At 32.1% G+C, this 144179-nt stretch overlaps 5 protein-coding genes across 6 annotated transcripts; all 5 read right to left on the bottom strand.

Annotated features, from left to right (window-relative positions):
• Positions 1-8973: 8973 nt before the first annotated feature.
• On the bottom strand, positions 8974-16919 carry LOC139497932 (uncharacterized). The gene is made up of 2 exons (XM_071286182.1): positions 16870-16919; positions 8974-11823 (listed from the first exon to the last, which is right to left on the bottom strand). The coding sequence occupies exon 2, from the start codon at positions 11818-11820 to the stop codon at positions 10177-10179; it is 1644 nt and encodes a 547-aa protein (XP_071142283.1). The 5' UTR covers positions 11821-11823; positions 16870-16919; the 3' UTR covers positions 8974-10176.
• A 6700-nt stretch (positions 16920-23619) lies between these two features.
• Positions 23620-25050, bottom strand: LOC139497756 (uncharacterized). Its single transcript, XM_071285993.1, has one exon. It carries the CDS (start codon positions 25048-25050, stop codon positions 23620-23622), a length of 1431 nt encoding a protein of 476 aa, XP_071142094.1.
• Positions 25051-34358: 9308 nt separating this feature from the next.
• Positions 34359-35699, bottom strand: LOC139497755 (uncharacterized). Its single transcript, XM_071285992.1, has one exon. It carries the CDS (start codon positions 35697-35699, stop codon positions 34359-34361), a length of 1341 nt encoding a protein of 446 aa, XP_071142093.1.
• A 7149-nt stretch (positions 35700-42848) lies between these two features.
• LOC139498890 (uncharacterized) lies at positions 42849-47214 on the bottom strand. Its single transcript, XM_071287479.1, has 2 exons — positions 47176-47214; positions 42849-45971 (listed from the first exon to the last, which is right to left on the bottom strand). The coding sequence occupies exon 2, from the start codon at positions 45966-45968 to the stop codon at positions 44325-44327; it is 1644 nt and encodes a 547-aa protein (XP_071143580.1). The 5' UTR covers positions 45969-45971; positions 47176-47214; the 3' UTR covers positions 42849-44324.
• Positions 47215-58275: 11061 nt separating this feature from the next.
• LOC139498924 (exostosin-1b-like) lies at positions 58276-138188 on the bottom strand. Of its 2 annotated transcripts, none has more exons than XM_071287513.1 (10): positions 137128-138188; positions 117290-117364; positions 116404-116530; positions 92870-92989; positions 67040-67291; positions 64691-64789; positions 63337-63426; positions 62593-62753; positions 59324-61638; positions 58276-59221 (listed from the first exon to the last, which is right to left on the bottom strand). In XM_071287513.1, the coding sequence occupies exons 1-9, from the start codon at positions 138027-138029 to the stop codon at positions 61275-61277; spliced, it is 2190 nt and encodes a 729-aa protein (XP_071143614.1). In that variant the 5' UTR covers positions 138030-138188; the 3' UTR covers positions 58276-59221; positions 59324-61274. The 2 variants fall into 2 exon arrangements, with proteins under 2 accessions (XP_071143614.1, XP_071143615.1); XM_071287514.1 differs by having other exon boundaries at positions 58276-59043; positions 59344-61638.
• Positions 138189-144179: the final 5991 nt, after the last annotated feature.

Raw genomic sequence — 144179 nt, 5'->3', positions numbered from 1 at the left:
TATTTAAACTGCGTCTGTTTGATATGTACTATAAAAACAATTACCTTGATATGGTTTATGAGTTGTTATGCCCTATTTTTGGGCATTATGTTTTCTGGTCTGTACTTCCGTTCGTTTGCCCGTTCGTCCGTCTGTCCGTGCGTTCGTTCATCCGTGTGTTCGTCCGTTCGTCTGTTCTTCCGTCCGTCTGTCCCGCTTCAGGTTAATGTTTTTGGTCGAAGTAGTTTTTGATAAAGTTGAAGTCCAATCAACTTGAAACTTAGTACACATGTTCTCTATGATATGATCTTTCTAATTTAAATGCCAAAAAAGAGATTTCTCCCAATTTTCACGGTCCATTGAACATAAAAAATGATAGCGCGGATGGGGCATCCTTGTACTATGGACACATTCTTGATTTTTTTTTATAAATATAGACGTTATCTCTTTTCCGAATGCTCTTAGCTGTTCAAACAGTTTATTTCTATATCGATAGTTAAAACAACGAGATAAGGAGCGAATGTGATAAGATAATAAAGACGGAAGGACCTCTTTATGGGAAGTCGGGTTTGGACCTATATTTTTGCGGTAATTCGGAATTCACTCATATCAGATATATCGGAAATTGATAAATAGTTTTTATAACGATTGTTAAAACGACAAGATAATGAGCGAATGTGATAAGATAATAGAGACGGAAGGACCTCTTTATGGGAAGTCGGGTTTGGACCTATATTTTTGCGGTAATTCGGTATTCACTCATATCAGATATATCGGAAATTGATAAATAGTTTTTTGTGGTATTGAAAAGAGTACTTAATTTATTCTATAATTGAAGAAGAACCCTCCCTTTGATAAAGAATTTAGACATGCATTCCATTACAAAATACACACTTTTTTTATAAATAACTTGGTCATATTTGAATTGTATTTCTAGTCTTGATATAGCGACTACCCTTGTTGTAATTGCATAAAGTAAAATGAAAGCGACTTTGTTCCTGGTACACACAATTCAGCAATTTTCACAGATGAAAAAAACAAAATCTCCAAAAACCATTATAATACATATGTGCTTATATATGTAAAATAAAAACAATTTTTACATAAGACTACTGTGCAGGTTTCCGACAGCTAGAGTTTTGTGTCAAGATTTAAATATCAATGGGATATTTTTATCGAATTTGCGCCATGCAAACATAACTCTGTGTTTCGTTTTTCTTGGTATTATTTACAGATTTGTTTCTGGGTGGGTTTTTTTTTCGATTTTGTTCTATTGACGACTGCAAACAAAAACACAATTTTTGTTTGTAATGTACAATTTTGTACAGTCTTTGTTGAAGCAGATATCGCTACGAGGTCGATGCCAATCTCCTTCCACCACAAAGTCGTTGAATGTTCCATCCGGTCTTAGTCTACACACTCCTTGATTTTGGACAACGACGTACACGTATCCTTGATTATCTATTGCTACTCCATGCAGCCTATTGTTTTTTGGTGGTTTATATGTAAATAGATTTTTACCGTCGATTCTTGTACAACAAACGACTTCACTGTCACTGTGATAAATGTTTCCTCTTTTATCTAATACAATGTACAATGGTGTTAGTTTATCATTATTTATTTTGATAGATCGAATGAATCTTCCTTTGAGATCAAAAACTTTTATGATTCCTTTCGTGCCAATAAAGATGTTTTCATTTGAAACAGCAACACCGCCATTTTTGCATTCCATTGTGGATACTTCATTCACCAGTTCTCTAATGTCAAAGTCTATGAATTGAATGCCACCTCCTAGAGATAAGGTTATTATTCCCTTGTTTTTACATGGAAATAACGCAATTTGTCGTGGTTGTTTGCTGAAATTCATTTCATACTTCAGTTTTTCATTATTGTCATATATTTGTATTTTTTTTATAATAAATATAGAAAACGACGTAATGAAAAGTTCATTTTTTTATCATTTACTGCTATTCCTCCAACAACACTATTTGTCGTTATTTCATTATTCTGAATGAAGGACTGTAAATCTTGCCGATGTACAATTGGCATTTGCGACTGGCGCTTTTTCCTTTTGACAAATTTAGTGGAATTGGGAACATCGTTAGTTTCAATGGTACCAAAATATGTTATGTTTTTCTGCGGATAATTTGAATTCAATCTAATTGACGGATAAGTTGTCTTCTCTGTGATTGTACTATTTTTTTCTTTAAGTTCGTTAAGATCAGTTTTGTGGACACTAACAGCAAGAGATGCTTCTTTTTCAGATCCATGTTTCTCCACTATATCAAACGTGTCCTTTTCGTTTTGTGTCATTCTATTAATATCTTGTATTTCATCGAGGACCGCCTTTGCGTTTGTTACTATATTGTCTTTTTTCAGTTGAAGGTCCTTGATGAGGGATTTTTCTAGAGAATCAATTTCTCTAATTGCTTCATCTTTTAATTTCCTAGCTTCATCCTTGATTACCTGTGCTTCTTTTTCAATGTTTTCTATCAAATTTTTATTTTTGGTCTTTTACTCTTGAAATGACAAGTACTTTTCTGACTAAAAACTATAATTATACATTATATTTACTAGACAGACAGGGGCTTTTCAAGACAATTTGGGATATCATTTGTAGATCCATTAAATGACATGCCTTTCTTTAATAACGGATGAAGGAAACTCATGTTTTTATTTGAAAAGGTGTCATTCTTTTGCACTCGGTTAACATAATCTACAAACAGAAGGTAATTCAAACATTTAACATACCTCAATATTATTCAATCATGTGTACCATGTTACAGACAGGCAATTAATTTTAATGTGTGCATAATATTTGATGTAGACTTTTAAAATTGTCTCTGTGTAATTGCAACAGTTGATAAACAAGAAATCATCGGAAATAAATTATGGTATGATTTTAAGACACAGCAAGCAAAACCTATTAATCAGATGGTAAAACACATACTTCGTTGTTTTGTAAAAGTCAAATAGAATTAAACAATTGCACCGGTATAAACGGTAGATAGATTGACTTGTCAATATATGCATTTCACAACAATATCCACAGAAGGATTTATCTATAGGGAAACCATGTAAGCACACATAGGATATATGAATTGAGTTTTGAAGATTTCCTTATACACTATATATGTTGTTTTTGTGTAATGTTATTTGTCATTTTTCTTTTTTTGCCATGACGTTGTCAGTTTATTTTCGATTTATGTTTGACAGTTTGACTGTCCCTTTGGTATCTTTCGTCACCCTTTTATATATATATATACTCTATTTTAGCAAACATCCCAAATATGGGTAACAATCAGCATACACGGACATAACTTCTATAAGAGGTCGTCTGACATTATTTTCAAAATGCAATTAAAGTTAAGACCTACATATCATCTTTTAAAAATAATTTCAGACGACTTCTTATAGGAGTTTCATCCTTCTGTCATATTTCTCAACATTTCTATAATTTTTGTCTATTATCTTGAAAAATATAAAAGACTGAGTTGATAAACAATTCACCAAAGTTTCATAAGAACTGCTGAAAGCAATTTTTTAGTTTTTGTCCGAAAACTGGAAAATCCCCTTTTTTACGAAAAAAAACCCTGTAAATCGGAAACGTAAAATCTAAAATTTATAAAAATCCATAGTGTGCTCATGTCAATAGATATAAACAATTCACCACAATTTCTTGCAAGTTGGTGAAACCATTCTTAATTTATTGTCCAAAAACTAGAAAATCCCTTTTTTTAAGGAATAAAACCCTATAACTGCGAAACGTAAAATCTAAAATTTATAAAAATACGAAAGGGAGCTCACGTCAATAGATATAAACAATTCACCAAAGTTTTATGGAAATTGGTTATAGCGTTTTTGAGATAATGTCAAAATATACCATAATACGTCCCGTAAACGGGCGTACAAAAACTGCAAAAGATTCTGAAATTTAGCAGTTAAGGGGCAGCAACCCAATAATCAGTTACAAAATTCATCTGAAAATTTCAGGGCTGATAAAACTTTACCTAATGAAAACTTTTACTCCTTGTCAGATTTGCTCTAAAATGCTTTGGTTTGTGAGATATAACCAAAAACTGTATTTTACTCCTATGTTCTTTTTTTAGACATTGCGGCCATGTTTTTTTGACAAAATAGAAAATAAAACACAAACTTTATTCAAGATACCTTAAGGATCATTCAGCTGAAGTTTAGTAGGAGTTGGTTAAGTTAGTAGTTTCACGGGAGAAGATGTTTGAAATAGTTTACACCGGTCGGACGACGACCGACAACGACAGACGACGACAAACGCCAAGTGATGACAAAACTTGCGGGTACGAAAATTTCAGCAAAATGTTATACATGTGTTACACTTAGTCTATTTATTGTTACTTAATGATATTGTACAAAAATCAATCAAAACATCGATTCGTTTTTGCCCCAGGCAGATGATTATAAAATGTTTATATCATGGAAAAATCTCCAAATTATCTCCCTTTGGTGCAAACATGCATTTTTTTCTCATTTAAATTGATATATCTTTTTAAACTCATCGGTGACCTACTAGTATATTTTTTTTCTTCAAAATAGCTGTTTTTAAACTAAATAATTGTAAAATTTAAGCGAGTTCTGTAATTTAGTTTTTTTTAGTTCGATATTACCTATATTTCTCCTATTAGCTCAACAGATAAAAATTACCTGAACTAAAATGCATGCTTTTTCGAATGCAGATTACTAGCATAAATGAACGGTGACCCCATTTTTTAGATTTTATTTTCCTATTAAGTATATGATAAAGTTCATTTATTAAAAAAAATTATAAAAAAAGTAAAATCACAAAATCTCCAGATCCGAGGAAAACCCCGAGCCCCCTTAAATCGAAAATTAATACGAAACCATAGGATTTTTTTTTAATCAATGCAAAACGTTTCATGTGTGTTCATTTTCTTTCATTTTTATTTTGTGGTTATTAGCTATGAGAAACGATCATTTGCGAATTTTAATAACAGGGAAAATTCGACAAGCGATTAAGACTTTTATTGATTTCAATTTTCTATTCCGCGTTCAAAATCGGGCTTAAAAAAATACTGCTGTTCAATAGACATTTATCGATTTAACTGAAACAAAAACACGTCACAAACAAAAAATGAAGGAAACACGTCAACTATACTAGTCAACAAAAGAAACGATACACGACTTTTTTTCAAATCAAAGATGAAGTTTTCCATTGATAGGACTAATATTGAAGGTAGTAATATTTAATGACCATGGAAATATAAATCCGTTAAAAAAATTTGTTTTTTGCTCTCGTGAAGGATACTTTTGTGGTTATTAGCTATGAGAAACGGTCATTTGCGAATTTCAAGAACAGGGAAAATTTGACAAGCGATTAAGACTTTTATTGATTTCAATTTTCTATTCAGCATTCAAAATCGGGTTTAACAAAGGCAGTATTTGTATACTGCTGTTCAATAGACATTTATCGATTTAACTGAAACAAAAACACGTCACAAACAAAAAATGAAGGAAACACGTCAACTATACTATTCAACAACAGAAACGATACACGACTTTTTTTCAAATCAAAGATGAAGTTTTCCGTTTATAGGACCAACATTGAAGGTAGTAATATTTAATGACCATGGAAATATAAATCCGTTAAAAAAAGTGCTCTCATGACGTCATTTTGCGAAATTTCTTTTTTTGGACAAATTTTCCATAAAACGACAATTTTAAACACAGAAGTTCCAAATAATGATGCCAACCTCTCATTTAAAGATAAAGACAATGTTTGCCATCAATTCTTTTTTTAAAAATCGTAGTTTCTTTGTTTATTTGTAAAGCAAATATCGGCCCCACAAAAAAATCGTTAAAATGTAAACATTATCAATTGATTTACCATTGACAGTATGTGAAAAATGAATTAAAAATTTTTTTTAAGAATCTTGAAACTAATCCGAAAGGTTCCAAATTTACAGTGTGTTGTTTTCATATCTAAATCATTGATTTGAGACGAAAACATTTTTTTTCCTTTTTTGCATTTTTTGAGATTTCAAAAAACACTTTCACAAAAAAAAAAAAAATATTTCAGACCATTAGTGACAATATGAACATTGCTTGATTAGCATATTCAATATTTTCAAACAAATTTGAAAATTCACTTAGTACTTAGAAAATTATGTGTAGATTTTGTGTCCAACTTTCCGCAAAAAAGATTTGCACCCTATGATCGTTTACATGGAATTTAGTTACTTTCCGACAGGTTTTCATTATCATTATCATATGTTCATACATTGCAAATGAAAGCTTTTTAAAATAGTGTATCTCATTTTGTTTTAGTTTTAATACTTTTTGATCTATTTTATTCTAAAGTCGTGTATCGTTTCTTTTGTTGACTAGTATATATAAGGAAAACAACGTAACAACAGAAACACTGTACTCCTATAAACATTAACCAATAATTCATATTTTGTGAAGAACCACACTGAATCTACCAGAAAACATACTGAAGATGATATTATTAAAATGCTAGACTTTTTGATTTACAATATATTTGTTGAGTTTGGAGAATTTATATTTCAACAGACAGTCGGTATTCCAATGGGTACTAATTGTGCACCCCTACTGACCGATTTGTTTTTGTACTCGTATGAAGCAGAATTCATACAGAACCTTCTAAAAGACCAAAAAGAAAAAGCACTTTGCGAAATTCTTTAATTTTACTTTCCGATATATTGATGATGTCCTATTATTGAATAGCCTATATTTCAGCCAATACTTACATCTCATATATATCCCAGTGAACTTGAAATTAAGTATACTACTGATACTAGAAGGACTCCTTCATACCTTGATCTTTTCTTCAATATTGACGTAGATGTCGACTTATAACGAATCATAAGACGTTAAGAGGCGGTTATCCGTTTGAATGGAGACTGCGCACAAATTACTAATTCTTTGTCGTATAACGATCAACCATGATGTGAACAATCATCTAAAGATTAATTTTGAAATATCTGACATTGTAAAGTTCGACTACGGTAAAAGTTGTACAAAAAACATTCCATTTTGTTATAAAGTTTTGGTCAGATAAAACTTTTTTTTCATACATTTTTTTGTTCGTTTTAATGCCAATGTTATCATTAACTACGTTTCATTATTATTTTACAATTATTTTATTATATTCCATCCAAAATAAGAGGCTTATTTTTCAAGTTTTAAAAAATCAAGATCATGCAATACTTTTTTCCATGTGTATATTATATAGTAATTTTATAAAATTTAATGTTTTAAAAAGTATTAATTATTTTTAAAAATAATTATATAAGGATGTTCTTATCCCAGGCAGAAAACCCCAGCCGTATTGGTTACTACTTTTTGAAACTTTTGGTCCTCAGTTCTCTTCAACTTATACTTGTTTTGGCTTTCGAACTTTTTTCATCTGGGCATCGCTGGTTGGTCTTGTGTGGACACAGCGCGCGTCTGGCGTATTACATTTTAAACCTGGTACCTTTTGTTAGCTATTATTAGTGTGTTTCTCTGTCCTATATGTTCTCCCATTTATTTCTATTGTAGTCCTGTCATGTAATGTTGTCATTGTAATGTTATATTTAACATTGCCATAAAAGCGGGAGGTTTGGCATGCCACAAAACCAGGTTCAACCCACCATGTTTTTCTGTAAATGTATTGTACCAAGTCAGAAAAATTGCCATTGTTATATTATAGTTCGTTTCTGTGTGTGTTACATTTTAAATGTTGTGTTTCTGTTGTGTCGTAGTTATATTCCAGCAGGTTTTTTTTTTCTCTATCGATTTATGAATTGAATAGCGGTATACTACTGTTGCCTTTCTTTATACATATAAACGGACTACTAGTATTTGATAACAACTGCCATATTACTGACTTGGTTTAGGTCATTTGTATATCATGTTAAGTTATAGTTCTTCAATGTGTTTTTCTAAAAAAAATATTTAACATTATTTTCTGAAATGTTTAATACTTATATCTTAAACTTGTAAACAGCAAACAATTTAGACAAGACAAGATCTATAAATAATTCAACATATAAACGTTTTTACCAATTTGCGTCCTAAACTATATTAGATAAAGAAAAACTGTACACTGAAAAATAATAAATTAACAAGATCTTCAAACAGACAAAAATAATGAAAGGATTTTAATAAATATTTACATTTCTTGTCAAATAACAATAAAATGCTTCGCTAAGCGCAGCTTGACTCGACCACAGAGGTCGAACCATGAACAGTTAGATCTTAAAAATCTTTTGTGCAATACTGTGCAATTAACGATTTCATCTGGAAAAAAAATATGAACCCCTTAAAGAAATTGGGAAAACATTCACTCCATTCCCCAAAGAATTTTTTTTTAACCCATCCCACAATAACCACCAAACGAAACCCGAGCCTCCCCTTGGTAGTATGGAACCTTGTAGCACAATTGTAGAGAGATCCATACACTTAGGCACAAGTTATTGTCTGGAAACTAGAAAAATGCTTGTTTTTAGCCCCTTTTGTGCCACTAATTCTTGTATGTTTGGTGCAACTACCCCCAAGCTCAATTTCAGCCTTCCCTTTGTGATATTGAATCTGGTGATACAATGTCAGAGAGATACATACACTAACACACACACAAGTTATTGTCCGGAAACTACAAAAATGCTTGTTTTTGGTCCTTTGTTTGGCCCCTTATTCCTAAACTGGTGGTACCATAACCCACAAAATAATTCTAAAACCTTCATTTTGTGGTATTGAACCTTCTTTGATAGAGATTCATACGCTTAAACTAAATTTATTGTCCGGAAACCAATTTTGTTTTCGGACGAAGACGACGACATCATAGCAATGTACGAACCCATAAAAAAAATTGGCGGTCGTATAAAAATTATCAGTAAGACTAAATCTAGTGAGTGTCCTTGAAGAACGATTTAAACCAAATTTTATATATTTTTTACAGAAAAACTGTAAACATAAAATGATAAGGAACACAATATATATATTTTTTTTTTAATAATGAACTATTTTCTAGTATTTACTATTAGAGAGTGGTCACTATTACAGTTTCACATTGATCGAATGAGCGACTCAAGCTTTTTATAGTCTCTTCTTCAGCTCACTCTATGCTTTGCTTTAAATCTGTACATGAGCATCAATATATAACGGCGGATATGTGTATAGACTTGAAATTAAAAATATGGCATGTATATGGTTTTACAAGAGTGCACACGCTGAATTGTCTTGCCTGCTTTACTGATCATTTAACTGTACGTTGGAAGTCTTAAGGACAATTGTTAAACTACAAGTATCACATTAACTAAATATACATGACAAAAGGTCAAGGTTAAATAATTGTGTCAGACAGACATGAACACCTTACAATCATTCAATATAACAAACGTAGTTGACGTATTGCTTATCGTAATTGAGAAACAGACTTCAAAACAAAATATCTAAATTTAACCAATGAACCCTAAAATCGAGTTCAACGTCAGATGATACATGGCAGACAGACATGTACGTCTAACCACCATTCCATACACCAAATATAGTTGTTGACCTACTGTATACCATATTTGAAGCAGAGACATAAAGCCATAATCTTAACATTGACCTATAAACCATGAAAATGATGTCAAGATTAAATGACACCAGCCAGATAGACATTTACAGTTAACAATAATTATTTACATCAGATAGATCTAGTTAACCTATTGATTATAGTAACTTAAAGAAACATCCCAAAAATAAAACTTAACATTGAACAATGAACAATGAACCTTGAAAAAAGAAGAAACTTACCAGACTGACATATATTTCTTACAACTAATCCAAACATAAAAGCTATTAAAAAAATTCAAGCAGTCGCTTAATCAAGAAAAAGAGGTCCAAGACAATGGACGTACGACAGACAAAACATTCAAGGTTTTAAGCATCCATGTCTTCTTCCTTCTGAAATATAAAGCTATATATAAATTGTATACATCACAGCCGCCGCCGCGGGTGGATAGTATTTCCATGTTCCAATAAGAGTCAAGATAGTACTAAAAAAGAAATTGATTTACAGAAACAATAGATGTGTTGTGAATATCCAAAGCGATTTTACTTTTTCAGAAGCATATGTAAAATTACCGATTGAGTTATTATAGAAGAAACATTTAAAATTACTTTTGTATTCCATATATAGATTTCCTACTGAAATCAATTGAAACAATTATAAACCCATATGCTTTTCCCGCATCCGGTGTAAAATTTTGTACAGTCTTTGTTAAAACAGATACTATCAAGGGATGGCCATCTTTTTGTCACTACAGTGTCTGCAAATGTTCCATCCGGTCTTAGTCTACACACACCTATATTCTCGACAACGACATACACATAGCCTTGATTATCTAGAACGATTTCATACGGCCTATTTTTGTTTGGTGGTTTATACGTGAAACGATTTTCACCGTCAATTGTAATACAACAAACGGCTTCACTGTCAGTATAACATATGTTTCCATATCTATCCAATGAGATACACCATGGTATTAGATTTGCATTATCAAGTTTGATAATACGAACAAATGACCCTGTAAGATCAAGTACTGATATGTTTCCCTTCGATCCAATAAATATGTTTTCATTTGAGACAGCAACGCCGCCTTGTTGACTGTCCTTAACCGATATTGTATTTAACAGTTTCCTGTTGTTGAAGTCTACAAATTGTGCGATATCTTCTGAATAGAATGTAACTACTCCTTTATATTCACGTTGAAATAGAGCAATTTGAAATGGTCGGTGCATAAAGAACATTGTGAAATTCAATTTTCCCTGGTTGTTATATCCCATTATTCCATACTTCGGGAAACGACTAAAGGTCATGAAAAGCTCGTCTTTGTCATTCATAGTTAACGCGTTCATAGAAATAACCGAATCTGTATCAAAGGTTACCTCTTGATTACGAACAAGGGACGTCAAATGTTTTTGTACAACTGGAATTTGTGACTGGCGTTTTTTCACTTGAACAAATTTAAACGAAGTTGGTACTTCTATGGTTTCAATTGTTCCTAAAGAAGTTATTTTGTTTTTTAGAATATTTGGATTTAATTTGATTTTATATTGAGTTGTATTCTCTGTTATAGCATTAATTCTTTTTTCGAAATCGGTTACAGTTGTTTTGTAAGCATGAACAACAAGAAAAGTTTGTTTTTCGGATCCATGTTTCTCGACTAAAGCAAGTGTGTCTTTTTTTTCTTTCGTCATCTTTTCAATATCTTGTATTTCATTGAGCATCACTTTTGCATTTGTTACTATTTTGTTTTTTTTCAGTTTCAGGTCTTCGAGCAGTGCATTTTCTAGAGATTCTATTTGACTAATTGCTTCCTCTTTTAATTTCCTTGTTTCATCCTTGATCACCTGTGCTTCTTTTTCAATGCTTCCAATTAAGGTGCGTCTATTGTTTGAAATGATGGATATGGTCGTTAAAACATGTTCTATGAGTTCAACAGAATCAATAAATGACTGAGACTTTTTTATGCCTTTTGATGCTATGTCAACTGACATAACTTTTTGACAGGAGCGATGTGTTTCTACTTGACATTCTTTGCAACAAAGAGTATCATGGTCGATACAAAAATATTCAAATGACAAGTTGTCATGTTTTGAGCAACGTTGGTCTGATATATTTATATGTTTAGGCTTTATGTCAATATCAATGAGTTCGTGTCCGCGTGACATTTTCTGAACGCGATGATTTTCTGTGCATTCCAAGCATAACGCTTCTTCACAAATGACACACCAACGAGTCGGAGTGTTGTTCTTGTCACGTGCTTTACATGGCTCACATTGAGAAATTTCCATTTTCTAAAATAAAAGAAACCAGTAAGTGTCATTTCCTATAGAAACAAATCTATGATTGTGCTTAAAGAGTCACAGAACAATTTCCCCCCAATACATGTAGTTTAACTGCCATAAGGCAAGATCTTTCATCTTTTCGTTCATTTCTAATTCATTTTGTATCATAAATCAATATAATGAATAATGAACTAAAGATGCCATCTGCTTGTGATTTCATTAACATTTACGAAACTTTTACTTTTATTTATAAAAACATAGACGAAAGTCTAACAGATAGTTGCTTTGTCTACATCCGTGAACATATATTTTTTTTAATTTCTCAAAGGAACTGTTATCAGTATAATCTAGTATCTGTACCTTCAGTTTTCCAAAGGTGGGTTAATTGAGAAGGTATTTAACCGCAAATTCGGAACATACAAAAAATAATAGTACATATTTCAAACTACATAGTTCATAAGCATAGCTATAACTTAGCCAATAAGTAAAATGTATGGCTAGTTTTGGTGTCAAATGAAAGGTTAATGAGTTGGCATTACTGTAGAGATCTAAATAATATTTCTTTTTAAAATATATGAAATCAAAATAGAAGGGCATATTGCCCCTCCTACTAAGATCAGAAGTACTCGTTTTTATAAAATAAGAAAATATGCTATGATGAGAAATGAGGCAACATCCGCAAGAGACCAATTGACACAAAAATTAAGAACTATAGGTCACCGTACGCAGGGGTGTGGAAATAATTGTTGTGAGCACTTGTCCCCGGGCAAGTGAAACCTAAAATTTTACTTGTCCGGAAATTTTTTTACTTGCCCTGATGATCCCAATAAATATTGAAGTATTTCTTGTTAACTAATATATGATTCTTACTTTAAGCACTGTTGTGCATCACAAACAAATGAAATCTATTTGTTTATATGTGTAAAAAATTAGGAAAGTAGGAAATGGGTTGACATCAATGGGACAGAAACCTAACAGCAAACCAACCAATGAAATGACATGTAACGGATAATTTTGCAGCAGTTTTTGAATAAAAATTGTAGCCAGTAGGTACATTCTAAATTTGAGGACAGTGATTGAAGAAATGTAAACTAAACAATAGATAAACTATTGATTTTGTGGTGTTTCTCTCAACTGACACACTTGCTTTTTCTTGATTATTTATTATTGTCTTTATGGTCAATTAAAGCGTCCCTTTTATTTTCCACTTTGACAACAAATAATGTTGACCTTTCATCTATACATAAGACGTCATCTATAAATAAGACAAAAACTTAATTTATTTTCCGAATTTCCATAGATAGCCAGGGCCAATCTAATATCCATGATGTCTGAAATTCTCGCTCCCTTTTTTTTAAATACTCTGTGTCCTCCATTTGCATTTAAGGTTTTCTACTCGACTCATGACTCTTTTTGTCTTCCTTGCCCACCTTTTTATTAAGTATTTATCAATCTGAATCTCGATACATAATTTAAAGAAATGACACTTCCGGTAAATGATGGACAGAACCTAATCGACGATCCCGGGTCAATGGACAAAGACAATGCAATGTTACGCGACTCGGGTTCGCATACTTATTTTTATTTATTTTGGTAATCGATCTATTTCCGGTATCATGTAATATTTATCGTCATGAACATTGATGTTTTTACTTGCTGAACATTGGTTTATTTTACATAAATTAAACATCTTTATACGTTTTGAAATTAATTTTATGTTTTTGCTGGATTAGAACTTTGTCTTGTATATATTTTTACTTGTCCACGGGCAACCAAGACATAAATTATTACTTGTCCGGTTGTTCAAATGTACGAGTCGGGCGAGTCGGGCATAGCATTTCCACACCCCTGGTACGGCTTTCAACAATTAGTAAAGCCCATACTGCATAATGAGCTATTAAAGGCCACGAAATGACAAATGAAAACAATGCAAACAAGAAAACTAATGGCCTAATTTATGTACAAAATAGTGAACGAATAACACAAATGTTATACAGCAAAAAACGTCAACCACTGAATTACAGGCTCCTGACTTGGTACCGACACATACAGAATGTGACGGAGTTAAACTAGTTTGTTGGCACTCAATCCTCCCCTTACCTGGGACAGTTGTGTAACAGTACAACATAAGAACAAACTATAAAGATCAATTGAAAAGGCTCAACCTTTGTACAATGTACTTCTGAGAACAATTGCGGTAAAATATTCAAAAAGTAAAATAACAAAAAAAATCCAGGGAAAATTTAAAACGGACTCGCTTGATATTCTTGCTGATAAAGTCAATATCAGAAACAAAAAGACCATTATTCTTCTATACTGAGCCACGCCAAAAGGATATAAACAATGAAGGATAAAAATATAAAAAGTCAAATAAAAGAACAGTCAACGCTATAACACGATTATTAACAAAATATGCTATATGGTATCACAAAATAGTATTTACAGCGTATGCTACCATTTTTATATTGAAAATCATTGTGGTTTATTTCTTTTAGACGATTTTTTCAATGTCACGTAGGGAATGGTGGTATAAAGGCGGGGAAAATCAAAAGAATAAATTTCAGAAAAGGGTCGCAATTTTAAAGTTATCTAGAAATTAGTTTGAGGTTTTTTTTTTTATTAACAAATCCACGTATGGTTAAACCACTACGCGAGTATATAGTTTTATAGTATTTTTGAAGTTTTCCGTTCACTGCAGACAGTTTTTTTGTCAATCTATTGGACAATTCCTTTGTAGAACATGCAGATAAGTTGGTAATGTACCGTTTTTCGTAAGGAATTTGTGAACCATAGTTATTCGATACAAACAAGGTAAGACTTTAGATTTGCTGCTAAAAGTAATGTTCATTGAAGCTATGAATAACTTATGATTCGCCATAATCTCATCCTTGTCAAATGATATGTTTTGTATGTGGGATAACATGAGGAGTGCTCATTTAACAAGACACTCGTAGTAGTACGGTTTACACAATAAAACAATGTTAAACAATAAAAGGTAATGTTGTATAATTTTGACATGAAACGATTGCACATTTTTTAACAATACAGACAATAGTAGTGTACCGCTGCTCATTATTTATAATTCGATTAAGCAAAAATGAATCCGAGTTACACACACTTGAACCGGGAAAAACACATCAACTATAAGAGGAATAACAGGAATACTTAACTTGAACAAAAGCAAACGCCAACATAGACAGTAACGAACAGAAGATAACAACTACCATATTCTTGACTTGGTACATTTTTGGAAGAAATTGGGGACTGAATCTGGTTTTATGGCTAGCCAAACATCCCTCTTATACGACAATGTTAATAATGCCGCACAAATAACAACACTATGCGACAAGAAACAAAATACAGCATAAACATAAGTTCATGATTGTTTAAAGTGGAGACGGACGGGAAATAAATTACCAAATCTCATCTTAAGAGGTGGTTTTAGCTCGAGGAGTCTCAAGTTTATTCTGTTCCTTTTAAAATATCGAATTAATCGAGAAATAAAATATAACTGACCAAATGGAATACTACCTATCACACCCAAAAAAAAGAAACAAGAAAAATGTTAACCAAATTTAGAATAAGCGACCATTGTCTTTTAATAGCAACCGGACGATATACAAAAATACAAAAGAAACGAAAAAAAATGTAAAATATGTAATATCTTAGATGATGAATTCCATTTTTTCTTCAATTGTAAAATTAATAAAAATAAAAGAGAAATCTTCCTAAAATATTATATACAACAATATGTCAATTTTAATACACTTAACTTAACTGATAAACTCGTGATTATGCTAAATCTATCAACACCATTTAAAGAGTCATTATAACAGAGGAAAGGAGATCAATAACTGTTTTAAACATATATTATATTATTGTCGAGTTTTCTTATGTTTGTTTTGACTATTATTTGTTATGACCAAAATTGGTTTTTGTTTGTTTTGCAAATAAAGAATAAGTAATAATTATTTTAATTGATGTTTTGATTTTCACATTGCTGAATTAAGTGATTAATTTTACATTTTTTTCGAATATAGGCTGACACTTCAATAGAATTGCATTGCAATGATATTTTATTACCTTTTGTGTCCCACCTTGGCTTCTCTGAATAATAGAAAGGAGTAGGATAAAATAGTTTAAACACGAATAATTGTCAAATCAGGTTTGATCATTGTGTATGTATCATGTGTATTATGTCGTTGGCTTTTTAAAATATAAAAACCAAAAGATTAGATTAGCAATTACAAAATTCTCATACTAAATACAACTAATGATAGCAAGAATAGAATAACAATTAACGATGATGGAGAACTACATGTCCTATGGTAAACTTAAAGCATAATTACAACGATAATATATTAATCTGGTATGCACGCTGTACTAGAGACAAATACCAAACCGAATTTATTACGTTCTAGGTCATAAGGTTACAATCCATTCGATTTCAACATAAGTGTTTGATGACCTTTGTGAGAGTTCTATTTTATTTTCTAAGATGACATTTCTGTGGTTGTGTTTTGTAGTTATCATACATTAGTGCAACATATGTTTTCTCAAATTCGATAACCATTCATGGAAAGATTAAAGCTAAGCACATTTTGGTTAGTGGAAATGTATAAATACATAAAGACAATTATTGAGATTGTATAGGATGAAATGCATTTTTTTATGTATAGAAAATGAACATTTACGATACCGTTCATCTAGTGTTGTTAGTGTTTACAACCAATTCCAACATCAACATACCTCAATTTATTCTTGCTTCAAAAATGGCTACCCGGAAGGTTTATACGTATCTAACAACAATATGATCACCTGATCACCTGATCGAATATTTCAAACCCCAAACAGTAGCTTTCCAAAAGCCTTTGTTTGCCCAATAATCTATATGTAAACAATTTAATGTATGTACGATGATATGGAAAACCTCAAAGGCAATTAATATTTGGAAGCAGAATTGAAATACGATTCAACACCAGTTGAACATATGAGTTTATAAATTATAAAAAAAATGCAAAATAATTGGTTTTGAGGTATGATGTATAAGATTACCCAGCATATCAAGCAGATTGTTGAAATATGTTCCCTATTCCGTTGAATATAAAAAAAAGCAATACATTCAGTTACATGACAGAATATTTTATACAAATACGTATACTTACCAACTTCAACAGTGATCAACCTCAAAACATAATATAGTTTCAGAGTTTATCATATTTTCATTTAGAACCTGTTGACATTTTGTTGATCGTATGATTCCATTCGTGATTTCAATTTTGAAGCCTTTGCAATATTAAGAAGAAACCCCGAACTGTAATTTCATATACCAAATAGTTCAGCTTAAAGTAGCTAAGAAACAGACCTTAAGGTAACACGATACCGAATGGCATATCTCCCGATTTCCAAAATTTTTGGCATACGTGTACTTTGAATCGAGTTACATCGGAATATGTAATAAAAAATGGGGGTCACCATTTTTGTTTTTTTGTAATTTTCATAGGAAAACGTCAATTTTGGCGACAAATTTACTTAGGTATATAGGGGAAATGCCTTTTTTTCGGCTTACCTTTTTAGATTTTCGAATGGATGGCTATTTTCTTATATACGGAGAAAAACAAAAAACTAACATAATATTCAGAATTGCATAGTGAATCCATACACGTATAGAAACTCATATGTCACCATCCTTGTTTTTGAAATAAATGGCTTCAAAGTTGATCGATAGGCCTAGAATTTGACCAAAAACGTGTGACGTTATGGTGTACGGAATATAACGTTATTCCTTCTCAGAGAAATGGAGAAAAAAATATGTGTCAGGATCTGAATGAGTATATTTTATTTTCATTTCCCCTGTCGATTGTCGTAAAGTTCCTAGTAATGCAATATAGAATTCTACTGAATCAGATATAATTTTATTTCGTCCTGCACATGGAATTTCACTCATATGAATTAATATTAATATCGTCTGATTTTCACATCAAACGAGCATATACTTGAAACTTGCGTGAACAGGTTCCATGTGAATTTTATGATAATAGTTCATGCATAAATCACCGGAATTTTGTACACGTTAAATTCACGTAAATATTTGAAATAAAATTATTTAAATTATATCTTTGTTCTAAAATTTGATTAAAACCATAAAGAATACCTTCAGATTTTAGTTAAGTTTACGTGAAAATTAAATGAAACATTTCACATGAGATTCATCCGAATTACTGATTTTTAACGCCATCATAGTAGACAATGGTGGTATCATCACTGCATCCCGTGATGAAGAAATATAGTATTTTAAAAAATTTGATTCATTTAACAGTTTTTTAATTGCTCGGTTTGATGGTTGTTTAACATTCAGTGGCAAATAGTTCATGCATGTTCGGGACGATACAATACAATTTTGAAAACAGTTGTTTATAAAAGACACATTTGATGCACCAGTCAAAAAAGATTAAACATTCTGTTATTTGTGAAAATTATGAGGAAAAATAATGATCCTGATGAAATACACATTACAAAAAATAAAATAACAAAACTCCAAGAAAAATTGAAAACGAAAAAATCCATTATCAAATTACGAAATCAAAAGCTGAAAAACATCAAAAGAATGATAAACAGCTGTCATATTCTTGACTTGGTACATACAATACATGTTGTATAGTGTACTCTGCGTGGTGTAAATGTGTTACTTGTTTGCTCAGCAAGTCGGACAAACCTTGCAAACTGTTAACCCGAATAATTCAGTCGTTATATTCCGCTTACTACATTAAGTAAGTAGGAGAGATCGATTACGGGGAGGGACTGAATTATTCGGGTTAGCAAACTGTATGCAAAATTTCACAAATTTCAACATTCTGTCATTTGTGAAAAATTATTTACATGACAAATCTTGAGATCATATATGCATTCTTTATATAAGTAAAACAACTGCGAAATTTAAAAGTTCCAGCTTGAAATTCAACCTGTATCAGATGTAAGCCGGAGTCTGTACTCTGTGTGCCTTTGTATTTTATCAAAATGCCTAATCCAGCAACCTGTCATGAAACAAAAAAGAAAATCCAGACGATATGCGCACCTATAATATGAGTAGTAACACCAGGTACATAGTTTTAAAGCTGAAGCAAAACGACTGTAGTCCTAAATAATTAGCCGAATTAACCCTATATATACCAAGTGCGGGATTAACGTTCGAACGGACAAATGTTAAACAATATGATGATACGTGCTCTATAAGTAATTTGGTGACAATGCATATGTTTGAATATGCAGTTCATATAATGGAATGGTAATTTGGAGATCTGAAATGTAGTAGCAATGTAAGAAAGCTAGCATTTCCGTCATTTCATCTTTGGTGGAAAGTTGATTAATTGGAAATGTTACCGCATCTCCTTATATTTCATTATGGTTTGAATTTTCTAGAGAAGAGCAAAAGTTTTAAGACATAAACTAATATTTACCAAGAGACTGAAATGTTACTGTGACAATTATACTACACATACTCAAAATTTTCCAACGTTTACTAAAACTACAAATAAGAAGTGTAAAGATACTATTCCAATTAGCATTAGTCACGATTTTCTTGATGTCTTCAAGGTGTTGATGTCGTTTAATTAATGCCCAGCTGTTGCTATCTTATAAATTGCATATCACATATCTCCATTTATCATTCTATCAGCCAACTTTTGTGCAAATAACATGTACATGTACACAATTTTTTTTTTTTATTTGTACTTGTACTTTTACAAATAAAGTCTCATTTTACCCCACGTCCATAATGAGCAAGCGGTAATGTAAATATTTAGTTTTGCGTAACTGTTCAATTTTGGTCTTCCTCGCGGTCTGCGTTTAAACTTTGTCGAATTTTTTGAAAAAATTAGAGGCAATGATTTAGATTTTAACAACTAAAGTTCCAAGTGACGGGTGTAAATTATAGGATTGATTGCTTTGATTATTGGTTGGTTAAAGTCCAGTGGAAAATATTTCATGCATGTTCAGGACGAGAACAAGTTAACAATAAATACAATAGGTAGGTTTTGCAATAGAGGCAGGGCATCCGCGATGATGGTCGGAAAAATTTTAACTGACGCTATACATGTATATGTATATACTTGTTTACTTGTTCTAAAAACTAATTTTAAGAAAGAAACTTTCCGGGCCTTTTCCGACGCCTAGTATGCGAGCAATATGACCCTCAGAGCCCTAAAAGGTAACTTTAATTTTCTTTCAGTCGTTTTGTCTCCCAACTTGTACATGTACATTATTTCCAACTCAAAACTAAAAAAACACCGAATACCCATGCAAGCGTAAATTAACGCGAATATAAAATCTAAATGATTTCAAGATCTAGTTTTTTTTTACAGTCTCTTGCCGTTTGAATAATAAAAAGTCAGTCGTTTGCATGTAAATTTCGAGAAAAAAATTATAACGGAATCAGGGAACACGGAACCGGTCTGACTACAGCCAGCCCCAACTATCAATTTGCGTTTGTAGACGCAAGTGGATACTCGGGGCTGGCTTTATTCAGACTGTAACGGAACCTGAATTTTGTTATTTTATTTCTGCCGAATCAAGTGCCAATGTATTTCTCAGCCTTCGCTAACTTTCTAATGCTTCATTCCGATGTTGCTGTCCGTCCTGAGTAGACCTGGTTTATACGATTACAAAGCTGGCACTGTATTTTAAAATATTTCCAAAACTATATCGAATTTACTCTGTACAGACCAATGAATTTTAGAGACTGTTTACACATGGAACACAGGAAAAGTTATTCGACTAAATAACCACTTTTTTACATTCCATACAAACAAACTATTTTCTGTATGATTTTCAACGTCTGCTTGTATTGTGCTTTTCCCCCTAATTATATCCGTATTCTCATCCAAATAAATTTCAATTTTGTCCGAGCGGTGTTTTAATGACCATTTTAAAACGAATTAATAGTTGTAAAATTACCCGTTTTTTCACACATCATCCTAAGCTTCTATAAATTAGATTTCTACTTTCAAAACAAAATTTCATGGGAATACGGCGTGAATCATGAATAAGTACTTATTGCAAAAATAAACCAAGCTTTACTTTTATAAATTGTTATTTGGATGGAGAGTTGTCTCACTGGCACTCACACCACATCTTCCTATATCTATACCAAGAATAAAAATAAAGTGATAAAACTGTGTCTGTTATGCATAAGAACATATATAGATAAAGCGTGCAGATGCTTAAATATTAAAGAAAAAAAATATTTAAAAAGTAAAGTAATACTTTTTAAAGATTAACAATGAGCAGACTGATTGCCGGAAAACGATAAAACAATCTATGTCAAATAACCGCTACGTATTGCATCAAAACACTCGGCACTCTGCATCTATGGAAAGTTACCGTTAAAAATGTCACACAAAACCCGCTGCATTGGCTGATATGTGTGAACGTTATTCGATAACGTCAGGAACGATAACTCATGGCGTAACGTCATTCGGTATCGTGTTACCTTAACTACGAAATATTTGCCATGAAAAATATGTCAAGATCAAATGAACCCTCTCCAACATTTAGAAAATTCAGTAGAGTTTTGACATAGTTATTGATGTTTAAAAACCTCGAAAAGTGACCAAACAAAATCGACGACTGAAGATATAGTTGGTTTTTTTTTTCTCAAAAACTAGGTTTGAAATTTGGTTATAAATAAATACATTATAAATACCCGGATTGAAATTTGAGTAACACACTTAATATTTCACTACTTGATATTTCAGTTCAAATAATTTTCTAATAATTATCTGATAAAACTGTGTTATGTTTACTGTAATCTTATTATTTATATAACAGCATTCATACTTTACTATCTTAAAACTAATCATAAAATAGTTGATACTGATAAATATGACGATTAAAGGTGAAAAATTTGGCTTAATTGTTAATTGTCTACTTATTAAGTAGAGCAAATTGGCATTATTATATTTATCTTAAATTTGGGACTTTTTTCTAATTCATCATAAGTTCATAAACTATAGTTAAAGTAATGGCACCAATATATAAGACATACTTTTGGTATTGTTTTATTGTTCATACTGTAGAGCAATTGTGTAACAGTTCAACTTAAGAACAATCTATAAAAAAATCAGCTGAAAATGGCTTACCTCATCAAAACGAAGAAAGCAGAAAAAACATCTAACAAAAACAAAGGCAATGTATTTTATCCCCATCACAAAGATGAGATTTCTCGAAGTTACTAACACCTAGATAAAAGTCACTTACAACTAATAAAAATTCATGCATCTACGACTTGTGTATTTCTTTCCTAATAGAAATTCAACACAATTAAATTCGGAAAATAGAATACAACTAGAAAAAGTTGTCTCAAATTATATCTATACAGGTGTCAAAAATAATATCCTGAAGAGGTTACGGTTTTCATTTCGTTCACGACTATATCGGTAAATGTTCAATCTGGTGTCATCCTACATACCCCTTTTTGTTGACAACTACGTATACATAGTCGTGATTGTCTTTTGATATTTCATAAAGCCTATTGTCTTCTAGCAGGGTTTGTATGTGAAAAAAGCAATATCATCAATTCCAATACAGGAGAGATATGTTGTTGGTGTAAAAGATGTTTCAAACTCTTTCCAATGCGAGGAACTTTGTACATGGTTTTGACCCTCTATACCACTCGGTCACCTAGACTTAACTAACAGTTCAACTTTCGGTAGCCTAGTGTTACTTTTTCACGTCAGTAGAATCTAGCGTTGAAAACAGTACATGATATATTAGGCATGCAGATGGAATTCATTACAGATAAACTAAATATATATCGTAAAGGTAAACTAAACAAGTAACATACTACGATTTATCCATCCATTGGATCATCAGTGAAGGTTACATACGGCTGAAAGCATATATTATATTCACGGAAAATATCAACACAACATTGTTAAATCTGCAAATTTGCGGAGGCAAATCATTCTTCCTTTGCCGGTATTCGAGCTCATGCTATTGTGATATCGGGATAATACCGCATGTACTATATCCTGCACTCAAGACCACAAGACTTATAAAAGTAAACATCATGATTTGATATGAAGCTCTCCTTGTTTGCACTAGATTGAAACGCTGGTTTTAGTTCATGGGACAAATAAAGAAAAAAAAACTAAAAATCGAGATGTCACATGTTTGAGAGATAATCAGCAAATATCCGTTTCAATTACCGACTCCACCAGGAAGGTTTAAAAAGAAATCCTACATTCGAGGCAAAAACACAACAACACCCCTGTTCATTCCTTAATGATATATACATATAAAATAGCCCATTACACTGCCCTTTTATAAGAATTTAAAACATATACATCGAAGTATTAACGAAACATTGTGTACCCAAGTTATCTGTTCAAAAGGCGAAGGAAGTTTCCATGCAAGTCTCCATAGGTTGTCAAAATCAAATCATGGTTTTCATTCTGTTTTGAGATCACTTTAAAAAAAGGATCAGAACAAAATTAAATTATAAACAGGCATGTTAGAAAAAACAATAAACAGTACAAAAAACACAAGATAGAAAACTAAAGTCTGAGCAACACGAGCCAACAGAAAACCCGCAGTTATCTCGTGTGCACCGTAAAGGTAATCAGATACTGCTCCACATGTGGCTACCGTCAAGTTGTTCATGTAAGTACAAACCCCGTATATAAGTCTAATTCGGTAGGTCACAATCAGGAAAGGGGACATGATTGTAGTTACGACCAAATTTTTGTACTATTTCTGATAATAAACTAAAACTCTATTTCCACATGAAATGTACAATTGTGTACAGTCTTAGTTAAAACAGATAAACTTAAGAGTTTCCCAGCCTTCACCATTCACTACTATGTCGACAAATTTCCCATCCGGTCCTATTCTCCACACATATTGACTGTCTACAATGATATACACATAGCTGTAGCTATCTATCGCTATTCCATGCAATATATTGTTTTCTGGTGGTTTATATATAAAACGATATTCACCGTCTTTTCTCATGCAATAAACTGCTTCGTTGTCACTGTAATAGATGTGACCAGTTCTATCTAATGCAATATACTTCGGTTTTACTGAACTGCTTATTGTTTTGCCAGAACGAATGACTTTCCCCTGAAGATCAAGTACGTCTATGCTTCCTGACTTTCCAATGAATACGTATTCATTTGAAGCAGCAAATCCTCCAAGCTGACGTCCGTTTACAGACACGTAATTTAACAGTGTCTTATTTTGAAAATCAACAAACTGAATGCTATCACTTGATTCAAATGTTAGCACTCCTTTATTTTCACTCATCGGAATTGTAGCTCTTTGACATGGTTGATCTAGTGTATTTATTTCATTTTTTAATTTTCCATTCTCGTCAACCACCATTATTCCAACTTTCATTTTTTTAAATATATCAATCCAAGTGATTATTATCTCATTAGTATAATTTACAGTTATTCCTTTTACCATAGTGCCTCTTGTTTGTATGTCTTGCTTCTTTACGAATGTCGATGAAATATGATGCACAATTGGAATTTGAGACCGGCGCTTATAACTTTGGACACGTTTAATTGCAGTTGGTAATTCAATAGTTTCAATGGTTGCAAGAGACATTATATTTTTCTTAAGTAAACTTGAATTCAATTTAATAGTAGATCTGGTTTTCTTCTCTGTGATTGTACTAATTCTGTTGTCCAGACCCATCAAAACAGTTTGGCAAGAATGAACAGCAAGGAAAGCTTGTTTTTCAGATCCATGTTTCTCCGCTTTATCAAACATGTCCTTTTTTTCCTTCGTCATCCTTTCAATATCTTGAATTTCTTTGTGAATCTCCTTTGCATTTGTTACTATTTTTTCTTTCTTTTGTTTCAGGTCTTCGATCAGTGATTTTTCTAGAGATTCAATGAGACTAATTGCTTCTTCTTTCAGTTTCATAATTTCATCCTTAACCAAACTTGCTTCCATTTCAATGCTTTCAATCAAGGTATGTCTGTCGATTGAAATTAAGGGTATTGCCATTGAAATATGTCCTATTAGTTCCATTGCATCTATAAATGACTGAGAACTTTTAATGCCTTTAGACGCTATGTCAACTGACATAATTTTCTGACAAGAGCGGTGTGATTCTACTTTACATTCTTTGCAGAAAAGACTATCATGGTCGATACAAAAGTACTCAAATGGCAAGTTTCCATGTTTTGAGCAGCGTTTGTCTGATATATTCATATGTTTAGGTCGCATGCCAATGTCTAGGACTTCGTGAGTGCGGGAAATTTTCTGAACGCGATGGTGTTCTGTGTAGTTGAGGCATAACGCTTCTGCACAATTGACACAATAATGTATCAGTGTGCTGTTCTTGGTAAGTGCTTTACATGGCTCACAGTTGTGCATTATCTGAAACAAAACTGAACAGATAGTTTGATCCCTTATTTTAAAAGCAGTGTTTGTTGTTGAGGGTTCATAGAACCAGTTTTACTCCTATACATGACGACTTGACTCTCATAAGACAAAAAGAGAAGATAGTACCATTGAGGAGTCTTAAGTTCAATTCGCCGTTTCAGAATCTAATGCATTCTGGGTAATATATTTAATAGCGTACACCAAAACGTTGCGATTGGATTACAATGTTCTATAAAAAATAACAATCAATCCAATGGCGTTACGTTATTTTCATTTCGGTGTACGAACAATGAGATTACCCATATCCCTTTAAATTCTGAAAAGGCGAATTAAGCTTACCTTTTCAAACAATCATCTCACTCAAGGAAAATTTCTAAAGAAGCATTATTTATCTTAACAAATTATTTAGTTCATAGTCTTTATTACCGATTTGTCGAGGCGGAAATCGAAATAGAGAGCTGGTTGCACTGGTAAAAACTTCAACAATGTATTAGTTTGTGATCATGTAAGTATTTCCATGACTGATTTCTGAATCCGTGATATTTGTGTCAAGTGACCGTTATAGTTAAATGATTATTCTCTAAATACATATTGTTCAAACTTAGGGGAATGAATTACTCGTGGTTTGTTGGTGTTTTTGTTATGCAGTTGAATTTGCACTAGAACTTTATATTTTCATGAATATTCTTTGGCTGTACAGTTTAAGTCAAATTGTGAATTGTTTACATATTTTAGTATCGCTATTTGCATTTCACATTTGCATTTATGAAAAAAAATACATGAAGTGAAATAGGTCTTATTCGTGCAGATTTTATTTCGTTAATACCGAACGTAGTAAGTTTGAATTACGGACTGTTTTATAATGATGTCCAAAGTATGGGTTCAAGCCATTCACTGAACTTCGTGACTATTTCTTGTGATCTTGCCGTTTTCAAGAAAAAGATAATATATTAGCTTTGCACCGATTTTATTCTTTTAATCTCCATTCCGTGCTCTTACACCCTATTTCTACGTGCCTATTACAGAATTTGAAAACTATTCGTTGATAAAAAAAAAATTAATACCTCTGTCGTATGACCCCAACCCCCACCCACCTAAAACCTAGTTGTAAAAGATCAATGAGTATAAGTTCTTTTTTTTTTAAAACCAACGTTCAGTACGGAGCCGAGCAGCTCCGTGAACGTAAGAAATGAGTGGAATATTAGTAGTTACAGTGGTGACACAGAAAACAACTTACTGTGGATATTTTCCTAATGTCGTAACTACAATCTCGTCCTCTCTTCCCGAATGTCACCTACCAAAATTGATTTATTACAGGGTTGTACTTACATGAGCAACACGACGAGAGGGCGGGATTTGCTTACCCTTCCGGGGCATCTCCCATGGTTTTAGGACTGTTTGTTTTTCTTCTTATTTAGCCATTGCTACAATTTGTATTCGACAACCGCGAAAGTCATCTTTGAACTAACGGTATCGAACGTTATTCAAAAATAACAATAGTAGAGGTTTGTCTAATATAAAGTTATAATTTTCAAGGGAAATGTCATCAGATTAAATGGAAGATGTTGTATGAATGCTAATGAGATAACTCTCCATCCAAGTCACAATTTATAAAAGTAAACCATTATAGGACAAACCCATTTCAAAATGCAAAATTTGTGAAGATTTAAGTATTTTTGCATGAATAAATTATGCTACTTTCTGATAAGTGCCCATCATATTATCTAATACAGCGCATATTTGAATCACAATAGTAATCATATTTCAAATAAATAGCAAAAGGTTAATATATTTAAACCATTTCTAAAAATATTCAGGTGCAAGAAAATGGCCGACTCCTGTAGCATGTTGTCGTACTTCGTCGTTTCTTCGTCCGTTTTGGATATTATTCAGTGCCACAATATATATGTACTGTTACACTGATCCTCCTTTTAATGGGGTTTATAAACCTAAACTATTCACAACTTGTCTTCTTTAAACCAATAGTTTTTAAGTTTTTACATGGTATTTATAAAAAATGACTGCTCATTTATGAATTATAATAACATGTACAAGTAGAGTGACATGTCTCTATTTCCACAAACTACTACATGTATCTTGTGAGAAGCACATTTAAAAGTATACTCAGTGTGCTGATCTTATACAAAGGCCAAAGGAGGTAATGTATGTGTTGTCTCATTTTTAAAAATAACATGTTAATGTGATAGATTTGCAATTAGATATTTGCCACTGGACGACAAACAACTATCAATACTAATAATTACCTATTGCAGCTTTTGTGTTGATGTCAAAAATTGCAGGTCCTTTTGTTCCGTAATGTGTTTTATTTGTTAAAATGTTGTAAAGATTATTACAGTTCAAGCAATGAATTGTGAGATAGCTCCCAAATCCTTGCAGTTTTTCTTTCTCTACGTTGAGTAGATTCAGCTGGGCAGTGCAGTTTTGACAGCTTTTCAGTGCTTTTGCCTGACTGAAAAGCTCCACAATTTTTCTACCATCTTTCCATGTTGTACCGTCGGTACTTTCTTCTGTGTCTATAACCATTTCTTCATTTTCGTCAGGCAAAGTTGTATTTAATTTATATTTGTTCATCTCCAGTATTTCTTTTGATCTCCCAGCTCTTCGGCGGATTTCTCCGTCTTTAAGAAACGGCATGGCCGCTTTTTCAGCAGGTACTTTTTTGAATTTCACGCAACCGGATTTATGACGTCAGTGTATATTCCGCGAAATTATGACTTCATTTAAAGCGACGTCGCTCAGCGACAAGTGCTTGAAATATTAAAGGATCATTAATTAAGTTCTGAACTGTTTGGCTCTAACATATTAAACAAAGGTAGGACGGTCCCCTCCGTAATATATCCAGTATGCCTTGGGAAATCGTATATTGTCAAGAATTTCAATAACGGCCGGGTACCAGTCTATAACATAGGTGACTAAGAAACCAGTTTAGTGCAAGGGAGAGAACAAACCTAGTATATCTAGCACTTAAAGATCTTTTCAACATTGTTTTAATATACAGGAAAAACATACCAAAGGGACATTCAAACATTTAAGTTAAAAATAAACTGACAATGCCATGATTAAAAAAAAGAGAAAAAACAACAGACAAACAGACGTACAACAGTATACAAAACACAGCACACAAAACTAAAGACTGAGCAATACGAACCCCACCAAAATCTGGGGGGTAATCTCATGCAGGTATTCCGGAAGTGTAAGTTTTCACATTTAAGTAAGTAAAAGCGATTATAGCTCTACATCTTTTATATAAGCTTTGGATTTGACATATTTTGGCCACGAGCATCACTGAAGAGACATTATTTGTCGAAATGCGCATCTGGTGCAGAAAAATTGGTACCGTTAATGTTATTACTACCACTGGGTCGATGCCTCTGCTGGTGGACTGTTAGTCCCCGAGGGTATCACCAGCCCAGTAGCCAGTACTCCGGTACTGGCATGAAAATACGGATTTTTTGTGTTATTAAATTTGCTGTTACAAAATGTTAAAAAAATATTATAAATTAAGGAATGTATCTCCCTCATGCAAAGCTCTAATTCCTTTCACGGATTTTGGCTATACTTTTTTGGAACTTTTGGATTATAGCTCTACATCTTTTATATAAGCTTTGGATTTTACATATTTTGGCCACGAGCATCACTGAAGAGACATTATTTGTCGAAATGCGCATCTGGTGCAGAAAAATTGGTACCGTTAATGTTATTACTACCACTGGGTCGATGCCCCTGCTGGTGGACTGTTAGTCCCCGAGGGTATCACCAGCCCAGTAGCCATTACTCCGGTACTGGCATGAAAATACGGATTTTTTGTGTTATTAATTTTCTGTTACAAAATGTTAAAAATATTATAAATTAAGGAATGTATCTCCCTCATGCAAAGCTCTAATTCCTTTCACGGATTTGGCTATACTTTTTTGGAACTTTTGGATTATAGCTCTACATCTTTTATATAAGCTTTGGATTTTACATATTTTGGCCACGAGCATCACTGAAGAGACATTATTTGTCGCCAATGTAGAGAGAAACTCCCGCACCCGTAGGTGTCCTTCAGCTGGCCTTTTCACCTGATTTTTATAGTTCGTTCTTATGTTGTACTGTTATAACACTGTCCCAGGTTAGGGGGATCCCGCTTACATGTTTAAATCCGCAACACTATGTATGTATGTGCCTGTCCTAAGTCAGGAGCTTATAATTCAGTGGTTGTCGTTTGTTTATGTGTTACATATTGTTTTTTTCGTACATTTTTTTTCATATAAATAACACCGTTCGTTTTCTCGTTTGAATTGTTTTACATTGTCATTTCGGCGCCTTTTATAGCTGACCAGGCTCTGCGGTATGGGCTTTGCTCATTATTGAAGGCCGTACGGTGACCTATTGTTTTTTATTTTTGTGTCATTTTGGTCTCTTGTGGAGAGTTGTCTCATTGGCAATCATACCACATCTTCTTCTTTTTTATATTTGACCTATAATGGATTTTCTTTTAAAAGTTGTGTACTGGATGGAAAGTTGTCTCATTGAATATCATACCTAATCTTCTTATATCTATACGATTTTGTAAAAAGCTTCCTAAACAGAGAAACGTAACAATATATTATTGTATTCCTTTCGGAGGAGGAACTTATTAAAAATGTTACAGTTAGTGGTTTATCTTCATATAAAATTTATTATATTTTCTAAGTAAGTAATGGTGATTCCATTAGCATTCACTAATCAACCTTGAAGCCCTCACAAACAGTACAAATACATGTATTGCAAAGCTTACAATTTTGAACATATTATATACATGCAATATTAATGCTAACTATAGGTGTCAGACCACCAATTAAAAGTCCCTATCTGTTCAACCAAATTTTGCAATTTTCATAGCTTTCTAAATTTTTTATCTTAAGTTTAACCTCTTACAAACCAGGTATGTCCTGAATCGTACAGGTATCACCTTTCTTCATGCCAATTTTCAGCATACCTTTAAAGCCATGTTAGAAAGAAGAGACCTTCCGAATGGATGTAGCACTAAAAATAACCCCTGGTTTTCTTGAAATCTTAAATTAGTATACTATGGAGCGCATTAATCCTCAATTTTTAATGTCAACTCATAGACAAGTAAATTTGGGCTCAAAATGGTCTTAATATATTTCTCTTTCACCAAAAGTTTCATTTCTGCAAATTTGTTGGGTAGTTTAAGTAAACAATGACATCAAATGCACTATTTGTTGTCCGAGTAGGCCTACTTTCACATACGTTCTAAATTTGAGGGAGTAATTGGTGGTGTGACACCTATACATTGTCTGTAGAACCAAAAAAAATAATCATAAATATCTATACATAAAATACAAAATCATTATTATATATGAGTGAGTTGTTTTATAGCATTCACAGCCAAGAAATCTATACATTTTCTTTTTAAAGCGCCCGTATTTTCACATTTTATTTCATATGGTAGTTTATTCAAAAGTATATACACTGTGTCTAAACCACACCGGCAAAATTTGCTCGGACTCGATGGTATCTAACATTCGGCACAATGACGGAACACCAATAGACAAAAGAAAGGTAGGTTTCTCCTTATTTTTTTATTTTTTTTATGATATCGAAGAATATATATACATATACAACTATTTTCTATTGTGAGATGCAATATTTTCTACAACCGTTCTATATTAACGGAGAAATAAGTCATAATGCATGTCAAAATGACGAATTGAGTGAACCTTGCCTCGAAATTGTTTAATTTCTCGTTAAATTGTTCACATTGTACGGAAAGAAAGGTACGGGAAGATAGATATTGACACGGAGATTGCAAATTTAGTTATTATGAGCATCTCAATAATTGTATTTCTGTGTATGGAACGAAAGAAATGGGTCATGTCAAATTAAAATAAACCGGTTTCGTCAATGTTGTTACTACACAATCACCCGGTTTCGTCTATATATATCACCCGGTTTTTGTTTTTTTTTAACAAACAATTTATGAAAAGAAACTTTGGCATGGATCTGAACATTGTCTTTCGAGTATTTAAATATATATTTATTGTAAAGTAAACTTGGCGTGTTAAAATCTATTTTAAACGGGCACTTTTGGACATAGTTAATTATGATAATACACATTTTCCTAATGAAAGGCGTATCCCTTATTTCACTTAACTTCAAACTAATTTTAAATGGAATATAAATACTGAATAGCAAACACTGTATCTAATTATTTTGTAACATTATTATATTTTCTTTGTTTATAATAGTAGTATGTAAAGATGAAAAATAAAAGGATGTGTTTTGATTGTGCCATAACTTTAATTTACTATACTATATTATATACACTTAGTTTACAATATTTACTATCAATTATTAATACATTTATGCATTCAATCATTGACGAACAGTCCCAAACCGACTATAGTCTATACTGTTCTGCACAAATTAATCATGCATGCAGTCCTGCCAGATTTTCTGGTACTATATATACTGTCTTACTTGCACACTAAAGCGAGTTTTCACACTTAACAATCAATAACATAGCAGTGAGATTTGTAACTTTCTTCCCGTTTCTGGTAGGCACATTTATTTTCATAGGCATGTTTTTCACATTATTTTTACAGTTCAAATTCATTTTTTGTACAGTTCAAATTCAATTGAAACTTCAAGATATCTTTCGAAAACAATATCTGACAGTTTTGTATTTTCAATGTGAATAAAAGTTGGTTTGCAAAACATGACCGTTATTTATATCTAGGTCTTATTAAGAAGAAATGACGGTAGCCACTTATCCCATAAACATTGACAATGAGACAACTTTCTTTTAGACACAAAAAGTATGTTGAATTAATCAAGCTTAGGTCAGCGTATGCCTTAAACAATGAGAAAAACACACAAACTGCATGAAAGCAAGCTATAACAGGGTCCTAAATTATAAATGTAAAACAATTCAAACAAGAAAACTACCTGCCTATTTTATGTTCAAAACGCATGTGGTATAAAGCAACTAAAGACAACCATGGAATTACAAGCGTGTGATTCAGGAATGGACTGAGTCAAAGTGTTGTCGCTGACACAAACAGTACAACAAAATTCTGATTTCCCGGGTGTCCCTGTTTTCTCATTTCTTACAATATTTTAATTCGGTATACACTTTATAAGATAAGTGGCGAATCTAGATGACGTATATGTTGCACGCCCCGACCCCACCTTTGGTTGCCAAAACTATATTGATTCCTGTATTTAACGATTTTGTAAAGCAAAAAATAATCAAAATATTGTTCGACTCACTACTCTCGGCGGTATGTAAAAGTTGTTCGAATTACGCCCACTTTGAAACAAAATGAATCCGTCTGTCCGTATATATTGTCAAAATATATTGACCAACGTCAGTGTACGATCATCATAACACAACGGCGACAGTACAAACTCGTTTTTAGTAATGTTAACAAAATAATTATTATTGAATTTTGTCGATGACCTGAGACTATTATACTAATTTGTACATAGCAGTATAGTTACAATAAGGGATAAAAAAATTATTTTAATGCATGGTAGTTGTAATCCTACATTCATTTTCTATGTCGATTATGCATGCATATACAGTTGTCTTATTATCAACGTTTATCCTTAAGGAGATTTATTTTTAACGATTGTAGAAAAGATAACATACATAGAATGATTAGATTACTTATAAAGGTGTCCATCCTTTTGTGCGAGAAAATCACATATCAATTATGTGTTTCGATTTTTAAGACCGTAAACTTTAATTTCAAGTTTAAACATGTTCAACATATTTTCCCATAACTCATATAGAAAACGCATATTTAGACAGCTTTAATCTCAATATGCTGTTAAAAAAATTTCGGAATGCAAAGTAAATAAAAATATTTGTGTTCTATAAAGAGTAGGAATTCAAGTTTTTGCTTATAATTTATTTGAATCTGAGACTCATATAAATAATAAGCCGTTGACGGTGAACGAACTTGTTTTCCAACGACCCACAAAACTCCTTTTGAACGCTGAAGTTAAATAATCAATTATAATGTAATGCGATTATGATTTTTTTTATTTGACCAAACCGGGTTATGCATTTTGAAATCTATGACGAAACCGGGTTGTGTACATTGACGAAACCGGCCAGTTCCATTTTGACATGACCCATTTCTTTCGTTCCATACACAGAGATACAATTATGGAGATGCTCATAATAACTTAATTTGCAATCTCCGTGTCAATATCTATCTTCCCGTACCTTTCTTTCCGTACAATATGAACAATTTAACGAGAAATTAAACAATTTCGAGGCAAGGTTCACTCAATTCGTCATTTTGACATGCATTTTGACTTATTTCTCCGTTAATATAGAACGGTTGTAGAAAATATTGCATCTCACAATAGAAAGTAGTTTTTTATGTATATATATTCTTCGATATCATAAAAAAAAAAAAAAATAAGGAGAAACCTACCTTTCTTTTGTCTATTGTTGTTCCGTCATTGTGCCGGATGTTAGATACCATCGAGTCCGAGCAAATTTTGCCGGTGTGGTTTAGACACAGTGATATAGGAGCTATATGCGAAAGATTTCTTCATTAAATTTATGTTCGGTCGCACAGCAGCTAAATTATTATTTATACTATGTAAGTTAACAATTTGACAACAGAGTTCCTTTAATGAACAAGAATACGTTTATGAAACGAAGTTCTGTATACGAAATTTGGCTATTTTAGCTCTTTAAAAAAATATGCACTTGGTGCATCAAGTATAATCTTTGCAGTTTTTTTCTGCATTATAAGAATTTTTTTATCCATCTTCATAACAATACCCGATACTGAGCAACAAAAATCTAATATGGACAGATTATAAGCATTATAAAACAGCTTTCTATCGCTTATATCCAAACATTTCTTAATTCTAGACAGCAGTGCAATACGAGACCTAAAGTTTTTACATACATAGTCAATTTGAAATGTATTTATTGGCAAAACAAATTACACTTAATCTGATATTTTTGCATGAAGAGTATAATAAAAAATAATGGTTGTTTAAAAATAATAAGTGTATGCATGTTCTACATGATATACCTTACTTTATAAAATAATGGCACGCCTTTGTCTTTTTTTTGCTTAGAATCATTTACAGATTTGTTTTTCAGTTTAGTACTATTGTCGATTATAAACCGAAACACCTCTTTCGTATGAAATGTACAATTTTGTACAGTCTTTGTTAAAGCAGATATCAAAAAGGGTTTCATTCATATCTTCCTTCACCGTGGCCACTAAGTCGTTGAAAGTTCCATCCGGTCTTAGTCTACACACACCTTGATTTTGGACAACGACGTACACGTATCCTTGACTATCTATTGCTATTCCATTTGGACTCTTGTTGTCTGGCGGTTTAAAAGTAAAAATGTTTTCACCATCGATTCTTGTACAATACACGACTTCACTGTCACTGTGATAAATGTTTCCAATTTTGTCTAATGTAATATACCTTGGTGTTATTTTATCATTATTCATTTTAATGGATCGAATGAATCTGCCTTTGAGATCAAGAACTGATATGTTTCCTTTCGTGCCAACAAAGATGTTTTTATTTGAAGCAGCAACACCTCCCCCTTTGCATCCATTTATTGATACCTTATTCATTAGTTCTCTATTGGTAAAGTCTACAAATTGAATGAACCCCAACGAACCTGTCATTATTCCTATGTTTTTGTCTGGAATGAAAGCAATTTGCGTTGGGGAAGACACGGGACCGATTTTGTATTTTAACTTTTCATTATTGTCATAAATCACTATTTCATGAAGCCAAAAAAAAACATTAATTATGATTAGTTCGTTTTTCTCATTTACTGTTATTCCTCTAACAACATTCGTTTCTGTTATGACATTCTTATGAATGAACGATGGTAAATCTTGACGATGTACAATTGAAACCTGTGACTGGCGTTTCTTCCTTTTGACAAATTTAGTTGAAGCGGGTACTTCCTTTGTTTCAATGGTTCCAATAGACGTTATGTTTTTCTCTAGTATATTTGATTTCAATTTAATTGACGTATGAATTGTCTTCTCTGTGATTGTACTAATTCTTTCTTCAAGATCGGCGAGAAAGGTTTTGTTAGCATGAACAGCAAGAAATGCTTGTTTTTCAGATCCATGTTTATCCACTATATCAAACGTGTCCTTTTTGTCTTGTGTCATTCTTTCAATAGCTTCTATTTCATTGATCGTCACATTTGCGTTTGTTACTATTTTGTCTTTTTTCAGTTTCAGGTCATCGAGAAGTAATTTCTCTAGATATTCAATGTGACTTATTGCTTCTTCCTTAACTTTCCTAATTTCATCTTTAATCACATTTGCATCTTTTTCAATGCTATCAATTAAAGTCTGTCTGTCCTCAGTAATGATGGGTATTCTCATTAAAACATGTTCTATGAGTTCGACTGCGTCTATAAATGACTGAGATCTTTTGATGCCTTTAGATGCTATATCAACTGACATAATTTTCTGACAGGAGCGGTGGGATTCTACTTGACATTCCTTGCAACATAGACTATCATGGTCAATACAAAAGTACTCAAATGACAAGTTCTTGTGTTTTGAGCAACGTTGATCCGATATATTTATATTTATAGGCTTTATGTTAATATCTAAAAGTTCGTGACTGCGGGACATTTTCTGAACGCGATGGTGTTCTGTGCATTCTAAACATAACGCTTCTTCACAAATGACACACCAATGAGTCGGAGTGTTGTTCTTGTCACGCGCTTTACATGGCTCGCATTGAGAATTTTCCATGATCTGAAATAAAAAAAAAAACACTTTTAGTTGTATTTCTCTATAACGTGTTTACAAATCCCTGTCTTTGAAATGTATATATGTTTTTTCCAGGTAGTTTTGATTAACATTGGCAACTGTATGCTTTTAAAAACCTCATAATAGATGCCAGGCTTATATAATCTTTTTTTTATATTATATTATTGTGTATGCCAGGCGCGTGTTTCGTTTACAAGACTCTATGAAAAGTTACTACTTTAATACCACTTGGTCAAAGTTACATTCATTCAAATCATATGATTTAAATATATTTGTTCTCGATATACATTTCATTAAAATGCGCAATTAGATGACTGGGCCCTTTAAACATTCCTGCAAGTTGTATACTTTCAGAATAGTTGGTCAGAATGTGCATTTTACATTGATGACAATTCTATTTAGGTTGGTGAAAATACCCTACGTTTTTAAGCAAGTCATCATAAGACTGAATGAGTATGGCTTAATTTAGACTGAACTGATGATGGCGTGGACTTAAATTAAAGATTTACGACAGGTAACCGCGCAAAAATAATAACAACAGTTTTATCATCCTATAATTACACTTATATCAATATTTGTATATAGTAATGCAACACATTTGTGCAAATCTGATGATACACTGAATAATAAACCCACTGTCCTTTAGAAATTTTAGAATTATTGGCGTCTTTATCAAAAGGTCATTAGAACTGAAGGCAAAAGTCTTATTGCAACATATATATTGAATAGTGTAATGTTGTAAGTTCATCGCTTATTTTTTGTTCTTTGTTTTAATTAATTTTCGTATACTGTTTTGTTGTTATTTTGTAATATTGTTTATTTAAACTTGTTTTGCCACAAACATTGTAAATGGCTAATGACTATTAATAAAAGTTATTAAATGATCAAATGATTATCACTTTTCGTACAGAAAAAAAATTTAAGTTATACTACATGGTAAACCGACAAGGGATTTTCAAGACAATTAAAGAATAGTATCAATATCTATGAAAAAAGGGTAATTTAAACGTTTAACATACCTCAATTTATGTTTTAATCAAATATGGCTACCCGGAAGGTTTATAAGTACTGATAACATTCAGATCACCTGATCGAATATTCCAACGATCACAATGTAGCTTACTAAAAAGCTTGTAAAGGGTCACAAAAAGGTGTTTTCCAGTTTATATTGTGCACCTGTTGTACAATGTTACAGACTCTGAATTTGAATTTGTGCAGACAATGTTGATGTTATATACACTTTATATGTGAGAGAGCTGGTTACTTTTTCCATTATAGTATTCTTCTATTTATCATTCTTAACTGACGTTCTTCTTTAAATCTAGATACACAGCCATTTACTTATTCCAATAAAATATTGGCTGCACATCTAAAAAATATTCTGTTAAGATATTGACAAATATAATGTCTACCCAATGAGCATAGAACATGGCATGACAAAAATATTTCTTAATTTGGGCTCTTGTGGAGAGTTGTCTCAATCATTTGTGTCAATGGCAATCATACCATATATTATTATATTTACTGTAGAGTTTGTTAATCGTGCTGTGTGGATGCAGTAGAATGTGTCTATTACCTTAAATGTGTGCCCTTATATTTTGAGGTATGGCAATTGTGTGAGAACTGTGTACTTATTTCATTATATTAATTTTCAATTCATCATGTTTTTTCTCTTGTGGAGTGTTTCGTCATTGGCAATCATACAACATCTTCTTAGTTTCATATCTATGCTTTAAAAAATTATACAAATTATGATATGCTTTAAAACAGAGCAGAATATATGAGTTAGGTGTTTTGTGTAAATGTCGAATTGAATAATACAATTGGACAGATGTATTAAACAGTCGGTTAGCAGTCAAAATGTCGTATGATTATTGCTCCTGGAGTCAACTTTCCCTTATAATTAGTTGACCTTTTCCTCCCGTAAAATATTGGACTCCCTGTATTTGCTTGAAACGACTATTAATTGTCAAACTACATTGGTAGGGTGGCATTTATCTATTGCATGTGGGTCTCATTGGAGTCTAAGCGTGACGCGGGATTGCCGATTTCTTGTAAGCGTGACACGTGAAAGTCAAATTACTAGTATTGTGTCGTGAAAACGGGACATGAGGTCTATAGTAGGGTACCCAGAATCGAAAAAGACGTCTAGTTAAATAGTTTAAGTTAACGGATAACACACGGCTATATTTATATGCAAACTATTGGAAAATCATTATATTTTTCAATCATGAATGTCGGTGTAAGCTACCGTTGTCACGTTTTCAAAATTTTAGGGTTTCTTAGGGTACCCAAAGATACCTCATGTTACAGGCCATCTTCAACACGAAAAATAAAATTATTGCTTTCTGTGTTATTTGTTCAAATGATACTCATCATTTAGCTTGAAAATTAAATTTATCATATAACAAAAGCTGAAAAGATTTTTCCGACGTAGTCGGTATAGTTTCGGTTTGTGCCCTTTGATTTTAAGGACGCTTAAATATGGCAACAGAACATAGGCGGATCCAGGGGGGCTGGGGGGCCCGGGCCCCCCTTTCGTGGTAAAAATTTGGTTGATTATATAGGGAATCACTGAAGCATGACTGGAGAGGGCCCCCCTTAGGTCAGTCAGAGGCACCCCCTTAGGAAAAGTTCTGGATCCGCCACTGCAGAATACGCATGCTCGAAAATCCTTTCTGTTATTGGACAAAATGCTGTCATGGTGGGTGATTTGGTTGTGTTTGAAAAAACGTCTCGTTAATTATATCGTGATGGAAAGCAAGTGAAAAACTGTAAATAATTGAACTAGATCTTACAAAGATTTATATTTTTATTAAAATAATTGTTTCTCCAATAGCTCTTTGCATCCGTGACAGCTGTTTATTCGGGACAATTATATAATTTTTAATGTAAACTTTGTTGTACGAACGTACATGACTTTTAGAACGCACCTACGCATGTGAGATTTCCGCAGGGTTTTGGTGAATGTAAACAGAAAGATACGAGGATCGATAATACTGAACACAAACAGAGAAAACGTTATTTAAATGGTATCTTTGTGCTTCTGAAGGTTACTGAAATGATAGTTTTAAACATATACTCAAATTTAAATACGTCGGATATCTTTTTAAAGATAGTTCTTGTTTTAATTTAAGTATAAGTATTTCATAATTTTAGTAAAACTATTTTTTTTTACTCTGATTATATCAATAAGACATGGTTCATATGTGTGCCAAATATCTTTCGTGTAATAATAATCGGTGAGAAGAAAATAGAAATTAAAAACACAAATTTAGTGATAATTTTGCCTTGATTCAAACACGCCTTTTCGTGTGCCGTTAATCGTTTTGTAGCTTACACTATTAGGTCATTAACTAGGACAATTGTCACTAACTGCATTTCTCATTTTTGCTTGTTATATGGTCAATTTGTTTGTTTTGTATAGTCCAGTTTTTTTAAGATCGTTGTTTTGTAACTTGGTTATTATTTTATTGGTTTTTATAACTTTAATTGTTTTTTTTAATTGATAGTTTTGTTATAATTGTAATATACAAAACAAATCCTTCGGTCACGTTTCAGACCCGGAATATGGCACACATTCACAGTCATGTTAAACTATGCTAATCAAACCCTAAGCGAAGTAGGAATGAAATACAATGAGATAAGTGTGTTGTAACTTATATGTCATGGTTCTTCCACTGAATTGCTTATTAATATGCGAGGAATTAACACAAAAGCTTTATCGAGGCTATGAGAGGACGGAATGATCATGTATATTTTAATACTTTGCACGCCTGCTTCAGACCTAGACTATTTTCGTATTGATGATTAAAAAATGTTATACCATCATTCTTGCTATAAATCTTACACTAGCAGACACAACTGCAGTCATTTTAAAGCTGTATCAAGTTCGTGTTCGTCTGGAAAGTGTTTCAAGTCATATATAGAAGGTCGTCAAATTCCTGACCGGATAAAGTTTCTTTGGGTCAATGAGAACCAGCAGGTGTTATTCAGATTTCTTGGTGAATTGATTGTTCGGCATCATGGTATATCAACAGTTACTGAGATACATGAAGAAGTCATATTCTATTTAGCACTTCCAAGGACCCTAAATCAGCTCAGAAGGAGTATTCACGTTTTAAGAATTATTTTGTACGCCCGATGAAGTAGATACTCGCATGATTTTACATGCTATTCATGTAGACAAAGAGTTCGGTGTGAAAGGAATCAAGGATAGGCTAATGATAAATTCAAAAGATACAGATGTTCTGATCTTATGGGTTCATAAGTACAAGTGATAGGTTTAGCGCTATGAAACCAGGTTCAATCCACCATTTTCTACATTTGACAAATGCCTGTACAAATGCCTGTACAAATGTCAGGAATATGACAGTTGTTTTTTCCATTCGTTTTTTATGTGTTTTGTCATTTGATTTTGCCATGTGATTAGGGACTGCCCGATTGAACTTTCCTCGGAGTTCAGTATTTTGTGATTTTACTTCCCCTCCATGCAGCATACGCATGAGCTATGGTTTCAAACAGGCACTATAATTTGCACACAAGATTTGCGCCACTATTTACCTGTCCATTACACATGTAAAAGTATCGAGTTTGCCACCTGTAACATTGTACCAGCCGTACATGATGTTACATAATACGATACAATGTAATCGGTCCTGTTTAAGATCGATAGGCGCACTGTTTTTTAATCTTGAAGGACAACCCAGATAATTTCACCGATTTGTCAAACCTTTCTTATTGTGACATCGATGAATCGATAGATGCAGCTCAAGATCTTGTTGTTAGGTTGAATGATCTCAAGTCAAAACTAAAAGTAGATCATTGTGCTTAAACAAATTGAGCGTAAAATTGGCAACAATTTAAAATTTCTCCCTTGTCAAATTTCCTCCTTGTGAATCTACTTTTAAACAATATGAAAAAAGAGCTTCACTCCAGACGTAAAGATGTCTTCAGAAATAGCAAAACTACCCTAACATTCTCCTCCTCAGTTCGAATGAGAAAAGAAAAAAAACTTCGCTATCTCGAAGGTCAGATGTCATCCGAATTTCTGCAAGATTTAGTTTGTACTTGTAGGGGAAATCTGTGTTTACAAAGGGTTGCATTTGCTTCGACAAAATCTATTATGTACAGATGTATGCCAAAGTCAGGCAAATGACATATGTCAAAATGTAAATACTCGTCGGGTTGCAATTAGAAACATTGATGACGACGAAGATGAACATATAATCAATTTTGATATCGTTGGAAATATAGTAATAATCTTTCTAGTGGGGATTCCGAAAGATATGTAAAAAATATTAAAAAAAAACATGCCATATGTTCTCTGACCTTGGCATGGTTGGTGGGCTTAAACTACAGGAGACCATAGAACGTAGTAGGTAATGCTAGCCTCAATCATAATTTTCTATTTGCATTTGATCTTTTTTTTTTTGTATTTTAGCCATACTGTTGTCTGCTTGTTTTCATTTTATAAGTTTTTAATGTTCCTTTGGTTTCTCACGCCTTTTTGTTTGCATTTGTTTGTAAACACATCGGTGCTGTACGTAACCCTCTCCCTTATTACATTTTTTGGAATATGTATAAACATTATAGGCAATTGTTGCTCATTTAATCATCTGTATATGTAGGAAGGGGTGTTTTACCTGTTCTAATAGATGTTTTGTTTTCATAACTCCCCCCTTTTTCTCTGTTTGCAGTAATTTTTACTTCTTTAAAGCAAAGCTATACACAGAGCTTTAAATTCAACCAAGTTCGACGTAATAATTTCGGAACAAATCATTTATATATACTATGTCGCACCTAATAACAAAAATTTGATATTTACCTAGAAAATGACGAACACCTTACTATCAAAAGACGTGAAAAACACATTTTGTTTTCGACAAATGATTAAACTTAAGATATAAAAAAACATCTTTAAATATTACTTGTAACGAATTGAATACAAAAAAAAACAAATTTAGAAATTGAAATAGGTCAAGGTCACTGTTATTTAACAGCTGTTTGAAAATTTCAAATTTGCACCCTCTATGCAAAAAAAGTCAATCTAAAGTCATTTTTGGCGGAAAAAATATAGAATAAGTTCTAATTGTAGATACAAAAGATATTTTTCTATAAATTAGTTGTTTTATTTTGCTCCAAACGCATAGATCTAGGAAAATCAAGCTATCTAAACGTGACTGTACATTTTTCTTGAATTTTTGCTTTGACCTTTGACCCTGATTTGAAAAAAACGTGACCACGGTAGACAACGACGACAACGCTATTTCGATGAGGCTTATTCTCCTCTTTCCAATGATATTAAATATAGCCATGTGTTATTCCGTGAAGGCAAGTCGATAAAATTGATTGGGCACCCTACTACCAGCGGGACCCAGGAAATGACAAAAAAATGAGAATTGCTTACGTACATAGTGTAAGCGGGATACGGGAATCTGACAAAACAGTAAGCGGGATCTGGGATCGGCACCCCCCAATGAAAGCCACTTGCACGAATCCGTTTTTACGAATGTGACACACCAAATTAGACTATTTACCGGGTTTGTATTAAATAACATGAGCAACATGACGATGGAGCATGATCTGCTCACCTTTCGGAGCACCTGAGATCATCCTGAGTTTTTAGTTGGGTTCGGTTTGCTTAGTCTTAAGTTTTCTATATTGTTTCGTGTGTACTATTGTCTGGGTTTTTTTCTTTCTATTAAGCAATGTCGTTGTCAGTTTATTTTCGATGTATGAGTTTGAATGGCAATCTGGTATCGTTCGCCCCTCATTCAAAATATCATGGCAAAATAAAAACAAAGTTTAAACATATTTTTTAACATGTTTTATTTAAAGCAATTAATTATTTAAGGTAATTACTACATAATTTAAATAGATTTGAAAATTACAAAAATATTAGGGCTATAGACAGAATGAAAGAGGGGGTTGCATTTTTAATTGGAGGAACTGTGCTTATTATTGATATGATGAAGACATAATCTTTCAATCAGTTTAATTGAGGTCTGGAGCTTAGTAACTCCGAGTAGTCCTTTGTTAATTTGTGTATCATTTTCATTTTGTTTAATTTCTTTTGTCACCTATTCTGACATCGGACTCGGACTTCTTTAAACTGTGTTTTACTTTGCATATTGTTGTGGGTTTGTTTTGTCTACATTGGCTAGATGTATAAGGGGAGGGCTGTGGGTTTGTTTTTCTACATAGGCTAGATGTAAAGGGAGAGGGTTGAGATCTAAAAAAAAAAATGTTTAATCCCGCTGCATTTTTGCACCTATCCCAAACTAGAAGCCTCTGTTAGTCTTGTATGATTTTAATTTTAGTTTCTTTTATACATTTAGCAGTTGATACAAAACTAAGTCCTTGTATGATAAGTTTATTAAAACCACTGGGTCGATGCCACTTTTGGTTAATTTTAATTCCACGAGGGTATCACCAGCCCAGTAGTCAGCATTTCTGTGATGTCATGAATTATCATTGATATGGTCATATCTATAAACTAAATGTTTACTTTTGAATTTTTGAAATACTAAGGCTTTTCTACCTCAGGAATAGATTACCTTAGGTGTATTTGGCAAAACTTTTAGGAATTTTGGTCCTCAATGCTCTTCAACTTTATTTGGCCTTTTTAACATTTTTGGATTCGAGCGTCACTGATGAGTCTTTTGTAGACGAAACGCGCGTCTGGCATCAATACAAGATATAATCCTGGTATCTATGATGAGTTTATTGAGTATGACGTCCATATCCACTGAACTAGTATACATTTTTGTTTAGGGGCTTGCTGAAGCACGCCTTCGGACTCGGGATTTTATCGCTGCATTGAAGACCCATTTCAGAGGCTTTCGGCTGTTATCTGCTTTTTGTTGGGGTTGTTGCCTCTTTGACACTTCCCCATTTTCTAAAATTATCAGGTAGATAATTTCATAAAACAATTGGAAATACTCAATTCATCTTACTGTTACATATCTAGGACCAACTATGTGTTAAAATGTTGTAGATGCAAAGGTTCGTATTCACAAAGGGTAAGGTTTGTGGTTCAAACGCGGCCACATCTTCAATACCTTATTATTAGCCTTAAAACAATGATATTGAATTGAAAAGACCAAAGGAATTTCTATATTTGATTCACTTTGATCTGTGTGTGCATATATGTTGTGTGGATCATTGACGATTAACATCACTTATATATAATTAGATTATGTTTGTGAAACTATTCATTTCCTTTTATTCTTGTAATTTAACTAGTTCAAGTATGTGGACACTCTTGAACTTCCAAATTGAAAACCGCCTTCAAATTTCCCACTAAGATCAGTTGAAACGATTATAAACTAAGATGCTTTTACCGCATGCGATGTACAATTTAGTACAGTCTTTGTTGAAGCCAATATCCTGGGTCCGCGTTATTTGTTTATCAACAACTATGTCAGTAAATGTTCCGTCCGGTCTCAATCTACAAACTCCTTTATTATGAGCAAAAACGTACACAAATCCTTCCATGTCTATTGCTACCCCATGCAGTCTTTTGTTGTCTTGCGGTTTGTATGTAAACAGATTTTTGCCGTCGACTGTCAAACAACAAACTAGCTCATTGTCACTGTAATAGATATTTCTATCAAATACGATGTACCACGGTGTTAGTTCTCTGTTAGATATTTCAATAGAACGAATATAACTGCCTTTGTGATCAAGAAGCGATATGTTTCCTTTCGTTCCAACAAACACGTTTAGTTTGGATGCAGCAATCCCGCCTAGTTCACTCTTTTTTAAGTATACTTTATTTAAAAGTTTCTTTTGGTCAAAGTCTATAAATTGTATAAAATCTTGTAAATACGATGTAACTACACCCATGTTTTTATCTGGAATAAGAGCAATTTGCCCTGGTCGGAATTCAATATTAAGTTGGTATTTGAAATTAACCATATTGTCATGGACCATTATTCTTGAATCAGACAAAAATGAATAAACAGTTGTAATGATTTCGTCTTTCTCGTTTATTATTATTCCCTTGATAACATGTCGCATATTCCCTATATCTTTATCTTGATTATGAACGAACGATGATAATCCATGATGTTTTCCAAGAGGAATTTGCGGCTGGTGCTTTTTTGTATGAACACATGTAATGACAGATGGTTCTTCTTTTATTTCAAGTGTTCCAATAGACGTAATGTTTTCTTGAAGCATGTTTTGATTCAGCTTAATTGTAGGTTGAGTTGTTTGCTCTGTCATGGTAATAAGTCTCTTTTCGAAAATATCCAGAAGACTTTTGCAACTATGAACAGCAATGAATGCTTGTTTTTCTGATCCATGTTTCTCAACTTTATCAAAAGTATCCTTTTGTTCTTTTGTTATCATTTCAATATTTTGTATTTCACTAAGCATTTCTTTAGCGTTTGTTACTATTTTATCTTTTTGTAGTTTCAGATCCTCTAGCAATGACTTCCACAGAGATTCGATGTGACGAATCGTTAATTCTTCTCTCAATCTCATTATTTCATTTTTGACTCCAATGGCTTGTTTTTCTATCCTCTCAATTAAGGTGTGTCTGTCGTTTGAAATGATTGATGTAGTAGTTAAAACATGATTAATGAGTTCAATAGTCTCGACGAATGACTCAGACTGTTTAACGCCTTTAGATGCTATGTCAACTGACATAACTTTTTGACAGAAGCAATGTGTTTCTACTTTACATTCTTTGCAATATAGAGTATCATGGTCGATACAAAAATACTCAAAAGGCGATTTGTTGTGTTTTGAACAGCCTTGGTGAGGGATAGTAGGATGATCTGGCTGGTCGTTAATATTAACGAGTTCGTGTTCTTGAGTCAAGGGTAGGGTGTGATGGTTTTCTGTACATTCTGAGCATAATGCACTTTTACACGTGACACACCAATGAGCCGATATGCTGTTCTTACCTAGTGTTTTACACGATTCACATTGAGTGTCTTCCATTGTCTGAAACATATGTATTACAGGTATTCGGTAAATTATATATACTACTTGAGTCAATATCGTTTATACCTTTTTAGAAAAAATGTTAGTCGTCGCCCAGACCTCTAGCATTTTTTGGAGAGAAAATTGGTTTAACCTTAATAGAAAAGATTCTCATGGGTACATCGGATGTATGAAAAATAAAAACGTCTCTAAGCGTAACAGTTGTGCAATAAATCAAGCATCTTGATGATAATGAGAGTGTCAGAGATTTTTGTTGTTTGAATCTCAGTATGATTTATCTCTTCCTAAAAATTATATGTGTCGTCGTAGGCCATTCCTTTTATGAAACCATTTGTCTTTTTAGTTTGGAGATTCTAATGATGAGGATTTAGAAAACAGAATAGAATTTTTTCAGGGTTACACTTAGCTCCTTCCTCGGAAACGACGTGACCCAAAAAGGACACTTCTTCTTCAAAGAGGGCACATTTCTTTGGTTTAAGTTTTAGGTTTGCTGACTGGAATCGATGGAAAACAGTTGTCATGTTTTGTAAAGTTTCATCAAAAGATTTCCAAAAGATACTAAAATCATCAAGATACACAAGGCATCTAAAATTCATCCAGTTTTATCCTGAAATGTAGAATTTCTTTTTGACAGTACCAAGATGTTGATTTTGTGAAGGAATATCTTGCCAAACTGAGCAAACTCACAATAGGTGTATAAGACATAGGATTTAAAAATGTTCTGGATTACTTAGTAACTGACCTTTACGTCGTAGTCACTAAGTGGTACAGTTATCAACGTTACCTAATTCTGTAATTACATATCTTTGAAATTTAAAAACATGTTGTATCATTCAACAAAAGTTTATTCGGAACACAGAGAATTTTGTAAAACTATGAACAAATATCGTGTTCTACTTACTGTTGGTCTTATTAGTTCCTTTGTCAGGTATAAGTTATGTTGAGTCTTTTAAATTTTTGTTCTAACATAGGGTAATAATGCAACACATTTATTTAAAGTTGAGTCATAAAAAATAAGCATTTTTCAGACACTTCGGGAAAAGTATGTATAATAAATCATATACCCACTAGCGTTCGTCAAACAATAATTCAGATACAATTATTTTCTATTCAGAAAGAATGACAATTCTATATTGCATTCAATATTTTACATTTAATTTTGTAATTACATACTACCAAAATGTCAATATAACGATAAACATACCTCAATTTATTTCTTCTTTAAATATGGCTACCCGTCTTGAATGCGTATCTTATAACATTCTTAACAATGGAATCAATATCTAGAACATTAAATACAACTTTTGAAAAGTTTAATTGTTCTGACTAGACATATTTGTTTATGGTAAGATAAATGTCATATGAAATTTGAGAATATGGTCCAAGGACACAGTTATCGTCCTTTGGTTTTCGTTCATAGTCCCTAGTGTGAACAGAGTATAACTTGCATTTTTTTCATACACTTTCCCATTTCATTTCTTGATATTTTATGCATAAAACTGGATGAATTTAAGAACAAATAAACTATGAATGCTAACCTTCTACGTCTTTTGGTTTCTTATTTTTGTATGGATATGCGGTATTGGATACGTTTATTAGTGTTCCACGAAACCTATCTCTGGACTACGTATACCAATTGAAAACCTACCTTCAAGGCAGTGTGAATCAAATGTAGTTACTTAAAAACCAATGATGTGTATAGATCTTACCTTAACATTATTGCTGTTTACAGTTTATCTCTATCTATAATAGTATTCAAGATAATAACCAACCAGATGCTCCGCAGGGCGTAGCTTTATACGACCGCAGATTCAACTTCTATTCTGGACAACGAAAGATAACTCCAATTTTCAAAGAATATTTCATATTTAGCATTGGTTTAAGGTGATTCAACAACCATTCTGGACAAAGAAAGATAACTCCAATTTATTGTCTTGAAACTACAATAATCATGGCTAAATATAAACAAAAACATTTTATATTGGCAAATTTCCAATAAGGTTTATTAAACTAAAGTCATTGGCAAATTTCCAATATACATAATTTAAAACCAGTTTAGGTGAGATAATCAAACCAGATGCTCCGCAGGGCGCAGCTTTATACGACCGCAGAGGTTGAACCCTGAACGGTTGGGGCAAGTATGGACACAACATTCAAGCTGTATTCAGCTCTAAATTTGGATTGTGATTAAATAGTTGACACAGTATCGGTTTCTAACACAGAATGAATGTGGTCTAATAAACTTAAAATTTGTTTTTTGCCTTTCAGCAATTCACTATGCTGTTGAATATTAATCCTCTAAAAAAAAAGAAATTTTGTTTTTATTTCTGAAATCTGGAATGAGAAAAATTGAACCCCCCCCCCCATTTTTTTTCCAATCCCCCTTTCCCTTATTCCAAAACTGATCTCAATTCAAATTTCTAATGGAGTTTGCAACAATAACTACTCATTTAAATACATCATAAAATATTAAAATGTAAAAAAAAGTGCTTGTTATCACCGAATGGTAAAGATTGTTTTAATTTATCAGTTGGTAGTAAAAGTGAATATACATTGTATATTGTATAAAACAATGATTTAAGTTTTTTCAACTACTATTCTGGACAAAGAAAGATAACTCCAATTGAAAATTTCTTGCTATTGCGCAATACTGTGCAATTGAAAATATTTGCTATTGCACAATACTTTGCAATTGAAGATTTCTTGCTATTGCTGAATATTGTGCAATTGAAAATTTCTTGCTATTGCACAATACTTAATATAATAATTTTGGATCCTGATTTGGACCAACTTGAAAACTGGGCTCATAATAAAAAAATCTAAGTACATGTTTAGATTCAGCATATCAAAGAAGCCAAAGAATTCAATTTTTGTTAATGTAGACCAATTTGAAAACGGGACCAAAAATTAAGAATCTACACACACAGTTAGATTTGGCATATCAAAGAACCCAAATTATTCAATTTTTGATGAAATCAAACAAAGTTTAATTTTGGACCCCGATTTGGACCAACTTGAAAACAAGGCCAAAAATCAAAAATCTAATTACATTTTTAGATTCAGCATATCAAAGAACCGAAAGGATAAAACAATGATTTAAGTTTTTTCAACTACTATTCTGGACAAAGAAAGATAACTCCAATTGAAAATTTCTTGCTATTGCACAATATTGTGCAATTAGATATTTCTTGCTATTGCGCAATACTGTGCAATTGAAAATATTTGCTATTGCACAAGACTGTGCAATTGAAGATTTCTTGCTATTGCGCAATACTGTGCAATTGAAAATTGCTTGCTATTGCACAATACTGTGCAATTGAAGATTTCTTGCTATTGCTGAATACTTAATATAATAATAATTTTGGATCCTGATTTGAACCAACTTGAAAACTGGGCCCATAATCAAAAATCTAAGTATATATTTAGATTCAGCATATCAAAAAAGACCAAGAATTCAATTTTTGTTAAAATCAAATTAGTTTAATTTTGGACCCTTTGGACATTAATGTAGACCAATTTGAAAACGGGACCAAAAATTAAGAATCTACACACACAGTTAGATTTGGCATATCAAAGAACCCCAATTATTCAATTTTTGATGAAATCAAACAAAGTTTAATTTTGGACCCCGATTTGGACCAACTTGAAAACAGGGCCAAAAATCAAAAATCTAATTACATTTTTAGATTCAGCATATCAAAGAACCGAAAGGATTCAATTTTTGTGAAAATCAAACTAAGTTTAATTTTGGACCCTCTGGACCTTAATGTAGACCAATTTGAAAACGGGACCTAAAAATTAAGAATCTACATACACAGTTAGATTCGGCATATCAAAGAATCCCAATTATTCAATTTTTGATGAAATCAAACAAAGTTTAATTTTGGCCTTTGGGCCCCTTATTCCTAAACTGTTGGGACCAAAACTCCCAAAATCAATCCCAACCTTCCTTTTATAGTCATAAACCTTGTGTTTAAATTTCATAAATTTCTATTTACTTATACTAAAGTTATGGTGCGAAAAACAAGAAAAATGCTTATTTGGGCCCCTTTTTGGTCCCTAATTCCTAAACTGTTGGAATCTCAACTCCCAAAATCAATTCCAACCTTTTTTTCTGTTGATAAACCTTGTGTTTAAATTTCAATGATTTCTATTTACTTATACTAAAGTTATTTGGCAAAAACCAAGAATAATGCGTATTTAGGCCCCTTTTTTTACCCCTAATTCCTAAACAGTTGGAACCAAAACACCCAAAATCAATCCCAACCTTCCTTTTGTGGTCATAAACTTTATTTCAAAATATCATTGATTTCTATTCACTTAAACTAAAGTTATAGTGCGAAAACCTAGAAAATGCTTATTTGGGCCCTTTTTGACCCCTAATTCCTAAACTGATTGGACCAAAACTTCAAAAATCAATCCCTTCCTTCCTTTTATGGTCATAAACCTTGTGTTTAAATGTCATACATTTCTGTTAACTTAAGCTAAAGTTATAATGTGAAAACTAAAAGTATTCGGACTCCGACGACGCTGACGCCAACGTGATACCAATATACGACCAAAAAATTTTTGCGGAAGTATAAAAAGCTTCATCAGCAACATTTTATATTGGCAAATTTCCAATGAAGTTCATTAAACTAAGTTATTGGCAAATTTCCAATGGAACTTATTAATAAAAAAGTTTTTGGCAAATTTCCAATTTACTTTAAAAGCAGTTTAGGTGAGATATGCAAATAAGTTTCAATTTCCAACGATATGATATTCCCGTGCTTGCATTTCCTATCATGATTATCTTGATAGAGGGTTGCTGATCACAAGGAAGCAAGAGTTCCAAATGGTGAAGTTGAAATCATCCCTTCGTAAATTTTTCGGACGCCATCACGAGTTGGTTGACCGTTATAGAATAAACGTTTCACAAATGATATTGGATATGATCCTTAGGTCGTAACTACAATCTCCTTCCCTTTCATGAATGTGACCTACCGAATTAAGACTATTTACCGGATATGTTATCATATAAGCAACACGACGGGTGCCACATGTGTAGCAGGATCTGCTTACCCTTCCAGAGCACCAGAGATCACCTCTAGTTTTTGGTGGGGTTCGTGTTGTTAATTCTTTAGTTTTCTATGTTGTGTCATGTGAACTATTGTTTGTCTGTTTGTCTTTTTCTTTTTTAGCCATGGCTTTGTCAGTTTGTTTTAGATTTATGAGTTTGACTGTCCCTTTGGTAACTTTCGTCCCTCTTGTACACTGCTTTTAAATTATGTTTTGTACTTAAGTAATTGTCCATTAACCTGGAAACCCTTTTTCCCCTTTTTTGCACCTTATTCCTTAACAGTTTGAGCCATAACTCCCAAAGACACTTCTTACCATCCTTTGTGGTATTCCAATATCCAAAATCTAAATACATGGTTAAATTCAGCATATCAAAGAACCCCAAGAATTCAATTTTTGATGAAATCAAACAAAGTTTAAAATTGGACCCCGATTTAGACCAACTTGAAAACTGGGCCCATAATAAAAAATCTAAGTACATGTTTAGATTCAGCATATCAAAGAACCCCAAGAATTCAATTTTTGTTAAAATCAAACTAAGTTTAATTTTGGACCCTTTAGACCTCACTGTGAGACAATTTGATAACAAAGCCCAAATATCATAAATCTAAATACATTGTTAGATTCAGCATATCGAAGAACCCCAAATATTCAATTTTTGTTGAAATCAATTAAAGTTTAAAATTGGACTCCAATTTGGACCAACTTGAAAACAGGGCCCATAATCAAAAAACTAAGTACATGTTTAGATTCAGCATATCAAAGAACCCCAAGAATTCAATTTTTGTTAAAAATCAAACTAAGTTCAATTTTGGACCCTATGGACCTTAATATAGACCAATTTGCAAACGGGACCAAAAATTAAGAATCTAAATACATGGTTAGATTCGGCATATCAAAATAACTTAATAGTTCAATTTTTGATGAAATCAAACAAAGTTTAATTTTGGCCCCTTTTGGCCCCTAATTGCTAAACTGTTGGAACCAAAACTCCCAAAATCAATCCCAACCTTCCTTTTGTGATCATTTAAGCCCCTTTCCCTTTTTCCAAAACTGATCTCAATTCGAATTCCTAATGGAGCTTGCAACAATAACTACTCATTTAAATACATCATAAAATATAAAAATGTAAAATAAAGTGCTTGTTATCACTGAATGGTAAAGATTGTTTTAATTTATCAGTTGGTAGTAAAAGTGAATATACATTGTATATTGTATAAAACAATGATTTAAGTTGATTCAACTACTATTCTGGACAAAGAAAGATAACTCCAATTGAAAATTTCTTGCTATTGCACAATATTGTGCAATTAGATATTTCTTGCTATTGCGCAATACTGTGCAATTGAAAATATTTGCTATTGCACAAGACTGTGCAATTGAAGATTTCTTGCTATTGCGCAATACTGTGCAATTGAAAATTGCTTGCTATTGCACAATACTGTGCAATTGAAGATTTCTTGCTATTGCTGAATACTTAATATAATAATTTTGGATCCTGATTTGAACCAACTTGAAAACTGGGCCCATAATCACAAATCTAAGTGTATGTTTAGATTCAGCATATCAAAAAAGCCCAAGAATTCAATTTTTGTTAAAATCAAACTTAGTTTAATTTTGGACCCTTTGGACATTAATGTAGACCAATTTGAAAACGGGACCAAAAATTAAGAATCTACATACACAGTTAGATTTGGCATATCAAAAAACCCCAATTATTCAATTTTTTATGAAATCAAACAAAGTTTAATTTTGGACCCCGATTTGGACCAACTTGAAAACTGGGCCAATAATAAAAAATCGAAGTACATTTTTAGATTCAGCATATCAAAGAACCCCAAGGATTCTTTTTTTGTTAAAATCAAACTAAGTTTAATTTTGGACCCTTTGGACCTTAATGTAGACCAATTTGAAAACGGGACCAAAAATTAAGAATCTACATACACAGTTAGATTTGGCATATCAAAGAACCCCAATTATTCAATTTTTGATGAAATCAAACAAAGTTCAATTTTGGGCCCCTTATTCCTAAACTGTTTGGACCAAACCTCAGAAAATCAAACCCAACCTTCCTTTACTGGTCATAAACCTTGTGTTTAAATTTCATAGATTTCTGTTTACTTTTACTAAAGTTATGATGCGAAAACCAAGAATAATAAAATTGAGAATGGAAATGGGGAATGTGTCAAAGAGACAACAACCCGACCAAATAAAAAACAACAGCAGAGGGTCACCAACAGGTCTTCAATGTAGCGAGAAATTCCCGCACCCGGAGGCGTCCCTCAGCTGGCCCATAAACAAATATATACTAGTCCAGTGATAATGAACGCCATACTAATTTCCAAATTGTACACAAGAAACTAAAATTAAAATAATACAAGACTAACAAAGGCCAGAGGCTCCTGACTTGGGACAGGCGCATAAATGCGGCGGGGTTAAACATGTTTGTGAGATCTCAACCCTCCCCCTATACCTCTAACCAATGTAGTAAAGTAAACGCATAACAAAACGCACATTAAAATTCAGTTCAAGAGAAATCCGAGTCTGATGTCAGAAGATGTAACCAAAGAAAATAAACAAAATGACAATAATACATAAATAACAACAGACTACTAGCAGTTAACTGACATGCCAGCTCCAGACTTCAATTAAACTGACTGAAAGATTATGATTTCATCATATGAACATCAGGCACAATCCTTCCCGTTAGGGGTTTAGTATCATACCATCATAACATATATGAAAAGAACATAACCCGTGTCATGCCAACAACTGTTTTTAGAATAAATGTGTTTAGTTCCGATGCAAAGACCTTATCAGTGACTCAATATTAACGCCAAAATATGCAATCTTTAATGACTTGACAACAGTATCGTAATTATATCCCTTCTTAATAAGTCTATTCAAAGGTTTTGTAAGTTTCTGAGGTGAATACTGACACCTTTGTGCTTTATAAAGAATATTACCATAAAAAATTGGATGTGAAATACCTGAACGTATTAGAAGTCTGCATGTTGAGCTATATTTACGAATGATGTCTTTATACCGATGATAAAATTTAGTAAATGTTTTGACTAGTTTGTGATATCGAAAACCCTGGTGTAATAATTTTTCAGTAATACATAAATTTCTCTCGTTAAAATCTAAAACAGTGTTACATACACGAGCGAATCGTACAAGTTGAGATATATAAACACCGTAAGATGGTGACAAGGGAACGTCACCATCTAAAAACGGATAATTAACGATAGGAAATGAAAAATCATCCCTTTTATCATAAATTTTAGTATTCAGCTTTCCATTAGTGATATAGATATCAAGATCGAGAAAAGGGCAGTGGTCATTGTTAGTATTAGCTTTATTTAAAGTAAGTTCAACAGGATAAATTTCATTAATATACATACTGAAGTCGTCATTATTGAGAGCCAAAATATCATCCAAATATCTAAAAGTATTATTAAATTTGTTTATCAGATGTTGTTTCGATGGGTCTTTGCTTATTTTTGTCATAAATTGTAACTCATAACAATACAAAAACAGGTCCGCAATAAGTGGTGCACAGTTAGACCCCATTGGAATTCCGATAATCTGACGATATACGGAATCCCCAAAGCGAACAAAAATGTTATCTAGTAAAAATTCAAGGGCATATATAGTATCAAAGCATGTCCAATTAACATAGTTTTTTTGTTTATTGCTACTAAAAAATGACCTAAAAGAGTTTGAACATATATATTCACATTCTGATTTTTTGAATGCCCATTTAATTAGGTGTGTGAATTTTTTCTTAATGAGAATGAATGCTTATTTTGGCCCCTTTTTGGCCCCTAATTCCTAAACTGTTGGGACCAAAACTCCCAAAATCAATTCCAACCTTCCTTTTGTGGTCATAAACCTTGTGTTAAAATTTCATAGATTTCTATTCACTTTTACTAAAGTTAGAGTGTGAAAACTAAAAGTATTCGGACCCAGACGACGCAAGACGACGACGACGACGCCAACGTGATAGCAATATACGACGAAAAATTTAAAAGTTTTGCGGTCGTATGAAAAAATCACTAAAAGGTAAAATTTAAATGACTGATTATTAGTGATAGTTACCTTGCTTTCCTCATGTATCATGACCAATGTCCTGAATAGACTATTCTATTTAGAGATGGGACATTTTAAGCCATCTTTTTGTGTCTCTTTACAATGAAGAAGGAAATTCAATCAGTGAATTTAGTTTATGAACAAAAGGAGATATATGTTTGCTTCATGGTGTTTTAATGTGGGATATATTTTAAGTTTCTGATTCCACGATTCCTGAAATGGAATAGTAGTGATGCTAAGTTTCATTTAATAATCGGGATCTTCTTCAATTGGAATTACTGTGAAAAAAATATTTTCAATATATCAAAAAAGTACAAATGGCTTAGTGAATAGAAATTTCAGTGCTTTATTCTTCATTATGAAAGTGGGATTTACCAACAATGATTTATTTGTGATTGTTAGCAAAAAAAATAATTTACAATAATTATCTTTATTAGAAAGAACAAATTGTGTATTAAATGTAAAATGTCCCAGATCTAAATAGAATAGTCCATTTAGGACATTGGACATGAGGAAAACAAGCTAGCTATCAGTCATTTAAATTAACTCTGTCAATTTAAACAACCAGGTAAATCTACAGGTAGTTAAATGACCACCTGTTGATAATAGCTCTTACAATACCTCTTGTACAATTCAAATGGACAAATTGTATTGACAATTTTTTAAACTGGTCAAGCAATAGGTAATTCACTACCACAAAGGTTATTGGATAAGCACAGTAAATGCTTTGCTTTTAGAGGTATAAGCCAAAATCTAAATTTAACCCTTATGTTCTATTTTTAGCCATGGTGGCCATCTTGGTTGGTTGGCTGGGTCACTGCACTTATTTTTTCAACTAAATACCTCAATGATGATTGTGGCCAAGGATAGTTCAATTTGGCCCAGTAGTTTCAGAGAAGATTTTTGTAAAAGATTGACTATAAAGGGCAATAACTCCTTAAGGGGTCAATTGACCATTTTGATCATGTGTACTTATTTGTAGATCTTACTTTACTAAACATTATTGCTGTTTACAGTTTATCTTTATCTATAAGAATATTCAAGATAATAACCAAAAGTGGCAAAATTTCCTTAAAATTACCAAATTAGGGGCAGCAACCCAACAAAGGGTTCTCCGATTCATCTGAAAATTTCAGAGCAGATAGATCTTGACCTGATAAACAATTTTACCCCCATGCAGCCATCTTGGTTGGTTGGCTGGGTCACCAGACACGTTTGTTAAACTAGATACCCCAATGATGATTGTGGCCAAGTATGGTTTAATTTTGCCCAGTAGTTTCAGAGGAGAAGATTTTTGTAAAAGTTAACGATGGACGACGCTAGATTCTGGACGCATCGTGATGCGAAAAACTCACTTGGCCCTTTGGGCCAGGTGAGCTAACAAAAGGAGGGACAAAACAATATAAGGGAGATAATTTTTTTAGGGGATGATGAAATCCTACGTTGCTCCATCTGATTATACTTCATAATGAGGCCTAATGTATCAGTGGCCCATATTTGGTCTTGATAACTAATAGAAATGAGGAGGGCAGGTAAAAAGGTGTCTTTTTACCATTTATGTTGGAACTGAAACCATTCACTCAATTAATTCAAAGGTAATAATGCACTATTTAAACTGATATTTCAATGATTAAAGTGGTGGTCATCTAGTGTGCATACACCCTCTTTCCATTACAAAATTAAATATCATGTTTCTCACAATATATATTTAATATTTTAGCATGAAATTGTTGAATTTATATGTTTTTCATTGTTAATTGTTTGCTTTTTTGTTGTTACCGAACTAAAACTGTTAAAACTGTGCCAACTAAATATACTGCAGATTTATTTTTTGTTCATTTGATACCATATTTAATGGATTTTGTGGTTACAGGTGAATCATTAAATTTACTGTTCAATGAATGACACATTTTCTTTTAATTTGTATGCAGACTTTGGCAAAACCACAAAATTAAATATCAAAGAAATGCATGAATCCACAGAAGACAACAATAATTTAAACACAAGAGTGCACACACTGAAATGTCTCGCCTTCTTTACTAATCATTGATATTATGTTGAAAGTCCTAAGTATAAAGCTTTATTACAACTGTCACATAAACTTAACATTAACCAAGATAGCTAAACAAAGACCAATGAACCATGAAAATGAGGTCAAGGTCAGATGAACCATGCCAGACAGACATGTACAGCTAACAAAGCTTCCATACAACAAATATAGTTGACCTATTACTTATAGTTTACGAAAAATAGACCAAAACACAAAAACTTAACACTGTGCAATGAACCGTGCAATTGAGGTCATGGTCAAATAAACCTGCGGGACTGACATATAGATCATAATATATTTCCATACACCAAATATAGCTGACCTTTGGCATATAATATTAGATAAAAAGACCAAAACTTAAAAACTTAACTTTGACCACTGAACCATGAAAATGAGGTCAAGGTCACATGACATCTGCCCACTAGACATGCACACCTTACAATCATTCCATACAACAAATATAGTAGACCTATTGCATAAAGTATGAGAAAAACAGACCAAAACACAAAAACTTAACTATAACCACTGAACCATGAAAATGAGGTCAAGGTCAGATGACACCTGCCAGTTGGACATGTACACCTTCCAGTCCTTCCATACACCAAATATACTAGCCCTATTGCTTATAGTATCTGAGATATGGACTTGACCACCAAAACTTAACCTTGTTCACTGATCCATGAAATGAGGTCGAGGTCAAGTGAAAACTGTCTGACGGGCATGAGGACCTTGCAAGGTACGCACATACCAAATATAGTTATCCTATTACTTATAATACGAGAGAATTCAACATTACAAAAATTCTGAACTTTTTTTTCAAGTGGTCACTGAACCATGAAAATGAGGTCAAGGACATTGGACATGTGACTGACGGAAACTTCGTAACATGAGGCATCTATATACAAAGTATGAAGCATCCAGGTCTTTCACCTTCTAAAATATAAACCTTTTAAGAAGTTAGCTAACGCCGCCGCCGTAGCCGCCGTAGCCGCCGCCGCCGCCGCCGGATCACTATCCCTATGTCGAGCTTTCTGCAACAAAAGTTGCAGGCTCGACAAAAATGTACAACTTTTTTAAGGAACTTATAAAAAATATAACAACAACTACATGTATATTTTTTTATTATCAAACTATGCTTTCAAAGATCACATTTAATCATATTATATTCACTCAACATAAATCACTTATTTTCTCTCATTAACATTAAATTTACGCATAAATAATGAAATGTGATAAAAATGTTAAATCATGCAAAAAATGTGAAAAATTTGTAAAATGTGTAAATGATGTGAAAATAAAGAGTATAAAAATGTTCTTCTATTCTACAAATATTCTCTCAACAATACATTTTAGAGTCAGTCTTTATTTAAAGCATACTGACTAGCAATATTATATTAACAAACATTTAATATTCAAAACAAGAATATACAATTTAAGTTTGTGACCATTTTCATAGGTGGTAAAACTGGAGGTATATAGCTTGAAAATTTGATACTTGTAAAATAATGTCCTTATCTTTGAAAAAAAATGCCATTAAAATATAAAACATGGTTAGAAACCAAGAAAATAGATGTACTATAAAAATAAAGGTGTACAAATTCTCATATGAGATAATTGCAAATATCTTTTTAGGTGATAAGAATATTTGTTTCACAAAACTGTAAGTACTATACCAGCAAATGCTTAAGGTGGTACCAAACACATGGACTATAATTAATTTTGCTTATTTAATTTTCAAACATTTTGACAAAAAATAAAATTTCAAAAAACTTGAACCACACACTTTATCTGAAAAATTCATTGTATATATTTAGCAGTTTGATGAACACTTATTTTGATCATTGAGGATCATTTAAAATTGCCTCCTTAACCCTTTCCTTCATGATTTTTTTTTTTTTTACTTGATTAGCATAAGGATTTTTTCAATAAAATAATAATCATCAGGTTTAAAGTATTTATGCATTGGGGAAACAAATATTTCATAAAATAAATTTATGTCAGATAATCTTATGAATATCCTTTTCATATTGGATACAACTTTTTTTTAAGTCTGATGCAGACATTTCCTAGTCAAAGCGTTTCAACTGAGGTACTACACAGGCATCAAAAGGCGTCATCATGGAGTAAAGGGGGTGGCGCCAAAAGGCGTCACTATGGAGGAAAGGGTTAAGCTGATCAATACAGAGTAATCTCCCTGCAGTGTTATGTACCGTCTTAACTTAAGTTATTTGACATCACAATTAAATAGTGATTGTTGCTTGACGTCAGAAGGTTATTTGGAGAAGATCTAAGGTCACTAGGAGTAAAAATTCAGCTTACAAATACCAAAAGTGTAAATACATTTATTCAGTTTGTAGAAAAAATTGAATTAAAAATAGAATAATTGAGCTATAAAGCTACATTATAACAATACATAATTTTACAAAACTTGTTTCACAATAAATAGCTTAACTATCAATATACAAAACTGATAAATACTAGCAATCACTATAAATTGTCTTTTCAGTTCCCCTAAGAATAACATTGATAGTATGTTAAATTGATTTTTTGAAGATAGTTAAAATCGGATAAATATACACTGAAATATAGTTCCATCTTGGCAAAAAAAAAACATATCACACAATATTCTTAATGATAAACAAATGAATCCGAATTCTTTGATGAGTACAATAATTTCTATGTATAATTCCATTTTAAAGCATACAAATGAATTCCTTCCATATCTTTAAAAAGACAGTTACCGGGGTTTCACAATATGAGATAATCATTTCTATTTACATACAACCTTTGTTATGAAGTGGTTTTATCACATAGGCTAGAAAAAATAAAATTCTCAAGTTTCTCAAACGTTCCATTTTTAATTAAGCAGAACAGCATTATTTTTTATTTATTCCTAGCCATTCTACACATAAAAAAACTAACATTTTATGAAAAATAAAAGGTTTCTGCCTTTTTGTATAAATTAACACAAGAAAGTGTTTAAGCATTTTCTTGATGTTAAAAAAAAATGAAACTTCGTTACACAAAACATAACTCATAACTACCATCTCTTAAGGTGGTACCTAACACTACAGGGAGATAACACTGTAAAATCAGCTAAACGTTTTAACTACGTTGCGTTGTAAAGAGAATATTAAGCGTCTCAATGATCAAAATTAGTGTTTGTCGAACTGCTATATATCCAGTGTAATTTTTCTGATAAAATGGTTGATTTTTTGAAATTTTTATATTTTTGTCAAAGGGCTAAAGTAAATACTTCGTCAAAATTTTATAAAAATTAAACAAGCCAAATTGATTTTAGTGAACGTGTTAGGTACCACCTTAAGGAGAAAATGCAGAAAATACTTGAGAATGTAACTTAGAAATTAATTTGATCTAGCCTTATAATGTGATACAAATTATTGATTAATTATGACTACCATATACACTAAACAATGCCCAATTGCCATTTTATGGCTCTGAGACTCTTTGTACAATTAATTAATTCTAAATTTAAATTACACTTCATTTTGTTCTATACATGACTTTTACTTGAGATTAACTGGTTATGGAGGATACAAACTAGAGTAACTTTGAATCAGTAACTGAAATAATACAGGGATCACAAGTTATTTAAGGGAGTGCTCCTTAAAATTTGAATTTAGCACCATTCTTTGATTTCCAGCATCATCTTAAATTTCTCAGCATAAAAATGAGATAATTTGAGATATTTAAAGTTTGGCAAAAAAAATTTAATCAGTATAATTTTCATTGATTTTGAAAACCAAAAATAAGATTTAATTTCAACTTTCTATTATATATTTATATTTAAGCATTCATAAGCTTCACCCTTGACTACATTTCTATGGTAATCCCTGTAACAATTTGCTATGATTCTTTCTAATGAATATTGATTTTAAAATACTTGGTTATGTATCCATCATACAAAATAGTCAATTTTAATTTCTATCAGATTTATTTTTATAATACTTTACTGTTCTATAAATATAATTGCCTATGTAATCACAAATGCACCAATGAAATATGAAATGAAAACATTGATAAAATTTTAACGGTGAAATTGAAATATTTTAAAAAGTATTAGTAATTCTAAAATTAATCCATCATATAACTTCTATTTGACGAAATTTCTTCCGTAAGTTTGATACAGGATCTTTGAACAACACCGGGTCCATCCGTACTTTTGATCGAATGAGAGGCATATATCCAAATAACTGGACAAAATGTGCTAAGCAAGCTTGTCTCTGTGAAAAATGTTGCTGATCAAATGAGAAAGAGGTTCTTGTCCGTCCACTACTACCCAGCATGCTCTCTTTGTAGATTTTTCTATGAGTCACTTTGATTGGTGGTTGTTTGGTCACATGACTGACTAGAAAATTCATAAGTATATCCTCACAGTTCTGTGATTGGTCCACAATTTGAGTGAATACAGTACTTAGAGAGTTTGTATATAAATAATTATAATACCTGAAATAAAAGATAGTAAAACAATAATAAACAATGTGTAGTAGATCTATACAAAATAATTACTAAGTTTAATTTTTATTAAAGCAGTGCCCTATTTGAGTGAATGTTTTAAATGACAATAAGACAATATGAATAGGACTGTATTTATTAATTGCATATTGCAGTCAGTTGTTCTTTTCTGAATATATACAAAGTAAGTTATTTTCCTAGTCTTCTTTGATGCATACAATAATTTCAAGAATTGACTCTTGTGATAATTTTATATTTCATCCACTAAATAATTCATCACACTGCAATTCAAGATACAAGAATCAAATAAATCTTGGCAAAGATACAGCACAAAGATAGTTATTGTTTGTTGTCTGTCATAACGTTTTTTTGGTAAATAGTTTCAAATTAAGACACAAGTTTACTCATTTAAATTGTTTCACATTTGTCATGTCTGGGTTAAAGATGTTAGGGGTTTGAAGGCCACAAGGTGACCTATTATGTTTATATTTACTTCTTTTTAACACAAGTGAAAAGCTGTCTCATTGGCAATCCTATTGAAACTCCTTACTTGTATATTAAGGTGGTACCCAACACCTTGACTAAAATTAATTAGGCTCCTTTAATTTTTATAAAATTTTGACAAAGAACTTACTTTGACCCTTTAACAAAAATATAAAAATTTCAAAAAATTTGAACCAACCATTTAATCAGAAAAATTACACTGGTTATATAGCAGTTTGACAGACAACACTTTTGATCATTGAGAAGCTTAATATTCCCTTAACAGCACAACGTAATTAAAACGTTTAGCTGGTTTTTAAAGAGTTATCTCCCTGTAGTTTTAGGTACCACCTTAATAGAAGATAATTTGGTACGCTGTAGACTTAATTTGTTTATATTAAACCCACCAGTGGCCCTCACTTAAAACAGTGTGAAGATCAAATTAATACAAATCTAACATACCTATGATAAACTGCAGCACCTGTTAAAATCATTGAATATTCATTACTATATGTAGACGTGTAGCTCCAGCGCTTTTTTGTGGTATCATAGAAATGTTCTCTGGCAGGATAACCTACAATTCTATCTGGAAACTCTCTCCATACACCAAAGGCAAAGTCAATCTGTAAGAACAAAATTACAAATCTTTATTATTCGATCCTAATATAATCAGTTTGAGTAAAATTGTATATCTTTATTGCAGGTTTTTACTTTAAAAGCTATTTTTTTGGTGCTTTGTTTGTGTTTTTACAGCCAGTTTATTGTAGGTGTTATTCCACTTGAAACATTCAATACCTTTGAATATAATTAATTATAAGTTTTGAATTGAAGTTTAAATGAATAGAAAATTATGAATCACTTCCCTTTAGTCATATTCTTAGCTTTGTGCTAAAGTTATTTTCATAACTGAGTGTTGAATGGAAAGTTTAATAGAATCGTATGAAGCAAGGTAGTGAAATATTGTCTAAAAAATGAATTATTTGGTGATGTGTCAAGCAAATTTAACAAATGATCCCAAAATTTAACAAATGATCCTAAAAACTGAGATTTTGTTTTATCCCTGAGAAGTGGGTACTTTTAAACTAAAAAGAAATGTCTGTAACAAGATAATTGGCCACATATTTCACCTATCCTGCCTTTACTGGATCTTATGATACTTTCATGACTGATCTTAACAGAAATGCTGCATTACTTCCCCTGACTTACCTCATCTGTGGTGATTAAGGCATCTTCATCTAAACTAAACACTGCATCTGTCTGTACGTCTGGGAAAGCTTGGAATCTGTCACTAATTGACTGAAAAATAGGTGTAGCAATAAAATTATTAAATCATAAAACTAATTTCAGTCTGGATCAAAGTCAGGAGCCTATTACTCAGTGGTTGTCATTTGTTGCTGTGTTACATGTTTGTTTTTCGTACGGTAACCTATAGTTGTTAATTTCTGTGTCATTTAGTCTCTTATGTAAAGAGCTGTCTCATTGGCAGTCATACCATATCTTCTTTTCTTATATTTAACCCAAAGTTTCCCATGGGCAATGCCTGTACCAAGTCATGAATAAGTCAGTTGTTTTCCATTCCCTCTGTTAGTTGATATATCGGGAGTGTTTGATTTTTGTCATTTTTTTTAAGGATTTTTGAATCAACTTTGGAGCATAGCATTTTTGTTAACTTTACAAGTATTCAGAAATATGACAGCTGGGTCTGGTGTAGACCAATTCTAAGGTGTTGGGTGCATTCTCGATTATAAGTGTGGTTGTGTATTCATAAAACACATTTTTATCAAAAAACGTAACAGATTTCATTTGTGGCACAAAATGGCAAAACAAAACTATAATAATTTCACATAGACTTGTTGATGAAATGACTATATATAGATTACTTATTCTTGTCCAAAATCCCTTCCACAAAACCTTAACCCGCCAAATTATTTATGTATAAGCCTGTACCAAGTCAGGAGCCTGTAATTCAGTGGTTGTAGTTTGTTTATATGTTACAAATTTGTTTTTCGTTTATTTTTTTAAAATAAATAAGGCCGTTAGTTTTCTCGTTTGAATTGTTTACATTGTCATATCGGGGCCTTTTATAGCTGACTAAGCGGTATGGGCTTTGCTCATTGTTGAAGGCAGGTGACCTATAGTTGTTAATGTCTGTGTCATTTTGGACTCTTGTGGACAGTAGTCTCATTGGCAATCATACCACATCTTCTTTTTTATACTTAAGAAAAAGCACTTTCATTCCTTTTCTTTATCTTAAAGTCATTGTAAGGCTTTCAAAACATATGTATAGTTCACAGTGCAAATTCAAGGCAGCGACTGGTTTTGATCGAACATATATTTTTTTACTTTTTTTCAATTTCTACTTAGTTATCTATACCAGGTATAAAATTATACTTCTTTTACAAGTCAGGAATATGACAGTATTATTCCATTAGTTAATTAATGTGTTTGACCTTTTGTCATTTGATAGAGGACTTTCCGTTTTGAATTTTCCTAGTTGTTCTGTATTTTTGTTATAATACTTTTTATACCATTACCTTTTTACCTGTTCACAATAATTTACCTTTATATTTCTAGTTTTGACTAGTACTGGTACACCTAAGTTTCCTGGCCATTTTTGTGCAGGGGGTGGGGCTATATCACAGTGCCATACAACTATCATCTGAAAAACAAATATGCAATGATAAAATTTAATAATAATGACTGGGAATATAGTCATATGAGTCTACTCATTTATTTAAATAAACAAACACCACCACATTCTTATTGTGTCTGTCCAAAGTCAGGAGCCTGTAGTAAATGTTTGTCATTGGTTCACTTCTGTCATATTTGTTTTTCGTAAATTGTTTTGTTATAAATTAGGCTGTTAGTTTTCTCAGTTGAATTGTTTCATATTTTTCATGTCAGGGCTTTTTATAGACATCTGTACAAATTGGGTTCTTCTTATTGCTTAATTCCACTTTATTTGAACTTTGGTGGATAAGTGTCTCATAGGCAATCATTCCACATTTCGTATTTCTATAATAATAACAGACAGAATATAATTAGCTCATTTGACAACAGATAATTGGTTTCTACAAACAATGTACATTTTCTTATCAATTATTTATATTAACTGTGAAGAAGTTACTAGAAATTCGATTTCAGTTCTTTTTCAAGGCTAAACATATTTCTTGTTATTTATAAATATTGGACAAAAGTTCAGTAAAAAATCATAACATTGAAGCTTACATCCACTTCATCTGTAGATGGATGGTTGTCTCATTGGCAATCATACAAAATCTCCGTATTTTTTTCTGACTTCAATATCAAGAGTGCACACGCTGAAATGTCTCACCTTCCATACTAATCATTGATATTATGTTGATAGTCCTAAGTATAAAGCTAAGCTTTATTACAACTGTCACATAAACTTAACATTAACTAAGAAAACTAAACAAAGACCAATGAACCTTGAAAATGAGGTCAAGGTCAGATGAAAGATGCCAGGCAGACATGTACAGCTAACAATGCTTCTATACAACATATATAGTTGACCCATTACTTATAGTTTAAGAAAAATAGACCAAAACACAAAAACTTAACACTGTGCAATGAACCGTGAAAATGAGGTCAAGGTAAAATAAAACCTGTGCGACTGACATAAAGATCATAAAATATTTCCATACACCAATTATAGTTGACCTATGGCATATAGTAATAGATAAAAAGACCAAAACTCAAAAACTTAACTTTGACCACTGAACCATAAAAATGAGGTCAGGGTCTCATGACATCTGCCCGCTAGACATGTACACCTTACAATCATTCCATACAACAGTAGACCTATTACATATAGTATGAGAAAAACAGACCAAAACACAAAAATTTAACTATAACCACTGAACCATGAAAATGAGGTCAAGGTCAGATGACACCTGCCAGTTGGACATGTACACCTTACAGTCCTTCCATACACTGAAAATACTAGCCCTATTGCTTATAGTATCTGAGATATGGACTTGACCACCAAAACTTAACCTTGTTCACTGATCCATGAAATGAGGTCAAGGTCAAGTGAAAACTGTCTGACAGACATGAGGACCTTGCAAGGTACGCACATATCAAATATAGTTATCCTATTACATTTTGTACTTATAATAAGAGAGAAATCAACATTAGAAGTGGTCACTGAACCATGAAAATGAGGTCAAGGACATTGGACATGTGACTGACGGAAACTTCATAACATGAAGCATCTATATACAAAGTATGAAGCATCCAGGTCTTCCACCTTCTAAAATATAAAGCTTTTAAGAAGTGAGCTAACGCCGCCGCCGGATCACTATCCCTATGTCAAGCTTTCTGCAACAAAAGTTGCAGGCTCGACAAAAAATCTATAGATAAGTTACCTTCTGGCTTCATTCAACATCAAAAACTGGTCATCAAGAGAAAGCAATAGTGTAGACAGTTGTGTTAAACACCAACAATAAATCAATCAATACAATGTCCTGACTTTGGAAATTCACACAAGTACAGATGTCTTTTATAAAAGGAAATAGTTTTATGAAAATTATGAGATAAGGTATAATTGCCAATGAGACAACTATCCACCAAAGTACAAATGAGGTGGATGTAAAAAATTTATTTATAGGTAAACCATATGGCCTTCAACAATAAGAAAAATCTAGTTTATATTTTATCATTGTCCTGTTTAAGTTAAAATTGAGAATGGAAATGAGGAATGTGTCAAAGAGAAAACAACCTGACCAAGGAGCAGTAAGCAGCCAATGCCCACCAGTGGTTTTTCAACACACAATGAGGAAATCATGCAACAGAATAAAATATGTACTAGTTAATAAACTTTACCTTATGTACATATGAAGATTTAGCGACAGTTCTGATGAGACGTGAACTAGTAAATAAACTATACCTTATGTACATATGAAGATTTAGCTACAGTTCTGATGAGACGAAACAATGGAGCAGAAGACAGCATGACAGGTGAGGTTGCATAGATAATGGCGGTAAACTGGTGCCCTGGACTGGTCCCATTGTCAGAGTAATAGAACGGGAACTGTGATTTAGAGGTGGAATATTCTTGTAGTACAGACAGAGCACCTGGAAAACTGTTCCACACGGCTAGAGATCTTGCCAAATGTCTGTTCACACGATCTTTTACAACCTGAAAGTAGATAAAAGTTACTTTGAAATTTATCTCAACAATTTGGAATTGCAGCATTTTAAAATCATTTGTCTACATCTAAAAAAAGGTTTTCAAAATGATAAAGTTCTTTGTTAATTATTTCAAAGTAAACAATCTGTTGTAAGGAAAGTGATATTTCACAGATTTCTTACAAATTAGCTCACTAATTAATAATTACATTAGATGTATGTTTCATTAATATACTTTATTCTGATTGGCTAACGGCACATCATGTGTTATTCCTTAAGCAGTTGTATCACTCATTAAAACTTTTCATTCATGATGACACGAGGTCCCACAATAAAGTGAACAGGTAAATGAAATAAAAACTTGATAAAAGGCGTGTTTTCATGATCCTTTAGGTAAAAATGTAATTATAAGTATTGAATGCTTTTTTTTGTAACTTTATAGGGTTGTAAAAGCGTTGACCGTGCACACATTTTAAGTATGAAGCGCTTCCGCGCTTCATACAAAATGTACTTCGGTCAACGCTTTTACACCCCAATAAATTTACAAAAAAGAGCATTCAATTCTTAAATGAAAACTACTATCTCACAGAACAAACTATGTAGAAATTTGCATATTTTTGCTTAAAAAGACAAAAACTCACCTAGTTGTTATTTTGAGTAGATCACTTATTTATCGTAGTTTATTTTACTATAATTTACATTTCATGACATAAAGAAGACATAAGACAATTTTTTTCACATTAAGCTACAATTTGACAAAAATATTTCAGTTATGTCCCCTTGACCACTACTATCTTAATTTCTAGTTCTACAAATTTTGAATACTTGTAGAACTAAAACGTACAGGTGAATTCAAAACTTCTAATATTTTACAAAGTCTTTTACTTTTATTTTGATGTGCAGTAAAAACCTCTTCAGAATAGAATCTCTCCCTTAGTCTCTTGTGAGGGAGATGAAAATCTTCCTCTTTTAAAAGTTCTCCTCAATCATATGAGCTCTTTAATAGAATTTTCAGGGATTGATTTTCACTGAATTTGCAAAGCATTTCCTCTTTGCATCTCACCAAGAGTATTGTTTTAACTAATTCAATTTATGGAACGATAACTCATTTTATCGTTTTATACCTAACTATAAATATTAAAAATCTTGAATTAAAATTGTTGTCCCCTAAGTTGATCCCACTTTGTAGCTAGATTGTTCTTGGTGTTTTAATATCCACTTTTGGGCTATCTCATGGTGGTCAGTTTTTATGGGTGGAGGAACCTTGAATACCAGGGGAAAACCACTGACCTTTGATAGGTAAACTGACAATCAAGAGTGAAGTCAAGTGCATTTGATAAAGCCCCGAAAATAAAACTCACAAAAAGTTGACAAGATACGCATACATCTTACAAATACAATACTATCAGGTGTGAACCAGTCTGGTCTTAATTCAACCAATGTAATATCTGCATTATAGTGTGTAAGTCATTTGTCAGACACCACAATCATCTGTAGCCAATTCTTTTTTTACGATCCATAAATTTACACATTTTGTTTGAAGTTCAGTTTAACATACTTATGTCCATAAATATTTTATATTCTGACAGCAATTGTGCAGTTTGAAGTTTAGTTAAGAGCATACTGATGTGTACATAAATATCTATATTCAGCAAATGTGCAATATCTAAACCAAAAGTGAAATTTGTTGTATTGAATTATTAGTGTTATCATAAATCATCTGTTGGTATATGATTATCTTGGAAAGGTGTGACTTCTCCTGGGGAAAACCTTTTAACACCTCAACATCAATAGTTCTTAAATACCAGTGCACTTAAGAATCATGCAATGATATCTTATTTATATCTATAATACTAAAATTACGAGGTCCAATTTGTCAGCCGTCATCGGGTAAAAACGACAAATCAAAGAATTCAACTCTATATATAACTAATATAGGACAATGGTGTAGATTAAAAATTACACCACTCCAGACCCTTTTGTTTTCCACATAATTAATATTGCCAATAATTAACAAGTTCCGGGTCTAATTCGATACCGATACCAATAGTATATTCACCTGTTAGCTATTACCTTATCTGTACGTTCCGCATTTGACAGGCGCACCACCAAACGGTGTATTTAGGATTTTGCTATATACACGGGTCATAATCAAAGGGCTGACACTACTAAATTCAATCATTGTCAAATTGTTCCCTATAGTAGCTTTATTCAGCAATCAGCAAGACTTTCTAAGATAACTAATTAAAAAATACCCCATTCCTGGATAGCCTGGACCTTTTGTTTTCCAAATAATTAATATTTCCAATAATTGATAAGTTCCAGGTCGACGGGTTCAAACAGAAAGATTTGAAAGCAGAGAAAACTGTGCATCTTATAATCGACATGACTTTATCAGATGACAATACCAATTACTAAAATATTAGGCATAGTTATATACTTTAATTCAGTCACGGACCCGCGATATCACGGGTGTGTACTTGTATAATATAAAAGTATGTTGAAATTCTTATACAATGTTCAAAAGGGCGATTTTAAACGACCTTGACTATTCATTAGGGTCTTACACAGTTGGTCCAGGTGAGATATATATTCTTAAGAATGGATTATGCAACTTGTTCTAAGGGGAATAACTCCAATAATATCTTACCGAATTGATTGTAAATGCATTTCATCTAGATTGATAATTCAGAGCAATATTGGACAATATTACAGATCCCTTATTTTAACATCTATATCGCAATTAACTAATTGACACAAATTATCATTTGTAATATATTCCATCAGCTTTATCCCAAATTTTTATGGATCAATGCTTGTTTAATTTGTTGCACATTTGTCATTTCAGGGCTTTTTGTGGCTGACTATGCAGCACTGGTTTGCTCATTGCAGGAGGTCGTACAGTGACCTAAAGTTGTTAACTTCTAAATCATTTGGTCTCTATTAGAGAGTTGTGTCATTTGCAATCATACTACATCTTCTTATTTCTATATATACAATGTATAATAAAGTGCCTAGAAAATTAACCTAACAATGTTAAGATTAGATTTGATTCGAACGTACTCCCTGGCGCCGTTCTGGAACCTGTACTTTTTGTTTCTAACTTCTACAACCACACAGCCTAAGTATTGCGCATTAGTTCTTACTTTAGCATTAAAAGACTACTAGAACACACCCGCGAAATTGCGGGCATTCAGAGCCTAGTTTAAAGTATGTAAAGTGTTGTTGGAAGAATTTTGTGAAATATTGAATGACTGGAGAATTTCAGCAAAATTATCATAAATCATAGGTTATTGGGGACAGGAAAATGTTTTTTTTTAATCCCTCCTCCTTTATTTCCAAAATTCCCAATGTGTGGTTTTCTATCAATTTCAATATGAATATACATTTAGTATGTTATGAACATTTAAGTAAGGAGCCTGTTCTTCAGTGGTTGTCGTTTGTTTATGCGTTACATATTTGTTTTTCGTTAATTTTTTGTACATAAATAAGGCCGCTAGTTTTCTCGTTTGAATTGTTTTACATTTTCATTTCGGTGCCTTTTAAAGCTGAGTATGCGGTATGGTCTTTGCTCGTTGTTGAAGGCCGTACGATGACCTATAGTTGTTAATTTCTGTGTCATTTTGGTCTCTTGTCATGCTTGTGGAGAGTTGTCAACAATGCAATCATACCACATCTTCTTTTTTTTTTTGTAATCAATGAATTTTGTAAAAGATTTAATGACTGGAGAATTTCAGAAACGGTATTAAAAGTGCACATGAATATTTTTAGCGCTTATCTGTATATTATGAACATTCACTTTATAAATAAAGTGTATTTACTTTCAATTCTAAGTTTTCTAATCGATCCATGGTGGTCATTGATATAGTATACAGACCCTCTCTATTTAATAAACTCTGTGACCACCGTAGATAGTAAACTTGAAAATGATAGCAGACAGAATTCTGAAAATACACTTTATTCGTAGTATATGTATGTTCAAAGTATACAGAAAAACGCAAACCGGAAGTATAATCTGACTTAAAATTTTGTCCAATGACGGGACAATATCCGGATGCCCTTTTTCTCGATTTTCTCCCAAAATAACTCAATCTGAATAATTATATGAATGGATGACAAATGCGACTATGCACTGTACCTATAGGACACAGAGGCGTGTTGATTAATTTATTGCGGAAAGAAGAGAAGCGACACCCAAAATGAGGTCTTCTCGTTTAATAGTATAGATAATGTTATATCTTGTACCTTACTATTTTTACTGAGTAATACTTAAAGGTTAAATTCAGTAGATGCATGTGGGATCGAATTTATAAAATTGTTGCTCTTTGCTGAACATGGACTTGTTGTGGATTCTGAATAATGTATTAAAAATCATTTCTGAGAATAAATTCTGATTATTGTCTTTAAATGATTTCCCATGAGAAATAGTTGTAGTATTAGCGTTCAAAATTTTAGATTGGAAAAGCAAATCTTCTAATTTATATTTGAGAAATTAACATCTTAAACCTTCATCAGAGATTTGTTACTTTTTATGACTTTCAGTGGTGGATCCAGAAATTTACATAATGGGGGCCCACTGACTGACCTTAGAGGGGGACGCTCCAGTCACGCTTCAATGATTCCCTATACAAGCAACCACATTTTTTGCCAAAAAGGGGGGGGGGGGGCCCTAAATCCGCCTCTGACTTTTTTTCAAAAGCAATTGAGAAGCAAGTATACTGTGGATTCATTATCATTCATTGGATACTACTTTTCGTTGATTTCGTGGGTACACACATATTTAAATGTTCAACAAATATCAATTTTTCTATAGGTTTGTATGCAAATTTCGGCAAAACCACAAACATGTACATTTTCCTTAATCGACGAAAATTGATACCCCAAAAAATAAACGAATCCAGTGTCAGTACATGACAATTAAATACTACTGAATTCTATCAATGAAGAACGGAGAACAAGAGACTTACTATAAATGTGAACAAAGTACATAATCAACCTGTTAAGGAAAAAATAAATCGGCTTCGAATAGACTATTTTCATATTACCGACTTTTGACTCGGGTTTATATTATTTTTCGACAGGTTACAACATCCTGGTACTCATGCAGTCAATTAAGAGCAGTCATAATAAGTAAAATGAAACATTTTATCGTTGTAATTTGAGGGGAAATTTTACTATTTATCAATGAGTTAAAAATGCAGTGTAAAGAAAATATGAAGCAGTATATTTTCCCCAAGAATTGTACAGATTAAAAACTTGACTTTACTTCTTTACGGTTCTCTAACTTGACTTGGAACAAGGATGTCATTACGGTTCTCTAACTTGACTTGGAACAAGGATGTCATAAGTTACTATAAACCTGTCGAAAAAATATAAACTTCGGAGTCAACAGTCAGTAATATGGAAATAGTCAATTGGTGGATTATATTCATGAATAAAATTGAAGGTGAAATTAAAATTGGATCTCTTAGGATCTCTTACTCGTGATTCTATTCAATTATTTTGGACGTTAAGGAACCAGAGTGAGAGATTGGGATTTCATTAGATTGTTAATTGAATGACAGAATTTGTTCCCTGCATTGATTGGCAGACCTGTCTGTTTGGAATATAGATTTTAAATTGTTTTAACAATAAATATACAAAAGCTGATAGATTTGTTAACAATTTATCAAGGTCTATAAAAAGAAAAAGAAATTAAACAGAAGTTTTATGTATCTGCCATATGATTTCAATTAGCATTAAATTATCCAATTGGTCATTATTTTTGGTCATATAGTTTTTCAACTTTGAAAGTTCGTTTACATACTTACATTTAATGCTATCTTATTTTTTTCTTATATTTAATACCCTTTCAATGCTTTTTTTTTATGAAAATCAGAAGTATTTTCTAAAGTTCTATATAAAAAAATGTAAATTTTTCAATCTTCACAACACAAATACCTTTTTAATTAAACAGGTGTCGTAATTACTACAAGTCTAAACTCTAAACTCCAAACAGATTAATATCTTCTGTTCCAACCTACAGACATGACTGTTCCATTCAAATTTAAGTAAAGGTTTCAATTGGCAAAATATTACATTGAAATTTTTCAAAATGTCAATTTCGGTAATCTGATCCGACTTTTCTGAGACAAGATAAATGCTAGTATAAGAAAACAATAAATCTTTGTGATACATTATATGTTGGAATAGAACATACTATTTGTTTACTGTGTTTGCACAGACATTCAATTAAAAAAAAGTAATTTTAAAAGAAAAATGGAGTTCTGAACCATGGATACAATATGTCCCCACCGACAGACAGTATTAAACTTTTAAAAATATTTTTATGAAATGTTATGAAATTTTTCAACCTAAAATATCTGTAAATATAATTTTTTTTTAATTTTCAATCATGTTTATACTGTAAACTTTTTTTTATCAAATGTCTGCATCTTACAAAGCCCAAATATAAACAAACAACCTATAGAGCATTATATAAAGAATCAACCTTTTCGTACTTTTAAAAGACAAAAACAAGAATTTTCATCTTTGCATGATTAAGCAGATCTCAAAGAAGATTCCATCTTAAAATTTACATTCAACAAATATTGGCCTTTTTGTACTTAAATAAAAAACAAAGATTTTCAACCTCACATGAGCACGCCAACCTCAAAGAAAATTCTTTAATGGCATTCAACAAATTCTGATGTACAAAAAACCTTTACCGTCTGTTTGATGTTTGCCTGATATCGTTAATGGCAGCCATTTATTATATGTTACATTCACATGCTGTTCATTACCAAACATTTAATACAAAGTAAATTGTTTCTTCTTATTAAATAACACCATATCCAAAGTCTGGTTCATGTCTCCAGGGCTAAAGCGCTGACACACACCAATAGAGCATCAACACATAAAAAAAATAAACATCAACTTTTATCAGGTTATAACATGCGATAATAAAATTGTTCTTAAAACATCTACAATTTATTTGACAAGATAAAACAGTTTTTCAATATGTCTTTTTGATAAAATAGTATTCAACGGGGACATAAAATGTCTATCTGATTTTTCCTACTGCAAATTGAACTTATAATATTCTGTCAGGAATAAATGGACAAATGGAATACATGCCAATGATGTGGCAAACAAACAGCATAATCAAACTATAAAGACAACTGGAAATAATTATAGTGGTCTCCATAAAAGAAACATCTCAATTATCAACACCATTAATAGGCCAAGCTCTAAATTTCCCTGGAAATCTTGACAACTTGTGACAAAAACATCAAATTCTATGTAAAACCACATATTCTTTCGCTTGGTAAACATTCATTAGAACTCAAAAAAAGGAATTGGGACCAAAAATAAACTCTGCTAAAAGATAGTTTTTCATTTAGTTAATACTGTAAGTTATTTCCCTTTTTATGCATTAAAATTCTTTATAAATCAACCAAATTTTTTATTTTTAAAATAAAGAACTCTTTTCATATTTGTTTGAACTCATGGTTAAGATTTGCATGTCAATAATAAAATCAACAGGTTTTCTCCCCAACATTGTAACCAGCCAAGGGAAATAACTGCAATTGAAATTGATTCATGTCAAACGTTTTGTAAGAATTATTAAGTAACCAACAGTAAATCAATTCTAAACATAAGAGGATAATAGAATCTCCTTATTTCTTTATTCTGTTCATTGATAAGAAACTGGCAACTTTTTAAAAGTTTTAAAGAATGAGAATTTTAGGTCGATAAAAGAAAAATTCCATCCATCTAAACAAAAATTTCTACACCTGCAAAACCTATTTAACATAGCTATTGTTCAGAGAAACAAATCTTTCTTTCTTAATTGGCTCGATCATACACAAACATCTCTGGCAAATTATAAAGAAGGAGTAGCTTAGGAATAAATGTCTTACAACAAACACCCAGTTTTAATTATTCTGTATCTGTATAGGATTTAGAGGGTTATAAATCACATGTATTAGTGTCTGGATGGGGTGCACCATTTCTATAAGAAGATGTGGTATGCATGCCAATGATACAACTCACCATCCAAGTCACAATCGGTTATAAGTAAATGATTATAGGTCACAAAGTACGGCCTTTGACACAGCCTTGGCTCATACCAAACAGCTAGTTATAAAAGGCTCTAACCCTTGATCATCAGTCTGTTCATCCATCAGTCTTTCTCTCTGTTGCGATCCAATCGGTCGCATTTGTATCCTCAGACACATTTTATTTTTTAATATTGTTTTTCTCTATTCTTTTAATATATATTTAGGCCATTATTCACTATTTTTAATATTTAAACACCCCATTATTTTCTAATTTCTTTTGGCCTATTTTCCAAATCATGTATATATATTTTTTTTCTGCAATTATTGAGACAATTACTTTCTATTCTGTAAAACCAATCCAAGCTGTCCTAAATCACATGTATGAAGTTCCAGATGAGTACACATTGATATAAAACATCCTTCATCTGTCAGCCATGTTGAGAGAAGCATGTGAAAAAAAGATCCTCGTCAGAAATTCTTCACACTTCAAGCATGCTATCCCTTGGACATTGACAGATTAACTGTATATCTACTGTGATTAGAAAGTTTGGATTCAATTGCCATTTTTTAGTTGGGTGAAATACAAAACATAAGAAATAACATGTGAAAACTCTTCAGAATCCTTCACACTACAAATTACAATCATGCTATCCCTTAGACATAATGACAGATTAACCTTTAATCTACTTCTATTAGAAAGTAAGGCATGTGTTCTTTTAGTTGAGGCAAGACAACATGGAAGAAATACTATGTGAAATATCATTAGAATTGTTCTCTCCACAGAAGTCAACCTCTTTATCTCCTCTGATTAGCAAGTTAGGAATTCAATTGCCTTTTTGATTAGGACCAGGGCAACCAATACAAAACATAAGAAATAACAATTGTTCTCTCTGCAATCCTAAGATTCCTAGGCATTGACAGAAAGTTCACCTCTTCTACACTGATTAGCAAGTTTTGAATTCAATTGCCATTTTTTACTTGAAGCAATATGTAAGAAATAACAATTTCTCTGCAGTTCTACTTTCCCTTGGACATAGACAGAAAGGGAACATCTCATCTCCTCTAATTAGCAAGTTAGGAATTTAATAGAGGGCAACCAATACAAAACATAACAAATAACAATGTGAACACTCATTAGAATTGTTCTCACAGAAATCAAATGTCTTTAATATAACTAACCCGCCTGGTACATAAGTCAACTTTATATTTGTGTGTTTAATTAGCAGTAATAAGAATCTATGATGTCATTGATTGATGCAAAAAAATGAATTATTAATACTTCAGCAAAACAAACTTGCTGATCAAAATCCTTCCAAAATGGCTGTGGATTTATTCATTTTTAAGGGTACAAACTGGACCAATCTGATGTACAGTAGTTGTCGTTTGTTTATGTAATTTATACGTGTTTCTCGTTTCTCGTTTTTTTATTTTATATAGATTAGACCGTTGGTTTTCCCGTTTGAATGGTTTTACACTAGTAATTTTCGGGACCTTTATAGCTTGTTGTTCGGTGTGAGCCAAGGCTCCGTGTTGAAGGCAGAACATTGAAATGGTTTACTTTTTTTAAATTGTTATTTGGATGGAGAGTTGTCTCATTGGCACTCACACCACATCTTCCTATATCCAATTACCATGCTTTATTGCTTTGTTCATATATCAGGTTTTGAGTTTTCTTGTTTAATTGTCTTACATTTGTCATTGCAGTGCCTTTTATAGCTAGCTGACTATATAGTATGCAATAGTGCTTTGCTCATTGTTAAAGGTCTGTATTGTGACCTTTAGGTGTTGACTACTCTCTATCATTTTGTCTCTGGTTGAGAGTTATAATGTCTACATCATCTTATTTTTATCAAAATATTTTTTTAATACAATCCCTAATTATGGATAACAAATAACCATTGACCACCTGAGAGATCTAAGATCGATATACTTTATACAGATCATTGGCTTCTAAAGTCCCCTAGAACAGTATTTCCATATAAATCTTTCATGCAGTAACCCACAATGTCACAGAAAGTAATTAAACAAGAAAAACCTTTAATGTCTCAAGAGTTGTAAAATTAATGGTGAGACTTTCAGATTCCATTACAAGGATAATGTATCTTATTATTGAAACCAAGTTGTACGATTGATCATTTTGTCACATACGATTGGACATTGTGTCTTTTAGAAAGTCATCAATTTTATGCTCTTCGATTAGCTGTCTGGGTACAGCACAGTCATCATTGTACTTTATAAGGAGAGGCACAGAGGCTATAGGATTGGTTTAAAATCAAACGTTCCTCAGGAAAATTTAGTCATACTTTAACCATATAAATGCCAGAACAGCATGGATTTTTCTATAGGTTTGGTTAAGAGAGTCTCAGAGCAAATAAGCATTTTCTGACAATCAAGAATGTCCATTATAACTTATAGAAGTCACTGAACCCATGACCTCTGTTCTCAAGGAGAACCACAAGGTCAAAGGTTTAAAAAAATACAAATTCTCTATAATAATTAAGCTTGTTAATTATATAAGTAAATAATAGATTGACAAAACAATGATATCAAACATCCAAGAAATTGTTATCTTTTCCTAGTAATTCAAATTTCAGTCATTCATTTTGTCTTTTAATATAATCACCCAAAAATCAAGATATATTCTATCTGAATTATTCAAGAGAGAAATAATTAGAGATTTCAATTGAATCTAAATATTTCCTAATACAAGACAGAATTCATCAATAAACAGTTATAACTTTGCCATGCATACAAATTAGAAAATTTAAAATCTGTATTGAGAATATATTGCTTAATCAGATCAGAGGGCTTGACTCAAACATCCAACAGCAATCGAATAAACTATAGTGTCTGATGATAAGGTTCAAGAACATAGTTATCCTCCTTTGACTTTTCCTTGTCTACAAATATAGTCCCTTAAGTGTCTACAAATATAGTCCCTTAAGTGTCTACAAATATAGTCCCTTAAGTGTCTTCAAATATAGTCCCTTAAGTGTCTACAAATATAGTCCCTTAAGTGTCTACAAATATAAGATCTTAGAGAACTTGACTCAAACATATCTAACAGCAATTGAATAAAGTTTAAGTGTCTGATGATACTTAGGTCATAAGACAGGGCACAGTTTAAAACACCTTTGATTTTCCTTGTCTTCAAATATAGTCCCTATAGTACGTGTCTACAAATATAGTCCCTATAGTGTCTACAAATATCAGATCAGAGAACTTGACTCAAATATCAAACAGCAACTTTAATTTTGGTTTCAAATGATTAAAGGAAGCATTATATAAATCTCATTGACCTCTGGCAGTGATAAAAATATAGACGTTTAACTGTTCTTTTCCTGTTTGACACACACAGATCTAGAAACATGAGATATTAATGGATGGGTTCCACATACGGGTTAAGCCGCTGTGGCAAATGAAGTACTACCATAGTCTCCCAATTAAGTCCGATAATCTCATTTCTTGTGACTAATTTGGGTCTCTGTGGAGCACTAGAAACTGAAAATGAGATGTCACAAATTTTGAAGCTGGAGTCACTTATATTATAAGTTGCCGATCCAGAAATTTTGATAAATGGTGGTTGACCGACTCAGACAGACTGCCTGAGAGGGGGGCCGCCCTAGTCATGCTTCAGTGATTCCCAAAATAATGATCAACCACTAAATCCACCTCTGATAATGACTAGAATCATATTCAATTTCCTTCATAATTATGAAATACTAACTTAAAAGTATTAATGTCATATTGATTTTCATACGAGAATCTTTAAATAAGATATAAATTGAAAAATTTTACAAAAATGCTGATCTGTCAATTTCGATTTTAATTTTAAAGATTTAAACTTTTCAACCTCATAATTTTTCTGACAGCCAGTTATGCAATACACTTCCTGAAAATTTGCTATGACATTTTGATGGTGAGTTACAACATCTTTACATAATATTTTATATTTTGTGTACAGATAAAATCCATCAGAAGATTATTTATAAGGCTTAAATTTCTCATAAACAGGAGATAATTTCTGGGAATCCATTTTTATTCCCGGGAAAATTCCATGGATTGAGATGTATTTCTGTCAGGATTGTAAACTTTTACTGCTGCTGAGCATGCAACATGTATTTTTTCTTGGAGCCTGTTTTGAAAATATTGACAAGTTTACAATGTATTTCAATGTATTAATGCAACTGATGTTTGCATGAAGAGCATTTTGAAAAGGAATGAAAAAAAATTACTGCATGATGAATGAGCACATTGTGTCACAGCTTAATATGAGCTGACATTTACGTCCCACCTGACTTTATTCTTTAATAACCTAGTTGTGTTAACATATATATATTTATGTTATATATTCAATTATAGATTTGAAAACATTTTCTGTATAAAGATTTTTTTTTTTGGTATTTGGTTTGAAAGAGGAATTAAATGAAATATTTTAACGCTTGCCTGGCATTTTTAACATCTGCTCCTTGATTTCCTAAGCCTTAAGGATAATTTTAGAAGTTTCCAGTACATTGTATTGAAAACAAAAGTAAAACCATTAATTTAAATTGTCAAACTAAATTTTATTTGTAATATGGATGTGGCATTTGATATTACATATTTTTGATCATTTTTTCTATGCTTACTAAAAGAAACTGATTTCACAGAAACATTATAACAACTGTGGAGTATTAAATTTCAAAGTTGATCAAAAGTGACACTTTACGATAAGAAAATGTCAAGTCCTCCAGACATCAATTTGTCTTGTAAATATTTCCCCTGAAAATAATCCAATGCAATTTGTCTAATTCATGGTCCTGTCAATCTTTTCCAAGAATTTAATACCCACAGGAGTGGACAGATTATTTTTGTCTAGTTCAACAATTTTGTCCAGTGATGACCATATTTGTTATCGCCTTCTCAAACTTAATTAGGGATAGTGTGAAATGCCTTTGTGGTCTTTAACTATACTTGTGGACATTGTCACCAAAACCATATCATTCATCAAAGTTATTCTTAAATAAATTATAATGCACCACAAGGGAAATATGATCGCAGGAAAAAAATATGTTGCGGTATTGGAATCAAATTAATAATCTCTCCTATTCTCATATTTCCGTGGCACATTATTACAAAGAGCAACAGTTGTATTTTTCTTCATTTCTGTCTCCACTCTTGTAGCTAGGTTTTTAATGGACCTGAATTTCAAATGCAAACAAAATGTTTGGCAGGGGTATAGTGACTTATAATTTCTTATATATTCACTTCAGTCAAACTCTTGTGGACATTTGTAATAGCATTTGTCGAAAATGGTGAGCATCAGTGTTGAACTGAGGAAAATCAAATTGGAAAGTCCCTCATCACATGGTAAAATCATTAAATGACAGCAAAACACATCAAAAATGAATGGACAACAACTGTCATATTCCTGACAAAATATAGACTTGTTCTATTTGCTAAATAGTACTGCTAAAGAGAGTACCCGTTACTTAGCATAATTTTACTGTATCATAATGGTCAAGAAAAAAAGAAATTTACTACCGGTAAATGTAGCAATTAAATGGTCAAAAAACCTCACACCTAGATAAGAATTTGTGTGTCTTTATATTTCATAGTAAAACTCCAGATGGATTATCTCTTTCATAGTATCTTTTTTGCTGATGTTTAAATTTTATCAATATTACCTAACAAACTTTTGTAAAAAAAAAAGTATAATGTTATAACAGATTAGATAAACGAGACTCAAAGCTAAGTCATTAATTCTATGATCATATATAAACTATTCCTTTGATTCTAAATAGAAAATAATTGATTTTTCCTTTCAAACCATCCATCTATACCATGAAATTATACATTAAAACTGTAATCATATTTCACATTTATTTTGTCTTGAAACATTAGACACCAACAGAACTTATAATCTAAGTCAAAAGAAATTATTGCATCTTGATTCAGTTTTACTTGAAATATTGATATTACAGATATATGATAGTGCACAAATGTACAGTGCATGGACATAAGTATTGATAGCTATCTATTTATAAGAAACCACATTTAAGAGAAAAAATGCTGTTTTAATCAAAACCAGCAATCCATAGGTATATATATAAATTTAAATTGTAATTGAAAGCACTCACAGGGTTTGAACTCACAACTGCAGTATTGACATGTATGATTAGGGGCCTTTTATAGCTGACTATGTGGTATGGGCTTTGTTCATTTAGGGGCCTTTTATAGCTGACTATGTGGTATGGGCTTTGTTCATTGTTGAAGGCCATTATACATTGACCTATCATAGCTGTTTACTTCTGTGTCATTTGGTCTCTTGTGAATATGATACCACATCTTCTTTTTTATATTTAGGTTAAGTGATACAAAAGATGAACTATTAGATTAGTTCACTTCCCAAACCATAAGGCCCTTAAAAAGGTGTTTTGTATTGAAATAATGTATGGAGACTTTAAGTGACTGAATACTTAATGGTTATAGTTTTCTGCTCCCTTTACTGCTTTAGTCTGAAATTGCTGTAAATGGAACTTTCAACTGATATACTAGTAAGAGGTTTAGCTAGTTATAAAACCAGGGTGTCAAATGCCCTCTATACACTTTTCCTGATCTGTGACTAATGGTACACAAAACCAAAAGATTACAATAAATTTTAAGGTAATTAATTTTAACTGAATGCACTGTTTTGCATATTTGAAAGAAAAACATCTGCAACATCATTACCCAGTTCCTTTTCAGCTCTATACAATTTTTTTTTCTGGAAACATTGTTATTTGTAAAGCATTAAATCCCAAAGGTTATTGGTTCATTTCACTTAGCAACATACAATTCCAATTTGATGAATTAATTTTATTCTAGAAAAGCTGAACAGATCAGTTCTATTTATGTAAATTTTCTCCCCTTTATTAACTCTTCTCTCTGGAGGGGTGTGAAATATTGATCACAAATTACTTTATTCTAAGGGTAACAAAAGACTAACAAAAAGGAAACAAAATTACAAATAAATTGTGAAAAATTAATGGATTATTTTTTTTAATTCTTCATACAGTTTTAGTACTTGTTTTCTGAAAATTTCTGCCAAACAGTTCTCACCTTAAGGTAATTATAAGTGTTTGTCACAAATAAGAAGTTTTGTGGGTGGAGATTTGTGCACTAAACTATAATAAACAATTTGGATTTGAAGGCAAATTATCAGCATAAAAAATAGGAACAGACCAATATAAGGATAAAGAGATGTGGTTAGATTGAGACAACTATTTACTGGAGACATTAGAACATTAGGATGTAAATAACTTAATATAGATCAAAGTACCACCTTCAACAATGAGCAAAACTAAATCAGTGAAACTAAAAAATGCCCCAGCATGAGAAAATGTAAATCAATTCAAACAAAAAAGACAACAGAATGATTTAAGGTAGGAGCCTGCAGGAACAATTATGGCAGAAAGCAACAAAGTACAAAACAGTTAAATAAAAGCATTCACAGGCATTTAATGTCCCTAACATATTATGAAACAACCATCAATAAAAATTCTAATGAAATCTAACCCCAAATTGAATTAATTTATAGGATTTAATCTGGACTATCAAATCAAACTTATCAAACACTGTGGCATTGACTTTAATCAAATGTTTGTCAATATTAATGGCAAAACAAGGATTAATTCTTCCACGAATCAACTGGATGACTGATTTGAATGTATGACACATACCGAGAAAGAGCTTGCCCTTTTTTCAATATTAAATTAAATTTAGAAGTGCTTAAACATTATGCATAAATTCGCAGCCATAGAATTCTATATTGCATTTGTTCTTGGAATTTGAGCTCTCTTGTTCAATATAAGATTAAATTTCGAAGTGCTAACATTATGCATGGCTTCACAAGCATAGAATTCTATATTTGTTCTCGGAATTTGACTCACCCATGCTTGATCAGCTGTTTTCAAAATTACTGAAATTTATAATATTTTTGTTTTTATCCTTTCAATTGCTTTACAATTTATCAAGGCAAGGCTTTTTAAAGCCAACTTTGAGACATTGGCTTTGTTCATTGTTAATAGCTGTCAGTGGGTTTAGTGCTAAAAGGTGCCTAAATCTATTTATTTGGACTCTGTGAGTTTGATAGTTATATGACTCATTTACAATTAAATCATTGCAACGTACTCTCCTTATTTTTCGCATAACAACAGAAAACTGAAGTAAGGAAAAATATCATACATTTTATAATAATGTAATTTAGATCTCATAGCTAGGTTGTTTTGTGTGAAAAGCACAGTGTGATTGAGATTAATTATTTAAAACTAATTTCCAGAATGATTTTTGATCTAGATCTGAATTATGATTTGCTAAAAGTATTAAAGATGTGTTAGAATATCATTATGGGTAGTTTTGTCACAACTGAAATTGTTTTGATATATTTGACTTGTAATTGACTATCAGTACAACAAATAAGTTTACTACAATGCAATGCTTTTAAGCAGACAAATTTACTTAATATTTATTGTGTTTTTTTATTTTGTTTTAACATGAACTAAATATTCCATTTGAAATTCAAATTTTACTGAATATATCTATTCCACATCTATTTAGGAAGGGTAGAGCTCTGGGTTTTTCATCCCCAAATCCCTGAAAAAAAACTCAGAATCTTTAATTCGTTAAAAAAAACAGTCTTTCCTAGATCCTGAAAAATTAATCATTAATTTCAGTCTGAGTCTCAATAAGAGTTTATCCTAAATCCTGCAAAAATAAAGGCCCCCACCCAAACCATTCCCAAAAAAGTCTTGCTGCCCCTGAATATCTATCTAAAAGAATAATTTGCATGATTGTCAGATTCAAACAAATATTTTCAACATAAATTGTTTATATATAAAGCTGCATCTGCATCTTAAGGCAGAAAATAGATTTAAAATTAGAAAATTTTGTCAAAAAACCACAAGTTGCATTACTCAACTGTTGAACATAAACATTTTGTTGATGCAGCAGCATGTGCATCTGATTCACTTAAGTGTTTTGAGATCCATGTCAGGAGGTGCAATCCAATAAAGAGGAAATTACAATAGCCGTAATAAGTAGTCCACTAATAGCAAATCCATGACATCTTAACATTAGCCAAGTGTCCACACTTAAGTCTGGGACAAATATAAGTACGGCAATTAGAGAATCAAAGAACATTAAGACTCCAGAAAAATCTATAATCTGGGTCTTTTCGTAATCTTTTTATTCATAATTTTGTTTGATGCAATAATGAATCGTTTGATCAAAAGTGTCATTTTGATCTAAACAGACAGACATAAGCCTAAAGGTTGCTACTATTATAAACCTACACAAGTACTTATATATAGTGTCCGATTTCTATAGTAAAAGTGCGAAAGGAAACTGAATTTTTTTTCAAATATCAATTAAATGTCACAATGTAACTCCAATCAAACTGTAATTTACTCATTTTTTTCAACTATTAAACATTTTTAAACTAAGAATTATGAGATAACTGTATTGTATTTTAAGCTCAGACCGCATCAATTGGTGATTTGATGGTAATAAATTAAGTTTACTGACAAAGCTTTATAGGTCAAGTTTTTGCATTTCAATTATTGAGAACAATTAATTTTCTTACTCTTAATAAAATTCTCTCTAAATCTCAAAAGTGATGGCAAAATTGATCCCATCTGAAATTCACATTGCAATACACTTTAGACCAAGACTACTAAGTACTTTAAATTTCAAATCAAATATATATGTGATGTAAAGTTGCTGAATACCTGCAGGTAAACTTTCAATATGAGCCTCAGTTTTATAGGTAATATTGATGGCAGATACTGATATCCTGGAAATATAAGGTCAATTCCAATCAAATCTTACAACTCATCAAATCATGAAATGCCACATTTCCAATCATTGTCATATGAAGAATAGTGGAAATACACATTTTATTAGAATTCAATGATCAATGTACCGGTTGTGTTTTTGTGGATATATATTCTAAGGTTTTGCTATTTTCAAAACAGCGAAAATCATGTGAAAATACAGTTTGCACTGTTATAAGCCATTGGTCAGATGTCCAAACTATGTTTAATAAAACATATCTATAGGTAAACTGTTGGTCTTTGGACTAGAAGTTGGTAAAAATTTTGGTGCTGACATTACCATTATACTCATGCTAAGATGAATACAAAATGTGTAAAATAATTTACTCCAAAAAAATTGTCATCCTAATTTAAATTTAACTCCAATACATGGTTTACTATTAAAAATTGTGACCTGGATGGAGAATTGTCTCATTGGCACTGACATACCACATCTAAGTGTTCTGTTTTTTTCATTTGTTTCTGTTTACAACTTTTTATAATGTAAGTTACATATTTAATATTTAGAACATGATCAAGAAAATATGTAACAAGTTAAGAAACCATTTTAAAACTGATCAGAACATTTTTACACCAGGATGAAATCATATAAAAAACTAATTTAGAATTCTGTAAGAAGGCTTTTAATACTTCATATAATCGCTATAAACTGATTTAAAACATTTTTCTTGTATAATTTCACAGGATGGTAAGCTGACCTTAAATTATAAGTAATTGTATATAGATTCTAATATAAGTTTGAACAGAAATAATGTTTTTTTTCTAATTTTATATCCATTTATAGACAGACATCAATTAAACCTGTTACAAGTATACATGAAAAACTTCCACTAAATTTAATACATATTTTAGTTTATATTAAGTCTATTGAAGTCTTATAAAATGAATTGATCAATTGAGGTAAAATTAAGAAGAAACTTTTCAAAAATCAAAATTTCTGATACACGCAATTTTGCGGCTATCCCAAGTCAGGATCCTCTGGCTTTTGTTAGTCTGGTATGATTTTTAATTTTAGTTTCTAGTGTATAATTCGAAGTTTAGTATGATGTCCATTATCACTGAACTATAGTTACATATTTGTTAAGGGGCCAGCTGAAGGACACCTCTGGGTGCCAGAGTTTCACGATACATTGAAGACCAATTGGTTGCCTTTGGTTGACTTGTCTGCTCTATTGGTAGGGTTGTTGTAGCTTTGACACATTCCACATTTTCATTCTCAATTTTATTATTGACATTGTCAAGTTGCAACAAAAATTGCACTAACTTTCTCCACCCTCTATTTTACATGCGACAAAAAAAATATTTATTGAAGTAGAATATCCAAGAGGAAAGGTAAAGGGAATAGGAGATATCAAAGAAAGGGAAAGTTTTACTTTAAGTAAAGATTAAACGCTGATGGCCTAAATGCCATTAAACTTTATGTAAGGATAATTTAACAGGTTGAAACATCAAAATTTTTTAAGTTGACAGAGACAAACATAGCTATGCAATTCTTACAACTGGTTTATCTTAAACGGTGTTCATGAAGACAACGCATTTGTTTTTGTTAAGGTAACTTGGTCTAATATCAGTTTTGTGACCAGTTGAATAGGGGCCACTGCAGCTGAAGCATGCCTCTGGATGCAGGATTTTCTTCCTCTGTTGAAGACCCATTGATGCATGGCCTTTGACTGTTTTCTGCTCTTTTTTGGGTTGTTGTCTCTTTGACTCATTCCCCATAATGGCATTTCCATTCTCAATTTTATTATTTACCTAAATAGATCTGCTCTGATTTTTTAAGTGGAAAGGGAAAGCAGCTAACATATTAATTGTTACTTTTAAACTGTCTCCGTGAAGTAACCTGGTGGGTTTTTCTTATGCCAAACTGCCCTCTTTAATAACTAAATGAGATTTGTAAACATTAAAATCAAGGCACCAATATCAAATTGTGAGTTGTTTTTGTACTGGCCATGAATTCAATTTATCTTAAGTAACATCTACAACTCATAAAAATCTTCCTTTCCATTGGTTAAAATTTAAGCCTCATTTTCATTTTTATCTCCTGTATAAATACACCAAGTATTATTCTCCAGGTGTGGAAGTCATTTACCAAGTTATGCAATGTGTTTAGCTTGCATTTCAAAGTCAATTACCTGAAAGTTGCAATAATAAACACAGCATGTGTTCACACTTTAAAATCTTCACTGTAGTTTGAACATGGAAGTCATTTATCTCAAGTACTTGGCTTTGATAATGTAAATAGTTAGGGAAAGATCGGAATTCTTTTTCTAAATAAAGGACAGGTGTTTAAATTTATTTAAATTAAAGTACAGCTGACCTTTCTGAATACCATGTTAGTAGTTTATCTATACATGGTCAAAACCATAATAAACCTTAGGCCAGGATTTTTTAATTTGTTGGTTTACGGATCCGCCGACCCGATTTTGCCGATTTCCACAATAAAAATAAAATTGACTGTTCATGCTTTTTTATTGCTGCCGACCCTAAGAAATGCATTATCCCTGAAAAATAATTAAAGTAATTTTTTTTTATGAAATGAAATGCATTAATCACTAACAAAATTGATAACACTTGCTGTTGTGAAAAAATAAAACTTCCAGTTTACGTTTTTAAATATAGACAAATCAATTATCATAATAACTGACCTTGAAATGTCGTTTGCACAAATAATTTTGCGGAACGAAACTTGTGTTTAAAACCAATTACACAATAAGTTCGTTTCCCTTATTTGTCATCAGTCCGTAAGATGCATCATCTCATAGAAATAGACTTGTCCAAATGTGGATAGGTTGAAGGCATCAAGTTGAAGTATTGAATATTAACAAATCATTTGGAATTTTCTTGTTTCATAGATAATAAAAAAAATTATCGTCCATTTGGATAAAAAAACGGGAATGCGAGACAACAGATTGACCCGATAATCTCGTTTTTCCAATGGACGAGTCTATTAGGTTTTTGACACGTGTGTTGAAACTTATTTTCGTACGACGTTTTTACATTTTTTTTCTTTCTCAGTTTTCGTGCTTGAAGATCATTATTCACCAAGTTTTCTGGAATTGATTAAGAGCTACGCGAATCTATTTTTCTTGTTTCTGAAATGACGATTTAATTTCATCTTTGTCCGTGCACCCCCCTTTTTCTTACTGTAACTTATTAGACAATGTCATGCGATGTTTATAACAGCTGAGCAATAATATTTCATTGAACTAAAATTTAAGAAATGATGATAAAATGGCATAACAAACATATTGTTAGAAAGGTGAAATATATATTGATTTTGCATATTTTTCTGTTTTCAAAGATGATTTTTTTTCTTTTTTTTTCCCGACCGACCGACCCGACTTTTTCATGGGGAAAATCCGTAAACCAACAAATTAAAAAACTCAGCAAAATTTAGAAATGAAAGACAAAATATGTGTTGCCTTCATGCAACTATTTCTAAGTTTCCCTTTCTTTATTTGATGTTTTTATTATACTAATGTGTCTTGGGTTTTGTTACTCGGTTTAAAAATTAGCAGAGTCATTATAATTCATTTTTACTGGAGTTGTCCCTTATATAAGTGTTAGAACTAGCTGATCATTTATAGAACTTTTATGCTTATTTTATGCCCTTTCTAGCTAATGTTTTGCTGCTTTATTGTTGCTGGGTCTGTTCTTTGTAGGAGAAGATTCTCATATCAGATTTATGTTTACATTATTCCATCTACCAAATCCCTCATCAAAACAAGTACGTTGGTTATTAGTATGACTATTTCAGCCGTCAAAAAAATCACACTTATGAGGGGAGATAGGACTTTTATCGGGACTCCGGGATCGGGTGTTTTTAAGCTCTGGATTTCTGGATTGACCCTTTCGGAATCCGGGAATTCTTTTTTTCGAATTTCGGGATTTAATTGTTTTAAATTCTGGACCTCGGGATTTCGTGTTTTTAATCCCGGGATTTTGGGATCACTTATCAATTTCATAACAAATCAAATTGATACTATGAAATAACTAATTTGTTAACCAACAATGTAAAGAATTTTTACCATTTCAAATTGTTTTATTTTTTTCCATAAACAAATTTTTTTAAAAAACAACCATAATAAATTTCTTTTTATTTCTGATAAATCTATTTATTTTCAGAAGATTTATAAATATATACATCTGGTTATATCATTACCGATTCAGATTGATCACTGATTTGTGCTGATGATGGGCTAATTGAATAAAAAGATTTACTTGGCATCTCATCAAAGAAAATTGTTATAGTATAAAGTCATCATTTGACTTTACAAACACTTAAATTTAAACTGCCAAATGATTAATTACAGCTAAATGCTTCAATACTTTCTCTACAGATTACTTGCTTAATTAAAACTGCCTGCTATTTTAACCATGGTCTTTTAAAACTCTGTGTCTGGGACCAGACTGCTAAAACTTTAATACGCTTAAGCATTACATTATTTATAGAATTTTTCAGATTATTAAGTTGGGTTTTGGTGGGCTTTGTGTTGCTTTGTCTTCAGTTTTCTATGTTGTGTCTTTTGTACTGTTATTTGTGTATTGGTCTTATTCTTTTATAGCCATGGCATTGTCAGTTTGAATGTCCCCCTAGTATCTTTTGCCCCTCCTTGGTATATTGCAAAATAGTCAGGTTTAACATCTACTTATCAAATTTAGTGCCCATCAAAAAGAAGCTCTATTTGGGATGATACAAAAATCATTTGCTTGTGCATTAAATCATATATTTTGGCAGGCTGCACATTTTAAATCTTAAATTTTTTTATTAACTTTCTCAGAAGCAGAGAAATATTGTAATATACTTGATGCAGTGGTGAAATCTATCTTCATCCATTTACAATACTTATAAATGTTAAAATTCATTTATCATATTAAGTATATGACATAATCACATGTATTTTGGTGAGTCTCTATGTGCTATGTACCATATTTACACTAATTATGTACAAAATCCATGTCTTTCAAATAAATTACATAATTTATATATTGGTCCAAATTATGTCAGTACCTGTTGCAGATATCACCATTATTTAAATTAACAGGTAAGGTTTTGTAGTAAATTAAACAGATAATTATATAATTAACATGGTACCAGGAACTAATAAATCAGACATTTTAAAAATACGACTATTTCCTGAAATTAAGAAATAATTGAGCTGTTAAAACAATTATTTCTATAATATGTTAAGTCGTGAGACAAAAATTGTTTTAGACATGAAATTATCTGAGATCACTTCCTGGATTATTGCTTTTCAACTACTCCAAGTATTATATAATGCATGCATTTACATTATATAACATTGAATTAACTATTTTTAGCATTTTTACAATTGTATTTAAAAAAAATTGTGCAAAAATCAGCTTATTGATACTTATTTTAATGGTATTAAGGGTTACTTAAAAATGCTTTTACATTAATTTGTTTTGCATCAGTCTGGATGGATTTATTTTTTTCTTTACTTAATTATAAAGAACACAACTATGGAGAGGTTATTTTGTCCCTGCCGCAAGCGAAGGTGGCATTACGTGTTACACTTCACTGTCTGTCCATCCCATTTTTCTTTCCAAAGTTTTCCTCATCAATATTGTTCACAGAATATTAATTGGGGCAGTGAGTCACTTACTGTTCTAGAGTTATGCCCCTTTATACCATGGAAAATTAAAAAAATTAACAGGGAAAACACATGCTCTCAAAAAGGATTTTCATGTATCATAAGCACATTTCATGTAGATTGAATCTGTATTAAAAGACCACCTCACCTGTCTAATGAGACCACTGTATGTGCTATCCTAAGAGGACCCTTAAAACTACCAATTTTTTTTATCTAATCTTATAACATGTAATCAAAAGGAACCTTAAAACATTTACAACTTACAACCATCCAGTAAATAATCAGCTGATTCAGAGAGATTAATTAAATCATCACAACCCTATAGTCAATGTGTGTGGCTCTAACAAGGGTTACAACTGCCAATTAAAAACAACTGTCTGGCATTCCCATGTTTCTATCTTAATATACTACTGTTAATTCAGAAATTATTGTGTGCATTTATTAATGAGAATTTTGTAGAATAGACATGAAAAATGCCTGATTAATTATTGCAATTTCACTAAATAAAATTTAAAATAGAAATAGGACATGTGTCAAGGAGACAACAGCCCGGCCAAAGAGCAGAACACAGTCCAAGGCCACCAAAAGATATGTATCAGATTTCAGAATATGAGTTCTTATCATTGCAATTATGACTTATTAATCATTTGCATTAAAAGCCTCATATATATTACAGTAACTTGTAAAAACCTACCAGCCAAAAAGCTGACATGTAATTGCAACAAAGACATTTTTTTAAGAATATTAAAAATTCAATGTCAAATTTATCCAAATTTTGTTTCTTGCCTTACTACTCTTATCTTTTATTTACCTCTAAATTTTGAAAAAAAATAAAGGTATTAAGATAATCTATTTATAAAATGTATAGACTAGATCTGCTATATAATTGATAGCATCTCAAAATCCTATTTTATGTTAAAAAGAAACAAGAAATAACACACAATTAAAATCAACCAGACAATTTCATATACATTGGATTACAAATATAAGAAGATACTTTCAAATATTTAATTGAATGGCTACACCAAGCAGTCATTTATTGAATAACAAATATATTTATCAAACATTTATCAAACATCAAAAGTTTTAATTATGACATAAACTGCACTTCTTCATAATAGTCTGCAGTTAAATATATATGACAGCTAAAATTGAACATCAATATAGTCACATCATATTAGTTTTGTCTGCATTTTATTTTTTCTGTGAGCTATTAAACCTTTAAAAAGATATTAAACCTTAAATATCTTTTTAACTGACAACAAGCTGGGATGATAAAAAGTTTATTACCTCTTTAACTGCCAACATGAAGACTTCTCTGACATATAAATCAACCTCATATGTGTTGAACCTTTTGTTCAAAAAGTGCACATGACCTTCAATATTGCATAAATTTTACTCATTTTTAGTGAGAAAAAAGTTTATTCAGCAATTTCTGCTTTCCTGCTGTCAGCACTAATTCCAGTTGGAGCTACAGTTGGACATTCACTAATTAGTTAAGACTTTATTCAGCAATTTCTGTTTTACTGATGTCAGCATTTATTCCATAGCTAGTTGGGACATCGGTGGTTGGTAAAAAAGAGCGGGAAAAATGTTGGTATGGTCCAGCATACCAGATTCATATTCGTTCTTGTACTGAGGAGTTTTTGTGGATTTCATATGGCCATGAACTTTCAATTTCAACAAGTTTAATTTTTTAGATACACTTTAAAGTATGGAGTTTATTAAAAATCCAATGAAATCATACATCCCCTTGTTATGTTTCCTCTAAAACCATGAAATAATGGTTTCCATGAAAAATAAATGAATCACCTAACACTAAAAAAAGATTTTATAGTCACAAATATGAATCGCTTTGTTTTTAGATCTTTTTACATTAATAAACATGTACTTCTTACAAGACTATGTATTATACATGTACTTATCACAAAACTATGTATGCACAGACCTCTTCGAACTAAACACCAATGTAGAAAACATGTAATATGCTCGCTGAAAGGATAAAAGTTTGTTTCAAGACTGAACTCCACCTTGTGGAAAAGACTTTCACTGACGAAATATCAAAGAATATTTTACAAACCTGTAACACGGTGTTGACAATTTTATCAACAGAAGAGAAATAAGTCTCCCATAGGAACTGTGTTTGTTGTTTTAGCGCCAAAATCTCTGGAACAGACAAGGATCGGACAATGGATGGAACCTGAAAAATATGTAAAACAGTTAAATATTTTTTGCTAATCCATACTTGTCAACTGACCTGTATCCTGCAGATCACACCTGAGAATCTCACCCCATACCTGGGATAGTTGTCACATGATTAACCTTAATAATCATGTGACTACTATCTAACTGATATGTATGGGAGATAACTCTTAGTTTTTCACCAATAAAAATACTTCACTATCTCCAATAAAGATCAATGTACATGAATCAATATTTCTAAAAGTTACAATACTGCCAATCTAAACATCATCTAAAAACAAATGTATCTCAGTGTGCAAGACTTTGGTTATTAGCTCAACCACCCAAAGTTAAGATAAGGAAATGCTCTGATTTAAAAATACAACTAGTATATATATATATTAGAAAATTTCTCATATGTGTTTGAATCATCCTATCATGCAAATCAACAATATTTATGTGATGTCTAATTGTCATAATGTCTTATTTTTTTAAATTTTGGACTAATATCAAAATAGGAAAGTGTTTGTTATTGAGACTTAACTCTCCACCAGAGACCTAATGGCATAGAAAGCAACTATAAGTTACTGTAGGGCCTTTAACACAATAAGCAAAACCCATACTGCATAGCAAGCAGTATAATGCTTGTACTGAAAACTGTCATAATCCTGATTGTCAAAAGACCCTGACTGCCCTTGGCTCTGCAGGTGTCAGAATGATGACAATTAAAACACCAAGTTAAACTAGTATCTCAATTGTTTGTAAAACAATTGAAAGGTCTTTCCTGTAAAAGTGATGTTTTCGTAAAGTTCTTTGTACGACCTTTCGTTTGATATACGACAAGCATACCTTTTGAAACTTTTCGCTTTTTACACTTGACCTCATCCTCATCGGAAGTATGATATATGTAACATAGATGAGCTTTCATTTGATATGCGACAACGCCATGTTCTAAAAAGTTTGATTTTTGCACTTAATAACCCCATCCAACCAATTTTTGGAGGTTGGGAATTTGATATTTCTAATGTACACATCATGACCTTTCATTTGATATACAACAACCCTATCGTAAAAGAAAATTTATTTTTTGCACTCAATGACCCCATCCAACCAATTTTTGCGGGACGTCAATTTGAAATTTGAAATGTACGCTTTATGTTCTTTTATTTGATATGCAACAACCTTACCATCTGAGAATTTTGAATTTTTGCACTAAATGACCCCACCCGTCCTCCTGGGATGAAAAGGGGGTTTAAAATTTTCATTTTTAAGTAGAGTTTATTAAGATCTTCAATTTGATATATCAGATGACCCCATTTAATAAAGTGCAAAAAATGATGCAATATCAACGATATAAATAGAAGTTATGAAACTTACAAAGTCAATGCAAAACTGGAAAATTTCAAATTGAATTTTTGGCGTTTTTTTCCATGGAATGTTTTTGGTATTTGGTCAAACATATAACTATGTTAACCTCTTCAATTTCTAAAACATTTTAAGAGGAACGCTCCTGTTGATTCAGAAATACATGCCTCCGCTCGAAAAACTTCAAACTGCATTATCTCTACAACGACAATAGATATCTCAAATCTGTTCAATGATAAATGATCTACAGCTGAAGGACAACATTATAAAAAAAGAATTGGGACAATTTAAAAGTTCACCAAGGTCACAATTAATCATCAAATATATGATGCAATACAAAACTTGAGAACCGGAAGTCGTAGAGATATGGGACTATCACCATTCAACTCAGGACCACTTGACCTTTCAAATATCACAAGGTCAAGGTCATAGTATAATGTGAAGGTCAAGGTGAAATTTCATCATGACCTGTTATTGACCTCAAATTGAAGGTCTTGAATTACTGATCATCTTTGCAGTTTATAGTAGGTTGATATCTGTTACCTTTAAAAAGATATACACACAATACTATACTTTTAATAATCATCCCGTCGTAACTTTTGAACAGACAGTCGGACACTTTTGAGCTCAGTGTATAAAATGTAGAGCTCATAGAGAGGAACATTTTATACGCTGTAAGTATGCAGCAAACTCTTATCGTTTTCTTAATATGCAAGCTTGAAATTGCAGCGTAATTTTTTTTTGCACTTGGTGACCTTTGACCTTGGGTGCAAATTAAAGGTCACATGAACTTAAGATTATTGGTGTAGGTCCCAAGTCTTTACGACTTCCGGTTCTCGAGATACAATTTTTCAAAAATTGGGTATATTTTTTCAAGGGAAATAACTCCTTATAAGGGTTAACAACAAAATGATTGTATATGTTCATTATCATTGCCATCTGGTCTTGTACATGTTTCCGTTTTCAAATCAATTCTATCTTGAATACTTTTTGAGAAAAATGTAAAAGAAAGAAATTGCTTCAAGGGGACGTAACTCTCATAGGGAATAATGAAATCCTTAGCAGCCTCATATGGTAACACATCATGATGAGATCTAACTGCTGTCCAAATAAGGTCATGATATCTTTAAAAACAACGAGGGGGGGCCATGTCGAAAAAAACCAATAAAAGGGAGATAACTTCTAAAGGGGATGATGAAATCCTACACAGCCTCATCTGGTAATACTTCATGATGAGTTCTACCGATGGTCCATATTTGGTCTTGATAACTCCAATAGAAACGAGGGGAGGCCATGTCAAAGAAATGCTGGATGAAAAAAAAAAAAAAAAAAAAAAAAAAAAAAAAAAAAAAAAAAAACAGGAGAAAAACAATAAGGTCTTTCCTCGCGGAGAGGAAAGACCTTAAAAAGAAAAAGAAAAAACATTAGAAAAACAATAAGGTCTTTCCCATGTAGGGGAAAGACCTTAAAAAAAAAAACATTAGAAAAACAATAAGGTCTTTCCCATGTAGGGGAAAGACCTTAATAAATTTGTAAAAGGAGTCACAATTTAAAAACAGTTATTAGGAATAGGCATATAGCTAGTCTAGTATTACATGTGTGTACACCAGCTTATTTTTCACAGATATTTTATTTATTAAGTTCAACCCTTTCTAACCCATTTAGCCACAAGACTATTTCACATGATTGTAAATTTGCATGATGCAGATAATAAGGACAAACCACATTTTTACATTTACACAACAATTTATAGTCACCTTATTTTTCTACTTGCAAAAGTCTTGAAAGTCTCAAAAATAAATCGCTAAATTAGTTGGCTTAAAGTATATGCATTCTTCAATATATTTGGCAGAAAATTTAGAGAAATAATATGCTCATTTTCCAACTGTAATAAATCTTATGAAATGGGACATTCCTGAGGTTTAACCTTCCATCAACTAAAAGTACTATATAAATAATATACTTGAACCACCCCCAACTTTTAACCACAGGTAATTAAACTTAATCAAAGGTAAATGCTACACTTGACCATCCATATAATTGGTCAAATTTAAAGGTTAAGAACTTAGACTATTGTACTAGTAGACCAAATCATTAAATTAATTATCAAAACTAAACTAGGGGCTTTACTGACAGAATGGAATGCTATTCAAAGTAAGATTAATATACCAAACATGATAGAATTTAATGTGTAGGCCATTTTGGTGGTTTTACCTTTCAGTCCTTAAATATAACAAGATCAAATATGAAAGTTAGCCTAAAAGGAGATAATGAAGAAGAATTTGACTTAAAGTCATAAGAAACCTCAAATCAAAAAAAATAATGCATATGTTTTTTTATAACTCAATGAATAGTTTTCATTATAAAACTTATGTACATATACTTTTTTCTGAAGAAAATGCTTTTATTTATTCATATTTAGAAGAAGTTTACTTTATTTTAATTGCTTCCTTCCAGGAAGCAATTCCCCCGACATATTTTCTGTATGCAAAGTGACCTCAGTGTGACCCATCTCGTAAAAATTCGGTGATCACAATACGGTGATCACAATACGCATGGATGTCCTTAAAATAAACTATAATCTAATTTACATGTTAAACACGTGCTCAATTTCCATGCTTTTTTGTTGATTTTTTGTCGATTGTTGACAAACAGGTGACAATCGCTAAACTTCGGCTTCAAAACACGAACTTTAATTACCTGCCATATTTTCACAACAACACTGACCGATTGAAAAAAAAATTGACGATTATACGAAATTTACACGAAAAAAATGATAAATTCGTGCACAGAAGAGTAAGTTTATGATGTTTGTATGCATTGGTTCAAGAATTGGAAGAACATTATTTTTCACCAGTCACTCGTTTCTTATGACTTTAAGGGTGTACCAAACACCTTGACTAAAATTAATTTAGCTCATTCAATTTTCATAAAACTTTGACAAAATGTTTACTTTGACCCTTTGACAAAAATATAATAATTATAACACTGGTTATATAGCAGTTTGACAAACACTAATTTTGATCATTGAGAAGCTGAATATTTCTTTAACTATAACAGTGACTTTAACATTCAGCTTATTTTTTCAGAGTTATCTCCCTGCAGTGCTGTGTTCTACCTTAAATAATGAAATTCAAAATTATATGAAAGCAGATATCTTAGGTTAGTCTTGTAAAAAAAATTTTGTACTAGATATGAGGGTTTTTTTATCAAAGGATTGTGAAAATTTTCATGACATTTGGTTGCGGCAAACTTAAGTTAGAAAACATAAACGAAAAATTCAGCAATTTCCATTTGTATATATATAAAGGTGAAAAGCTTTAAGTAAAAGACACCAACAAAATTTAAACTAATGAGATCCATGTTTTGTGGTAAGAAACATTGTGCATAAGATTAATGATGCCTGGTTGATGCAAACTTCAGTTAGAGAACGGAAATGAAAAAAATTAGACATTTTTCCATTTGCTACTCTGAGTCAAACTTGATCTATATTCTGTGATATTATGTATATATCTTTTATAACATTTGGTTGAGGAAAACTAAAGTTAGAGAACGGAAACAATTTCGGGATGTAAAGATTATAGGATGTTTGAACGGTGGGAAATCTGAAAAAATTAACACGTTTTATCTTTAGTACATGAGTCTGGGTCTCTATAAGTTATACAAATACTAAATTCAACTACTTTTTTGTCGATTCATCATCGTCTATGTCTGACCTACATGTATTACAAGTCCCATACTTATCTACTTAATGTGACGATATTTGAATGTCAAAGTCTACCTGTTTCTAAAGCTCTATACTTAATTCTGTCAAAGGCATGGGTTATAAAATAAGTTGAGGCAATCTAAATGTATTAAAGAACGGAAACCAACTTTGGGACCTACATTCGTATGGATGGACATACATATGGAAGTACCTATGGACAAGGGTAAAACTAAATGTGCCCTCTCCTATGGCAATCTAAAGTAAGGGAACGGTACCAACTTTGGGACTTACATAAATGATACATAATGGACAGACGTACAGACAGACGTACACATAGACGAACGAGGGTAAAACTTAATCTTAATGCCCCCTCCACTACTGTGGGGATGTAAAAACAATAAAAGATAATACTGGGATGATAAATTTGAAAATTCTAATTATTGACATATAAATCATAATCAAAAATTCTAAGATTTCTTGCTCTATAATATACTTTTAATTTTTTTTAAATCCAAAATAATTCACACAACTTTTAAGTACACTGGCCCTCTAAGATGTACAAATACAAAATCGACATCATCATTGTGTCTGACCTACATGTAGTTTAAGTCCCATACTTATCTACTTAATGTGACGATATTTGAATGTCAAAGTCTACCTGTTTCTAAAGCTCTATACTTAAATACCTACAAAGTTGTGGGTTATAAAATAAGTATGTAATTGTCCGGTCATTATGACATGTTCACAAGAGTATAATGTCACCAGTCTCTCCAGAGCAGTGTCTGACCCTTGACTCAAGGACCTGTTCAAGTACTATTATAAAGGACAAGCTGCTCCTTGTGATAACATAAAGAAGACAAATAATGGAATTTATTACATTGCTTGAATTACTGCGATTTCCTAGTGAAATAAATACAGAACAACACTGATAACTAACTCGTGCCCTACACACACTCATGAATTAATGTGTTCATAGACGGATCCAGGGGTAAAAATTTGGTTGATTATACAGGGAATCATTGAAGCTTGACTGGATCGCCCCCCCCCCCCCTTTTTTAGGTCAGTCATCCCCCTCCCCCTTTTAAAAAGATTTGGATCCGCCACTGCCATTCGGGCACTGGTGTTGTTCTCTCACTCATTGAATATTTTTCTATTCTTTGATAAGTTATTCTGTAGTACTCCAATGGGTGGACACTTTTATACAACCAGTTATTTTCAAAAGTATACATGTACCTGATGACTCTCAAATTGTCTTGTGCCATATTTCAAGTGATGACTAATTGGTAACTAATTTATTGTTATGAAATGTTATTGGTAGCTTTTAAATTCATTATAGCACCAGTCCTTCAGATAATTGGGATTTGAAATGAAAACCATAACACATGCATTCTTTAAGTGTTTGTTCTAACCAATACCAAAATCACCATCATTAATTTCAATACCAGCAGCTTGTTTATATAGTCTAGCTTCTATCTGAGAAGTATTGTTTTTAATATATATATCTTCAATATGTAAAATAAATGATGATTTAAGAAGTCTTTTTTAATGATTTAAAAACTCAATACAAAGATTTTTCTGATAACAAAATGAAATATATACCAAATCCAACCACTAGTCAGCAAGTGAAATCTTTAGGCTCCTTTATTAAACAATCTATGGGACTGAGGACAGGGGGCACTTGAGGTCATTTGTTAATGTTTTGGTTTATTTTTATTTTTTATGTAAATTTTAATGTCATCATTATATTGTTGTTATCACATGTAATTGTCATGCCTTTGGCCCTCTTAATGGGTCTAATTTGTGCTATAATAAAGTTATATTAGTTTCTCTATATCTGTTATAGTTTTCAAGATTATAAACCCGCAAAATCAAATAAAATGCTAAATTATATCATGATGACATCAAATTTAGGCACAAACCCAGGACTTTAATTTGTGTAATGTTGACCTATTTGTTGATCATTACTAAAGACATGATTTTGATCAAGTCACAGAGATGACAATAAAACAGCAACAAAACAGCACATGGAAAACAAATCAAATCTGTAGGTAAACAAACTGTCACCCTTATTGTCCTGACAAGTTAGGATTAAAATCTATCAAAATATCTTAAGAGTAAACATAAAATTCCTTAATGGACAAAAAACACTCTTAGATATTTGTAAACTGTCACATCTGAAGGTTGCAGACTTCCAACATGTGTTAGTGTAAAAACTAAGCTTTAAAATAATTTGTCCTTCTAAAATGGCCATTAATTTTGATTACTATACAGCCCCCCACAGCAGGATATTAAGCAGGTGTGATCTTCTTAATAATTTATTAGTACATATCATCCTCCTGGGTTAACAATATGACAAGGTACAGGTGTTAAGTACAGGTAGGCCACTATATTGTCTATCTAATACAAATGTACTAACAAAGTACTCAAAAAGTACAATTGTATAGTAGCTGATATAATGATTGATTGATTGTTGCTACTTTAACTTCCTAAATGTCCAGTGGCAGGTATTTCATATCATACCTATTCATGCAGGACTAGAACAAATTATCAACAACGAAGTACAAAAACAAGAATGTGTCCATAGTACACGGATGCCCCACTCGCATTATCATTTTCTATGTTCAGTAGACCGTGAAATTGGGGTCAAAACTATAATTTGGCAATTAAATTAGAAAGATCATATCATAGGGAACATGTGTACTAAGTTTGAAGTTGATTGGACTTCAACTTAATCAAAAACTACCTTGACCAAAAATTTTAACCTGAACGAACAGATGGAAGGACGGACGGACGGACGGAAGGACAGACGGAGGGACGGACGGAAGGACGGACGGAAGGACCAGATGGACGGAAGGACGGAAGGACGGACGCACAGACCAGAAAACATAATGCCCCTCTACTATCGTAGATGGGGCATAAAAACACAAGCCCAGTCTATTTGAAAATGTTAGCTTTCTTTTATTCAGACATATCAAAGCGATTACTGGTTTTACTGTATAGAAACATTTTTATTTTCATGGAATTAAAGTGGCAGAATTTGAGAGGGGGGATGTCTGGACCCGTATGGAGCTACATTTTTGGTGAAGGCAGACTTTTCACATGTTAAATCCACTCTAAATGTTAATTCGTCATCTATCATTATCAAATGATAATACTAATGTTATACAGTAAAAGGTTCTTTTTCTTTAAACATCTTTTTTATGTTATGTTCTAAAGAGACAAAAAAACATTCCTTCATGTTGATAACAGTCATCAATGCCCTCATTAAACTGTCAAATACAACCTCAGTACAAAAAACCATTTAATTTAATGGTCATCTCAAAATACACAAGTTAATACAAATTAATTGAGATAAATAGTATAAAACTTCAAAGTAGACATCTGTGAGCATGTTATCTCAGTTAACCTTAAGATTATCATCTCTTTGATAACACATTAAGAGATTCTTTGATTACACTTTATGAGAAAGAATGATATTTTAACTAAGTGTGTAATAAAGATGAACTGCTTAGGTGATAGCATAGGAATTGAAGCCTAAAACCCAAATCAAAAGCCTGGATTATGGGTCCAAAAAATTTGTCTTCAGTAAGAAGATGTGATATGATTGCCAACGAAACAATAATTTTAAGAGGGGGATGTAAAGCAACTTCCATAATATTTCCACAATCCACTAAAATAAGCAAGATCTCAGTGGCGGATCCAGCCACTTATAAAATAGAGGTTCCCAACCCATGACAAAGGGGGGGTTCTAACTACCGGTATATGTTCCTATTCAAATGCATTGATCGGCCAAAAAAAAAAGGGACGGTTCCAACCCCCGGACCCCCCCCCCCCTAGAATTCGCCAATGGATCTCCAGTTGAGCTCAAATCAAAAATAGTATTTGCTGCTTTCGTAATGACTATTTCTAAATCTTTGAATCAACGGTTTATCATATTAATCAAAAGACATATTGATACAATTGCAAAAAATTCAGTAAAATCTAATTGTGAAATCTTTTGAACTAAGCAGATTGCAAATTTTGTAAAAATTGTAGAAGACTTCCAATTATTTGCTACCTGTAGTGGCAAATATTTCATGCATATTTATGTAAAAAAAAAATCAAAATACCAGACTTGAAATTTATACATTTTATAACAACATCACATCGTTTGTTTCATTCAAGAAAATTCATTCAAAAAAAGGATGCTTTTTATTATATTTTTTTTAAGTCAAAATTTCGAAAAGATTTCCTGAGAATGTGGTTTCACATAGAGATAGACATCACAATTTATAATGTACTTGACACATGCTAAGGTTTAATGCTATTGTTTTGGTCTGGTGAAAAAAATAACATGGGAGAACTGATATGCTTCAATACATTAACATATTATCACAATATGCTGATTCTGGAAGAATTCCTCTTTGGTTTTCACCAACAATGATTTAATACCTTATCAACACTCCTTTCTAAAATTCATAACCTTCAGCCTTGAAAAATCAACTAGAGGCTCCAAGTGTATTTCATTGAGGCCTTTACTAAAGTCCAAAATTTTAATAATTTTTCATAGAAGATCCAGATTGGCATTAAATGTTCTGCAATGGTGCATATCCTCACAATATCATGACATATTAAAGGTATACATATTTTTTTTCAAGTTTGTGTAGTCAAAGATTTTCAAGCATTCAAAGAAAACATTCAAAATATGCAATTCCAGATTTAGTCAAAAGTATTTTGACTAAATCTGGAATTGCATATTTTGAATGTTTTCTTTCAGCTTTCCTGGTTTCCCTAAAAAGTGGTTCAGAAATAGCTATAGAAGATGGTGATTAATTTCATAGGGAACTTTAAATTTTTAAAGATGCAGGCATCAATTCAGTTCTTAAGGCTATAATATGTACACCATGCATACCATCTATACAGAAAATATGGACTTCATAAGTTCATATTGTCATGATTGTGAAGTAAACTTATCGTAAACTGTTTATACAGAGGTATTTTGAGTTATGTAATCATAAACTGTAATGATTGTTTATGCCCTTGCCACCGGAAGACATGTATCACCATTTAGTCACATGCATCTGTGACAAGGGAGACAAATAACAGATTGCTATACAAACAGAGGAAGTGCAGATAAATAACTGGTAGCTCATCAGGCCATAAAAAAGAATAGGTTTGTTTGCCCAAACGCTACCTACCCAGAAAAAAGCTGCCTACTCAAATTCTTTTATTGTCCTGATTTGAAGAACTTTTTTTTAATCAGATAGGCATGAAGACTAATAAACACCCGATACTTCAATTTCTCTTTAATAAAAAAAAAAAAGAAAATGCCTACCTACCTACCCACTGTCTCAGCCTTTGGGTAGGGTTTGGGCAAACCAAAATATTTTTAATTGTGGCCTCATCATGTCAAGCCTCCTATTATGTCAGTTCAAATCAGCTACTGTACAAAGGAATTAAATAAGATTTTTACTTGCGAAAGCCCATTATGGGCAAAAAAAAGCAAAATATAAAAATCTGCAGATTAGGCCATGTAAAAATTATTGTTTGATTTTACCCTCAGGGTCAATGCTTTTTTTCTTCTTCTCAGACTAATTTTAATTGTCTTATAATTTAGATCTATTCATAAAAAAGTTTTATCTATCTGCCTTCTTAGAGATAATATATCACATATATAAAGATCAAGATCTGAGATCAAGATATAATGTCAAACAGAAGTTTCCTGTCAAGCGTTTTTTGTCAGTCAGATTTAGGAAAGAACAAAAATCTCTGTTACATGAAAAACTGATGTGCTTTGTTTATTTTTCTTCCAAAATATATAATTTAATTAAAAGTTTTTTCCAGCCTGCAGATATAACCTTTAAAATTTCATTTATCAGACAAAATCCAAGTCTGATAATTTTCCAATCGCTTTAAACAATTCTTTCTTTCAAATTAAAGGACTATGGGAATTCTAATTGTTCTTTCACCAAAATGAAGAAAAAAATCCATTGTTTAGAATGCTTTAAACCAATCACAACACCTTGGTGTACGCTTTTAAAAATATTACCCAGAATGCATAATAGACTCTGAAATGGTGATTGGATAGTTAAGAGAAGGCCACAATTTTAAAGACACAAGAACAAACCACTGACACCCACTAAATCTGCCCTAATTTTTTGCATTCCTCTTTAACTATTTAAAGTTTCTGTGAGAAAGTTAGAGATATATTTGCACATTTTAACTACACCAACAACATGGCCATCTTTATGCAGCAGTATCACATGTATCTGTGCACCAGACTAGATAATACAGATAAAAATATTAGCATCACAAAAATGTAGGCTGAGATCTCTAACTATGATAAAACACAGACAAACTAAGTGCTTGCCATTTTATTGTTTTGGGTGCTCAGTTTGGGGGACAAAATAATAGATTTAAATCATTAGCAATTCAATTCAATTCAATTCAATTATTATTGTCACATATAAACTCTTAAGAAGGCTCGCGGGTATAAGATTTTCAGAAAAAAAATTAAACATTAATTTTTCATTACAAATTTTATTTATAACCTTTAGTAGATGTTACTTTATCATATGGTACAAAAATCATTCCAAAAAGTCAATTCGTGTTGGCCCCGGGTGACTCTTAAAATGTTGATATCATTGAAAAAGCTCTAAATTATCTCCCTTTGGTGCATAAATGCCATTTTTTTGCATTAAAATTGAAATATCTTTTTTAACTCATCGGTGACCTACATTTTTTATTGTTGTTTTCGAATAAGCTGTACATAAACTAAATAATTGTTAAATTTAAGCGATTTCTGTAATTTAGCACTTTTTTTATTTCGATATTACCGCTATTTCTCCTATTAGTTCAACAGAAAAAAGGAAATTAACAAAAATGTATGCTTCTTTCGAAGGCAGATTGTGAGCGTAAATAAACGGTGACCCCATTTTTTTATTTCATTTCTCGATTAAGTATAAAATGAAGTTCATTTATAGAAAAATATAGAGAAATCCTATATTAAATAAAAAAAAATGATTTAGACCCGCGAGCCCCCTTAAACAATACGTTTGTGACAAATTATATAAAAATACATATCACAAACAAATTACCATAGGAAAACATATCCCATAAAACATAAAAAGTGAAAAAGCTAAACAATCTATCTATCTATATACATAATTAGCATCACAAAAATGTAGGCTCAGAGATTTGGAACTATGATAAAACACAGACAAACTAAATGCTTAGCTATTTTATTGTTTTTGAAGCTTCACATTTAATCATTTATCATATTATATTTAAAGTTTGGGAGAGATTTACCATCTGGTAGATATAATTGATCATTATGATATAACAGGTATAAAACTTTACATTCTTTTTAAGTATTACTTTATCTATATAACCTTGGCATTGTTTTCCTCATTTTCTCTCTGCTTATTCAGCTGTATAAATTTACGCTTAAGACACAAATGCAATGAAGTTTTGGAAAAAAAACCATGACCAAGATTATAACACATAAATGTATTGTAAAAATAAGCAGACCGACCACAAGTGACCAAATGACATAGAAATTAACAACCATATGTCATTAATGTTTCTTGGTACACTAAAAAAAGGGTACCTGGTAAGTAATACCTCAACCAGGACTAGGTACCAATAATACCTCAACCAGGACAAGGTACCAGTAATACCTCAACTAGGAATAGGTAGCAGTAATACCTCAACCAGGACTAGATATCAATAATACCTCCACAAGGACAAGGTACCAGTAATACCTCAACTAGAAAAAAGTACCAGTAATACCTCAACTAGAAAAAGGTACCAGTAATACATCAACCAGGACTAGGTATCAGTAATACCTTCACAAGGACAAGGTACCAGTAATACCTCAACAAGGAAAAGGTACCAGTAATACCTCACCCAGGACTAGGACTCAGTAATACCTCAACCAGGACAAGGTACCAGTTATACCTCAACCAATACAAAGTACCACCAGTAATACCTCAACCAGGACTAGGTACCAGTAATATATCAACCAGGACAAGGTACCAGTACTCAACCAGGACAAAGTACCAGTAATATATCAACAAGGACTGGGTATGTAACCAATTATATCTCACTCAGGACAAGGTACCAGTAATACATCTATCCATTTATTAGACAGCAGTAATACCTCCAACCATTCCAAAGAAGGTTATAAAAGAGTAATATCTCAACCAGGACAAGGTTATCTCAATCTAGACAAGGTACCAGTCCAGACATGGTACTAATAATATCTCAATCCAAACATGGTACCAGTTATACAAACAGAACACTTTACCAATCCATTAAAATAAGTTAAAACATCAAATTACGCAACCATGTATTCTCTAATGTGCTTTCATTTTAACTGGTTACATAAGCAAACTATTATGTAATAACGAATAATTGAATTTTTGGTAAGTTTGTCCCGTCAGTTCAATTACCTTTCCATGATCAAAGAAGTAACAGTAGACACACACATCCTGTATCTTGTATACACATTAAAATGCAACCATTTACTTTTAAAGAAACTACATATAAATTATTATATAAATGTATAATCTATATTGTTTTTTCACTATATAAGTGTTTTTATGTCACAAAATATTATATAAATGTACTCTTCATGCACGTGTTTAACCGATATTGATTTTAACTATAACCGTTTTTATGTCAAAAAATATTATATAAATATATGGAAGAGTTTAAAATATAAAATTTTATCAAATATAGCATGTTCATGTAAAATATTTTAGGTTAATTTTACCTATTAAGTTGAAATGTGTCACAACATTACCACATACAAACATCTTTTCATTTTTTTTTAATTATGGCTTCAATATATAGTGAGGGTTATACATCACCCTTTCAGCACCACCTATTCAAGGTGTCACAGAGTTTTAAAAAATATAACAGCAAATGAAATACCAAAAGTTGTGAAGCAAGTCAAAAAGATACAAATGTTTTAATACAAAACAGTTGTAATTAAGACTACCATTCAGGATAAATAATTTGCATATGGGCCCAAAGTTTTCACGTATATTTTCTCAAAAATAATTCTACATAAAAACAGTTAAATAAACATTGTGTTATTGAAATGAGTAAAACTTATATTTATGTAAGCAATAAAAGGCACTAGGGCACAATCGACATATATATTTAGGTAATTTTCAGTTATTCTAATCCTCTTTTTTGACTTCGTTACATGGGTCAAAAGAATATATTGATTGATTGATGTATGCTTAATTTCTAGTGGCAAATAGCTCCTGCTTGTTCAGGATACTTCAAAAATTGTTAAGAATCTTTAATTAGAATTGATCAAATGTCCCCTCTAATTCTAGGCAATATATGAAAGGTGTACTGACATAAGTGGTCTCCTCTAAGTCCCCTCTAATTCTATTTGGAATAAAAATATCATAACTTTCAAAATGGTACTCTCTCTTCAAGTAAAATGATTAAAGCTCATAAAAATCTCTTTTTAAAGTACATGGAAATAAAAGTATTTATTTATTTTACATATTGTGGCCTATATTTTAAAATTCTAGGTCACTAAGTTAATGAAGATTTAACCCACAGACAAAATCAAACAACTAAATGATATGCAGGACTTGAAATAAAATATGCCCAGGGACAAAAGTACTATTATTACACTAACTACCTGTTAAATTAAAAATTAAGACATGACAGAACAATTTCATTGAGTAAGACACATTTTGCAAGTCATTTTAGCATGTTTAGTGCGGTTTCTCATCACAATGTATGCAGTGTTGACTTCTGGCCCACATACAATAAAGTATAATAAAACCTTTTATGTTGCTAATTATTATTTTGTATGAATAAAATGAGATTTTGTGTAGGCTTAAGACTCGAAAAACTGAAAGACATCTTCAGAGTTAACTTTTTTAAGGAAATAATGAAATTTTCAAATAAATATTGAATAGGTGCACTATGTCATTACAATTAAGGTACATGTATATGAAGATTTGTAAAGAGAGAGCAATATCTCTTGCACGTATAAGACACACTTGTCGATTTCAAAAAAAAGAAGGCTCAGAGATGCTGCTACATTTTAGGCAGCACTCGCACTGCAAAGTGGAAAGGGATTAATATAAGTTGTAATAACTTGTTTCCCTATCCACTATAAATAAATATGTTTAAACTCAAGATAGCTTACTATATAAGTCCTCCACCAATAAAATATAAGAATTAAGAGGTGGAATATACAACTGTGAGATGTCAACTGGTTGTTTAGACCATTATGTATTGCAAGCAAAAATGTATCTATGACACATGTCTACATGTATTGTATTTAGCAAACTTAAGTGGATATATATAGTTTTATATACCGTAGATATTTTATATTTAATCCTCGGAAGAAGACAATTTATGTCTGAACAATGGCTTCTTTCAACATTCAAACCATTATTTCATATTAAATCCCCAGAAGATATATATAGTTTAATATACGTTATAGTTAAAGAATATTTTATTTTATCCTTTGGATGAAGACTTCTGTCTGGACATTGGCTACTTTCAACATTGAAGGTCTTCAAAATTGAACTCAATAATCACTAACTGGTACAATACATTCAATGTTCTATGGGTCAGGGTTATATATTCATAAAATTGCCTCCCTGCAGTGGACACATTAATCACCCTTTAGATGTTTGCTTAAATTCTATATGAAATAAAATAACTTTACTTTTCATAAAGTTGAAAAGATAAATTAATTCTCTAGTTCAGGTCCATAAAGCTGTAGTTATGTCTTTGTCATATTGCCAAATGATTTTTTAATCCATTCATACCAAATTGTCAACATTTAACCGCCCCTTTTTTCCCCCTATCTAAACATCCAGTTGATAAATGTGTGTTTCATTGTCCATATTGAGTTAAAATTTGATTCCTAAGATTTAACATATAATTTTGTTAAGATTATATTTTATAGAATGCTTGAAATATTATTTGCCAAGCTGTTTTCTTAGCGATAAAGTCCAAGTGACAAATTTGATTTTAACCTTCGAACAAGCAAGATAAAAATCATTCAAAAATTAGATCTTATTCAATTACCTTTTATTCAGGGTATAAGCTTACATAAGCAAATTGTATTTTACACCTTGATTACACACAGCATATTTATCTCCAGATTGTGCAAATTAGCAGAAAATTTGAGGACAGAATTACTTCTGTAAGGGGGATTATGTAAATGTGTTTAATCAGGAGAAAATTAGGTCTACAGTAGTCAAATTGTATCAACTTTCCTACAAAAGGATACTTTTTATCTGTAGCCTAATTGGTGTTTTATCAAAAGAAAATGAGGTCCACTGTAGTCCAATTTTATCAACTTTACTTAACGAGAGGAGTGTAAATTTGAGCTGGAAATACCCCTATAAGTATACTTAATATAAACATAGGAAGATAGTATGTTTGCATATGTAACAACTCTTCATAAGAGACCAAACAACGTAAAATGTAACAATTATAGGTCCCCTTAAAAGTAAAATTTTCATCTTGTTGCTGGTTGGGTGATGTTAATTCTTTTTCCAAGCATTTTAATGTAAATTGCTCACCAAAACAGCTAATTCAAATTTTATCAATCTTACTGAGTCTTGTTCCAAATGTAGCAACATTTCTGTTATTTATTTGGCTAGTGTGAAAGTATGTTGACCGTTGCCATGTTTGCAGACCTCAAATTTACCTTCTGGATATCATATATGATCAATCAGGTCACATAACTCTTGTTTGGCCAAGAACTTTTGTTTTAAGTGCATGATATTGATTTAAAAAATCAACCATACAACTAATCTATGAAAATAGACTTCTGATAATAAAATTCTTCTGTGAGTAAGAGTTTGAAACATGTTACAGAAAGACCACTCAAGTTGTGACTGTATTTTGCCATCAAAGAAAATTTTCCCCTTGGGATACCTCATCTTAATTTGCAATGACTGCACAATTTAACTGCATTATTTAAAAGGATATATGTACTGTTTGATTCTGATCAAAGTAATTTTAATTGCAGGTTAACTTTACATTGTACATGTTGTATAATAGGAAGTTATCTGATAATCTAGTATAAATTTAGATCTTAAGATTGTGCAGCGTGTGCAAAATTATTCAAGTAAAAATAGATAAGTTTCCTTCTTTTAAATGGCTAAAAACTAAGGTTTTTTAAAGTTAAGAAATAATATTTGAATTTTATTGTAAAACTGTCTGCATTGTTCATTTCAAATGAATCAATTCTTTGACTGATAGTCTGAAATTGTCTATGGTTAAATTGAAGTTTTTTTTAAATTTAAGAAATATATATATAAGATATGAATTCTGATGCAACGCTGTCAATATTATTCAATTTGATCGACCATGTATACACAATTGATTTGAAATTATGAATGCATCATTTGGTTTATGGTGGTAGTGATCATATTACATGTAGATCTTCTTATTTTTATATGCAAGCACAAGCCTTGGGAAAAGTCTGTTATTAATTTTCATTAAAACTGGGATAACATTATTGAATTTGAAGATTTGTAGACATCAATTCATTATTTGTTGGTAGCAATTATTTGTTAAATGGTTCCACTGTTGCACCACCAGTTGCTTAATAAAAATGAAATCGCAAACAGTAAATTTATTTTCAAAAAAGATATATTCTACTCTCTCATCCTATTTTTCTAACTGATGTGGTCCCTTAAACAAACATAATGTCTTTCTTAAAAATAAATAAGATTTCTTGTAAATTGCATCATAGGAGTCGCCTTCATAAGGGACAATAACATCAACAGTTTATGAAGTATAAAATAATTATACCCTGTCATCCTATATTGTTACTTTTTTAAACAAACATAATGTCTTTCTTCAAAAACTTAATAGGATCTCTTGTAAATTTTTCAATGAAAATATCTTCCTGAATAAATTAGCAAAGCAATGAACCAAACAGACAAAAATTGATGGATTCAATGCACACACATGTGAACAACCAAAAGTGCATTTAGTACAATCTGTTGTCTGTCATTCCACATGTCATTCATAACTTTTCAAATTAAGATAAATAATCTGTCCCATGATTCATACAAGAACAGCGGTTTTAAAAAGATTTAAAAAAAATTTGAACTCCACTCTACACTTTCAAGCTGCGCTATATTGTGTCTGAATTTAAACTTAATTCTTTGTCACCCGATCGGTGATTATCATGTTAAGTAGGAATACAATATCACATATTTATCAACAAGAATTGCCGGAATATTTCAAATTTTATGTATCTTTCTTAAATATTTATTTCTAAACATTATATGGTTTTTATGGTTTAAACGTGTGAAAATTTCCTTAAAATTGCTTGTATTAGAGCCATTTCAACATCTATTTAACCTGATTTTTACAGAATGTAAAAATTATTTGAGATTTGTTCTATTTTAACAACAAAAGACGACAAATGTTTTACTTTTTATTTCATTATAAAACATCCTTTTACCTCTCATTGTGAAAAACTGTCAACAAATTTAACACCTTCGAATATTGTATACAAATCTTTTTAAATTTGACACGTCAGTAAAATATTTCGTTCTTTTATGAATGACTGTATTCTGTTCAAAAGAACACCTGAAGATGTCGTTATTTTTATGTAACTAGAGTATACAGACTACCACCCTCCTTAGAAATCGTCAGGTGCACTTGTTTGGAAGGATGTGTCAAATCTACTTTGTAAAACCTGGTAACCTAAGTGTATATAACAAGTTCACAATATAAATTATTCCCTAAAAAGCAAATTTAAATGCTAGAATCTAATATTTATTGAAAAATTGAACCAATTTGAGATTTAGATAAAAAAAAAAAGAAGATTTATCAATTTACAAGGTTGAGGCCTGTGGTGGATCAAGAAATTTTCATGTATTCATATATAAGTGGGTACTAATTTGAGTGGATGATGGAAAATTTGCATGTTAGTTGACATTTAATTTCGTGGTTTTGCCGAAGTCTGCACGAAATCCATGAAAATTGGTATCCAACGAATAATAAAGAATCTACAGTAATGTCAGTATCGTGCATGGCCAACCCAGGCCCCTGCCCTCAATATGGGTACAATTACTGACAGAAGTCCACAGTATCATGCATGGCCAACCCAGGCCCCTGCCCTCAATATGAATACAATTACTGACAGAAGTCCACAGTATTGTGCATGGCCAACCCAGGCCCCTGCCCTCAATATGGGTACAATTACTGACATAAGTCCACAGTATCTTCATGGCCAACCCAGGCCCCTGCCCTCAATATGGGTACAATTACTGACAGAAGTCCACAGTATCGTGCATGACCAACCCAGGCCCCTGCCCTCAATATGGGTACAATTACTGACAGAAGTCCACAGTATCTTCATGGCCAACCCAGGTCCCTGCCCTCAATATGGGTACAATTACTGACAGAAGTCCACAGTATCTTCATGGCCAACCCATGCCCCTGCCCTCAATATGGGTACAATTACTGACAGAAGTCCACAGTATCTTCATGGCCAACCCAGGCCCCTGCCCTCAATATGGGTACAATTACTGACAGAAGTCCACAGTATCATGCATGGCCAACCCAGGCCCCTGCCCTCAATATGAGTACAATTACTGACAGAAGTCCACAGTATCTTCATGGCCAACCCAGGCCCCTGCCCTCAATATGGGTACAATTACTGACAGAAGTCCACAGTATCTTCATGGCCAACCCAGGCCCCTGCCCTCAATATGGGTACAATTACTGACAGAAGTCCACAGTATCTTCATGGCCAACCCAGGTCCCTGCCCTTAATATGGGTACAATTACTGACAGAAGTCCACAGTATCTTCATGGCCAACCGAGGCCCCTGCCCTCAATATGGGTACAATTACTGACAGAAGTCCACAGTATCATGCATGGCCAACCCAGGCCCCTGCCCTCAATATGAATACAATTACTGACAGAAGTCCACAGTATTGTGCATGGCCAACCCAGGTCCCTGCCCTCAATATGGGTACAATTACTGACATAAGTCCACAGTATCTTCATGGCCAACCGAGGCCCCTGCCCTCAATATGGGTACAATTACTGACAGAAGTCCACAGTATCATGCATGGCCAACCCAGGCCCCTGCCCTCAATATGAATACAATTACTGACAGAAGTCCACAGTATTGTGCATGGCCAACCCAGGCCCCTGCCCTCAATATGGGTACAATTACTGACATAAGTCCACAGTATCTTCATGGCCAACCCAGGCCCCTGCCCTCAATATGGGTACAATTACTGACAGAAGTCCACAGTATCATGCATGGCCAACCCAGGCCCCTGCCCTCAATATGAATACAATTACTGACAGAAGTCCACAGTATTGTGCATGGCCAACCCAGGCCCCTGCCCTCAATATGGGTACAATTACTGACATAAGTCCACAGTATCTTCATGGCCAACCCAGGCCCCTGCCCTCAATATGGGTACAATTACTGACAGAAGTCCACAGTATCGTGCATGGCCAACCCAGGCCCCTGCCCTCAATATGGGTACAATTACTGACAGAAGTCCACAGTATCTTCATGGCCAACCCAGGTCCCTGCCCTCAATATGGGTACAATTACTGACAGAAGTCCACAGTATCTTCATGGCCAACCCATGCCCCTGCCCTCAATATGGGTACAATTACTGACAGAAGTCCACAGTATCTTCATGGCCAACCCAGGCCCCTGCCCTCAATATGGGTACAATTACTGACAGAAGTCCACAGTATCATGCATGGCCAACCCAGGCCCCTGCCCTCAATATGAGTACAATTACTGACAGAAGTCCACAGTATCTTCATGGCCAACCCAGGTCCCTGCCCTCAATATGGGTACAATTACTGACAGAAGTCCACAGTATCTTCATGGCCAACCCAGGCCCCTGCCCTCAATATTGGTACAATTACTGACAGAAGTCCACAGTATCTTCATGGCCAACCCAGGCCCCTGCCCTCAATATGAGTACAATTACTGACAGAAGTCCACAGTATCTTCATGGCCAACCCAGGCCCCTGCCCTCAATATGGGTACAATTACTGACAGAAGTCCACAGTATCTTCATGGCCAACCCAGGCCCCTGCCCTCAATATGGGTACAATTACTGACAGAAGTCCACAGTATCTTCATGGCCAACCCAGGTCCCTGCCCTTAATATGGGTACAATTACTGACAGAAGTCCACAGTATCTTCATGGCCAACCGAGGCCCCTGCCCTCAATATGGGTACAATTACTGACAGAAGTCCACAGTATCTTCATGGCCAACCCAGGCCCCTGCCCTCAATATGGGTACAATTACTGACAGAAGTCCACAGTATCTCCATGGCCAACCCAGACCCCTGCCCTCAATACGAGTACAATTACTGACAGAAGTCCACAGTATCTTCATGGCCAACCCAGGCCCCTGCCCTCAATATGGGTACAATTACTGACAGAAGTCCACAGTATCTTGCATGGCCAACCCAGGCCCCTGCCCTCAATATGGGTACAATTACTGACAGAAGTCCACAGTATCTTCATGGCCAACCCAGGCCCCTGCCCTCAAAATGAGGCCACAATTAAAAAAAATATTTTGGTTTGCCCAAACCCTACCCAAGGTTGAAACAGTGGGTAGGTAGGTATAGGCATTTTCTTTTTTCTTTTTTCAAAAAGAGAAATTGAAGTATCAGTTTATTAGTCTTCATGCCTATCTGATTAAAAAAAAGCTTCTTCAAATCTGGACAATGAAAGAATTTGAGTAGGCAGTTTTTTTCTGGGTAGATAGCGTTTGGGCAAACAAACCTATTCTTTTTTATGGCCTGAGTACAATTACTGACAGAAGCTATGACATAGTCACTGAGGCAAGTGTTACTTTTTACCTGCACAGCAACCCCCTCAATACAGGTCTTATTGACAGAAGGGAGAGGTCAAGGTAACTGTAAATCTATTTATATCCCAGTCACCCTAAGGATGCTGTGTTTTATTTTCCTACACAATACAGGTGCCTACAAGCCAAACAACTATTCATCATGTTCATATAGCAGCATTGCTTTATATGTATTTCAGGTAAATAAATTCTGGAGCCATTCATAGATATTGAATGGACAATTAATCTCTTGTCAAAATAGATGGGATAACTTCCAGCATGTTTTATTTAATAAGCAAGGCATTGATTCATACACATTTTTTTTTCAAAACAAATGTGACTGACATATCTTTAGATTAAAGTTTAAACTCTTCACCAAGTAGAATTTTTTTGTTTAAACAGCAAAATCATAATAGTCAAGCATTTCTAATCAAGGTCATTGATTCAAAGACAGAGAACTGATATTTTGTATTGCTCAGAATATCTGAACACAACAATTTATCATCTCCAGCCAAAATAAATACAGTGTAACCTGTGTTATCCGACACACTGGGGGACCAAACAAAATTGTCAGATTAAGCAAGGTGTTGGGATACTCAGGTTTATTTCTGAAGGATAGACATATTTTGGGACCATGAAAATATGTTGATTAAAGCAAAATGTAAGAATACTTAGGTGTTGGATTAGAAAGGTTTCACTGTAGGTGTTGGATTAGAAAGGTTTCACTGTAGGTGTTGGATTAGAAAGGTTTCACTGTAGGTGTTGGATCAGAAAGGTTTCACTGTACTTTGAAAGGGACGTGTTTTAAGTCGTGAACACAGTAAATGCTTGGTTTACACACTGATAACCTCACAGACATAACAATTACAGGGTTATGTAAGATCTAAGGGGAATTAAGTAAAGAAATTGACTTAATCCTATTGTCTATAGACAAACTGAATTATATCTAATTCACGACGGTGACGTAATATTAAGACAAATACTAAGCAATGTTAGGATCAGTCAAACGGAAGCATGCAGTTTTACCCAAGATACGGAGACATTTTACCTTTGATTTGATCATTTCACTTTTGACTCCTTTAAAACTGTCAATCTGCATTAAAACTTGACAATCAAGTACTTATCTTTATAATTATTTTGACTGAAGATGGTTTATTTACAAAAGAACGGATTAAAATATTTTCCATTTCATCTAAATCCAAACCTTTCAAACTAAATTCCTACCATAAAATTTAAATACTCAATCTCTAACCTATTCAGAAGTCCAGAGTATTATCAAAGCTCCTGAGAATATGTAGAATTAAGAATAACAACAATAATTTTAGACAAAAATTGGCTGTAATTATACTTTTTTGAAGAGGAGGAGGGGCTCAGGCTTAAGTGTGCCCCTGTCTAAAATTCATGTCTGCATTCAATAATTCTGAAATTATGCTTCATTGACCAAGGTTTTTAAAGGAAAAGGGGGTCACGCTGGGTCAATTTATGACTGCATTCAATAAATCTGAAATGGTTGATTAACCTACCTGAAACAATAGTCTCTCATCACCCCACACTGCAGCCTTGCTCCAGTCAATGACCTCAGAGAAGGGTAACTCCCATCCATTGCTAAGTAACACAGGAATACACCCTGCCTGCAGGGCTTCTAAAAATCTGAAAAATGACAGTCATTATTAAGTATAATAAGTAACCCACTAGTGTTAAAGTATAGTTCCAGCTTTGCACTAGACCAACATGCTGAACGGGATTTTAATCCTCCTTGTTCACAATGTAACAGTGTCACCCTTCCTTGACATTTTATTCCGACTTCAAGCCTGGCGGAATTTGCTCAAACTCTGTAATGCATTGAGTAAAGTTTTACAACAGTTTCAAAAGTCTAAAGTTGGGTTGTCATTGCCTAGATTTGAACCCATGTCGAGTAATTTTTTGTTTAACTTTCTTGTTTGTTTTGTTTGATTCTATGTAAAGTTCTCACATGTATTTCAATCATTTATCAATAGGTATCACATTGAATATTAAGATGAAGAACAGCAATAACAGTACTGTTCCTTTTCTTTAAGGTGGTACCTAACACTACAGGGAGATAACTCTGTAAATTCAGCTAAACGTTTTAATTACGTTGTGTTGTAAAAGGAATATTAAGCTTCTCAATGATCAAAATTAGTGTTTGTCAAACTGCTATATAACCAGTATAATTTTTTTGACAAATTAGTTGGTTCAAAATTTTTGAAATTTTTATATATTTGTTAAAGGATTTACTTTGACAAAATTTTATGAAAATTAAAAGAGCCAAATTAATTTTAGCTAAAGTGTTGGCTACAACCTTAGGCAGGTGGTTTGGTGTGCATGTACTGGTACTCACGATGTTGTGTCATTGATGCAAAACCCTTTCTATTATAAGACAATTGTTACCTAAATGATCCTAATCTTCTTCCTCGTGGCACCAAACAGAAAGTAGCATTGTATAACAACTTCTTATAATCATATCTGTAAATAAAAATAAAATATAAGTATTACTTTTATTTCTGTACTTATTACCAGGATAAAATATGTGATCTTTTGGAAGATATGTGTCATCTGCAGTTATCCAAACAATATAAGCATATGATGTTTAGGCAGAATTATTAGAAGGGATCATGCTTGGTTCCCCTCCCCTTTTGAATCTTTTCCTATATATTGTCAAAGCAGGTGGGCATTAAAATATTCAAACTGGGAGAATGACTTCATTTCTCATAACTGGTTTGAAACATCTTATTTCATAATCAATTATTAACAACTTCTTAAGCAATCCTAATTAACTGCCAGCTTTGATGATATAATCTACTAAAGACATGCTGTGAACAATTATGTTATAGAGATGTCATTGCTTCAACAATTATTATCTCTCAAACAATCCACAAATGTTATGTCATACAAGAGTTTTCAACTTCAGCTTAAGAATACATGTAACTCTCGCTTTGATGCATTCACAGAAAGAAACCTCAAAATCAATTAAAATTGAATTAAAATCAATTTTAAAATGTTTTGAGAATTTCCTTTCAGTATGCATGACACATCTTCAGAAATTTCATAAACATGATCAAATAGGTGTAGAACTGAAAAATTTGGAGGTTATACATGTATATAAAACATCCTTGGGAAGCATCTACATCAAAGACATATATTTAAAAGTGCTAAAAAACATCCAACAAAAAACAAACTTCTAAGCACAAGTTCTGTGATAAATTTGAATATAATTCGTATTAACAGAATGCATATCATGTTACACCCAAAATCTTCAAATACAAAGATGACATTTTAGCCTTTATTTAGCTTTGTTACATACATCAAAGGACCTTGATATTGTGGCTTTTATATGATTTTTCACTGGAAATCTATAAAATTAATGCAAACACATGGCTTCTCATAGATTCTGTCTCTTTATATTCCCTAACTAAAAATTCTTGTTAATGTTTGTCAGCTGTAGTTGAGACAATCAATGCCATTATCAAACCCTAATATTTGCTAACACTTCAGGCCTGAGAAAGAAATGATTAATACACTTTTGAAGTTGTCTTTAGAATGACACAAATGAGAATTAATGCCACTCAAACTAATTGTAAATATATGCCACTCAAACAAATGATTATCTATGCCACTCAAACAAATGATTATCTATGCCTCTCAAACTAATTGTAAGTGACAATAGAATACATTACTAAGTTAAACATTTCAATCATTAGCAGAATGTTTTTGTTTTCTTAGAAGTTATTTTTTTCTTCAGAATTATCATGGTAATTTATTGAACTCAGGACTTTTTAAGACAAAATGAAACAAATTATATGAGTACAATGTTCATGATCTACTTGTACTGTGTACACCATCTTCGCTAGATCGTGAGTGTTACGATCTATTCCCATCCTCTCCTGCGAAGATGACAGTACACACTTGTATTAGGTACATGATATTTTGAAAATCCCAATGTTTCAAATTTGCATATTCAGCAGATAGAGGCAATTTAGGTATCATCTGTGGAAATTATAGATGAAAAAAATCCTAATTGTACTAGTATACATGTTTTTTCCAGAGGAAAAGAGGTTGTCAAACAATTAGATGAATACAAAAATTGTGCACGGTAGTCGGTACCAAATGTCATGGAATGAAATCGTATTTTGTGGAAATTTGATTCATAGATATAAGAAGATGTTATATCAGTGCAAATGATACAACTCTCCATCCAAGTCACAATTTCATGATAAAAATAAACCATTATACAGTAGCTCAAAGTACCGTGGGTCTTAGCATATAAAGTTTTCCCGAAGTTGCCATTATATATATATATAAATTCATGATCCACAGAATAGCAAGCAAAATATATATTTCATAACTGTCTGTCTGATCAAATGAAACTAATGAAAAGAATTTTCGTAATTAAATTCCATCAGCCAACTCAATTCCGAGATCATCTTTTCTTTATTTTCTTGGCATTTCATCTATCAGGTATATATACAAATGTATATGATATCAATATTTTTACAAGAAAAAATGTGTTTGAAGGCTGTTGGTTTAGGTACTAGTGAAATTTTACCAGATTTGGATAATCAGTTTGAGGTGTTTATCGATTAGAGCAATGATGGATACATTATTTATCAGGTTTATCAGTAAGATGTAGGAACATGTGCCAGTTCAAAGCTGGTATAGACACAAAAAAAAGGAGTATTTTTTCTGATTTTTTTCATCAGCCCGGGGCGGATGCAGGAATTTTCGAAAGGGGGGGGTGCTAACCCAGGTAACCCAGGGCAAAGGGGGGGTGCAAAACATATGTCCCGATACAAATGCATTGATCGGCAAAAATAAAGGGGGGGTGCGCACCCCCGGAACCCCCCCCTGGATCTGCCACTGTCAGCATTTGACATTGAAGAAATAGAAGTAACTAATGAAAAAAGGAAGCCTTTTTTTTTTTATTAAAACAAGAAAGTTAGAAAAAGAAATATATGTTTTAGACATGTGCATCAGGGTAAGACAGACAGGACCCCTGATGGTCAAATAAATTTGTGACTAGATATCAGCTGTGAATAGCACTGTTCAGCTGCTAGCAAATTATTTTGCAACACTTTAAATTAATCTTAACAAAAGCAAAAAATTCAAACATCAATCAAAATCTTAAGTCGCAGAAGTAATTATTAATCATAGCATGATCAAAAATAAAATTTCTACAAAGGACACCTTAGCACAAAAAAAGCTGAATCCTAGAGAGAGAGCCCTGTAAATGACAAAACAGAAAGACAGAAAAGATAAACTTCCAATCCACGAAACAGAAAGCAGAAAAAAAATATTTACATGATCACATGATGAGGTGACACCCCAATTATATGCTAAAATTGAGAATGGAAATGCTGTTTATGTGTCAGAGACAGCAATCAATCAAAGAGCAGAAAACAGATGAAGGCCTCCAATGTATCTTCAACATAGTAAGAAAATCCTTCACCCAGGGGCCCTGGAATTTGTACAGCCTCATAAAATATTGCAAAATTTTGCTGTTTTGGGTTAAAAAATTACGATTTGGGGTCAAAAAGCAGAATTTTGAGAATTTCACCTAGATAATGCCAAAAATTTGAAAATTTGAATATTTTATGAAGAAAAAATTATCAAAACATGAACAAAACTGTGAACATGGTGTTAGTGAATGAAATAAATACACAAATAACTACAAACAAGTTTTTATTGACATTTATTATGAAGATCTCCCACTTGAGTAATAGTAGCCAGGGAAGCCATCGTCTCGGAGTAGCTTCTGTCTGGGCAGCAATCGGTGAAAGGGTTAACAAAAAATGTGTACTAGTTATGTGAAAATGGACGTGGTATTAACATTCCAGCACCCAAAATGCACCTAAAATAAGAAAATTTTAACACCTTAAACCAACATGATTGAATCCCTCCAATGATAATTTTATTAAAGTTCAATATCTTTCCTATTGAATATTGGACAAGGTACTCAAGAACTTTCTAAGTACCATTAAACAGTAAGATATAATCTGTTTGTATAAACAGTGAAATATTTGGAGTACCTAATTAAAGGGGGGTAATGTAAACCTGTTTGTTTAAAGTCAGGGAATTTTTATCCTGTTAAAAAATGTGATGAAATTATTGATCTTAAATTTACTAAATTTTATCATTTTAAATTGGGCAGTTTTAAAACTGAAAAATTTGAACTTTAAAAATTTTTTTAAAAAATATATGTACGTATTATAGAAACTCATTGAAGGCTTTAGTCTGAATGTGTGTGTCTAATTTTCACCAAGATTATAATCAGTGTCAATATCAGAGTTTGCAAAATCTTTTTTTCCTTGGTGGTCCTTGAGGAAAATCTGCTGGTCCTCACTATTAATTCTATTGAAAAATACTAAAATTGTGTCAGTCCTATGCAAAATTTTGGTGGTAAAATCCTGAGGACCGCCACTTTTTTGCGAACTCTGCAATATAGATTGACAGTTTTCAATAAATTAGTAGGGGGAGGGGAGTCTTTTAGAGATTTGACAATATAAATGATATTGAAAATTAAAGCAAAATAGATAAATGCAAGGTATCCAATTTCCTTTTAGATATATCTCTAGGTGTAAATATTTCAAATGCTGTGCTGCTATTAAGTTATAGTACAGTCTATAGCTCTTTTATGCATATAATTAATTATTTACAATTTTAAACACACCAAAAAAAAAGGGGGGGGGGGGGGGGCTTTTAAAATTCAAGTGCCTAGATTAGATGCTTAGTGACCCATTATACTGAATGTACTGTACATTCATGACATCAAAAACTATACAGGAGGCAAAAATATCAACAATAACAGATCTGTTCAACTTTTATACATTTAAATATTAAAAGAAAACGTTTACACTCTCTTTGAATAGAATTTTCTCTACAGTTTTGAATCCATCATTCCCATTCAATTCACTAAACAAACATTAATGTCTGGACTCCACCTTAATTTGGACTTAACTAAGTACACCCTTTCACCTCGACAAATGGCCTAGAAGATGCTCACCTGTAATAAACAGTACTAACAACTCAGTTATCTTTCATATCTGAATATTTTTTCAATATTTTAACTCAAGCATTAAACCTTTATGTAATAGCACAACAAACACTGAACAAAGCCGATCAATTTGTTAAATTCCTTTTTAACCATATACATACAATTTAACGTACTAGAATTGAGATTGTATCTGAATTCTGATAAAATTTTAATGCCCAGTTTGGGGAAATAAACTTTGTAATTTCGTTTTATTACACCATTGGTATAAAAATTCTTTTTTAAACAAATAAGGAGAAAAAGTTTTTGATAACGACCATTAAATTTGTTTGCTATGTGACATAAAACGTTTGATTTACTATTCAACAATGTAAATATATCCAAGAAGTTTTTTCTTTCACACGCCTTCTAAAGGTAAAAATATCTTATAGACTTATATTTGACCATGATAACCCCTAAGATACACCCTAGGAAAATTTATGTACAATCTGTGTTCTAATTTAATGAATGATGAAAGTTCAGTTTTACAGTCAATAAGATGGTGTTAAATTTATACCTTTAAGTTGTTTAATGATTGATATTTCCTATCAATCTCAGTTTTAAATCCAAATGATTTCAAAAATGATTAGTTTTCTTGAATAATATGAATAATGTTATGTCAATTCAATCATCCTATCTATAATAGTGGATCATCATTGTATTATGCAGCAGTACTCTTCCAATATAATTAAAACACTATCAGTGGCATTTCTAGAGGGTGCAAAGTCAACTCCCCCCCTTTTTTATTGGCGGATCAATGCACTTGAATTGGAACATATGGTTGGAATGCCCAACACCTTTTTAAATTGGCTACATTGTCTTCAAACTTATCAAATTTAATCATAGTTAGTCTTATAAAAAACATGAAGATTATAAGGCTTAATAATATTTACCAAGCATTTCTATCCTGATTTGCATAGCAATATAAAAAGTATTTGAAGCAATGTGTGTACCTGTTTATTTACTGGAGATTTTAAATCTGTTGTAAATGAAATATTTTGGGTATAAATCAGAAATTTGGAAGTTGAAGAGGACAACTTAAAATTCCATAAACCCACAGTGTTCTTTATAGATTCATAAATTTAACTGTATTAAAACACATGTCACAAATAAGGCTTTGTAAGGTCAGTAACTGTACAGTATAAGGACATCTGTTAAGATCATCATGTTCAATTCATTTGACTTCATGCATGCAAATACATGTACCACATGCACAGTTGCAGTTTAGAATCTTTCATCTATGCATCTAATTATGCTAGGTCATTCACCCTAAATATATGTCATTAAGGATTATGTATCCTTGTGTTGATTCAATGCTAATTAAACATATGGAAATTTTATAGAAAATCCACAGCCTTTATCATGTTTATTCTTAATTGTCATCTCATATTTGGCAATATAATGACTGATAGATATAGGACTATTGCATGCAGTGCTAGCATTGATTTCCTTAAAACAAGTTTATTAACGTAGTTATTGGTTAAAACAAATATAAATATGGACCAAATCAAGTACACCTTTAAGGGTGCGCTAGACTTTTGTGACTCAGCACAAGGTATTTTGAAATTTACAGGTTGCTTAGAACTTTTTGTAAACAATTAACACTAGCTCATCATAGAAAAGCAAGTGTGTAATCTAAATGTTTTAAATTTTAAAACAAAATCTCTGTATTAAAGGCTGTGAATTTTCTATAAAAATCTTGGTTTATTTGCCACAAAGTCCTCTTTTTCTATTAAATGCAACGAAACAGTAAATAATAATGCTTTGCATCAAGTTTTCCCTTGGTATACATGTACAAAATGGCCTATCTCTATTATTCATTATATCTGTAGTTTTGATACAATTGAAATTTGAAAAGTTCATACAAAAATGTCAACAGAAGGAGGTCATAAACCTTAAGTGGATCTATAATATTATATATATATATATATCATATTACATCTGTTTCCAAAATATATGATATCAACTACCTACTTCCCATCAGTTAATGACTTTCTTCCTTAATTCAACAATTTCCATCCTGTGTCATAAATGTTTAGAATGTCATGTCATGTTTTTATATTTCACTTAATCATTATTCATCTTAATATATTTCCTATACTTAAAAGAACAGTGTCTGGTTACATATCAAAGTGTTGATGCTACACACCCTTTGAACATTGGTGTCTATAAATGAATCACCTGGTTATGTCAGAAAACACAATTGTTGTCAAGTAAGAAATGCAGCAACTTTTTTTTCACCCCAAAAATCATATCGTTTATATTCTAAAGCATTAGAAACAAGAATGCGACCTTAGTACATGGATGCCCCATCTGCACTATCATTTTCTATGTTCATGATCAGCATGATCAGTGGACCATGAAAATGGGGTAAACTCTAATTTGGCATTAAAATTAGAAAGATCATATCATATGGAACATTTGTACTCAGTTTGAAACTTAATTATTACATTTGTCAGACAATGGAACATGATTTTTACATTTGTCAGACAATGAAACTTAATTATTACATTTGTCAGACAATGGAACATGATTTTTACATTTGTCAGACAATGAAACTTAATTATTACATTTGTCAGACACTGACACTGGATTGTTACACTTGTCAGACAATGAAACTATTATATTACATTTGTCAGACAATGGAACTTGATTTTTACATTTGTCAGACAATGAAACTATTATATTACATTTGTCAGACAATGGAACTTGATTTTTACATTTGTCAGACAATGAAACTTAATTATTACATTTGTCAGACAATGGAACTTGATTTTTACATTTGTCAGACAATGAAACTTAGTTATTACATTTGTCAGACAATGGAACTTGATTTTTATATTTGTCAGACAATGAAACTTAATTATTACATTTGTCAGACACTGATACTGGGTTGTTACACTTGTCAGACAATGAAACTATTATATTACATTTGTCAGTCAATGAAACTTTAATATTTATTACAGATGTACATGTAAAACAATGAAACTTTAATATTTATTACAGTTGTACATGTAAAACAATGAAACTTTAATATTTATTACAGTTGTACATGTAAAACAATGAAACTTTAATATTTATTACAGTTGTACATGTAAGACAATGAAACTTAAAATATTACACTTGTCAGACCAGAAAAGTTTAAATAACATTAGTCACAGACAATGAAAAATTTAATATTACATTTTCTGGCAATGGATGATGTTGAATTACTCTGTTTGCCTCTAAATAAAAGCTGTTGCTCTACATGCACTAAGCCTCTTGTAATCTTCCACAGATCAATAAATTCTTGGAAAAGATGTTGCAAATAAAATTTTATTATTTCCAATTATATTTCAAAATGTTAGATGAAAAGCATTTGAAGTTTTGATCTGCTGACTAAGAACAGATATTCCAAACTGCACGCCCACATGTAGTAAATTAATAAACTTATTAAACCCACATGCATAAATTTCAAACACTTTATGCAGGAAGATAGGACTTTTAAGTCATAAACCAGAAATTTTATAATCGATTCCATAATTTGCTAATGCATCCTGAATTCTAAAAGCATTCAAATTCAATTAGAACTTTCTGAACTTGCTAGAAAGCTTTATATCTTGATAAATAAATTCTCAGCTTTTCACAGATGTTGAAATATACATGTAAAACATTTATACAAATTAATTTCATGAAATATAAAGACCCATGCCTGTATTGCCCAAATAATTGTGATTGGTATTTATAAGCTAAGGAAATATGTAGCTTCAAAATTTCAAAACTATTTGGGAGTTTTTTTTCATTCTCCTGTTAAAATTGATGTACATGTGAAACAAATCCATTGACACTGTGTGCAAGAGGACACAATCTATAAAAGTCTATAGACTAGTTTTGGCCAATGATCATGATGAAAGAAAGCTGTTAAAATTGTCCAGTGACAAATAAATTATTTACTCGATCATAACAAGAACATTTTAACCTGATATGAATATGTACCCTGTATTACTAGACATGTAGAGGGATATGCTGAGCCAAATTTTTAATCTGCTAGCTCACAAGGTGTTACTGTTTTCAGGAAGATATGTCACCTTTTACTAAAACACACTATTTTGACTGAAGGCGGCCAGTTTTTTGTATTTTTTACTACTTCATGTGGTACATGTACATGCTTAGTGGAGAAGCAGCCAAAAAATGTTCTTAAGGTGGTACCCAACACTTTCACTAAAATTAATTTGGCCCGTTTAATTTTCATAAAATTTTGTCTAAGTGTTTACTTTTACCCTTTAACAAAATATAAAAATTTCAAAAAGTTTTAACCAACCATTTTGTCAGAAAAATTACACTGGTTATATTGCAGTTTGACAAACACCTATTTTGATCATTGAGAAGCTTAAAATTCCTTTTACAACACAAATTAATTAAAACGTTTAGCTGACTTTACAGAGTTATCTCCCTGTAGTGTTAGGTACCACCTTAAGTAAAATTGTTCGAAGTGGCCAGGAATTAAACCCACAACCTTCTATACTTGAGGCTGGGAGCATATGAACATCAGATCACAGAAGTTTAGATTGAGGACAGACTGAGGACAAAAAGTACATATTAAATCCTTACACTTCTTGATATTTTTTAATCCACATCTGTAAGATGGCAGATTCCATGTAAGAAATGGAAATGTCTGTCAAAATGAATAAATAGAAAAAAATAATAATTACTGTTATTTGAAACATAATCTGTGAACATGGTGAATGTTTTGATGAATAATGATGTTAGATGAAATTATAAAAATAATTTTTGGATATGATTGTTTCTGTTTAAAGTAGAAATGATTAAAACAAGTTGAAAAAATGCAAAAAAATTGACAGAATTAACTCCCATTTTTTTACACAATGTTTATGTGTCACAATGCTTTATGTTGACACTTGTATACTGGTATTTAATAGTGTAGTCAGGTTATTCAAACATCCCTGTTCCCAAATCTGTTACTTTGTTTAGTCAAAAACATCTGTGATATATATTTTTTTTCACTTTCAAATATCTTGCTTTATAGCTCAGTGTCTGTCAATAAATCTTATGTCAGGAACATCGCTGTAAAATCTTTCAAAATCATTGTTGGTTCCAATTTATGCCAGTTAAAACTGTAAATCATGCTGTGCATAAGAAAAAATACATGTTGATTTTTTTATTTAACTTTATTCAAGCAATAGTTTAAACTTATATGTTTCCTACATAAGATCTGTCAAACTTGTTTTCTTATGTCTGAAACATTTGAATGTGCTAACAGTTAAAATTATTTGACCTGAGGTGAAATCTTGTTAGATGTTAGGCTGCAGTATTTTCCAGGAGTTTTAAAAATGAATTTCAACTAGGATTTGATTTCCAATGTCAGTCAAAAACAACAAATATATATTGTCTGTCAAAATATCTTATGTATGAAAAAACTTATGTCAGAATCAAGTCTGTCAAAATCTTATGTCAGAAACTCAATTTGTCTGTCAAATCTTATGTATGAAAAAATAAAGTCTGTCAAATCTTATGTATGAAAAAATAAAGTCTGTCAAATCGTATGTATGAAAAAATAAAGTCTGTCAAATCTTATGTATGAAAAAAATAAAGTCTGTCAAATCTTATGTATGAAAAAATAAAGTCTGTCAAATCTTATGTCAGAAATAATAAAGTCTGTCAAATCTTATGTCAGAAACAATAAAGTCTGTCAAATCTTATGTCAGAAAAAATAAAGTCTGTCAAATCTTATGTCAGAAACATAACATTTAAGGCTTCGTTTATTTGAAAAGGATGATGCTCATAATTTTTTTGTTGGTCAAATTGTCTTTATCTTTATTAGTAAAGCATGTATTCAAAAACAGAAGTTCATTCCTTATGATTTTTGCCTAACATGCTTATGGGAGTTGTTTCACTTTCTTATATGGAATCTGCCAGATGTCTATCTAACACTGTTTATTATTGTTTATTGCTGTGTATTATTGTTTATCAAAGTGTACAAACAATTCTCAAACATCTGTCACCTTCTGATATACATTTTTTTCTTTTTTGTACTTCAAAGTATTTCTGAATTCTCTGTCATAAATCAATGCGAGACATCAACCATGCAGATCCAGCAAGATTTTTTTCCATCCTACACCAAGCTTTTTCTTTCTATAGATTCTATTTTATCTTTGGTATGATCTACACACTATGCATGGTCTACAAGTTCATGTTTATTTACTAAAGATCACTGTCAGCCTTCTGGAGAGCACCAGATATAGAGTTCATACCAAGTTCTTACATGTTTATTTACCAAAGATCACTGTCAGCCTCCTGGAGCACCAGATCTAGAGTTCATACCAGGTTGTTACATCATTTGTACATGTTTAACTTGATAAAATCTTTAGTTTTGTGTGTGGCATTTCTAATTTCTGCTTGTATTGATATCTTTACATGCTAAATGTTAGCTTTTTTTAAAGCAAGCTAGTAAAAACTTATTTAGAATAAAAAGAATCAAACTGGACCAATATGTTGTGTTCTCAAAAATCATTCTCTGCTAGATGATACGATAAATACACTTCAGTGTATCAAATATTTAGGTTTTTATATTCACAAAAATTTTACGAACAGATTGAGGTATAAATGCATTTTTCAAGATAACAAAACACTGTAGGCATCACAGTTTATTTGTTCCACCATGTCCACTAACACTAATACCTTAAAATGTCTTATTGATAATTGCTTAACATCACATCAGGGCTAAGATATCCTTAGAAGATGACAGGAATTTATTCAATTGTTTGCTTTTCATCAAATGTTTCATTAGAAGAACAGACTCAAGTACAGTATTTCTGTCAGTAGCTAATAGAGGCATGACAGGATAAAGTTCATTACCAACACTGCCAAGGTTTCTTGATAAACATTCGGTCAATTTCAGACATTGTGTACGCTACATTTATCATAAGATTGGCAAACAAACAGCAAAATGACTCACACAATTGAATTTAGAGACCTTATATATATATATATTAATGATGAATAAAATGGATTACTACATATAGTACTGTAAATTGTATGTCGCTTAAATGGACAAAAAGAAATGCTGAAATGGATGGTATCTTAATTTGCCATTTAAATTCTGAATCAGTGAAATCCACAAAAATATAAATGTCGTTTAGGCTATGATGTAATGACAAATTTATCTCAGCATATGGCATTATATGGTATTATATATGGCATTATGTGGTATTTTAAACAGATATATCATGTTAAGGAGGGGTATTTGCGAAAAATAACAGTCGAGAGAATGGTAAATTTCGCGAGCCGTAAGGCGAGGGAAATTCATTCTCAAGACTGGTATTTTTCGCAAATACCCCTCAAGAACATGATATATCTGTTTAATTACACCGAATGTTAATGTTCAAAAACGCATTGATGATCGTGACGTTACAAGCGTCCAGTTCGATAGAGTATTTTTTGGCAAATACCACGGCAGAGAGGGTAAAAAAGGCATATCTTTTTGGCAAATACCCCGGCGGCGTTAAAAAATGAACGATATGCATTTGATAACAGTAAATTGGTGAAAAATACACTAGCTATCAACCAATCAAAATCCAGGATTCTTACATAAGGTGTAATTATAATAAATAAATGTTCAAATTTTTGTTCTTTGGATTTTGCAAACAGTTGTCGCAAAAATAAACAGACCGAGTCATACTACATGTACTATAGTAGTGAGCATTGATGACGACACATGTCCTTTAATTTTTTATATTTTATACATGTACGGCATGGCGCCAATAAATCTAATGTAGTACTAGTGCACAATGTTTAATTCAGAAAATTTTTTGTCCCTTTTCTAACTTGTTACAAAATCAAATATACATGTATCATAGATTAGTAATCTAAATTATCAAGACATTTAGAGACATGCAAATATTATAATTTCAGATTCTACTAGATCAATTTTTGACACAGTAGATAGGAAACTCTTATGAAACAGACAAATATTTTTGGCCATCCCTTCAGATCAGAGCTTCATGTGTCAATCTCCTCTATACCCCTCTCTATTTCTTGTTACAGAAGCAAACACTTGACTTGACAGACTGTGTAATTAAACAGCCATGATTCACATGTCACCCTCCTCTATACCCCTCTCTATTTCTTGTTACAGAAGCAAACACTTGACTTGACAGACTGTGTAATTAAACGGCCATGATTCACATGTCACCCTCCTCTATACCCCCTCTATTTCTTGTTACAGAAGCAAACACTTGACTTGACAGACTGTATAATTAAACAGCCATGATTCATGTGTCAGTCTCTGTACTGACATACCCAACACAATAATTTGTTATCTTAAACCTACTGTTTTCCTTTAGTTTGCTATAAAACTGATTTATTACAAAAAGTCTGAATAGGTAATGAAAGAGTATTGCTACTGTTTGATGATGTGATGAAAATTAATTCTGTGTACATGTACATGCATAATTTGCAGTTGACTGATGGTGATGCATGTATATTTTGTACTAAATATATGGAGTATATATGAACGGGCCATATATGTATGTACAGATGTATGCTTGGGTGTGCACAAATTAGATATGGCAATTGAAGACAGCACAGACTTGAATTTCCTAGAACTTGAAATGTATCAACCCAATACACTGTATCCCCTGTGACTTATATTTTATATTCTCTGAAAACTATCCTATATATATTTGTCAACACGATTTAATAACATCATTTTTCGTATAATAACATCTTATATCAGTAACGTTGTGAAAATTGTTTAGACTGATATAATTTTTTCCTTATCTGCATAGTATCGTCTAAAAGAATAGACGATCTGGTACATAGTACATTTGCTGCTTGGTCCTTTTTATTGACTTCTATATATAATAAAATTGAGAATGGAAATGGATAATGTGTCAAAGAGACAACCACCTGACCATAGAAAAAACAATATATAGCAGAAGGTCACCAACAGGTCTTCAATGTATATAGATATATATGTTCATACTTGTCAATCATGATAAAGATGCCAAAGAAACAACATACAAAATCTTTAGACACATAAAATATACAATTGTACATGTATTTAACGGTCTAATTTTTAACCCCACCCCTAGTTTTTTGGTGGGGTTCATGTTGTTTATTCTTTAGTTTTCTATGTTGTGTCGTGTGTGCTGTTGTTTGTTTGTCTTTTTCATTTATGATTTATGAGTTTGACTGTCCCTTTGGTACATAACTGTCGTTTATGTGGAACTACAGAAAAGAGAACTGCTCACCACCTACCATACGAAAAATCAAAATATGCTAGAGACATAAAACTCTCACTAACTCTCACTAAACAAATTATGGTCAATTTATAAAACTATTCACAGCATATCCAATCCAAGGGTCCATCGCTGCCAATTTGCAATCCAACACATTGTATGTAATAAAATTTTATTTTGCAATCTTTGCTTTTACATTCGATAAGATGTGACGAATCATCCGTTTTACACGAACAAGATATCTCACTTTCAAAATGTGAGGAAAAAAAATCATCGGGTATATTATTTGTCTTAAATTCATCCTTTGTCAAAGTGTTTCTTTGGAATTAATGATTGCAGAGATGCAACTAATCGTCGGACCCGTCGGACCTAAGGGGCAGAATTTATGCAGGTCCGGCAAAACTCGTAGCTGTGCAGGACCTGATGGCCGGCAATATTTAAGTCCGCTTGGGTCCGCCAAAACTGAAATCCCCGTCGGCCCCGGCAGAGTATTTTGTTTATAAAATTGCGATCATCTTTAATAAAAGTAAATGTCCTGTTCCCCCGCATTTTCTAACTCCGGGAACCAGTATTTCCGCCCAGTAATAGTCTTTCGTACCTTGTCCATCTCGCCCCGAACAATTCTCCGTATTTCCGTCATGTTTTTTGTTTTAGAAATTCGCTCTCTAGGAAGGAGGTCTATTAAGCATAGTTGATAAGTTCAGGAAATATGTCATGGCCGATAAAATTTGTAAGTGGGTCGAAACCCGGTAAAAGACCAAACTACCAATGACTATCTTGTTTCCAAGTACTCTTGTGAAGAATAACTTTTAATCAGATCAATATTATGTAATGTATTATTCAATAAACTACAATTGTTATGAATCACAGGTTATTTTAAAATAATAATAATATCAACAAAATCAAAATTAACGTTTGTTCAATAGCATAATTTCATTTGATTTTTGAGTGAAAATATGGGTCTGGCAGAAATTTGATGGGTCTGGCAAAACTTGGTACCCTGTAGGCCCCATTGTCTGACAGGAAAAAAAAACTGTTTGCATCTCTGTGATTGTATGTCTCGTTCACATTCATCTATACACGTGTGTATAAACTGTTTCCTTAGGATTTATGACAACATCCGCTTTCTTCGTGTATTGCCGTACCCCGGAAACAACCGACACATGACTTTATCGCAATGTGCCACACGCTGGTGTATTAATATAGTGCCATGTTTCAAGTTAATTAACATGTCATTAAATGGTACGCGGCATCGCAGATGAACCGTTTGAAGTCGAGTCGTAGTAGTTCCTGTCAATATAATACTTCCATGCACTGATATAAATAAACATTATAAATGACCAGTCTTTGCTGAGTCCTAGATGATCTACAATTCCAAGATGACACAAACACACATACATGTAAAATTGAGAATGAAAATGGGGAATGTGTCAAAAAAGAGACCACAACCCGACCAAAGGGCAGAAAACAGCCAAATGTTATGTTTATTTGTAGTATACATGTACAAAAATACAATTATATATAGTATATGGATAATAAAGGAATTAATGCCAATTTCTTTTTAAACCTATTTAATACATGTATGTAATTGGCAAAAAGTGATTTTCATGTTATAATGTGGAACCTGACCCTTTTTTACAGCTGGTCATCCTATATATGTTAGAATATTTCCAGAATTCAAGAGAACATACATCTATCAAATTTTGCCATGACCATGCATGGTAAAAAGTGAAATTCAAATTTTCATAAAATGCACAGTTAAATGCATGTTACTGGTAATGCATTTATCATGTGTTTTATAATTGTAAGTATATATCTGATTCATCTCATAAAGTAAGATAAACTTAATTTTGTATTTTAATATGATCTTAGTGTCTAAGTGTCAGACATATATATATATATATATTGTTTGTATTTGTATGCCTGAACATAATGTAACACAACACTGAAAAAAATAATTAAATGTGGATTTACCAGTGCAAGATACAACTTTAGGTGAAGGTTGAATTAATTTGGTATTTTCACCAATAAATACAGCTACATGTAGGATTATGTAGGAGTATCATATATTTCATAATCTCAACTTCTTGTAAAATAAAGGCAACAGTAGTATACCGCTGTTCAAAACTCATAAATCCATGGACAAAAAACAAAATCGGGATAACAAACTAAAACCGAGGGAAACGCATTAAATATAAGAGGAGAACAACGACATAACACTAAAATGTAACACATATAGACAAAATCCCACGAGAATAACAAATATAACATATATATATAACATCAAAACCAAATACATGAATTTGGGATAGACAAGTACCGTGACACGTCTTATCGCAATGTGAATTAACACTCAAAAATAAGAGAAAACAAACGACACAACGTAATAATGTAATACACACAGAAACGAACTATAATATAACAATGACCATATTCCTGACTTGGTACAGGGCATCTTTGGAACCTTTGCCAAAATAAGTGATTGTGCTTTTTGCAGTAAATACTAAAATGTCGTATTCAAGTCTCTCACAGAAAAAAAACAAGATGTCAAGAATGTGTCCATAGTCATGATAGTACACAGATGCCCCAATGGCACTATCATTTTCTATGTTCAGTGGATCGTGAAATTGGGGTCAAAACTCTAATTTGGCATTACAGTTTAAAAGATCATATCATAAGGATCATTTGTATAAAGTTTCAAGTTGATTAGAGTTCAACTTGGTGAAGCAGGACAGAGGGACGAAACAAACGAATGTACGAGTGAATGAACAAATGGACAAATAAACACATGGACAGACCAGAAAAATTATACCCCTCTTTTATCGTAGATAAAGCATAAAAATAAAACATGAACTTAATTTTCATTAATTTAAATTAACCTATTAACATGATTAAGGCTGCATATTTTCTGAACATATCAAGACTCGAAACTTGTCAGATTAATTCTTTGGCCAATATACATGTACATGTAATATATAAATCTTTCCTTTGATTTTTCTATTAAATTTGGATAATCTCAACCTAACTTCACACAAAACTTGTGTCAAAGAAAATTAAGTTTTAACTACTTCAAAAATGAAGTCAACACTATTTCACCAAAGATTTGGCTTAAATAGGGTTTTGTATTCAAAATGATTCAATAGAAAATTTATGTCTACTGATAGAAATTGTTTTAATTTTACGACAATGTTTGACATGTGTGTAAATTTAATGAATGAGCTTCAACTGCATGTTTAAATGTACATGCATGGGTAAACTAAAGGTTTTTATCAAATACAGTTCTGTTTCAAGTGTTTTGTACTCAAATTCACAAAAAACAGGTTTTATTATACCTTTTAAATCTGCATTTAATTTTTCATATTTTGAATTATTATCGTGATTATGTGAAACATTGAAAATAAAATTCCCACACTGAATATAAATGACAATACAATATTTATAAGTTGTAAATTTCCTTTCAATTCAAGAGATTTGATATCAACATCCACATACATGTAGTCTAGTGCATTTTTTTTTTCTTCATTTTAAATGCCTTTTATATAGTTTATATTTTTATTGAAGCTTCAAATTTGTCAATGGTAATTTACAACTTCTTATGTAAATTACTTGTAGTGGGTACATTTACGATACCTGTAATAAGGAAATTTCATAATTTTTATTTATATCTTGCCCACCTTTCACTGGTAAAACCTAAATCTTGGTTTATGAAACCGGGCGCTTTTCATTTTTGAGGAAATGAAATTTTACAAATGAAAAAAAGAAAAGGCAAATCTTAAAAAAAAAAAATGCAGTAAAATATGATTTCAAGATAAATTCAAAATAAAGCAAAAATTTTTGATTTATAAAAACAAGAGGCTCTCAAGAGCCTGAATCGCTCACCTGAATTTTTTTGGTTTAATCTCTCATCAATGATTATTTTGGCTTTTCAATTTATTTAAATGTTCTTTGAATCTTCCTATTTTCTTCAAAAGCAAAAAAAAATCATTTTTTCCTATGTTCTATTTTAGCCATAGGAGCTATGTTTCTTGACATACAAGGAAATGAAATATAAAATTTATACTAGATACTCTGAAACTCTGAAACTCATTTAGCCTAAGTTTGGCTGAAATTGATACAGCAGTTTCATAAGAGAAGATTTTTTAAAGTAAGTCAACATGATGAACAAATTGTGAAAAAAGTCTTTAAAGGGCAATAACTCCTAAAGAGGTCAATTGACAATTTTGGTCAAATTGACTTATTTGTAGATCTTACTTTGCTGATCATATTTGCTGTTTACAGTTTATCTTTATCTATAATAATATTCAAGATAATGACCAAAAACTGCAAAATTTCCTTAAAATTACCAATTAAGTGGCAGAAACCCAACAATTGGATGTTTGATTCATCTGAAAATTTCAGGGCTGATAGATATTGACCTAATGAACATTTTTACTCCATGTCAGATTTGCTCTTAATGCTTTCGTTTTTGAGATATAAGCCAAAAACTGCATTTGACCCCTATGTTCTATTTTAAGTAACGGCGGCCATGTTTTTTGACGGATCAAAAATTAAAGCACACACTTTGTGCAGGATAATCTAAGGAACAACCATGCTAAGTTTTAACCAAATCCATTCAGTAGTTTCAGAGGAGAAGATTTTTTAAAGTTAGCAAATATGATGAACAAATTGTGAAAAATTGTCATTAAAGGACAATAACCCCTTAAGGGGTCAATTGACAATTTTGGTCATATTAACTTATTTATAGATCTTACTTTGCTGATCTTTTTTGCTGTTTACAGTTTATCTTTATCTATAATAATATTCAAGATAATGACCAAAAACTGCAAAATTTCCTTAAAATTACCAATTAAGTGGCAGCAACCCAACAATGGTTTTTTTGATTCATCTGAAAATTTCAGGGCTGATAGATCTTGACCTAATGAACATTTTTACTCCATGTCAGATTTGCTCTAAATGCTTTCGTTTTTGAGATATAAGCCAAAAACTGCATTTGACCCCTATGTTCTATTTTAAGTAACGGCGGCCATGTTTTTTGACGGATCAAAAATCAAAGCACACACTTTGTGCAGGATAATCTAAGGAACAATCATGCTAAGTTTTAACCAAATCCATTCAGTAGTTTCAGAGGAGAAGATTTTTTAAAGTTAGCAAATATGATGAACAAATTGTGAAAAATTGTCATTAAAGGACAATAACCCCTTAAGGGGTCAATTGACAATTTTGGTCACATTAACTTATTTGTAGATTTTACTTTGCTGATCTTTTTTGCTGTTTACAGTTTATCTTTATCTATAATAATATTCAAGATAATGACCAAAAACTGCAAAATTTCCTTAAAATTACCAATTAAGTGGCAGCAACCCAACAATGGTTTGTTTGATTCATCTGAAAATTTCAGGGCTGATAGATCTTGACCTAATGAACATTTTTACCCCATGTCAGATTTGCTCTAAATGCTTTCGTTTTTGAGATATAAGCCAAAAACTGCATTTGACCCCTATGTTCTATTTTAAGTAACGGCGGCCATGTTTTTTGACGGATCAAAAATCGAAGCGCACATTTTGTGCAGGATATACTAAGGAACAATCATGTTAAGTTTCATTCAAATCCATTCAGTAGTTTCAGAGGAGAAGATGTTTGAAAAATAGTTAACGACGACGACGACGTCGACGACGACGTCGACGACGACGACGACGGACGCCAAGTGATGAGAAAAGCTCACATGGCCTTTTAGGCCAGGTGAGCTAAAAACAAATCTATTATAAAGCTTTCCTTTGGACATGTTGGATTCACTATGATTTCTTTGCTTGATTTTTCTTGTTCTGACCCCTCCTGTATTATAACTGAAACATTCTAATGAGGGGACAGGGAAGAAATAGCTGCTCTTCATGTCCTTACAAACATACATAATTGTAATATTGTATATATAAACCTTAGTTTATGTAATGTTATTTTTAACTTACTTGTCATATTCTTCGTTATCAACTTTACATCTTGTATCATTTAATTCCCTTGCTTTTTTCTGCCAGTTTTTTCCATGCCTACATGTAGTTAATAAAATTATATCCTCTTTGTTATGAATATGGTAGAGTGAATTTCTCGTTTCTGAACCGATTCCTGTTAAATATCTTTTTCCTTTAAATCCTAATAAATATTCTCGAAACGGTGGGATGTTGTTTATAGAGTTATACACATAAGCTCTTTCCCCACCTATTTCGGGGAGTTCTTTGGCAAATAACGGAAACGATATATCGAATCCAGGGCGGAATTTGAACACAGATAAACTTGCCTTGGCAATCATTGCCTCGCCTATATCAAAATCCAAACTTTCTATATAGTTTGGCCAAGTTCCTGAATATAAATTTAAAACAATATGATTTTTACCATTATTCCATAACGACAATTGGTCCAATTTAGATTGGATATCTTTGGCGTAGTCTTTACTAAGAGTATCACGATCTAATGTATCAATGGATAAAATGAATACACATGCTTGCTCCGGGTCCGATGTATAATATATGGAATTTTGAATGGTCCGTAAGATTTTACTATAGGTTTCTGAAACCCTTTCTTGAATGGGGTAAATATAAACTTTAAATCCGAGTTTACACTTATTGAAATCAAAGCAGGTTTCCATTCTACAACGCTGTTTTTTGGACTCAGATGCGGTTTCTCTTCTTTGTTTAGAGGACAAGTGCAAGTCCTCTTCAAAGATTTCATCCTCGATGTCAAAGAAACTGTACAAATTCCTTTGAAAAATTCTTCCATGGTGTGAATTTTTATGGAGCTTTGTACCCAAAAAACACAATAAACATATGATAATCCCTAGAAGAATTGAAAGAAAATATCGCTTTTTGGCCTGCATGGAACATTTGATCCTATTACTCTAGACTGTCATTTCGAATCAACAATATTTTACCCAATTTCAAACATATTTTCAACTAAATCCATTAGGAACGAGAAATACACACATCCATGGTGGCCGCCATGTTTACGTCAATGCTTTGTGATTAGTTGAAAGGTCAAGCGATAGGGTGCCTATTGGGGAAATGTTGTGTATTAATTATTAATATAACTACCTATTAAACCATTAAAGGTGATAATCATTTAATTAACGCCAATATACATTAACTGTTTAATCTAATCAACACTGAAAGTATAATGATTGCGGGGAAATCGTTAATTGCATATTAAACGGGCACCTGTCGTTTCGTTTTACCGTAATTGTTATAATTCTCCTGTCATGCCTTTTACTATTGTACTAAAATATAACAAGTCGCTAAAAAATATGTAATTGCAGTTCAATATTCTAGCATGCATTTTTGAAAAAAAGAAACTTAAAGTACCTTAAATTTTATTTATTTTACACTGTCATAATTCTATTTAGTAAATTTAGTAGTAAATATTTGCAATACAAAATACCTGATATTATTTCAAAATCAAATTTAATGTAAACTTTTTTTTTTATTTTGTCAAATGTATATGCAATAGGATTTTAACTTTTATTTTTACAACATAACTTGAGGTTGTATGTATATATAAATGAAGCATATGATTGTGACTGATTTTAAAATCTTTTGAAGTTATTTTATAGATAATATCTAAGAAGATGTGATATGCGTGCCAATGAGACAACTCTCCATCCAAAGGCAAGTCCAAATTTGTAAAAGTAAACTTTTATAGGTCAAAGAACGGTATTAAAGGGAAACTTCGCAAAAAAATCAAAAATTGATATTATGTCCATTCTGTATAAAAATGCTAAAATTTATAGATATTAAAGTTTTATTCCGCTAAATAAGAGATCACCATCGATTTTAAATTTTGAGTATCAGTTCTCTACTCTCCGCCATCTTGTCACCTTCTCCGATGAAAAATCCCGATATGTCAATAAACCACAAAGGAACAAAACTACAGTAAACGATGTAGTCGTAATTGCGTGTCGATATCTTGTCAATCGTACGGTTGTTTTATCTGACTGACTAACTTGATACGGAAAATGGTCTTATATTTTTAAATAACCATATAGTCTGTTATTTTTAAACTGATAATATTGTAATTAGTTAAAAAGTCAAAGTTCAAATCATAAAATGATAAATAAGTGTTCCGTGGAAATTGTTTTCGAAAATCTAATTCGTTCATAATTCTTTCAAGTAATAAACTTTATTTAAATAAATTCGGATCTTCCCTTATCTGATCACCAGCATGGCTAAAGGTATTACTCCCAAAGGTATTGGAAGGGGTGTAAGGTGACACGTCCAGGTATTCAATCGATTTCCTGTCCGGCGGGCTTGCAAGTTCATGCATCGTTTCACTTCTGTAGGTATTGATCAGTGTACACGACCGTTACTTATAACTTTCCATTTTGAACTATCAGGTGCATGTATAATATACATTTTTGTCTTGCGTGTCCGAAAGTGATATAATATACTAGTCATTACTGAACTCATACGCTTGTTTATAAATAACATTTCTGGTGTAAAGAATATTATTTATAAAAAAAAAATAATACAAAAAAAAAATAATTGAAGAAATACAAATCTATTTACATATTTTTCCAAGGGTTATTTGGGAAAATGTAATATATACTCGTTGTCAATAGTTTAGGACAGATTGGAACATACCAGAATTATTGATCTAAAAAAATGTGCGCACTTGTCGACGATTCGTGTATACATACGCCTGGTAGAAAGTTACGGAACTATAGTCAGTAGCGCAATTTAAAATATGTATACATGTATACATTGAACATAAGAAAAAAACATACATTTTGTGTAAATTGTGGTAAAAGTTTTGTAAATAGACTAGTCCATGTATGCCAACAGTATGTAATCAACGAATTCGATAGACTATTGTATACCAAAAGAAGAAGAAGAAAAAAAAAGAAACAATTTGATTTAAATACAGGTCAATTTATAACTTGCTTTGGTTCATCGAAGTTAAGAACATAGTAAACTCACAGATTTATATATCAATTAAATTGTTCTCGAATAAAGGACGAAATTCGTCATCATCACAATTGTTCCAACATTCATGTAAAATATATGCAACTGGACGTACACTAATAATCCCCAAGGAATGTGAATATTTTCTAGGAAAACTATTGAGTATCAATTTCGGGATTTATTTTCTTTCTTGATATTCAATGACAGCAATTTAAAGAATAAACTGCTTGTCGGATATTTGTCCGCTTTAGGGGTATTCTTGCAAGTCGAACAGACTTATTATAACATTCAAAAATAGGGAAAGATAACATTAAATTCGTTGTCTTTTAATTTTAAACATCGTTGATCAAATAGTTATTTAAGTATATATATACGTTGGGAGACGACGATTATTATAGTTGTCTCAGATTTTAATAAGGACGTTCCCCATTATGAATAAATTTGGTTGACGTTTATCACACTTGAAAAGAATATCTATTCGTAATTTTTCGATTCCATTACAAAAATATTTTTTTCTTTATTCGTACATATTATATTCCGCTTCGGTAGAGTTATCTTCAGATAGTTTCATATATTAATTAATACATGGCTTTCAAAAGTCTAAATGTAAGTGTTCTCGTACATTTTTTCGACTAATAAAGACAAATAAAAATGATTTAGTAAAGCTATTTCTAATTTCTAAGTCCCCCTTTTTTATGAGACATAAATCAAGGACAAGACTTGTATATCATTTCATTCTGACATATGAATTAAGTTTCCCGTCTTTAACCGAAAATTGTGTATTTCTTAGTAAATTAACTTATTTGAATTCAAATAAATAATAGCACCAAATATAATTAAATAATTCCACGGCGACCAATTTTTATTTGTCACCAACTTGAATATGTATTTTTAATGTGTGTATTAAATGCTACCACTGATCCGAATAGACAGTCACACCTGGCAAGGTGTGCCCTAGAGGCGTGGTTAAATACCGAAGTGCAAATAACAATTTACCTTTCAACAAGCCATCTACGAGTATTGCCACAGAACCGTGAATACACACATCGTATAAACCTAGCCATAGCAGAGATAGTAAAAGGTCAATAATAGTACACCAACATATTGTCTTTACAGATTATTGTACTTTAATTTGTTCACCTTATCAGTCCGAAAATGCATTTATTAAAAATAAATTTATAACTTTTTGTGTTGTCTACAAAAATAATTCGAATATATACGTTTAACATAGATAATTTATCTCACGAATGAGTACAATTGAACGTCTGTGCGTTTTATCTTCTTATTATCGGATGGTTATTAGATAAAGCATAAGTCATCGGCGCGCTTACGATTACGTTAAAATATGATTAAAAACCAAGACTTTTAATGATTGTATTTTAAATCCCGGCATGCAAAAATCAGGAGAAAACGTCACGACCTACAGGAAGTAGTTGATATTTTTTCATTAATTATTGAATTTCTCCTTTATTACTGCACATATAGCGATAAAACTTTGTGAATATATATATTATGTCATAATGAACATATTTAAACCATAAGTAAAAAATCGTGAATTTTCCCTTTAAACACGGAGCCTTGACTCAAACTTAACATCAAGTTATCATAAAGGACCTCAAAAATGAATATTGTAAAACCATTCAAACACTTGCATTCAAACGAGAAAAACAACGGTTTAATCTATATATATATATAAAAAAGAGAAAAGGGAAAAAAACACTTATAAACCACACCAACAAACGATAACTACTGGACTTCAGATTCCTGACAGGTACAATAAGGTGCTCAATACTTTATATTCATTTCTTTTTTAAAATTCTTATTTTCCCTTTGACAGAAGATGGTAAAAACAAAATGATAAAAACATTTACTAAATTATATCATGTGTACAGTTTAATAGAGGTCTGGAGCTGGCATGTTAGTAACTGCTTTAGTAGTCCTTTGTTAATTTATGTAGTAGCATTGTCATTTTGTTTAGTTTCTTTTGTTACCTATTCTGACATCGGACTCTTACTTCTGTTAACTTGAAGTAAAACAGTGCGTATTACTGTGTGTTTGTTTTCCTACATTGGCCAGAGATATAGGGGAGAGTTGAGATCTCACTAAACATGTTTAACCAAATCGCATTTTTGTGTCTGTCAAAAGCCAGGAGCCTTTGTTCTTTGTATGATTTTTTAATTGTATTTCATTTATATGTTTTGGAGTTAAGTATGACATCCATTTTCACAGAACAAGTAATCATTTGGTTTTGGGGGTCAGCTGAAGACCGCCTCCGGATGCGGGATTTTCTCGAAGTGTTGAAGACCCATTGGTGGCCTTATGTGGTTTTCTGCTATTTGGTGGGGTTGTTTTCTCTTCGACACATTCCCCATTTTAATCTCAATTTTATTTTAAACTATATTAAATCATGGATTAGAATACCAACCCTAATTATAAAAAAGAAGATGTGGTATGATTGCCACAAATTAACAATTAATACTCATTGTCGAAGGCTGTCACGACAGTGATCTATTATAGACTATAGATCACTGTACAGCCTTCGACAATGAGCAAATTCCATACCACATAGTCAGCTATAAAAGGCCCCGAAATGACAAATGTAAAACAATTCAAACGAGAAAACAGCATAATTTATGTACAAAAATGAACGAAAAACAAATATGTAAGACATAAACAAACGACAACCACTGAATTACAGGCTTCTGACTTGGGATGGGAATATATATACAGAATGTGGTGGAGTTAAACATGTTAACGGGACCCATCTTCTACAACTTGGACAACGGGGGTGTAACAGTACAACATAAGAACAAAATATATAAATCAGTTGAAAAGAGCTCAACTGATCAGGTGGACACAATTTTTTAGAAATAGGTATAACAAAAACACAGATTGAGTGGACGTGGCCGGGTACCGTGGTATTGTATCCGGGCAACAACAAAAAGTTACTCGGCACTGATCTGAGAGTACTCGCAGTTACTCACAGCTTGTGCAAAGTCTCTATCAACTAATAAAACAAAGCATGCATCTGAGACTAAATTGTCAATCAATACACATCCAACATCTAACGGATTTAGGTGAAAGACATCATAAAAAGTCAGAGAAAAACATAATCCCAACCCTTTTCTGACGGTATATATATGTAAGTAAACAAAAAGCATATGTAACCGTTTTTCTTTAACAAGGTTCTACTTTTCCAATACATTATTTGTCTAATTTTCCTTATTTGAGCGTGTTTTAAAAAGAAATTCATGATACTATGATTTAATGTCGTATAACTGCAACGTGTGCATATGCAGATCTATATACTACTCTGAATTTCGGTAAAAAAAAATATAAAAAAGAAGATGTGGTATGATTGCCAATGAGACAACTGTCCACAAGACCAAAATGACACAGACATACTATAGGTCACCGGGAGAGATCTGTTTGCGCCAAAAATGCGTCGTTTTGCGCCACAACTTTTTTCTCTAATGCTACGTTTGCGCCACCTGTTTTAAAATTACATGGTCTCATTTGCGCCAAAAATAAAACATACGATTGCGCCAATTAGAAGAAAAATTACTTACTCCTCCTTTATTCGGACTTGGAACCGACAGTTTACACGGCAAATGTTTTCTTTTCTGAAACATACTTTCTTCTTACTGCTACTGCATGATAACTTCCCAATCAGTTAATGTATGTAGTAGCTTATATAAACTTCACTTTATTGATTAAAAAGACAAACATTGAAGGGTGAAATGCATAAGACAGTTCATAATAGTTTATGTGGAATGCTTCTGCTCCATTATTGGTACGTCTTGAGATAGGTAGAGTTTCAGACCATACGGGTCGTGAGAACAAATCACTGTGTCATCAAAACATGTGGCTATAACATAATCAGCTTCTTTTCTTATTCTCTTTTGATATATCTTGTCTTAAAGATTCAGCAAAGCAATACGTTTGTTTTTCTCTCTCTCTGTACATGGACTGTCTAAAGCATTTCAAGTCATTTCTCTACAGATGCTTATCTTCATGGTGAGATATCTCCGACTCCAACATATGATACTTTTGAAGCCAAAAATAGTTAAGAA

This window comes from Mytilus edulis, chromosome 12 (genome assembly GCF_963676685.1).
Source record: "Mytilus edulis chromosome 12, xbMytEdul2.2, whole genome shotgun sequence".
Lineage (NCBI taxonomy): Eukaryota > Metazoa > Mollusca > Bivalvia > Mytilida > Mytilidae > Mytilus > Mytilus edulis.
Note: the sequence above shows the minus strand (reverse complement) of the source record. Positions and strands in the feature narration are given on the sequence as shown.

Coding starts and splice junctions, on each gene's coding strand:
- LOC139497932 (XM_071286182.1), bottom strand. CDS start 11,820: ATGGAAATTTCTCAATGTGAGCCATGTAAAGCACGTGACAAGAACAAC.
- LOC139498890 (XM_071287479.1), bottom strand. CDS start 45,968: ATGGAAGACACTCAATGTGAATCGTGTAAAACACTAGGTAAGAACAGC.
- LOC139497756 (XM_071285993.1), bottom strand. CDS start 25,050: ATGCGACCTAAACATATGAATATATCAGACAAACGCTGCTCAAAACAT.
- LOC139498924 (XM_071287513.1), bottom strand. CDS start 138,029: ATGCAGGCCAAAAAGCGATATTTTCTTTCAATTCTTCTAGGGATTATC. Junction 64,790..67,039: donor AATCTTCATATGTACATAAG/GTATAGTTTATT, acceptor TTTGTTTTTCAG/ATGATAGTTGTATGGCACTG. Junction 61,639..62,592: donor GGTGCTGCAGTTTATCATAG/GTATGTTAGATT, acceptor CTTTTATTTCAG/GTATTATAATTATTTATATA.
- LOC139497755 (XM_071285992.1), bottom strand. CDS start 35,699: ATGTCAGTTGATATAGCATCTAAAGGCATCAAAAGATCTCAGTCATTT.